At 34.3% G+C, this 121,085-nt stretch overlaps 4 protein-coding genes across 15 annotated transcripts; 2 read left to right on the top strand and 2 right to left on the bottom strand.

Annotated features, from left to right (window-relative positions):
• Positions 1-14,609: 14,609 nt before the first annotated feature.
• On the top strand, positions 14,610-27,093 carry LOC143247516 (zinc finger MYND domain-containing protein 19-like). 3 transcript variants are annotated; one of them, XM_076495767.1, is made up of 4 exons: positions 14,610-14,759; positions 16,646-16,850; positions 18,369-18,435; positions 24,032-27,093. In XM_076495767.1, exons 2-4 carry the CDS (start codon positions 16,707-16,709, stop codon positions 24,232-24,234), a joined length of 414 nt encoding a protein of 137 aa, XP_076351882.1. In that variant the 5' UTR covers positions 14,610-14,759; positions 16,646-16,706; the 3' UTR covers positions 24,235-27,093. The 3 variants fall into 3 exon arrangements, with proteins under 3 accessions (XP_076351882.1, XP_076351883.1, XP_076351884.1); XM_076495768.1 differs by having other exon boundaries at positions 14,623-14,759; positions 24,035-27,093; XM_076495769.1 differs by lacking the exon at positions 24,032-27,093 and adding an exon at positions 21,814-21,890 and having other exon boundaries at positions 14,623-14,759.
• An 18,545-nt stretch (positions 27,094-45,638) lies between these two features.
• Positions 45,639-58,570, top strand: LOC143247518 (thromboxane-A synthase-like). Of its 4 annotated transcripts, none has more exons than XM_076495770.1 (6): positions 45,639-45,798; positions 52,562-52,658; positions 53,589-53,641; positions 54,229-54,325; positions 55,492-55,620; positions 57,731-58,570. In XM_076495770.1, the coding sequence occupies exons 1-6, from the start codon at positions 45,746-45,748 to the stop codon at positions 57,800-57,802; spliced, it is 501 nt and encodes a 166-aa protein (XP_076351885.1). In that variant the 5' UTR covers positions 45,639-45,745; the 3' UTR covers positions 57,803-58,570. The 4 variants fall into 4 exon arrangements, with proteins under 4 accessions (XP_076351885.1, XP_076351888.1, XP_076351887.1 ...); XM_076495773.1 differs by having other exon boundaries at positions 45,640-45,798; positions 58,397-58,541; XM_076495771.1 differs by lacking the exon at positions 45,639-45,798 and adding an exon at positions 51,005-51,111.
• A 1,846-nt stretch (positions 58,571-60,416) lies between these two features.
• Positions 60,417-70,489, bottom strand: LOC143246140 (lithocholate 6-beta-hydroxylase-like). Of its 2 annotated transcripts, none has more exons than XM_076492353.1 (5): positions 65,129-65,264; positions 63,582-63,678; positions 62,597-62,649; positions 61,912-62,008; positions 60,417-60,784 (listed from the first exon to the last, which is right to left on the bottom strand). In XM_076492353.1, the coding sequence occupies exons 1-5, from the start codon at positions 65,179-65,181 to the stop codon at positions 60,605-60,607; spliced, it is 480 nt and encodes a 159-aa protein (XP_076348468.1). In that variant the 5' UTR covers positions 65,182-65,264; the 3' UTR covers positions 60,417-60,604. The 2 variants fall into 2 exon arrangements, with proteins under 2 accessions (XP_076348468.1, XP_076348467.1); XM_076492352.1 differs by lacking the exon at positions 65,129-65,264 and adding an exon at positions 70,279-70,489 and having other exon boundaries at positions 60,418-60,784.
• A 13,182-nt stretch (positions 70,490-83,671) lies between these two features.
• On the bottom strand, positions 83,672-111,472 carry LOC143247519 (zinc finger MYND domain-containing protein 19-like). Of its 6 annotated transcripts, none has more exons than XM_076495777.1 (7): positions 111,202-111,468; positions 106,490-106,609; positions 101,470-101,529; positions 96,297-96,403; positions 94,202-94,406; positions 92,562-92,628; positions 83,672-86,740 (listed from the first exon to the last, which is right to left on the bottom strand). In XM_076495777.1, exons 2-7 carry the CDS (start codon positions 106,520-106,522, stop codon positions 86,538-86,540), a joined length of 675 nt encoding a protein of 224 aa, XP_076351892.1. In that variant the 5' UTR covers positions 106,523-106,609; positions 111,202-111,468; the 3' UTR covers positions 83,672-86,537. The 6 variants fall into 6 exon arrangements, with proteins under 6 accessions (XP_076351892.1, XP_076351893.1, XP_076351891.1 ...); XM_076495778.1 differs by having other exon boundaries at positions 106,444-106,692; positions 111,202-111,466; XM_076495776.1 differs by lacking the exon at positions 106,490-106,609 and having other exon boundaries at positions 83,672-86,737; positions 111,202-111,472.
• Positions 111,473-121,085: the final 9,613 nt, after the last annotated feature.

A 121,085-nucleotide genomic window follows, 5' to 3' on the forward strand; every position in this document is an offset into this window, starting at 1 on the left:
ATCACACCAAACATGCTTATTTTTCAGCCTGGGGGCGTTATAATGTCAATCGCGTAATTCGTTGGTAAGAGTAGCCCAAGTTGGCGGTGGATGGTGATGGCTACTGCTTTCCTCTAGTCTTACACTGCTAAATTAGGGATGGCTAGCGTGCCCTCTGTCTTTGCGCGAAATTAAAAGAAAAAACATTGAAATATTTTGGTTTGTTTTGAATTACGAGTCGAACGCCTCAACCCACCTGGCCATGCCGAAGCCCCAAAAATATTTTAATGATTTACGTATTTTTAACCCTTTTCTATGAGTAAATAATTGTACTTTACAAAAAACATTTTTGGTTTGAAACTATTTATCAGACTGAGGACCAAAGAATGTTAAGACAGAAATTCGAAAGATATATATAAATCAGTGAATTTTTGAAGATTGCTGTGACTTGTTGAAGGAACGCTTACAATAGAAACAAGAGAAAATTTTAATTTAAATAAAAATGGAAGATATCTCGCCTCAAAGATCTTAAAATACCTTAAGGTATTGACCACTAGCCTATCTCCTAATTCCGCAATGACTGAAAAATAAACATTGAATGTGAAATTTCAATATTAATTATAACGAAATATATTAAAAATATCGAAATTATGGTTGCATAGTCTGATATACAAGTTTTTACTGTAAGGTAGGACTCGCCCCTTTTATTCGTGGGGGCGTTATTATATATCGACCTATCCAGGGGCGTAGATCCTGGGGGGGGATGGGGATACACCCCTTTCATTTTAGGTGGGGTCTGGTGCATACAATCATCCCCCCCTACAGTTTGGTCTGTTGAATTGTTTTATTGCATCACAGTCCTACAAATTGTGTGTTTGTTCTTGTGATTTTCGTGTTCTTACCAATCGAATTATATAATTAGGCCTAGATGTAGGGTTTTTCAGTAGCCGAAATGTACATCTTTAATATAGGCGTGCTTCTAAGTTTTTCGATCTAAGCGACCTAAGTTCGTAAGTGTCAGTCAGTAGGCCTAAGTATACATGCAAGTATCGTGGCAACAAGATTACTCTGTGACTGCATGTTTTCAGGTTCACGTAATCAGAGATTACCAATTTGCAAATTGAACAGTCCACATAAGTGGTTGCAAAAATCATCCCCCTCATCGGGTGTAAAAAGTCTACGCATCTGGACCTATCCCACGATTCGTTGGCAAAAGAGTAGCTCAAGAGTGGGTGATAATAACTAGCAGTTTTTCACTATTATGTTAGGAACAGCTAGCGCAGTGTAGCTTTAATATTGAGTTGTATAGATAGTCTACAATAAATTTTGCACAAACAAGTGCTCGAAAATTGAGGAAAATAAAAACCAAGCCAACGGAAGAAACGGAAATCTGACTGTATGTTTTGATTTCGCGATTAGATCAAGTATTGAGAATAATAAAATGATTTTTCACTTCCTTTATTTTTCGTTTCAAATACGTTGCAATTTGAGCATTTAAATATCGGTGTATTTATCCGCATTCCTGGCGTTTGAAAATATATTTCTTTGTTCAAGGTTAGTTATTCCTACAAGTTAAACAATATTTCAAAATCTATTTGAGCTTAAGCCTACTGAAAGAATAAAGTTATTATTTCTTCAAAAGTGAGTGTAATATTGTTAACACGTGTATGGGGCTTCTGTTGTGTTAGTTTAACTGTATTACATATAAGGTATCAATTATTATACAACTTTTATCGCGGATTACTGACGTATGTACGAGGGCTGTTAAAAAAATACGCGGACTGTTTGAATTGCGCGACTCCAGTTGGTTCCAGGGATATCCGCTTGGTGTCGCTAGGTTCGCACAGATCAGCTGATTACGACGCCATTTTCCGATTGCAGATATCTTCATTTGTGTATTAGCTACGTGGTTTTAAGTGAAGTGCGATTTCTTCGTTTGGAGGATTTCAGAATGAATGACCTGAAGGAGCAACGACTTGCTGTGAAATTTTGTGTTAAACTTGGAAAATCTGCGACTGAAACTTTTGCTATGCTTAACACGGTTTATGGTGATGTTGCTATGAATCGTACGGCATGTTTCAAGTGGCATGAACGTTTTAAGGATGGTCGACAGTCCATTGAAGATGATAAGCGTCCTGGACGTCCTTCCACGTCGACAAAATCAACACCCTGGTGTGGGCAAATCGACGTCTGACTGTCAGGGAGCTTGCTGAAAAATGTGGGATATCAGTTGGATCTTGTTACGAGATTTTGACTGAAAAATTGAAGATGCACCGCGTTGCTGCGAAATTCAGCCCTCAGAACTCGTGAGTTTTTGGCCAAACACTCGATCACTGTTTTTTCCCACCCCTACTCACCTGACCTTGCTCCTTGCAATTTTTCTTGTTCCCCAAACTCAAAAGACCCTTGAAAGGAAGAAGATTTGAGAGACGATTCCAGAGATTAAGGCAAATGCGACGAAGGAGCTGGAAGACATTACAAAAGTAGCGTACCAGGACTGTTTCAACATGTGGAAACACCGTTGGGATAAGTGTGTGCGTTCGAGAGGAGAGTACTTTGAAGGGATCCCAGACCTGTAACTTCTAAATAAAGTACATTTTGTTTTATGACGTCAGTCCGCGTATTTTTTGAACAGACCTCGTATCTACACTGATAACCATAAGTGTGGGCGAGGTATAAAATATATCAGGTCATCAGGTCGATTTTTTGGATAGGATAAGTTTAAATGCATATTTCCTGGTTAAGAGAAGTTATTCGCGAAGTCATATACGTTATATGGGAGGACTTGATCGCATCAAGCACAAGTAAATTCGTTTCTCTACTAATTTTTGTTTTATTTATTTTTGAAGCCCCAATTATCATGGAGGAATATAATGTTTTACGAGTTCAGAAAAGGGAAAAGTGCTAAGGTGTACGGTAATGACATTCTGAATGTGAGGAAGTGTCAAAGATGGTTCCATAAGTTTAGAACTGGTGACTGCAGTATGACAGATGCAGTTCACATTGAACACCTTGTTGAGTTTGATAATGACCTGCTTCTAGCAACATTCGAGGAGGATTGTGCTGTAACTGTTCAAGAATTAGCCCAGAAATTCAACTCATCTCCTTCCACTATCCATCAACATTTGCAACAACTTGATAGATTTTCAAAGTTGGAAAAATGGGTACCACACGAGTTGTCAGCTGATAATCTAAGAGAAGGAGTAGACATCTGCACATCTCTTCACTCTCGTGAGCTTTAAGTTTTGTTTTTGGAACCGCTTATTGACTGGAAATGAGAAATGGGTACTCTATTAAAATGTTAAGCACCGCCGACGGTGGATTATTGCAGAAGAACCATCTACACCACAGCAAAAAGCGAACGTGCACCTTACGAATGTTTTGCTTAGTGTTTGGTAGGATAAAGGTAATGTAATACACTTTGAGTTATTACAACTAAACCAGACAATCACTGTTGAGAGATACTGTCAGCAACTGGATCAACTGAACACTCCACTAAAAAAAAACAAAAAACCTTCTTTGGTGAATCAGAAAGGAGCTGTTTTCCACCGTGATAATGCACGTCCTCACGATGCAAGGATCACTTTCTCTTTAACTTCCTCATTCTTTTCAGAAGCTTGCAACGTCAACTGGATGAAAAACAGTTTACTTCCATGGATGACTTAAAAAATAGCCTTTGTACCTTTTTTGTCTCAAAACCACACGAATTTTGTAAACGTGGTATTGAAAATATTTTGAGTCGTTGAGTCCGTATGGCCTTTCCTACTTTTGATTTTCTAGACCAGAGCACTCACCTTCAACTATGAGCCTACTCTTGTCTAATTGAAAAGAAGTAACATTTGACTCGCCAGTCCCCAGTTTCACTCAGCGGAAAGATTGAGGGTTTATCGCATTTCGATACCCGCAATGGGCAGAGCAGAAGGTAGCCCATTTACAAACCTTGAGATTGCCAACAAACAAACCGATCATTAGCCTCGCAATTCATTGTCTGGATGTGCTAGCTACTGGAAACTTTAATGTCTTAAGAATTTATTATATAAAAATACGCACACTCTCTTATATGATAGTACACCTTTTTATTTGTAGATGTTTAAGAACTCTTTTGCTTTTAAGAACCTAATGAATAAAGACTTAACATTCTCAGTTAAACAAGTAATATGTTTTTAGATATTTTGTACAAGTTTTAAAAATAAAAGCAGTTTGAATCTTTCATCAAAGTTAAAGATGGCACGCTGTTGTTGTTTTGAATTAAGCACAAAGCTGCACAATAAGCTATTGTGCTCTCCCCACCCACGGGTATCAAAACCCGGTTTTTAGCGTTGTAACTCCACAGACATACCGCTGAGCCACTGGAGGGCAAGATGACACGCCATAATAGAGATAGGAAATCTCATAAAAGGATTTTCATTTTTACTAAACAAGATAATTTGGTGTACATTCATGCGAGATGACAATTTTACCTAAGATGAGTACACCGTCAGAATTTAGGGGTATTTCGCTTTTGTTTTTATCGTTTTGTTTTCATATATTTCCATGTTCTTCATTGATGCAGCGCTTGTATGCAGTATTCCAGAAAATTGACTACACCTTATTAATTTCGTAAATTTCTACTCAATACTATATAGTATAATTGACAGCACAATGAAAAAGTCTTTAACAAATTTATAGGCTCGGCATGGCCAGATGTTTAAGGCACTCGACTCATAATCTGAGGGTCCCGGGTTCGAATCCACGTCACACCAAACATGCTCGCCCTTTCAGTCGTCGAGACGTCAAAATGTTACGGTCAATCCCACATTTCCTTGGTAAATGAATAGCTCAAGAGTTGGTGGTGGGTGGTGATGGCTAGTTATCTTCCCTCTAGTCTTATACTGCTAAATTAGGGACGGCTAGCGCAGATAGTCCTCGAGTAGCTTTGCGGAAAATTAAAAAAACAAATAAAAATTTATATTTGAAATAAAACTAAATTCAACACTATCAGTATTATAGGTAGCATGTTTAAAATATCACTGAAAAGTGTTCATAGTTTGCAACGAGTGCCGTTGTTTTTTTACTGTTGTATTTTATGACAAATCTACTACAGCTATTTACCACCGTTCTTAAATTTGAACTATTGACCAGACAGAACTAATATTAAGGAACACCTTTATAGCTGTACTAATTAATGACCTAACATCTAGTCCCCTGCTGGTACAGCGGTAAGTCTATGGATGTACAACGCTAAAATCAATGGTTTGATTCCCCTCGTTGGACTCAGCAGATAGCCCGATGTGGCTTAGCTATAAGAAAAACACACATCCTCTAACATCTAATTGCAACGCCCCCTACAATTCTATATCCGTTTACACTCTTGTTCCCCAAGACGTGTCTGGCAACGATCAGTTGCTAACTCTTCTTGTTAACCTGAAGATGACATACGAAGATCGAAACGTTACACTCTACTTTAGTTTAACTAAAGTTTCAATACCCATACCAGTCGTCTTGATAATACATTTTCAACTTAACTCAGTGAAGCCATAAGAGTAGATTGGCAATTTACTGACGATCTGTTATTTGTAATGAGGCATTGCAGCTACTTCATGTATTGAAGCTTACATCTATGTAAAAACGGCTCGTTTGGGTTGAGAAAATTTTTTTACGTAGAGGAGTGAACAACGTTTCGACCTTCTTTGGTCATAGTCAGGTTTACAAAGAAAGAGAGAGGTAACTGACCGGAAGCTGACCACATGTTTGAAAGGGGTTGTGTAATGAGTGTCGGAATGTAGAGGGCGGGCTTAGATGTTGAATATACAATTTTATATTATTTATTTATTTATTTTTAATTATTATTTATTATATTATATTTTAATATAGATATAAACGTGTTCCTTTGAATTGGTTTATTTTGGGCATAAGTTGTTGTATAAGTAAGGCTTCTTTAATTTTGCGTTTATGTTTGTTTCTTTATTTAGTATTTGAGTGTTTTCTATGGTTATGTTGTGTTTATTTGACTTGCAGTGTTCGAAAACGTGTGAAGGTGACTTTTTATGTTCTTTAAATCTGGTTTCCATTTTTCTACTTGTTTCTCCAATATAGAAGTCGTGGCAGTTATCACATTGTATTTTATAAATAATGTTGGTGTGGTGTTTGTCAGTGTAGTTTTTACATAGTATAGACCTCAGTTTTGTGCCTGGTTTTTGAATAAATTTGGTATTAACTGGAATGTCATATTTTGTTACTAGCTTTTGCCAAATGTTGGTTATTTTTCTGCTGATGTCGGGAGTATATGGTATCGTGATTTTTTGATTCGTGAGATATAGTTACTTTTGTTGGTTGATTTTGCTTTCTGTCTAGGTGTGTGCGTATGATGTTTTCTACGGTTTGTGGAGGGAAACTTATTGAAGCTGATGAAGTATTGTTTTATTTTGTCTAATTCGTCGTTAATTTTATCTGGTAAGCATAGTTTTATGGCTGTGTTTATTTGGTTTCTTAGTATGTTGAGTTTTTGTTTTGTTTCATGTGCTGAGTCCCAAGGAATGTATAGTCCAGTATGGGTGATTTTTCGGTGGATTTCTGTTTTAAATTGAGTATCGGTTCTTGTAATTTTGAGATTAAGAAATGATATTTGACTACTTCCTTCTTGTTCACATGCAAAGTTGATGTTGGAATGTATAGCGTTAATGTGATTGCAAAAATTTGGTGTGTGTTCTGTAGATATGAATCCCGCTTTCGTATCGTCTACATATCTGTACCAGTATAGTGGTGGATGTAATGCTGTGTTAATTGCTTGTGTTTCAACTTGTGTCATAAAAATATTGGCTAGAACTGGTGATACTGGGTTGCCCATGCTTAGGCCATTTGTTTGTATATAGTTGTGGTTGTTGAACATGAAGTTTGTCTTCGTCGTGGTGAATTCTATGAGGGTTGCTAATTGGTTGCTGGAATGTCTATAGATGGGTTAGGGTCTCGGATATAGAGTTCTAAGGCTATCTCGCAGGCTTAAGCGGTTGGAACTTCTGTAAAGAGGGATATAACATCGAAACTGGCCATTAAGGCTTTATGATTAAGTTGATTAAGATTAGACTTGAAATTAAAAGAGTCTTTGATGAATGAGCTGGCTAATGTTACATATTTGGAGAATGCCCATGCTATGTATTTACTAAGATTGTAATTAAACGATTCATATGTGGACATTATTGGTCATGATGGATAATCTGGTTTATGAGGTTTGGGGATGCCGTATATTTGTGGTGTGCATGAGTCGGTTTTACGTAGGTAGGAATAAAGTGTTTGCGAAACTGTGTTGGCTTTTTTCATTTGTAGTAGTGTTTTGTTTAGTTGCATTTCGTGTGTCTTTGTTAGACTTGTGTGTATTGGTTTAAATTTGTTAGTGTCTGATAGGATATTCTTCATTTTTTGAATGTATTCATTCGTATTCATTATGACTATAGCGTTACCTTTATCTGCTTTTAGAATTTTTATGTTTTTGTCTTGTTTTAGGTTTTTAATGGAATTAATGTCTCTTTTTGTAAGATTATTTTTTAACTTTCTGTTTTGTGAAACTATGTTGATGGTTTTGTGAGAAAATTCTTTAAAAAATCGTTTAAGATGTTGTTTTTAGGTGTTTCTGGGAAATGTAAATTTTTAATTTTACCTGGGAAGTTTGGCTGTTGGATGTCAATAAAATTGTCTAAGTTGTCTTCCTTCTGTTGGTTGTTTTTGGTTGTTTTCTTGTTTTTGTTTTCTGTGGAAAGTATCATAAGTCTCCTGGCTAGATCTTCTAAACATGTTTTTATTTCTAAGGTTGGAATGTACTTAGGTGCATATAAATACACACAGCCATAAAACTATGCTCACCAGATAAAATTGACGATGAATTAGACAAAATAAAACAATACTTCATCAACATCAATAAGTTTCTTCCACAAACCGTAGAAAACATTATACGCACACACCTAGACATAAAGCAAAATCAACCAACAAAGGTAAATATATTTCACGAATCAAAAAATCACGAAACCATATACTGCTGCATACCATATACTCCCGACATCAGCAGAAAAATAGCCAACATTTGGCAAAAACTAGTAACAAAATATGACATTCCAGTTAATACCAAATTTATTCAAAAACCAGGCACAAAACTGAGGTCTATACTATGTAAAAACTACACTGACAAACACCACACCAACATTATTTATAAAATACAATGTGATAACTGCCACGACTTCTATATTGGAGAAACAAGTAGAAAAATGGAAACCAGATTTAAAGAACATAAAAAGTCACCTTCACACGTTTTCGAACACTGCAAGTCAAATAAACACAACATAACCATAGAAAACACTCAAATACTAAATAAAGAAACAAACATAAACGCAAAATTAAAGAAGCCTTACTTATACAACAACTTATGCCCAAAATAAACCAATTCAAAGGAACACGTTTATATCTATATTAAAATATAATATAATAAATAATAATTAAAAAATAAATAAATAAATAATATAAAATTGTATATTCAACATCTAAGCCCGCCCTCTACATTCCGACACTCATTACACAACCCCTTTCAAACATGTGGTCAGCTTCCGGTCAGTTACCTCTCTCTTTCTTTGTGAACCTGACTATGACCAAAGAAGGTCGAAAAGTTGTTCACTCCTCTACGTAAAAAATTTTCTCAACCCAAACGAGCCGTTTTTACATAAACGTGTCTTTACAAGTGAGTTTTCTCGACATCACTGAAGCTTACATCTGTTTTACAGATTTTGTAACATAAAAATTAATAAATTAGTATATAGTAACTAGTTTCTCAAAATGGATAACTTACAAATAGTTTTGATAATATTTAAGAGTTGATAGTGCCCAGTGAGAGTGAAACTGTGTATAAAACACACAAATAACTATTTCAATACTTTCGAGCCAATAACCGGGTTTCAGTACCCCTAGTGGGCAGAGCACTAACTACAAACAAATAATAGTTTCGAGAGCAGACCTCATCTAGTGATATTAAAATACACTAACTCTCCTATATGTTGTTTCCTATATCATTTTCAAAAATATAATTTTACCAGAAGTCTGTATTAAATAGCACGAATACTTTCTCTAGAAGATAAAAATTTGAAGTTGCTATTAGACATTGAAAAAACATATAAATTATGTGTTATACAAGTGAACTTGCTACTTAATATACTTTTTGATACTAGGATAGGTATCTATATTTTGCACTGGAAGTGTTAACATAACTTAGATTAACTGCAATGTAGTATTTGTGTTAAAAGATGCAAATAACTCCTGATAATCCAGTCAAGTTTAAATTGAAAACACCTTTATATACGGTAGGTGGCACTAAAGCGCGCTTGACGGGCTGAGTATGTCACGAGTCTACAGCTGTGCAACGGAAGCCTCAAACACATGATTAAAGCTTGAGGCTATGACTGTTTTGTGTTTCATTGTGTTGGATGGCGGGCTTTATTCTTAGTCACGGGGTTTAGGCGTCATTTCTAACCTGTAGGGTTGCGTACGGTTGTTCGATTTCACATAGTTTCAAATTTTGATTCAAATGAAGGACCTTCCAGACTCTCCAGAATCCTGGATATCTGGGGTTAAATGGAATAGTTCGTCTAGGTCGAGCAGCTGGAAGGTAAGAATTATTTGTGTGATCAATATTGCCTTCGAAGTTATGTACTACATGCCTAATTTACTGGATTTCAACGAAGTTTCGTGAGGCTTTCTTTCACCATTACGTCAAAGATTGTAACGTGTGCCGTTGGGCTTTTAGTGAACAAGTGAGGTTTAAGAACTGGTTTACAAAATACACTATTTACTGTACGACTAGACTACCAGTATTAAGCAAGTTGCGTTTCGTGTATATATATGGTTCACTTTTGTTACTTATTTGCTTAAAAAAATAAGCACATTATAAGATGTAGACATTAGTATAAAAACATTTTAACATAATAGCAAGTGTTTAAGTTTCAGGAACTTTAATATTGTAAGAAAAAGTGGCATCATATCCTTCTGATAAATTAATATGTGATTTAACTACTTGTTTTATAAAACTGAAACTTTCGATATACTTGTGTCGTGGACGAAAATCATCTTTGCATTTGAGTTTATGCATCAATTTTATATTCTCATTTGAACTGGAATAAGTTATTTTACAACGACGTGATACGATATCATTACAATTTAGTTTTAACCAAACTCGATTTTTTAAAACTTCAACTTGTTTTATTCTGTATTACAATTAAAAAATATCAAACCTTGACTACGATAAAGATTTGAATGATAAGTAAATTTGTTATATGAAACAATGTTTTACCATATTGCTGTACTATGTGCTAGTATAGCCATAATACATGTTCTACGTAGAGAAAAATTGATCGTCAGATGCGGGTTGCTAAAGTGGTGTCACTACCGGAAGGTATTGATCTAACCGTCGAAGTCGGCGTTTAGATCGATGTTTCATCTCGACCACACAACATTCTACTTTACACTTTTTTGATTAATAAAGACTCGTGACGGCTAGATAGTTTTGTTAGTTAAGTAACTTAAGCATTGTATTGCAGCTACTTGACTCGCAACATACGGCGGCCAGTGACCTCATCCAGCTACAACGAATTCATGGTTTGCGTCAGGCGTGCTCGCTTGACCGGTTGCCCGACCGGTACCGTGCTGCAGGCGCGGGCGTATAATGGAAAGAAAATTTTCACGCGGGATTATTGTATTGAAAAAAGGACCATGTTGAAGATAAAACTAGTTATTTACGCTTTAGTCTAATAAAGACGGAAATATTTACTGGAGCTTTAAGTAAGCTGACATTTTGTAATACTAATGATAACTAGAGAAAAAAAATGTATACCTACACTCATCGACCTAAACGTACGTCAGTTTGACAAATACATTTTAATTATTTATTAAATGTATAAACTCATTTTATACTTACCATGTCAAACTGACGAGTAACGAAACATTAGTCATACCACTTACGGGGTTCGTCGTTAAGTATAATGCAATTTCTATCCGTCTATTTGTTTCTTTCGTATGTAAACGTTATTGTGAATTTGACTAATTCGTTGAAAAGGTTCGTATAGTAAATTCATATCAGAAAGACAGTTCGAGTTTCTCGGATACATTATGAAGAAAGAAATTGAAAGTCTGGTCGTGATTCGAGAGAAAGAAAGAGACTGTGGAAACCAGAGGGTGGCTTATTTCAAAGATTATCTAAGTTGGATTACTGTATCGACATTAGAAATTCTGTGTTTTAAGAAGAGATCTGTGGAAGATGAGTTACCTAGAGAGTCATTTTATATAAATATAATTGTACCGTTTGTAAAGGCACAGATAGCGTAGTTGTTTTGCGCCTTGAAACACAAACCATAACCGTTTGTAAAACCAACATTGATGGTTAGGCCTAAGTACGTTTAAGTAGCTTGCGTAATAATTACTCATCCATATATTGCATGTTCCTATTCCATTAATGATTCTGTTATTAATTAAGAAGTCATTACTGCTAACGAAAATTTAGGTGTGAAGTGAGAAGATTATTGTTCTTTTTTTTCGAAGGCGAACATATTAACCAAACGTATCAAACAATAATGTGAAATGAAAACAAATACGCTGTATACATCATATAACGTTGCAGGATTTTACTTTTATCAGCTGGCTTACCAAACCATGTTTATTTTAAAAAATCATAAAATAATGTTATATAGCTTGGTAGATATAACATTTATTGAGTAATCTAAGCCTTGTTATATTATTTTACATTATAGTATCAATATTGGAACAAGGTAAATGAATAGGTGCACAGTGTTCTGAAATGGATGCGAATTTTTCTCTTACTGGACCAAGCAATGGAAACAATTGGCTTCACTTCGTATGCACAGTTGAGCATATCAGGCTTCTACGCTTATAGTACAGATTACCCAAAACAATAATGTTATGTAACTGGAAATTTATATTTTTATGCACTGTAATATGTATCATGAATACAAAATATGAACCTGATTAATTATGTTATTGTTATCACACAAATAGAAAGCGTACTTAATCTGTAACATTCTAAGTACTAAATAGATATTACAACATTGCAGGTAATTGGTAAATGCTTACACAATGCTTGGAACCGTATATCCTTATTGAAACACTTTTAAATGTCTATACTATGCAGGTTATTTGATTAAGTGATATTTTAAACAGCTATTATGCGTTGTGAAACTATTTCGTGTGCTGTTTATGGACGATTATCTCATTGAATTAAGGTTCATGGGGAAGAGGGATAATACATTGGAATTGCCTTGATATTTATACCTAAATAAAATTGTAATTTAATATACCGAAATGATGTAACAACTTTAAAATATGCTGAATATCTTGAGGTTATTTATAGCTTATTTATTTTGAGTGGCGCTAGTTTCATAGTTTTTTTTTTAATATAAATTAGTAGTATGAAGAGTTACAAAAACAAGGCTTAGCAGTCTGTGGAACTTTTGAATAAAATATTCAAATCTCGTTTTCATGACGCCAAATCTAATTGTTTTCTTTTTCGTGGATTGTCGTAATTTTATAATTATAATGTATACTTCGTTTTGAAGAACTGCTTTCAATTCATGGTACAGAAGGTGTGTTATATTTCCATTCTCCGGTTCTGGAAACTGATTAAAGGTTGGTGTTGGACTGATTATTAGGTTTAAGCATATTGATGCAAACCCTGAAATAACTTACAATAGTAATGCGTAATGTTACTAGTTGGAAATGAAAGTGCAAACAGGCTCATAGGAATGTTTACTTGAAGAGAAATTATTTTTGAAATGTCTATTGAATTAAATTCTAATGTATGAGGTTATGATTTTTTTCGTTGCTTATTTATTTAACTTTTTGAAAAGTGTTTGCACACGTATCATTGTTTATACGTGTAGTAGTTTGTGATATACCATCGAAATTAGTAATTTTAGGTCATGTTGTGTAACTAAACTCATTACGATTGCTTGTTCCGATTGGATGACCTCAAACTTTGTCATTTACAGGCAGAACAATTCTTTTAGTTTTCTACCATTTTATATATTAAATTTACGCTCTATATGTGATTTTTTTAGAATATTTATCTCGGCGTTTGGTCTTTTGAACATATTTGTGCACATCTCATTAACAGTAGATAAGTTACAAAATACAGCATTTGTTCTAAGTTTACATTGCTGTAACATCCTTTTAAAATTAAGCACAAGGGCTATCTCTGTACCGCACTAGGGTATCGAAACCCGGTTTCTAGCTGGAAACTATTGAAATAGTTATTTGTGCACTTTTTTAGTTTCATTTTGATTGGGAACTATCAAACCTAAGTATTATCAAAACTATTTGTAAGTTATTCAGTTCCAGAAACTAGTTACTATATGCTAAATTTATTAATTTTTTGCCGTTACAAGATCTGGAAAACAGATGTAAGCTTCAATACATGAAGTAGCTGCAATGTCTTTATAGAACTATCAGATTCATCAGTAAATTGCCAACCTACTCTTATGGCTTCACTGAATTAAGTTGAAATAAACCCACTGGTTGATGGCATTTTAAGCAATGGCTTATTATAAATCTAATATTGTTAGGCCCGGCATGGCCAGGTGGTTACGTCACTGCTCGTAATCTGAGGATCGCATGTTCGAATCCCATCACATCAAACATGTTCGCCCTCCGTTTGTTATCAGTGATTCGTCGAAGTTTGTTTGTAATTCAGTGATTAGTTTGGTTATTTGTTGAGAAAAGTTTCGCATAAGTTTACTTGTATATTTAATTCGAACGAAATATTCTCAGAACGTTACTTATAACAACTTTAAATTATTTTATATTTAAACTTTTGAGGTTGCTTAGTAAGCTTTTGTTGCAGTTAAAACTATATTGGTTCGAGCTGCATAAAGATAAAACTTTGATTTTTAATGTATTGAAAGAAATGGTATTTTATACTGCTTGGCTGGTAACCATTAGCAAAAAGTTGTTTTATTCTTATTGTAGTGGTGTTAGTTCACAGTAAAATATTTTTATCTTGTATTTGATAACAAGGACGTAAACGTGTGATGTATGTTTTCATTAGTTTTATTAATTTAAAGGTGGCGTGTTGAACTATAAAGAAAATGAAGAATTTCAGGCGTTTGTTATTTGAAGATATATATTACTTCCACTTTTAACAGAAATCTTCTCTGGCAGAATGCCGCTTACGAAGCAACTCTTAAAATACTCAATTAATGCATCGTTGAAGGTTCTTTGTCTATATAGCTGATACATACTCATAAAAGTTCCATCAGTGAAGTTACATTGATATATTGCTGGAACGCGCTTTGATACAGTGTAAGTTACTACACTTTTGTACTCTTTGTCCACAAGAAGGCACAACATCAGTTAATTTTTGACTAACACAGTTGAATTAAAGTACATTACATTAAGATATTTTATTTGAAGGAAGGTATAGATACAGTTTCATAGACCAGTTCACACTGGCACAAAACTGTTTACGTGGAAGAAGTTTTGCATGTTAACATGTGTTAAAAATGTGTTGCAGTTTCTGTTTGTAGTAAGTCAAGTTGGAATAGGATTTTGATTGCAGAAGTTTAATAGGAAAAGAAAAATATTACAACAGAAAAAACAAACCCAAAGAAACTTCACATTTAATGAATAGTACAATTTCATTCTGCTCCTGTTTAGGCAAAGTTGGAAATTGATAAAGATGGAAATGGTGCTGAAGTATATGCATTTGCCTATGATCTGTTAAGAGGGAAACATTTTGGAAAATTTGTTCAAGATTTACTGTGGTAAGTAAAATTTAAATAAAACAAAGTGGAGACATTCTTTACTGTAGGCTGATTACTGTATTAAACAGCATGCACTTGCAGGAGAATCTAGTAGTAAATTATGAGCTGTCAAAGCTGTGGAAATAAATTTAGGTTATTTAGCATATTTTATACAGACTTTAGTTAAATAAATGTTTGCATACAATAGGATATTATCAAACCATAAAGATGTTTTATATGATTTGGTCTAGTAGTTTTATTTTAGCAGAGAATTGGTTATTTGTGATAACAAGAAACTCACTTTAGTGAAAATGTATCTCAGGACAGCTGGTATGGGTATTAAATCTTTAATTGAAATAAAGTACAGAACGTTTTGATCTTCTTAGATTGCAAACTCTTTGTTAACATGAAGATGACCTAAGAAGGTTGAAACATTGTTCTCTACTTTAATAAAAGTTTTAAACCCATACCACCTCTTGAGATACATTGTTATAATTAATATATACGCGGTTAAGCTTTCCATCAGTTTTATTGTAAAAAACTAACTTTTGATTAACAAAGCAGCTAATTAATATGTATTAACTTTATATGTTGAGGGTAGATTGTTATAAATGTAACTATTAATTATAAATCTTAAGAAAAATTAGATAAAGTAATTTAAAGTTAATTGTCAGTTCTCAAAAATTGAAGTCTTGTGTTCATTTTGTTTAAACTCCAGAGTAACATCTATCAAACTAATGTTCAATAAAAGTTTAGGGGAAAGAAAAGCCTTTCTGATTTTTGTGATGATTCAAAGAAATAACATGGCTCTATTTTTAAATTTTAAAATAGTAGATTCTATAAAATAAATGCTAGCAGTGATCCATGTAACATTTCCAGTAGTTTTCACGCCCTTCACTCATATTCCTCATTCTGTCATTCTCATGCATGTAATTTGAGCTCTGATTTCTTACAGACTTTGTTAGATTAATAAATTCTGGGCTGTTTGGAAAAAACAAAACCTTTAGGTGGTCAGACAAAGAAACTCGTAGAGACATAACTATTTAATAAAACTACATATACATAACATGATTTAATAAAAATACATAAAGTGAACAATAATGTTATTCATATTAGTGTACAGTGTATAAAACAGTTGAGTGTTGAGTGTATGACATGTTTTTCAGATCAAACAAAGAATAAAACCCATGATAAAGAAAAAGAGTAGCTAAAAGGTGTTTATAGTAAGTAGCCTATAAAGTGAACCGAAGCTAGAGTGTTGTAAACTGAAATGAAGGCAAACTTGTCTGAATGAACTGCATGCACTTTTATTTAGATGTAAATTAGTCATGAAAGCCATTAAAATTGTATTTATTGTAATCCTTTTTTTAAGGAAATTATATAAGAGTTGAGTGTTGTTTGTGTGAAATACTTTGCAAATATGAAAAACTAAGGTTGAAATCCAAACCAGATGTCGTGCAATGACAGCATAATTATGTTGTCATGTAACGAAGTCATTCTATTGAGAAGTCTGACTAAGCAAAATTTAGGAAAGATGCTTCGATTGAAAAGCCAGTATTCAATCTGGCCTCCTTGAACAAAGTCTTCTAATGATATGGGATTTGTAGCACTTGATCATGAACTTTTGCGAGAAGTTCCAGATAGAAAATTGCAAGTGTATTATTTATGCAGATTTATTCCAATGCAAATTTTTGAGAAATAAAACTTAAAATGTAACAAATTTTGTTTGTACCATGGTGTGATTTTATATTTTATTTTCTGGGCTCAATTCTAGATGTACATTTGTTATCTTACCAAGTAGATGAATGCTTCAACAACAACAGAAAATAAATGTACACTGTAATGTTGTAGATTGTCCATTTATGGTCTTGGTTTCATTACCTAAACATTTGTTTTCTATGCTACAGGGAAAAGCATTATGGAGGTGTTGCTCCTGGATTTAAGGTAGTCCATAAAAACAGCATTACTATGGACAATAGACTACAAAACTTGTGTTTAGTTCCTAAAAGTTGTCGACTTCCACTGCTGCTAGAGACTCAGAGAAAACATCGAGAACAGTCACTTTATTGGGCAGCCATTCAACAACTTCCCCCTGATCACATGGTTGATGAAGTAAGACTCTTGGCTTAAAAGAAGCAATATTCTGTTTAGTCATTTAAAAAATACATTAACAGCAGTTTTAAGAGTAGACAAATTCTAATTTTGATGACTCTGTCACAAACTGTGAACCTTGCAGTGTATTATGCACATTGCATTTGATAGTTGATGACTTTATCACAAACTGTGAACCTTGTGGTGCATTATGCACATTGCATTTGATAGTTGATGACTTTATCACAAACTGTGAACCTTGTGGTGCATTATGCACATTGCATTTGATATTTGATGACTCTGTCACAAACTGTGAACCTTGCAGTGTATTATGCACATTGCATTTGATAGTTGATGACTTTATCACAAACTGTGAACCTTGTGGTGCATTATGCACATTGCATTTGTCTATTTGCTCTGTAAACAATTTAGATAACATACTATATATAATTTCTGAAGTTTTCATTAAAACAAAAACAAAAGAATTTATTAAAGAATGCATCCAGAAAACATCAAACAAGAAAACTAATCTTAAAGATGAAAACAGCTGTGACTTTCATCACTACCACAATTCTTTGTGTCAAATGCATCAGTGAAGACGAAACTGGATCATGGAAATGACTAAATAAGAAACATAATGTTGATATGACTAACATAAACATAGAAAATCCATATATTCATATCTAGAACCTTATTACTAGAAAAAAAAACTACAACAGAAATGAAAACAAAAATGCAATTCATGTAAACACTTTTATACTTTAGAAACTAAAAGAGAAATGAACCTCAGGATTATGGACCCTCGTATGTTTTGAATATTTCAGAGAAACTATTAAAGAAACCAGACATTACTACTAATAAAGTCATAAGCAAAGCCATTGCAAAATTAATGTCCGTGAATTACCTTTATCTATATTAATGTTTTATTCACAAACAAACACCAATTTAATGCTTTCTACAAAAATACTTGCTGACCCCTACAAGTCTGTAATATTTTCTGGAATTCAAATTGCTTTTTTGAATGTAATTCTTACCTGTTGATGACTTGGTGCTTTAAGTTGAAACATTGCAACCATTAAAATCAGAACGTGTCTAATGTAAAAATTGCTGTCATTGTATTTATGAATTAATTATTCAGTTTGGTAGGTTCCTCAATGAACATAAATTTGTTTTACCTTATAAGTGAGAAAATAATTGACAATAGTTTCTGAAAGCAGGAATAATATTAATTGCTACATTTTCAACAGATATTATTTTTACTAAAAGATTACTAGTTCATAATACAGTTTTATACCTTGCAAGTCGAGAGTCATTGTTCCTTGATCTTCAAATAAAATTAAAGAGTAAACAATAGTTTTAATTCTAAGTTTTTTTTAAAATGAGGAAAGTAAACTGATGTTTAAAAATTGTGGAATGAGTGTAGAATAGTATTCATCAGATGTGAAAATTTTACCATGTTTCACTGGTTTGAAATTTTTACTATATGTTATTTCCTGATAGCATAACATACCTGTTTATTTGTTGTTTTTTTTATTTTAGCATTTTAATGACCATAGTTTGAGTAGACGATATTATAATGCCAATGGTGAACTTGTATATGAAGAAGGTAAGTGGCAATTGTCTGAAATTCTTACTAATAACACCCCATTACGATTCCAGTTCCTTTAGGGGATTACAAAGTAAAAGTATAAATAGTAGTAAAGGCTCCAAAATGCAGCTTTCAAATATACATTCTTTTTAAAAATGCAAATTACACGAGTTAACTTTATGAAAAAAAAATCCATAAATCCTGCATAGGTGTGCTGACATTACCTAAGTATTTGCACATAAAATCTTTCTGTGCTGATAAATTATGTTTGAAACTCCTGCTTGATCAGAGTTGAAATAGTTTAATATAATGCTTTGGAACAGCAGTGGACTTATTGGTCCATCTTGGTTGATTGAGCCAAATTAAAATTATAAAGACAACCTTAAAGGCAGTCGTTATCATTCATATATTTATCAAGATTTTTCTTAAACACACTTCAGTTTACTGTTTCTACAACATCCAAGGGCAACCCATTCCAAAGGCTAATCACCCTGTCAGAAAAATAAAACTGTCTTATCTGAAAATAACTCCTACCCAGCCATAATTTATACTCATGTCTCCTAGTCCTGACTATTCTCACTGTTGAATATGAAAAATATGCATCAATACTATAAATTCACTTTACAATCTTAAACACCTCAATCAGATCCCTCCTAACACTTCTTTTTTTTTTTTTTTAGACTTGTATTTAATATTTATGTAGACACAACCAACATTCCTACTTGTCTTATCACTAGCAACACCACACAACTTTGGATGGCTTTACAGAATGATGAACTATTACACCAATGTTCCTTTCCTTCATAACACTATTAAGGTTATTTAAATACAAGTTATATTTGTAATTCAGCTTATGACAACCCACATGCATTGTCTTGCTATTATCATAATTAAAACTCTGCCATTTATTTGCCTAACCCACTAAATGATTTAAACCCTTTTTTAAATCAAAAGGATCACAGCTATCAACACCCAAGACATCAATATTATCTGTAAATTTAAGTAATCTATTGACTATTCATTCATGTATATGATTGGTGTAAACCAAAAAGAGCAAAGGTCCTAATACTGAGTCCTGATGTACCCCTCTTGTGACATTACTATAGTTTGACTGAACTCCATCTTTAACAACTCTGCTTTCTTCCATCCAGTAACTATTCTATCCAGTTAATTAACTCATCCCCCACACTTACAGAGAATGTTTGTTTTTACAAGCCTTTTATGAGGCACCTTGCCAAATGTTTTTTGAAACTCCAGATATACCAAGTTTACACTCATACCTTCTTTTAACACAAGCAGTAACCTTTTCAAAGAATGTGAAAAGATTTGTAAGGGAAGATTTTATCTTTGTGAAACCATGTTGACTATCCAACAAAATTATAAACTTTGTTAAATGACTTTACAAAGTATCTTTTATCAGACTTTCTGAAACTTCTCACAGATGATGTAAAACTAATGGGTCTATAATTACTGGGACAATTTTTATCATTTCTCTTGGAAGGAGGAATTACATTTGGTAACTTCCAATCCTTTGGTACCTGATCGTTATTCAGAAACTAAAAAAAAATAGTAGTAAGTGGCTCGCACATCCAATCTTTAACCTCCTTCAAAACTCGTGAAATTATTAGCTGGTCCAGGAGTTTTATCATTTTTTTAAACTTCCCAGTTTTTCTTAACCAACTCAAAATTAATGCAGTCATCTTTTGTAATCTTGTCCCATTTATCAGCTGTTCAAGATGTGGAATACTTCCTTAAACCTTCATAAGTAAGAACTAAAGAAAAAGCAAAATTTAATAACTGACATCTCATAACCATCAGATATTATAATCCAGACATGCAATCATTAGGTGTTACGGCCCAGACATGTTGTAATCATTAGGTGTTAACCTTTCTTTAACATCCTTCAGGAGTCCTACCCAAACTTTTAACATTTTGTTTTTCCTTAATATATTTAAAGAAATTGGCCAACTTTTGTCATACATCCATTTTGATGTCACAATTTTCTATTTCACCAACTTCCTATAATTTTCTAAGTTTCCTGTCATACAAGTCAGGTTGAATTTCTAAAATGCATGATGCTTTTCTTTAATTTTATGTTTTAAACTCTTTGTGAACCAACCTGGTTTTTACTTACAGCTACTGTTTTCTTTCTATAACGAATATGGTTACATGAATATATATATAAGCGGCTCGTTTGGGTTGAAAATATTTCACGTGAAGCGAACAACACAGCGTTTTGACCTTCTTGGTCATCGCGTCAGGTTCACAAGAAAGAGGTAACTGACTGGAAGCTCACCACATGTCAGTTACCTCTCTTTCCTTGTGAACCTGACGATGACCGAAGAAGGTCGAGAAAGCGTTGTTAAGCTCCTCTACATAAAAATTTTCTCAACCCAAACAAGCTGTTTTTACATATATACATTTCTCTACTAGTGGGTTTTATCGACATCACTGATGGTTACATGAATGTTTTAAGAATTTACTTTAAACATTTTCCACCTTTGATCAGTCTACAAATAATTCAGCTGCTTAACTTACAATGGATAATTCTTGTTGCATCTCTTCAAAATTTGCTTTTTTTAAACTTTTTTATCAAACTTACTATTCCTTATCTCCATATACAGCGAAACATTGAACCTAACATACAGCAAAGGTTAAACTAACATTGAAATAACTTTTATTTGTTTAGTAAATCTAATTCAAGTTATAGTAGAATCTTTGCATAAAAATTTTGTACAGTATATATAATGTGAAATCCTTAAACAGTTTTAAGCTACTTACATAAAACTGAAATAACAAAAGAATTAACACAGAATGCTGGACTTGATAAACACTGAAACAGAGGTGTTAATTGTGATAAATTTGAATCAGAACTGAGGCCTGGAGAATCTGGTAGGCTAGGATTGTCCTAGTGGTTAGCATGATAAGTTGTTGGTCCATGATTTATGTCTGTTGCAACAAAACAAACAAATTGTTCTCTTCACTCTTGGGCCATGGGTGCATTATAAGAGTGATAGTCAAATCCCACTATTTGATTAAAGTGGCCTAGGAGTTTATGGTGGATGCTGTTTACTAACTGTTATCTTTCTAGTTGTTTTATCAGTTTGAGATCTGTGTGTAGCTCTGCTCTAATTAATCAATCAGTTAATTTTAACTGTTTGTGAAACAGCTTCATTTAATCTTCACAATTAGCAGATGCTTATGATGTATTGTATGTAAACGCTAGAAACCTTTGTAGTTTTACTTGTCTTAAAACAATAGCCTGTTTCAATTGTAAACTACATTATTAATGTAGTCCCTCAGGGACTTTCAAGAATTATAACAGTGTATGATAACACTATTTCAGTCACACTAGATTTGTAACATCTATTACCAAATGTGTTTTGCTCATTCTAGGGCTCGTCAGGCCTGCTGGAATACAACAGAGTATAAGACGGAACACTATTTATGTAATATAATATAGTAAAATTATATAATAATTATTTATCAACCTCCAAACATTATACACACAGCAATGATGATTATATGAAATAGCTTATAAAAACTGTTAGATTGTTCTTTTTATGACAGATTGAATTTTGAGCTATCAGTGCAGCTTTACATCCACCACTATAGTGGTACAGGTATGTTGATGATACAATTGCTGGATTCACATCTACAGAATACACATTTAGTTTTTATAACCACATTAACTCGATACACCCAAACATTAAGTTCTTCTGTGAACAGGAAAAAACTAACCAAATACCATTTCTTAATCTCAAGATCACTAGAACTGATACAAAATTCAAAACAGAAATCCACAGAAAAATCACCACACTGATTGAAATCAGCAATGAAACGAAACAAAACTGAACACATTAAGAAATCAAATAAACACAAAACTGTGTTCACCTGATGAAATAAACAAAATAAAACACTTCATCAACATCAACAAATTTCCTCAAAAAAAAAACAACGTGGAAAAACATTATACACACACACTGAGACCAACAACAAACAAACAATAAATCCCAAGACACAACAAACTACAAAATCTTGTACTGATACATACCATATGTTCCCAACATCAGCAAAAATATAACCAACATTTGGCAAAAATATAACCAACATTTGGCAAAAATATAACAAAACATTTCAGTAAACACCAAATTTATTAAAAAAAACAGGAACAAAACTAAAGTCCATGCTACTTAAAAACTACACTGACAAATACAACACCAACATTATTTATAAAATACAATGTGATAACTGCCACAACTTCGATATTGGAGAAACAAGCAGAAAAATGGAAACAAGATTCAGAGAACACAAAAAAACACGTTCACACGTTTTTGAACACTGCAAATCAAAGAAACACAACATAACCAAAAAACAAAAAACATCCAGATATTAAGTGGGGAAACAAATACAAACAAACGCAAAAGAGACCTACTTATACAGCAACTAAATCTAAAATTAAACCAATATAAAGGAACACCTTTATACCTATTCTAGTTAATAACTTAACATCCAACTGCAACGACCCCTACAGTTCCGTACCCGTTTATACTCTCATCCGTAAGACGTGTCCGTCAACGGTCACGTTCAAACTCTCTCTTTGTTAACCTGAAGATGACCTAGGAAGGTCGAAACGTTGTTCTCTGCTTATCAATACCAGCCGTTCTGAGATGTATTGTTAGACCGCTGTTCTGTTTATTGTATCTCGGTTCTGGATTGAGCTAAATAAATAACTGACAATGAATATCACAAGTATAATATGGTTGGAACACTATAATTATACGCTCTTCCCATTTATAAAATTCCTTAGGGACTAGATTAAGGTTGTAATATTTCAAAATTATAATAGGCTTACAGTTATTGTCTTATAACAAGTACAATTGTGTCCTTTCTTTGCCGCCATGTATAAGGTACATACACCATGTCAAACCTTTAGTATCCCGTTACGAGAAAGTGGAACATATATTAGCCCAGAGTTTTGACAGACAAGATTTCCTTAAATTGCCCAAGTAGTTAATTGTAGGAACAATCTAATACTGCTGCTGCGAATGTACAAAGCTGAGCTTAGTCCAAGAGATATTAAAATAGTTTGCATTCTTAAAAATAGGTGGCGTGGCGTTAAGAAACTTAGAAGTAATTGTTGTAATATGAAGATTTCAAATTGGGAAAATAATTATTTTGAAGTGAGATCTAAAACTGAACATGATACATATTAAGTTTTTAATGTAATGGTTTAAAATGTACAACTATTGCGTAATTTATATTTGTAGTATAAATTGTTTGATAATTCAGATCCACCTATTGTTCCTTTAGCTGTAGTACCCTTTTTGCATGTAATATTTCAGTGACAAACTAGTTAATCAAATGAATCCATATGAGTAAGATTAAATTTTAGGTAACAGATCTTTAACTTCAAAAGTAAATGATTCGTTCTTTAGTATTAATGGTAGCTGTGATCGATCAGTGTTAATTTTTTAAGTATTTATTGAGTAAGTTTGACAAAATGTTTAGAATAATAGTGTTTCTCAGTTTTTAACACGTGCGAAAAAATTAAATAATTTTGTATGCTCATCCAAGCTGTTTTGGATTTATATGTTTATAATCTTGGTTTCAGAAGAGAGCACATGTTACTATGAATGCCACTACCCTCCGTGTATAAACCTTGAACGAGAACCTCGAGAATTTAGTATATGTGGGCGATGTCAGGAAGCTCGTTATTGTGGACCAACGTGTCAGCAAAGAGATTGGCCGATTCACAAGAAATTTTGCAGAAAAAAATATCATTCAGTGTTGAGGGATCAGTCTCCTGATCGATGACCACCATCTAGTGGTAGAGAATAGAAACATTTTTAGAACTTGTAATAAAACATCATCTTAGATACGTAACTGTTCAAGTCAGTGGTGAAGTGTGATTGATGGATATAATTTCTGTACTCATAATGTCGCATTTTTTTTTCTCCAAACTGTTAAAGTTCAGTTCAGTTTTGGATGTTTTCTTTAAGTATCTAACTTGTGAAAAATTCAAAATTGATTGACAGCAAAAGTGATGTAAGTGTGTATTATCTGTAAGTTTGTTTTTTTTACAGTTTCGTTTTTTTTTAGTGTTTAATCATTATACATTTCAGTGGATGGACGTGCTTGTTTTCAGTGGATTATTTATAAGGAAGAATTGAGTTAAGTACATAAATCCGAGAATTACATCTTGGACATCCATCAAGTTTTATTACTCTATTAGTGTATTTTACATTGATATTTTACTACTTTCTCTTTTTGAGTGATTTAAGAAATTGGTTCAGATGAAATTGTTTTTTAGCAAAGGAATAATTTATTGTCGCTGGTATGTTCGGAAAGAGGCTTGTAGAAAGGTCTGTCAGAAGCTCCCTTGCTTGCCAGAAAACCTGAATTTACAAAGAAAAAAATGTAATGGTTCTTGTTCAGTGAATTTTTATGGAAATTGTGTAATAAATGTTGTTATAATGTTATTTAATGAATATTTTATGGGGATCTGTGTTGATACTAAGTGTATGTTCCTGCCTTTCTAATGTAATTGTTCTAGTAATCATGACTGCTTTTTCTTACTGAATTTATACATTAAAGATAATGATCACTTGATCTCTTGCCCTATTTCTAGATAGTTGTAAGTTTGGTAGTAATCATATTATTAAGGAAATTTTGATTTTTTCTTGCAGAGTTAATTTGGTATTTAAACAGGATTTTAAATTTTACGAGTTTTCTTTAAGTCGTGCAACTTTTTTCTCCTTAGTAATTTCTTTTGAAGTTCTCTAGTACTATTGCTAAAATTGTTTGAAATCGTGAAAAATATAAAAGTTTACCATTTAAAATTTGTTAATCTTAAGTGTTATAATAGTGCATGGAAACATGAGTAATAGTTTACAATTAACTTTAGTTTTCTTTTTGTAAGGAAAGTTTCGACTTTCATTTTATTGCATTTATAGAAACAAACTCAACAGATGGCGCTGTTAACCCAATTTATGTCCAATTTTGAGCAATATTTTTTGTCCTTCACAAAAATCAGTTTAAGCGATTTAATCAATAATGCCAAGTCAGTAGAAGGTCTGTTATTCATTTAGTTTGCATTACAATATTGAATATGTTGTTAACTTTTCTCATCTTATTACCATTCCGATTAAAAATGTAAAAAAATAGTCTTCAGAGTTTTGAGTTTTTGAAGGATTAATATTGTACGCCAGTCTTATTGAAAATTAAAGCAAACTTTTATTTTCACTCGTGGCTCAAGATTGTGGCGAGTTATATTAGCTGCAAAAAGTGTATTATAGTCATTCTTTCAGTTTTTTTTTCTTGTAATAGGTACCAATTTTAAGTCGTATTTAAATTACAGTTTGTACAATTTAGATTTTTTGGATTACCAAATGATGGATTTTAAATATCGAAAACTAATACAATTTTTAAACTATTTTCTAAACAAAATATTAAAAGCGTGTCATTGTGGAGTCGTATATTTTCACTGTGCAATGAAACTTGAAATATATTGAACATTAACAATAGTTTAGACGTGCCGGCCAATCAATTTAGAAAACTAAACTCTTAAACGGAGAGTTTTACCTTGTACAGTTGTTAGTGTTATTAGAATACACGCTAAACTTTATATAAATATAATTTTCCTACGTAATGTAGGGAAATTCGAAGTTATTTTCCAATCACATCTTTTCTTTTAATTATATTTATTTTATAAATTATCACCAAGTTTGAAACCCAGAACTCAGCTTGTAATGAAAATTTGAAGTACATGGTTTGTCCAGCTGTTTGTAAAGGGTAAGAAAAAGCATAATTTTTTTTTATGGTAAGTACTGTCGGGAACAACTTGTTTAATGCAAGAGAAAAAAATATTCATCTGTTACTTCACACGTCTGGTTTCTGTATTACTACGTTGAAGCAATGTAATTACAATGTTTTCTCTCTCGTGAACACGTACATTTAAAGTTTAGGTAATTACAGAATGTTAGGTTATGAAAAGATTTAATGGTTATTTAGCACGTTTTAAGGTTTAGTTGATATGGGTCAATCTTAAGCTACTTGGAGCTTTGGCATATTGGGAAGAATTCTTTCTGCACTCAGAGATGAGTTCTCTGTATATATGAAAATCGAGTAGGCCTAATGACACCTAAAGAAGCAAACCGTGAAACTTTATGGTTACATTTTCCAAGTAAAAGGCTCAAAAGACTATTTATTTTTCTGTAACAAGTAATAATAACGCATAATATTTTGTAAATACGGTAATTATGTTTTCTGTGAAATCTAAAATTTTATTAAATACATTCCACTAAATACTTATTACCTTAGTTTCTTTCATTTGTAATACCATTAGAAAGCTGTTAAATTCTTAAACACGTAGGCCTAGCTTTCCTGGTTTAGTGGACGTCAACACTAATTTTTTTATAGCTTTGAGTTTTAGTTAAAATACAAACCTTTTCGGTTTTTTTTTTTTGCTTAGTGATAATTGTAGGATAAAAAATTAAATTTATGTTGTATTTTTATGTTTGTGAAACATGTTCATGTCAATACTACCATTAATTTCGTAACAACTTTTAGCACATTGTGCATAGCAGTATTACGATAATAGATGAATTCTTGTGGATTTTGTTTTTCCTGTCCCAGCTGATGTTTAATTGATTCTAATAAATTTTTAAGAGAAGTTTAGCTACAGTGTTGTTCAATTGTCTTCCTCCGTATCATTGGACCTAACCTTCGATTAATGTACAATGTACGTCACTAAATGTAGAATCGATACTTCCAACATTATCGGTGAGTGGTAATGTTGATAAAATATTTACCAATATAACTGACACTTCAGTTTGTTCATAACAAAAAATAAAATTTATTGGCAGTGTGAAAAAAAATAATTTAATTGCGAAATTCTATGAACTTCAATTATTTCAAACGTCTGCTATGGCCCGGCATGGCCAGGTGGGTTAAGGCGTTCGACTCGTAATCTGAGGGCCGCGGGCTCGAATCCTCGTCGCACCAAACATGCTCGCCCTTTCAGCCATGTGGGCGTTGTATTACGATCAATTCCACTATTTGTTGGTAAAAGAGTAGCCCAAGAGTTGGCGATGGGTGGTGATAACTAACTGCTTTCCCTCTAGTCTTACACTGCTAAATTAGGGACGGCTAGCGCAGATAGCCCTCGAGTAGCTTTGCGCGAAATTCAGAAACAAACAAACAAGCGTCTGCTACTGGAAGCACACAGTTTGATATAAGCGCTATTTTGAACGTTTTAATGCTTTTTATTAATTCTGTCGGTTCGTACTCGCCACGTTCTTTGTTGCACCTTCCTGTTACGTGCTGTTTTATTATTTATCAGTGACGCAACAATTTGTACACGGTTTTTTGAAGCTTCTTCGCGTATTTTGTCACAGTAATAAATTGATAAATTTACTCATGTTGTTACAGCACCTGTTGGAGTTTTTCATAACAGTTCCATTTAGGAAACGAACTCTTCGTAACATGGTGGGACAATGGCTAGTCTTCGAATTTACAACGCCAAAATTAGGGACTCGATTCCCCTTGGTAGACAGTAGATAGCCCGACGTGGCTTAACTATAAGAAAATACGCATATTATCTTCGTAACAATTTCATACTATTGTACAGAAATTATATATGCGTCTTTTTTAATCTATGCGAGATAGTGTGTTTCTGGCAATGAAAAATAAAAGAAACATCTATATAAGAAACCAGTGTGTTTCTGGAAAAGGCTTACCTGAAACGTTGGTTACGATATAAACTATTAATGATAGTTATTAGAACTACTAACGTAGTTTCCTCGCGGACATAATGTTACTGGAACTGTTCGTGAACAGATAATCGGAATGATAGTAAAATAATAGTAATAAATATTGGGTGTTGATTAATGAAAATACGCAAATTGGATTGACTCCTATCATCTGATTTAAAACAAACAACTAAATTTAGCTCAAACCATAACAGTTGTTGTGCACAGCAACTAATTATATTAACAGCGTCTAACCCTACGGTATCTATCGTATCCCAACCAGCTTGTTGAGTCTTGCCATTGGACAAAAGGACTAGTCGGTACTGGATATAACATATGCAGTGCGGTTCACATACTCGTATATTCTGCTTTACTTTCACTCGTGAGTTTGTAGAATAACATTTAAATTGGAATTACTGCGTTATGTTCTGGCAAACTGAAGGACATGTTGTCGAGGACTGCAGACAAAATTATTTATGGAATAAGGACTTCTTCCAAAAAAACCCAACTTTTTATAGGTTTTGGAAACCTAACCATTACAACCGAGACTGTGAGGAACCAGCATTTGTTAGTGCACCAAGTAAACAATACGCTTAAGTATTAGTTTTCCAGCCAAAACAGATCAAAGGAACAACATAGAGCCAGCCAAGCATGGAAAAATCAAAATTTACTGGCTTATTGGGCAAATTTCAACTGAGAATATTTCATTTACTCCAAATGAATAAAAATTTCATTATTTAAAGAAACCAATCCATGGGTTTAATGAGAGAAAGTATAATACGTAATTTAATAATTGGTTTTACAGCTACAAAAGTTTATCAAAAATTTGTTAATGAAATGGGAGAAATTGTCTCCAGAGGTGAAAGAAGATAAACTGATGCTCTCAGGAAGTAGACCCAAAGTTTCATAGAGGAAGACTGATGCTTACAGGAAGTAGACCCAAAGTTTCATAGAGGAAAGTTGGAAGTTGAGGAGACACGTATGTGAGGTTAGGCCACCTTCATAATCTATGACCAGAAATTATCAGGAATACATTTATATCTGGTGACTGAACCAGATATAAATAAAATACTCCAGCCTGTCCTGATGAATTAATTTTTGGAAGAACTCGCATGGATCTGAAGAATAGAGATGTCGCCATTAGGGCCACGAACGCAACAAATCATTAGATTCAAGTCAAGGCTGAAATGGAATTTGAAGATGTGAAATTGTACAGGAAGTACATTACTACATCAGAAAACATATGTACTCACCTTTGAGGCAACGTGGAGGAAGTCTATTGGCAAATCTTCAGCCAATGAGTGATAGAGAACTAAGCGGTAGTCCTTGGGCGTGACCTATTCTAGATGTATTCATACTTGCTGGAAAAGATCGACTCTACTTGAAAAACGTTTTGATAGTGTTTTATTTAAACACTGGATCTTTAGAGGGGATACTGGTAAGTGCTAGTCGACTAAGCAAGTAGAGAGAATATAACCTTTTTGCAGGAAACTGATTGTGACTCTTTGTTGATACCATTTGGGTTATGAATATCGAGAAGCACATGTGACCTGTTCCATCAACAGGAGAATTTAATGGGACAGTTAGCAGAGAAAAAGCGCTTATAGATACTGTAAAACTGAATCTGTTCAGAATCAGCCAACACTAAGAAATGTACATGCGGGAAGAGAATTGGTTGGTTGGTTGGTTGGTTGGTTTGGTGTTTTATGGCACAAAACAGCTAGGCGATCTGCGCCACAGTAAGAGGAGTTCCTACTGCCATCACTTTGTAAAATATTCCTCTGACATAGTTTGTCCTCTACACAAGTTACAGCCCGAAGTCAAGAATGTGCTGGACACTGTTATTCATTTCGTTTATAGGATAACTCATGTCCAGAAGATACAAGTGGGCAAAATAGAACAATTACAATGAGTTCTTACAAAGTCTTTACATTTCGCAGCATTCTGTCACCTCCACATCATTCCATCAGCTGGAGAGAGAAACAGAATGATTCCTTTGAGTTGCTTGATGGGATTTTGTAGACAATTGGTGCAAACCATGTGCATGTCGTGAACAAAAAAACAAATGCCCACAAGAAACAACATGCGCAGTTACAGTATTACTGTATTGGAGCATCAAATAATAGAGTTATTGCCGATGTACTTGGTTCTAGTTCACCTTACGGTTGTGATGGGCTATTGCACCAAATGGCCATAATTATATACTCTTCTAATAAGCAATCAAAAACCGAAGCCAGGAAATTTATTAGTATTTTCATTTCAATATTTCGAATGACTGTGGAACTTCACTCAAATCAGGGAAAGAAATTTGTGAGCCTTGTTTGCCAATGTATGCATATCGGATCCTTGGAATCAAAAGACCGCATTAACAGCTCTTCATGTATTATGTGACAGCATGATGGAGACATGTAGCCATACATTTTGAAACTAATTAGCCAATTATGTGGATGAACATCATTAACATGAGATAAATATGTTCGCTGTTATTTATGGGTTATGGAATAACAATGCACGAAGGCACAGACAAGACATCGCTGACAAAATTGATATTTGAGAGAGGAAGAAATTCTTCGTTTAAGTTTAGTATTACTCACGTTAAAATCCCCGTCACACAAAACATGCTCTCCCTTTCAGCCGTGGGGACGTTATAATGTCACGGTCAATCTAACTATTCGTTGGTAAAAGAGTAGCCCAAGAGTTGACGATGGGTGATGATGACTAGCTGCCTTCCCTCCAGTCTTACACTGCAAATAGCGCAGATAGCCATCGTTTAGATTTGCGCGAAATTCAAATAGTTACAAGAATCCTAGTATACCTATAACTCGGGGAAATAGTTCCAACAATCCTGAAATACCTATAACTCGGAGAAATAGTTCCAACAATCCCAGTATACCAATAACTCAGGGAAATAGTTCCAACAATCCTGGTATACCTATAACTCGGGGAAATAGTTCAAACAATTCTGGTATACCTATAACTCGGGAAAATAGTTCCTACAATCCTGGTATACCTATAACTCGGAGAAATAGTTCCAACAATCATGGTATACCTATAACTCGGGGTAATAGTTCCAACAAAAATGGTATACCTATAACTCAGGGAAATAGTTCCAAGAATCCTAGCATATCTATAACTCGGGGAAATAATTCCAATAATCCTAGAAAACCTATAACTCGAGGAAATAGTTCCAACAATCCTAGTATACCTATAACTCGGGGAAATAGTTCCAACAATCCTAGTATACTTATAACTCGGAGAAATAGTTTCAAAAATCCTGGTATACCTATAACTCGGGGACATAGTTCTAACAATCCTGGTATACCTATATCTCGGGGAAATAGTTCCAAAAATCCTGGTATACCTATAACTCGGGGACATAGTTCCAACAATCCTAGTATACCTATAACTCGGAGAAATAGTTCTAACAATCCCAGTATACCAATAACTCAGGGAAATAGTTCTAACAATCCTGGTATACCTATAACTCGGGGAAATAGTTCCTACAATCCTGGTATACCTATAACTCGGGGAAATAGTTCAAACAATTCTGGTATACCTATAACTCGGGGAAATAGTTCCTACAATCCTGGTATACCTATAACTCGGGGAAATAGTTCCAACAATCCTAGTATACCTATAACTCGGGGAAATAGTTCCAACAATCCTAGTATACCTACAACTCGGGGTAACAGTTCCAGGAATACTAGGATACCTATTACTCGAGGAAATAGTTCCAACAATCCTAGTATACTTATAACTCGGGGAAATAGTTCAAAAAATCCTAGTATACTTATAACTCGGAGAAATAGTTCCAACAATCCTGGTATACCTATAACTCGGGGAAATAGTTCCAACAATCCTGGTATACCTATAACTCGGGGACATAGTTCCAACAATCCTAGTATACCTATGACTCGGAGAAATAGTTCGAACAATCCCAGTATACCAATAACTCAGGGAAATAGTTCTAACAATCCTGGTATACCTATAACTCGGAAAAATAGTTCTAACAATCCTGGTATACCTATAACTCGGGGTAATAGTTCCAACAATACTGGTATACCTATAACTCAGAGAAATAGTTCCAACAATCCTGGTATTCCTATAACTCAGGGAAATAGTTCCAAGAATCCTAGCATATCTATAACTCGGGGAAATAATTCCAAGAATCCTAGAAAACCTATAACTCGAGGAAATAGTTCCAACAATCCTAGTATACCTATAACTCGGGGAAATAGTTCCAAGAATCCTAGTATACTTATAACTCGGAGAAATAGTTCCAACAATCCTGGTATACCTATATCTCGGGGAAATAGTTCCAACAATCCTGGTATACGTATAACTCGGGGACATAGTTCCAACAATCCTAGTATACCTATAACTCGGAGAAATAGTTCGAACAATCCTAGTATACCAATAACTCAGGGAAATAGTTCTAACAATCCTGGTATACCTATAACTCGGGGAAATAGTTCATACAATCCAGGTATACCTATAACTCGGGGGAATAGTTCAAACAATTCTGGTATACCTATAACTCGGGGAAATAGTTCCTACAATCCTGGTATACCTATAACTCGGGGAAATAGTTCCAACAATCTTAGTATACCTATAACTCGGGGAAATAGTTCCAACAATCCTAGTATACCTATAACTCGGGGAAATAGTTCCAACAATCCTGGTATACCTATAACTCGGGGAAATAGTTCCAACAATCCTGGTATACCTATAACTCGGGGACATAGTTCCAACAATCCTAGTATACCTATGACTCGGAGAAATAGTTCGAACAATCCCAGTATACCAATAACTCAGGGAAATAGTTCTAACAATCCTGGTATACCTATAACTCGGAAAAATAGTTCTAACAATCCTGGTATACCTATAACTCGGGGTAATAGTTCCAACAATACTGGTATACCTATAACTCAGAGAAATAGTTCCAACAATCCTGGTATTCCTATAACTCAGGGAAATAGTTCCAAGAATCCTAGCATATCTATAACTCGGGGAAATAATTCCAAGAATCCTAGAAAACCTATAACTCGAGGAAATAGTTCCAACAATCCTAGTATACCTATAACTCGGGGAAATAGTTCCAAGAATCTAGTATACTTATAACTCGGAGAAATAGTTCCAACAATCACCTGGTATACCTATATCTCGGGGAAATAGTTCCAACAATCCTGGTATACGTATAACTCGGGACATAGTTCCAACAATCCTAGTATACCTATAACTCGGAGAAATAGTTCGAACAATCCTAGTATACCAATAACTCAGGGAAATAGTTCTAACAATCCTGGTATACCTATAACTCGGGGAAATAGTTCATACAATCCAGGTATACCTATAACTCGGGGGAATAGTTCAAACAATTCTGGTATACCTATAACTCGGGGAAATAGTTCCTACAATCCTGGTATACCTATAACTCGGGGAAATAGTTCCAACAATCTTAGTATACCTATAACTCGGGGAAATAGTTCCAACAATCCTAGTATACCTATAACTCGGGGAAATAGTTCCAACAATCCTAGTATACCTATAACTCGGGGAAATAGTTCCAACAATCCTAGTATACCTATAACTCGGGGTATAGTTCCAGGAATCCTAGTACACCTATAACTCTGGGAAATAGTTCCAACAATCCCAGTATACCTAAAACTCGGGGTAATAGTTCCAATAATCCTAGTATACCTATAACTCGGAGAAATAGTTCCAACAATCCTAGTATACCTATAACTCGGGGAAATAGTCCCAACAATCCTAGTATACCTATAACTCGGGGTAATAGTTCCAACAATCCTAGTATACTTATAACTCGGAGTAATAGTTCCAACAATCCTAGTATACCTATAACTCGGGGTAATAGTTCCAGGAATCCTAGTATACCTATAACTCGGGGAAATAGTTCCTACAATCCTAGTATACCTATAACTCGGGGTAATAGTTCCAAGAATCCTAGTATACCTATAACTCGGGGTAATAGTTCCAACAATCCTGGTATACCTATAACTCGGGGAAATAATTCCAAGAATCCTAGTATACCTATAACTCGGGAAAATAGTTCCAGCAATCCTGGTATACCTATAACTCGGAGAAATAGTTCCAACAATCCCAGTATACCAATAACTCAGGGAAATAGTTCCAACAATCCTGGTAAACCTATAACTCGGGGAAGTAGTTCCAACAATCCCAGTATACCAATTACTCAGAAAAATAGTTCAAAGAATCCTAGTGTACCTATAAGTTAAAGAAATAGTTCCAATAATCCTGGTATACCTATAACTCCGGGAAATAATTCCAAGAATCCTAGTATACCAATAACTCAGGGAAATAGTCCCAACAATCCTAGTATACCTATAACTCGGGGTAATAGTTCCAACAATCCTAGTATACCTATAACTCGGAGTAATAGTTCCAACAATCCCAGTATACCAATATCTCAGGGAAATAGTTCTAACAATCCTGGTATAACTCGGGGAAATAGTTCCTACAATCCTGGTATACCTATAACTCGGGGTAATAGTTCAAACAATTCTGGTATACCTATAACTCGGGGAAATAGTTCCAACAATCCTGGTATACCTATAACTCGGGGACATAGTTCCAACAATCTTAGTATACCTATAACTCGGAGAAATAGTTCGAACGATCCCAATATACCAATATCTCAGGGAAATAGTTCTAACAATCCTGGTATACCTATAACTCGGGGTAATAGTTCCAACAATCCTGGTATACCTATAACTCGTGGAAATAGTTCAAACAATTCTGGTATACCTATAACTCGGGGAAATAGTTCCTACAATCCTGGTATACCTATAACTCGGGGAAATAGTTCCAACAATCCTAGTATACTTATAACTCGGAGAAATAGTTCCAACAATCCTAGTGTACCTATAACTCGGGGTAATAGTTCCAACAATCCTAGTATACTTATAACTCGGAGAAAAGTTCCAACAATCCTGGTATACCTATAACTCGGGGAAATTGTTCCAACAATCCTGGTATACTTATAACTCGGAGAAATAGTTCCAACAATCCTGGTATACCTATAACTCGGGGAAATAGTTCCAACAATCCTGGTGTACCTATAACTCTGGGACATAGTTCCAACAATCCTAGTATAACTATAACTCGGAGAAATAGTTCGAACAATCCCAGTATACCAATAACTCAGGGAAATATCTCTAACAATCCTGGTATACCTATAACTCGGGAAAATAGTTCCAACAATCCTGGTATACCTATAACTCGGGGAAATAGTTCCAACAATTCTAGTATACCTATAACTCGGGGTAATAGTTCCAGGAATCCTAGTATACCTATAACTCGGGGAAATAGTTCCAACAATCCTAGTATACCTATAACTCGGGGTAATAGTTCCAGGAATCCTAGTATACCTATAACTCGGGGAAATAGTTCCAACAATCCTAGTATACCTATAACTCGGGGTAATAGTTCCAACAATCCTGGTATACCTATAACTCGGGGTAATAGTTCCAACTATCCTGGTGTACCTATAACTCGGGGAAATAGTTCCAACAATCCTAGTATACCTATAACTCGGGGTAATAGTTCCAACAATCCTAGTATACCTATAACTCGGAGTAATAGTTCCAACAATCCTAGTATACCTATAACTCGGGGTAATAGTTCCAACAATCCTAGTATACCTATAACTCGGGTAAATAGTTCCTACCATCCTGGTATACCTATAACTCGGGGAAATAGTTCCAACAATCCTGGTATACCCATATCTCGGGGAAATAGTTCCAACAATCCTGGTATACCTATAACTCGGGGAAATAGTTCAAAGAATTCTGGTATACCTATAACTCAGGGAAATAGTTCCTACAATCCTGGTATACCTATAACTCGGGGAAATAGTTCCAACAATCCTAGTATACCTATAACTCGGGGTAATAGTTCCAGGAATCCTAGTATACCTATAACTCGGGGAAATAGTTCCAACAATCCTAGTATACCTATAACTCGGGGTAATAGTTCCAGGAATCCTAGTATACCTATAACTCGGGGTAATAGTTCCAACAATCCTAGTATACCTATAACTCGGGAAAATAGTTCCTACCATTCTAGTATACCTATAACTCGGGGAAATAGTTCCTACCATCCTGGTATACCTATAACTCGGGGAAATAGTTCCAAAAATCCTGGTATACCTATAACTCGGGGAAATAGTTCCTACAATCCTGGTATACCTATAACTCGGGGAAATAGTTCAAACAATTCTGGTATACCTATAACTCGGGGAAATAGTTCCTACAATCCTGGTATACCTATAACTCGGGGAAATAGTTCCAACAATCCTAGTATACCTATAACTCGGGGTAATAGTTCCAGGAATCCTAGTATACCTATAACTCGGGGTAATAGTTCCAACAATCCTAGTATACCTATAACTCGGGGAAATAGTTCCAACAATCCTAGTATACCTATAACTCGGGGTAATAGTTCCAACAATCCTAGTATACCTATAACTCGGAGTAATAGTTCCAACAATCCTAGTATACCTATAACTCGGGGAAATAGTTCCAACAATCCTAGTATACCTGTAACTCGGGGTAATAGTTCCAACAATCCTAGTATACCTATAACTCGGGGAAATAGTTCCAACAATCCTAGTATACCTATAACTCGGGGTAATAGTTCCAACAATCGTAGTATACCTATAACTCGGGGAAATAGTTCCAACAATCCTAGTATACCTATAACTCGGGGTAATAGTTCCAACAATCCTAGTATACCTATAACTCGGAGTAATAGTTCCAACAATCCTAGTATACCTATAACTCGGGGAAATAGTTCCAGGAATCCTAGTATACCTATAACTCGGGGAAATAGTTCCAGGAATCCTAGTATACCTATAACTCGGGGTAATAGTTCCAACAATCCTAGTATATCTATAACTCGGGGTAATAGTTCCAAGAATCCTAGTATACCTATAACTCGGGGAAATAGTTCCAGGAATCCTAGTATATCTATAACTCGGGGAAATAGTTCCAACAATCCTAGTATACCTATAACTCGGGGTAATAGTTTCAACAATCCCAGTATACCTATAACTCGGGGTAATAGTTCCAGGAATCCCAGTATACCTATAACTCGGGGAAATAGTTCCAGGAATCCTAGTATACCTATAACTCGGGGTAATAGTTCCAACAATCCTAGTATACCTATAACTCGGGGTAATAGTTCCAACAATCCTAGTATACCTATAACTCGGGGAAATAGTTCCAACTATCCTGGTATACCTATAACTCGGGGAAATAGTTCCAACTATTTTGGTATATAGATGTCTCAGGAGTCTAGTTGCAACAGACCTTGTTTATCCGTGTCTCAAGAGGTAGTTGCAAAATTCCTAGTATATCAGTATAAATAATTCGAACATACGAGAAACATGAATAGATATGCAAAAATTAACAATTATTGCAGGTTCTGCTACTCTTCACCTTGAATGACGCCCGCTACAGCTTTCTCAAAGACAGTATGGAATGCAACATCTTGCAGAAAAATGAAATACAAAAATAACAATCCGTTGAGAGAAACAGATGGAGTTTCGGGTGAAGGAAGTTTCTCTAAGTTTTACTGTGTCTTTAAGGACCACGTTTGTCTGAGGTCAACGTTTCCATCAATGCAATGTTGAAGTCCTTAACTATTAAATACGCTTTGCTTCAGGCCTTGTTCTTCTCTTCTTTGATAAAAAACTGATTACAAGACGCATTTCACCTGTTTTTACATTGTGAGGCACCATGAAGCAGATCGTCTTGGAATTTGGTAACCTACTTTGAAATGGTCGTTTCTTGACATTTTTATTCTAAAGTGTTAAATAATAGTTCAGTATTTTTAGTAAAAACACGCTACAGAATAATAGTTGGGTATTTCTAGTATAAAATTCTATGGAGCAGTTGTTGGGTATTTTTTAGTATAAACACACTATAGAACAATAGTTTTCACGACTGGGTTGTTTTATTTTGAGGTTTATTTAAGTTAGTACATTTCATGAACATTTTTATCTTCGGTGAAGAGATGAACTATTCGTTCCTTGGTGGTTCAGCTGTGAACTTAGGAGTTTAAAACGCTCAGATTTAGGGTTTGATCTCTGAGATGATAACAAGACGTATTAGTTAGTTATTTGTGTACTTGTGTCTAATGACAATAATAATTTTTTTCCGTGAAGTCCGTCTGTGTATGAACACAACATTTTTATTCACTCTGTTGCTATATTTAAGGTTAATGTTTTGTATATCACTTAAATTGTCTTAAACAACATTATCTATGTCGTATATGTTTTTATAAGATATTTTTTCTTCTCTGTTAATATTACAAGATTAAAATCACGAACTTTGACTTTTTGGAGAGAACAAACAAAACAAAACACACAGTCGAATTAGCACTTTGTTTTTCTTTTAACCAATATTTACAAATGTTTTGTTTGTTTGTTATTAAGCACATGGCTACACAAAGGGCTACCTGGGCTCTGCCCACTATGAGTATCGAAATCCAGATTCTAGCAGTATAAGCCCGCAGATATACCGTTGTGACATTAAGAAACACAAATAATTTTAATTGTCCTTGAAAGTATTTTAAACTTACGCAAGCATAAGTTTACTTCAGTGTACCTTTAGAAAATGTCGTTCCAACATTTCCAAAACTTTAGTTCACAATCATACACCGGTATAACGAAATATAACATCAAAACCTTTGTTTGATGACAATGGAGCTCTAGGAACAGTGTGAAGAATACAGTCACGTGTTCGTTTACACGCTCTGTACACGCGCTAGTTCCTGCAGACGATTTATAAAAAGTAACGTCACACGCATCCATGCAATTCATTTGCCGACACAGTTTGACATTTAGACAGCCGCTACTCAACAGTACGGACATTTGTTTCTTATTCAGATCGATAGATAATTCTATATACCACGCTTCAGCTTTCCATTTATGAAGAACTTGCACAAAGACATTAAAATAAAGTGATGTGTGTACATAAACGTGACAGTCTGAGTAACCTGCTTAAGGCCTATCGATCAGGGTTAGAGAAACAGTAATAGAGTATATTGTGGAAGTTCCACAGGTGGCATATGTAACACGTAGAGTCTCCATTAGTTTCTGTTCTCCATCAGAACGTAAAGCTTTCCGAGAAAGAACCCTGCGCGAGGTTGATGGATTCTGACTATATGAACAATTTGCGTTTTGTGCAAATACGGTGATGGGAAGTAGTACATTTTGTGGTTAAGTAGAACAGTTGGTTATGAATACCTGTATAATTTGTTTTTCACAAAAAAAATTGAAACTTTTATTGAATTTGGTATATTAAAATCGCGATCGTTTGTTAAGATAAAATATTTGAAAGGATTTACATAATACTTGCTGGATTACCAAGTATCCGTAATATAGTAGAAAGTTTTAGGATTATGTCTCTTCCTGTCAAGGTAGGTCATAGCGATAAGCTTCCGTCGCTCACTCCTCTGCAGAGTCGATCTTCAACTAAAAGTAAAAGAATCCCAGCCACGGGTCAGGAGGAGTCCACTAAAGAAACCACAGTAGAGGAAATCTTAAGACCAATCATCGTTTCGTTGTCTCTTGTGGGATTGGATCTTAACATAACTAACAAGAAGAGAACCTCCATCTGTAGATCAACATGTTGGACTGTTCTGGTATATTCTGGACTAGCCATGGTTCATCTGTATTTGGTGTATAAACTGATTGTCTGGTCTCACTTCTGGAGCGGAACGTCGAGGAAAATGGTACTTATACAGGGTACCTCCTGTTTGCGAATTTTTTCCGTGATATTAATCATGGACAACTTGCTACTGAGAAAAATCCGAGTTTGGACACTTTATTCCTGGATTAATAAGACTCCCCAGGTACACGTAGGGAGGGTTCTCGAAAGTCGTCGGCGGTCAGTGAAGATTGGTTTGGTTATCAGCTGGATTTTCATCATTTTTCGAATTACTACAGACTTGACGTTCCACATTCACAATCCTCAAGAGCTGAAGGACTGTTTTACAGTCCTCTGGTTCAACATTACTACCGAAAATTTTATTTTAGGCCCAACTTTTGTCTTATCGCTCATAATGACAACACTGTTTGACTACGTGGTCTGGGGAAACTTTGCGTTTATTTGCCTCCATTTTGCTTTTCTGTGTGACGTTATGAAGATCCTACTAAAGCGTTTTAATCGTAAGTTACAAGTAACAAATACAGAAAGTAGTTCTACTGGTAGAATTCGGGAAATACGAAAGGAATATAACGTTATTTGTTCATTGGTCGATTCAACGGATGACGTATTTTGTTTTCCCATCTTCCTTCTGTACTTTAACATAATAACTGATATCCTGATCTCTATCTACAACTCAGTTATAGACTCCTACGCTGATGATTTTAACTTTCTAAAATTCATCACCATTTCGTTTCGACTTCTCAATGACATTTGGATATTACTGGTCACGTCTCAGTTCCCTGCTGAAGTAGCAGAAGAGGCTAAAGAAACTGGACCACTTCTGCACACATTCACAGAAGAACCATTTGAGAGTTCCAACGAGTTTCAGTTTCATGCAACTTTATGTATCAGCAGAGCTTCCAAACAAAAACCTGTACTCACCCTTTGGAAAGTTTTTTCCTTGACCAGGAAAGTTATGTTTTTAGTTATTCTTCTCATTATGATTTTTACTATAATGATTCTGCACATTAAGTCCACAAAATAATCGCTTTTATCATTGTTTCCTTCTATTCTTGTTTCAATCTTACAACTCTATCTAATCCAAAATCCCACACTCCTAATTCCCCTTAAAGACTTGGATTCCACACACCCCTCATCCCTTTCACAGCCAAGAATCCAATATTCCTAATATCTTCCATAGTCCTGGATTCCACAGCCCTCATTTTCCTCACAGCCCAGTATTTTATACCCCCACCACTCTCACGGTCAAGGGTTCTACAACCTTTATGGTTCTGACAGCCCAGGAGTCTACAGTTCTCATTTCTCACATATTTAGGGAAGCCACACTCCTTTTCGTTCTTAAAGTCAAGCATTCTACATTCTCAAAGTCTAGGATTCTACTCTCATTGTTCTCACAGCCTGGGGTTCTGAATTCTCAAAGCCTAGGATCCTACCCTCCTCATTGTTCTCACAACCTGGGGTTCTATATTCTCAAAGCCTAGGATTCAACACTCCTCATTGTTCTCACAGCCTGGGGTTCTAAATTCTCAAAGCCTAGGATCCTACCCTCCTCATTGTTCTCACAACCTGGGGTTCTACATTCTCAAAGTTTAGGATCCTACCCTCCTCATTGTTCTCACAACCTGGGGTTCTATATTCTCAAAGCCTAGGATTCTACCCTCCTCATTGTTCTCACAGCCTGTGGTTCTAAATTCTCAAAGCCTAGGATCCTACACTCCTCATTGTTCTCACAGCCTGGGGTTCTACATTCTCAAAGCCTAGGATTCTACCCTCCTCATTGTTCTCACAGCCTGGGGTTCTAAATTCTCAAAGCCTAGGATTCTACCCTCCTCATTGTTCTCACAGCCTGGGGTTCTAAATTCTCAAAGCCTAGGATCCTACCCTCCTCATTGTTCTCACAACCTGGGGTTCTACATTCTCAAAGCCTAGGATCCTACCCTCCTCATTGTTCTCACAGCCTGGGGTTCTAAATTCTCAAAGCCTAGGATCCTACCCTCCTCATTGTTCTCACAGCCTGGGGTTCTACATTCTCAAAGCCTAGGATCCTACCCTCCTCATTGTTCTCACAACCTGGGGTTCTACATTATCAAAGCCTAGGATTCTACCCTCCTCATTGTTCTCACAGCCTGGGGTTCTAAATTCCCCATTGTTCTATCTTCGTTTCATTGTTTTACTCCACTCCCGACCGACTTACACCACTCTAAAGGTTCCAAACACAGTACTCAAACTACTGAAAAGAGATAAAAGCAAAGATGACATCATCCGTCACTGAGGGAGAAGAACTGTTCACGTTTGTACAGGGAAGCTTTGTGTTGCTGGTACGTGTTTTCTTTATGATTTGAATTATTTATGTGACGTATGGACATCTTGAAGCATTGCGAAAAAGCAACATTTGAATAGTGTCAATCGTTGTAACATTTATTATGCCACTCTTTGTTATTCGGTCAATAATGTAGTGTTATAATTATAACATTTATAGAGTTACTACTTTTTTGTCCTGTTAGCTGTTTAGCATGTTATATAATTCTGCACGTGCATGTGTTTGAGATACTAGATCAGAATATTTTATAAGAAAAGACTTATATAGAAGTCTTAGCATTTCAGTATACTATTTTTTGAATATGTCTGACTTGGTTGATTTCTTGTAAGCTGTTACTTCACTTTATTCAAAGAAGTTAAAAGTTGTACACTCCTTACATCATTTCGTCTGTTTATATTATAGTAACATTAATGTGTGATAATGTGATTTTCTTAGGCGTTTGAACATTATCTTAATCAGAATTGTTTAATGTTCTTTAACATCGAACAGTTGTTTGTTAAAAAGTGGTTGTCATTGTCAGATGAATAAAAAAGGAAAAATTTCATTGGTTCGTTTACTTTTACAAAACTGGTGAAGCAAAAATGTTAAGGCTAAAATGACGAATTAAAGAGTTTTTACAGAAAGCATAACACACATAATAAATGTGCGATAAAACGCTGAGACTACGTTCAAAATTTACTTTTTCTCGGTTGTTGACCAATTAGAGAACTGCTTTTGGCCAATTTAAAAACTGCTTCTTATCATGATGAAACTTTGTAGAATGGACGGCAACTACCTGTTGAGGAGACACAAGTGTAGAGGACGATGTTTCGAAAGTCTTTCGCCTTTCGTCTTCAAGGACGACGTTTCAAAAGACAAAAGGCGGAAGACTTTCAGTGCCACATTTTATCAGGGAGGTCTGAATTTTGCGCAAGGTTACATGAGGGCTATTTGCACTAGTCGTCTCTAATTTAGCAGTGTAAGACTAGAGGGAAGGCAGCTAGTCACCACTACCAACCACGAACTCATGGGGCGTTATAAGGTTTGTTCAATCCCACTCTTCGGTCATGAAATGGCCCATGATGGCCAGGTGGGTAAAGGCGTTCGACTCGTAATTTTAGGGTCGCGGGTTCGAATCTCCGTCACACCAAACATGCTCGCCCTTTCAACCGTGGGGGCGTTATAACGGTACAATCAATCCCACTATTTGTTGGTAAAAGAGTAGCGTAAGAATTGACGGTGGGTGGTGATGACTAGTTGACATCCCTCTCGCCTTACACTGCTAAATTAGGGACGACTAGCGCAGATATCCCTCGTGTAGGCTGTCGCGCCAAACATCCTCGCCCTCCCAGCCGTGGTGGCGTTATAATGTTACGGTTAATCTCACTATTCGTTGGTAAAAAAAATAGCTTAAGAGTTGGCGGTTGGTGGTGATGACTGGCTGCCTTCCCTCTAGTCTTACACTGCTAAATTAGGGCCGGCTAGCATAGATAGCCGTCGAGTAACTTTGTGCGAAATTCAAAAAACAAAAACAAAACAAACCCTCGTGTAGGTTTGCGCGAAATTCAAAAACAAATAAATTATCATAGAAGTTCGTTTTCACCACACTATTCTCGTTAGTATTTTCTTACTTTGCTAATTTTTCGTACTTATCTGTTGTATTTCTCGAATAGGTCATTAGTTTTGTTGGGTTAAACCCGTCAATCTCTCCTACAGCTTTCTCAATATTATCTTTAATGGTATTTACACTGCTGGCCAAAATCTTAAGGCCAATGAACATGAAGAAAAAATATGCATTTTGCGTTGTTAGACTCAACCACTTATTTGAGTAGAGCTTTGAAATATGAAAATAAGAAAAGAGAAATAAAAAATAAATAACATTCGAGCCAGCCTTCTGCAAACGCTTATATCGACCATATCAAAGCGAATGTTTGAAGTTATTCGCAATGACGGCTGTGCAACTCACTACTGAGACATCTTGTTGGGTATTTCAAACCCTGTTTAGGTCTTTTTTTTGGGTATGGTCTTAAACTTATGACCAGCTAGTATTTAGGATAATTTTGTAGTGTTAACATTTTCCCCATTAAATGCTAATTTTTTTTTTTTTTTTTCCCTTTTCTTACTTTCATCTTTCGAAGCTCTACATAAATAAGTGGTTGAGGCTAACATCACAAAAAGCATATTTTTTAGAATCATTATTATTTTCTCTTTCATCATATTTATTTTACCGTATTTTAGAGTATTTATTTTAACTGTCTCATTTTGCACAATTTCGTCACGCTCTTTTTTTACGTTTTTTTTTTTTTTTTTCCCGTACTGTTGACTTATTAAGTCACAAGAATATATAACTATTATATACATCCGAACGAGTCTGGGTTTAAAACTAAACAAGTGGAATTTGGTAGTTTCAGGCCTGTTGAACGTTACATGTCAGACGTAAAAGACGTATAATTAAATTCAGATATAAAAGAAAATGGTAAAATGTTGAGTGTTATCACATTATTTTAGACCCACAGGAGAACAACATCAAGTTAAGATATTATCGACATCTTCTGGATTTAATATAAAGTTCTGATAACTGAAAATAACTTTTTCACGGTGTGTACATGAACTATCAAGTCTATCCTATTCGTTAATAAAAACAAAGCACATTTAAGGAAACTAATTATGAGGAGGTCAGAGTTCAAGTAAAATTTAAGGGCTCTGATGCCCAAGAATGTATCATGAAAACATCTTTACAAAATCTTAACACTTAATTCAAAAAACCTGATGTGCACGAAGATCTTGTAATGTTTACCGCTAATCTGCAAAAGTTTTAAACGCATATGTTTTCAACATAGATTAATTACTCATCAATAACTTTCGTAAGTAAGAGCTGGGTGAATTACACCTCACCCAAAAAGGAGTTAATAGAAATAACTTAGTTCTCGTGGGATTACCTACTCAAGTGGTTACACGAGAATTTTGAATCTGTACAAAAGATATCTATGTACCAACAAAAGTAACAATTGTTTGGTTTTTTTTTTAAATTTTGCGCAATGCTACACGAGGGCTATCTGCGCTAACCGTCCCTAATTTAGCAGCATAAGACTAGAGGGAAGGCAGCTAGTCACATCCACCCATCGTCAACCCTTGGGCTACTCTTTTATCAATGAATAGTGGGATTGACCGTAACTTTTAAAGCCCCTACGGCTGGAAGGGCAAACATGTTTGGTGTGACGGTGATTCGAAAAAGTAACAAGACGCGAGACCTTGCAACTAACTCACTGCCGATGATGACGTTGAAACATAAAGTCAGCCTTATCGTATATGGTCGTTAAAAGGTTTAATTGCCTATTTATTTCATGTTTACGTCATTATTTTAGCAACATAGTCAAGCTAGTGTTACTTTGAAATACACAGGAAGGACACGCTCACATACATGCATATAGCAAGCACCAATCGGTTATAGGTGTGAAGTTAACAAAGCTTGCTTCCGCCAGGCGTCTTAACTACAAGTGACGAAATACAGCTATAAATTCGAACCAAACTCCAATTATTTAAATCAGAAGAAAGCGGTAGACATGTTTTTACTGGTCGTTACAGTTCTGGTGTTACTAGCAATAACGTGGTTCAGGTACGTGTTCCCTTATACATGATAATTAATACAGATTTGAAAAACCAAATCAGAGAAACGAAACAACCTAAGGTTTCAGGTAAGTTCTGATTAGTTTAAATAGAAATGGCTGCGTAGTTGAAGGCAACAATGAAACCACCAAGAACCAGTTTCTCCCTGTATTAAGTATGTATTATGTAGATCTTACAAGAAGCGAGATATTTTGAACGTTACTTCAGTTTTAATATTCAAACTAAAAATACAAATACGAAATGTTGACCGTTTAATTCTAACTTACAAATACTAAAACATATTCACCTTAGTCCACAAGTTCCAGTTAAGGTAGAAACAGAAAAAGATTTATATATGACCAATAAATGTAAGGTTCCAAAACTAGCGCATTTAACTTCATCAGCAAAAAAAAAAAGGTTAAAATTAGAGTGTAGATATAAAGTTATGACCAGTTTTTTAATCGAAAGGTTAAAAGTTGCATAGTGTTTCAGTAGTACTTTGATAGTTTGAAATATTTAACTTCAGGTTTGTTTAGTACCAAGTATAAAGATTAAAACCGGCTGTGGTCACTTCTGGTATCGTAACCAAGGTTTTAGCGTTAAAACCGTTTGGAGAGGGCTGGTCAGTTTAAGATATTGCATACACTAAAGGCTCAGAAACTCACGCAAAACAAATGACCTATAATTGGTCCAAGATGTGTCACTTAGACAATTTTTTTTAGTTTCACGAAAACTATGGCTTTAGCCCATTCTCAATTCAATCGCCGTAGCACTTTTAGGCACGACTATATTAAACTATGTATTAACCATGTTATTGAAATACTACCAAGCATGTGGCGCGCTATACCTAATTAGATTTTTTAGTCAGCATCTCTACCAAATTAGACTAAGTCAACCTACGAGACATTGAGAATGGTTAAATGTACCAGTCGAAAGGGTTTAACCTTTAGTTCTAAATCAATTAGAACAAGTCGGTTAAGAGGTTAGAAGTACGAACAGAAAAGGAAATAAAACAACTCCATAAACACTCAAGAGCTGCTCGGAACTTGTGTGATGACGGGGTTAGTAGCTAGCAATAAGTTTACTTTACAATTTAAAATTCGAGTTTGGTTTTTAGTAGAGAAACAATACGACCTATTGTATAGTTTTATATTAAAAACAACGAAATGAAGATAAGTTAATAAGGGAAAAGTTAGCAAGTAAACATTTCGAGAAAATGACTCGATCTTATTATCAGGGACATAGTGTTTGTTTGTTTTTTTAATTTCGTGCAAAGCCACACGAGGGCTATCTGCGCTAGCCGTCCCTAATTTAGCCGTGTAAGACTAGAGGGAAAGCAGCTAGTTATCACCACCAACCGCCAACTCTTGGGATACTCTTTTACCAACGAATAGTGGGATTGACCGCAAATTGTGATATCCCACATGTTTGTTTCTTTGTTTTTGAATTTCGCGCGAAGCTACACGAGGGCTATCTGCGCTACCCATTCCTAATTTAGCAGCGTAAGACTAGAGGGAAGGCAGCTAGTCGTCACCACCCATCGCCAACTCTTGGGCTACTCTTTTACCAACGAATAGTGGGATTGACCGTCACATTATAGTCCTCCCACGGTTGAAAGGGCGAACATGTTTGGTGTGACGAGGATTCAAACCTGCGACTCTCGGATTACAAGTCGAGTGCCTTAACCATCTATCCATATCGGGCATTTTCATAACAAAGTAAAACGTATAAAACATTGTAAGAGAGAGAAATCCACAAAGAATGACGAAAATTAAACTTCAGATTTCCTTCAAAAGCTAAGGAGTGACTTTACATTATAATTTGGTGAATATTAAAAAAAGAGTAAGTTAAATCCAGAATTTTCCAAAGAGGATGGTTTTGGAGGCATCTTTTCGAGACAAATTTTGTTTACTATTTGATATATATTTTAAGTGAATACATTCTAAAGTCACCATAAATTCGATATATATAACCACAACCATATTCTCAACATTATTGACTAATTGCCAACTTTCTGTGCTTGTGTTATTATCTGTTTATGTTTCGCTTTCAACTGAGATACGTATGATTGCACCTGCAATTCGGTAGGGAAGATCGAAGAATCATAATTGTAAGGAGTGGGACAAGCAGTCAGGAACACATTGAAAGCAGCTACAGTCATAACATTGTGCTCTATTCGCTATACAATATTTACTAATATAGTTTTTAACAGTTTCTGGATACTTCTGTGTCATTTGGAGACATCCACGCTTCTTGTGCTAGGTACAACGCTAAAATCAGGGGTTCGATTCCCCTCGGTGGGCTCAGCAGATAACCCGTTGTGGCTTTGCTATAAGAAAACACACATAAACACACACATTCTTGAGCTAGGCTGCTAAGCTCTCGATTCACTGACGGAGTTTTGTCACCTTATCGCTTCAAGTCACTTTTTGCAGCCACAATTATGTCCAAAACTTTCAGTTTAAATTAATGAAAACCGGATTGGGTAAGTTTTTTTAAACACAAAATTGTTCCCCACTGGCTGGTGAGAAACCTGTTTGAGAAACCTGTTAAAGTAAATTCGTTCTGATAGAAACACTATAAATTCTTTATTTACATATCTTAAGAAAACATTCACACAAATTGTGCTACAGTATAATAGCTCAGTTTGAGCACTACAGAAATAATTGATGTAGTTAATATTAAAAACAAACTACGTTTCACAGTCAACTGCTATAATGACAAATCCAAAGAAGGAACTCTGGTACAAGTTACTGTTGTAACAATAGAGAAAAATAAACTCTGCTCAACATACTTCTGCAGTAAGTTCATCAGCATTTCAAGGCTCATTAGCATTGCTATTCGTACTGTTCTGACGTCAGAGAAGAATTATGCACTCTGTAAGGTAAAGAACCCCACAAAAACAGCATGAAATGGCTTAATAATTTCAAACTAAGGCATATACATATTTGTTACTTTTAATTTTGGTGTTATTTAACCTGAGAGACCATGAGGAAGTACATCTCGTTTTATGAGGTTTTCTAAAAGTGCTTATAGGCGTGTTGTCAATTTTTGTGACGTCACCAATTTTGAATAAGATAATTGGTCACATGTCATGTATACAGTGAGACCTTAATCATTTACACTTTGTTATGACTAAAGTTAATATGAAAGATTTACTTTTTCTACCCTAGTTATTTGTCTCTTATAATCCTTAAATAAAAAATTCTAGACAGGTCTTTGCTTAAAATTTATTCTTTCAGTGGATTATTTTAAACAATATAGGTATATTTGTAATATGACATAGGATGGGTAAATTAAGGACCTAACATTTCATGACTTTAAATATGACGACGTCAGCTGCTCTTACAAGTTCTAAAGATATTGTAAGGTAGATGTACTGAAGAATTATTAAGTTATTTGAAACCAACGTAGTTGCTCAATTCTGTGTGAATAACTAAAGTCACTTCTATTGGTAGAAGCTCGTTGGAACAAACCAGAAAGGTTATTAACATCACATTTTAACCCAACTTTTATTTCAACCGAAATTACACATTTCTAGTCGATTTTACCGTGCAATTTAAAAGAAACGGTTACACACATTGAATTTTAGGTTTCCATACATTTACCTTGTTTTAATTCGACTTATCTGGTTGGGGCTAATCACGTTATGTTTCTGACAACAGCTGGCTGTGTACAAGCATTATATATGTAAAAACGAGCCGTTTTTGCATATATATTTCTCTACAAGCGGGTTTTCTCGACATCACTGTACAAGTATTGCTCATGCGAAAGTTTATCAACATTTCCAAGGCCCACTTAACTTTGCTATTCGTACTGTCGTGAAGTCAGTAAAACATGCACGTATCATGAACCACGAGAATAATTATGCTCTCTGTAGTCGAAAACACAGCATGACGTTACATATGAACTTCAGTTGTAAGAAATAAAAATATTTGTTTCTGTTATTTTGGTTTTATTTTATCTTGAAAGAGAACACTTTCTGGGACCCTGCCCAAATATTGTTTGTTTGTCCGGTTTTTCAATCTTGCGCAATGCTACACGAGTGTTATTTGCGTTAGCCGTCCCTAATTTAGCAGTTTAAGACTTGGAGGAATACAGCTAGTCATCACCACACACCGCCAACTGTTAGGCTACTTTTTAATACAGCAATATTTATTCATATCATTATAATCCTTCACACATCTACAATAGTTTTAATGATCTTTAATTATATTCATTATTTTTAATTATTATTTAAGTACTACGTTCTCTTTTAAACCCTCTCTCAAATTCCTCTTTCTTGGTTTTCTCTCTCTCTCTTTGTTTAATTTTTTCTCTTAATATTTTTCTCATTCACATAATCTGCGACCTTTCTCTCTTGTCTTGACTGTTTACTTTTGTTACGTACTAAGTTTCTATGCACGAATATTTTGTTTTTTTAAACATCTGTTTTTATATTATTTTGGTGCTCCAGGTATTTCTCCTTATTCTCTCCATTGTTTCATATCGATGCACTAATTGTTATATTGAACTGTAGTCTAAAGTGAAACTTATCTTCATAAAATGTTTACACTTCTAACACCACTAATATAACATTGGGTGTGTTCTACTGGGTTAATGAAACTATTGTGAATTACGGTACACGTAATAATAATGAATTAATTTATTTTTTCAATAATATTTGCTGTATTCTAGATGTAGCAGCTGTCGCTGTAAATCACTGACCAACACTGAACTCAATGAATCATAAACTCAACAATTCTTTCAATCCACGCAGTATAGTAATGTTCTGAAAGTTACGTCTTCATTCATAAAATTAAGGTTACAAAAATAACAACATGACCCAGGTTTGGCCTATTATAAAGTAGTAGTACAACTCAATTAAGTCTTAGTTGTAGAATGAGAAAATAAAGATACTTCAGGTGAAAGTGTTTCAAGTTAAAGTCGGATGATAAATGAATAAATTATAGAAAAGTGAAGATAAAGATGGGTAATGTAAATGGCTTATAGTGATAGGTAAAATGCAATACATAAAAAACAAGCAAATTTACAATGAATAAAAGAAACGCTAATTAATACCTAGAGGTACTTTGAATACCTGTGTATTAAATACGCTCGATACATTCACGACTGTATGTGTATATGATATCAACACATGCACGTTTGTAAAGAAAGACAAACGAAACATCCAACTTATAAAATTACAAAAACACTCTAACCGCCAGGTGTCGCAGTCACACATTATAAAAATATAGTGAAGAAACTGCACCAAATAATAACCAGTAAAGATGATGTTGTTGGTCGTTACTGTTCTAATGTTATTGGTGGTGACGTGGTTCAGGTAGGTGGCTTTACAGACAACTAGATAGAAACTGTTTTGTTAACAAAATAAATCAAGGAGATGACATACAGGAAAATAATAACCTAATTAGTGTTTAAGTAGAAATTACTACGAAGTGAGTTGAGTGAAACAGATAGATCCATGAAGAATCAGAGTTTTCCTGGTTTGTATTACATAGATTTTGTAACAAATGTAAAAACGTATTTAGAATGTTAAACTTGAAAGGTTTTAATTCTGAAACTTGCAATAGAAAAATGAAATCTATATGTATCGATCTTTAATTTTCTATTTAAACTTAGAAATATTAAAACATATTTTGAATGTTAAACTTGAAAGGCTCTAACTTATCATATTTAAACACGACGTATTATTTTATCCTCACAGAATTTTATGAATTCATTACAGACACGTTATTGTAACTTTAGTTAAAATGAAAGTCTAAATTTTCTACCCTACTTATTTGTCTCTTATGGTCCTGAAATAAAAAAAATTCTAGAAAGGTCTATGCTTATGATTTATCCTTTCAGTGGATTATTTCAAATAATATACGTATATTTGTAAAATGATATAGGATGGGTACATTAAGGACTTACCATTTACTGACAGTAAATCTGTTAACGTTAGCTACTATTACAACGTGCATATGTTTTGTAAATTAGATACACTGTACAATTCTTCAGATGTTTGAAACCAGCGTAGTTGCTTAATTCTGTCTCAATAACTAAAGTCACTTCTATTGGTAATAGCTCTTTGGAACATCTCAGAAAGGTCATGAAGATCATATTTTAACCCAACTTTTATTTCAACTGAAATTATACATTTCTAGTTGAATTTGCCGTACAATTTAAAAGAGTTAAACACATTGAATTGAAGGTTTCCATACATTTATCTTGTTTTAATTTAACTTATCCGGTTAGGGATCATCACGTTACGTTTGTGGCAACAGATGAGCTGACTATGTACAAGCATTCCTCATGCGAAAGTTTATCAACATTTCCAAGGCCCCCCTTAACTTTGCTCTTCGTACTCTCGTGACGTCAGTGAAATGTGTACATACCATGAACCACGAGAATAATTATGCTCTCTATAGGCTATAACACAGCAGGACGTGACATATAAACTTCAAAAGAGAGAAATAGAAATATTTGTTTCTTTTATTTTGGTTTTATTTCAACTTCAAAGAGTTACTTTCGGAGACTCTGCCGAAGTAAATCTAGGTTCATGAGGAAGGATTTCGTAACTTTAACAAACCATGAAGAATCAGTATTAGGATTAGGGAAAGTACAGATGGCATCATGATTTAGGTAATGGAAGATTGGGTGTAGATTGCAGATAGAACTTCTCATGAAACGGCTATCAGATTTGTTCAGAACCCTACGTACGTAACCCTATAAACATATAGTCTAAACCAGTAAGAGTGGCGTAACAGTTTCGTCTTTTTCTACCACAGGTGGCGACAGAAGAAGTTGTCTTTCTTTGAAGACCTTGGCATTCCAGGACCAAAACCAAACTTTTTCTTTGGAAACTTGAGAGAATTTCAAACCAAGGTTTCGAAAAAAAATTATTTGAATTCTAATATTTCAAACAAAATTCGAGAAAATCTATTATTATAAGTTTAAATTAAGTTTCTTAGAAGTTGAAAAATTTTTAAAAAATCAACGAATTGGGAGTTTGGAGCTATCACATCAACATGTTTGGTTTCAGTTTTGTTTAAATATGAAATACAACAACTAAACCATTTTTACGATATAAAATTTTTCCTCTCAAGGTCTAAGTTTACAGAATAAGGATATTGGGATTTCAACTCATTTAAACCAAGTAAAATATTGTAAAAAAATGTAAAATGTGGGCTACGAAAAATAAGATAAAATAAGATTAATTTCGATAGAAACATTATATATAAATAGTTTAAACTTTATTTGTAAATAAAAAACACTACCAATCAATAACAATGCAAACATTTTCAGAAATTTATTGAAATAGTAAAACAGAAGCACTGAACAAACAATTGCTGGAGTTAACAGTAAAAATAATTCACCATCAACTGCTGTAGCAGCAGATCATATGAAACATCTCTGCACTAATTGATGCTACAATAAGACCATGAAAAGCAATACATCTTTACTTTAATCACACTATGTATTACAATCTTACAAAACTACTCACTATTGTTATTGTTATGTACTCAACATTTATACTTAAGATGGTTTGATTAACTTTGTTTAACTCTAAGATTCATTGTTAAATATGTACAGTAAATATTTTAATAATGAAACTTTACATAAGTGGTTAATAAGCTGTCAACATTTTATCTGTACTATAGGCTAAATAATTCTCAGCTTATTGGTTAGTGCTTAGTAATTCTCAAAAGTTGATCAACTTTATCGTAACTATTTTCGATGGATTACAGCTTTGGTTAAATTTTACTTTATTTTCAACATAGATAATTAATGTGTATATTTTTCTCTCTATTAAAGGGTGCTATTAAATGTCATGAAGAATGGATAAAAAAGTATGGGAAGATTTGTGGGTAAGTTGTTTTACAGCTTTCAGAAAATGACCAAATAGTTTATTTGTTAACGTGATTTTTGATACATCTAATAGGTGGCGTCACCTACAAAACGAAGGTAGAAACTCTTCCCTCACTTCACTCTGTTGTTGCTGGATGACATCAAACACAAATATTAAAGACAGTTTTATATTTATCTCTAATTCTTCATGGAAAGTACCAAATACAAAACCGGACATGAATTTATTTGTTCTAATTTATTGTTTTACAAACATAATTAAAATAATGAAAGAAAAGTAACGTAAAACTATTGCTTCTAACTGTGCAACTAATAAATCAATCAAATGTAATATAACATTGTTCTAGATAGATAAAGATAATATATAACGTATTAATATACATTTCTATATTATTACCAGATTTTCCTTTAACCCTTCACTATTAAATCATGTCTTTCACAAATGTATTTTACACTTTATTTTCCATTCTGTCACATGAGACATTTTTTACAGTTTTGTTAAAATAGCGAAATTCGCAGCATAAAACAATTTAATAAGCGTTTTTCTTTCACGTATCTGTTACTGAATATTTTAATATTTATTTCCTAGATTCTACTTCGGACGATTACCTGTAATTATTGTAGCGGATTTGGACGTTTTGCGACAAATTCAAATTAAGGATTTTCAAAAGATTACGGGCCGACCGGTAAGAAAGCGCCACCTACAAAATAATTTGAAAATCACAAGTTTAATTAACCAAACAATGCCACACACGGAATATTTCAAAAAACCAGAATTCTTTAAAGTAGGTAATCTAAAATAAGGACATAATGTGTGAATAATTAAATCATAACACTAAAATAAGTGACATTTCTCATCCATAAATAGTTTAGAATATACCTGCTGTATGGTATTGTCATGCGTACTGTTTTCTCAATTTTCGTACAAGTATTTTGCATGTGAATGTGATACCAATGTAATGATAAAAACATAAATACGCAGTAGAATAGTAATAGGTGTGGGACACAAACCTGTTTAAAATAGTTACTACAGTCGTACATCTGATATAAAGAGTAAAAGTGGAAATATGTAGAAGCTATGATTTTTTTCTCTCACCAATACATCTTTAACCATTCCGTTAAGCCTGAGGGCTAAGCGTTATGTCTGAGGGCTTATAACGATAAAAATAAGTTTTGATACTCGCGGTTGATAGGATACAGATAGTCCACTGTGAAGCTTTGCTCAAAAAACAATAATTTTAATCTAGTAATTACTGATTATTAATGGCCCGGAATGGCCAAGTGTGTTAAGGCATTCGACTCCTCATCTGAGGGTCCCGAGTTCGAATTCCCGTCACATCAAACGTGCTCGCCCTTTTAGCCGTAGGGGTGTCATAATGTGACCGTCAATCCCACTATTCGTTAGTAAAAAAAAAGTAGCCCAAGAGTTGGCGGTGGGTGGTGAGGACTAGCTGCTTTCCCTCTAGTCTTACACTGCTAAATTAGGGACGGCTAGCACAGATAGCCCTCGAGTAGCTTTGTGCGAAATTCAAAAAGAAACATTTTATTGGTACGAATACCTTTAAAAAATAATCCATCAGACTGTTTATAAATTGATCTTTTAGCCTAATTGTTACTTTTCTTAAAATATTATAATTGAATTACAAATATTGTCGGTAGTGTACCTATCAGCAACATTTCATAATGTTTTTTTTTTATTTTGTCACAGAGGTTTACCCTAAACTAAGGTATTTTTATCTTGGCACAGAGGTTTACCCTAAATTAAGGTATTTTCATCTTGGCACAGAGGTTTACCCTAAACTAAGGTGTTTTTATCTCAGCCAATGCTTAGACATATTTCTTATCATCATAGATGCTAATCCCTGGAGGTGCGCAGCCATTGAAAGAGTTTAAATCACACCTGATTTATATTCGTGGAAAACACTGGAAGGAAGTTCGTAGTCTTCTCACTCCAACATTCAGTTCCAGTAAGATGAAACAGGTAAGTATTGTATTTATTCTACAACTTAAACATTGTTTCAATGTAGTCTGATAACAGTAACTATCGTCAGACACTTCTCACATAAATCTACGTTATCATATTTTACATGTTTAAAAGCTGCTGCAGAGATCACACAATGTCTTTTCATCATCAAACCCTCAGGTGCCGCTCTTGTAGAAAATATAAAATATATGTATTTCTGTCTTTCTGTATATTAATATATCTACCTGTACTGTCTGTTCGTTTATTTTTTTCCATTTCTGTATTTTCTTCTCTCTCTCCTCTGTATAAATCTGTTTCTCTCTTTCAGTACATTCATCTGTCTATTCGTTTATTTTTTCCATTTCTGTATTTTCTTCTCTCTCTCCTCTGTATAAATATGTTTTTGTCTTTCAGTACATTCATCTGTTTATTCGTTTATTTTTTCCATTTCTGTATTTTCTTCTCTCTCTCGTCTGTATAAATATGTTTCTGTCTTTCAGTAGATTCATCTGTTTATTCGCTTATTTTTTCCATTTCTGTATTTTCTTCTCTCTCTCCTCTGTATAAATATGTTTCTGTCTTTCAGTACATTCATCTGTCTTGTCTGTACTGTCTATTAATCTACTACATCTATAGATAGTTGAAGAAAGAAGAAAATTCTACTGTTTTAATTCTCAAGTTTCAGATTTTTACAAACGTTTTGTTTTAATTACTTATCTCAAAAAGAACTAAAAATCATGAAGCTTTTATAAATCATTTTATTATTTTCTCTCTTCAACTTGACTTTAAATTAAATGACAGTTAATTAAAAGTAATTAAATGTTATTATTACGTAATAAAGATTAAATTACGTTGTTGTTTTGAATTAAGCACAAAGCTACACAACGGGCTATCTTTGCTCTGCCCACCATAGGTATCGAAACCCGCTTTTAAATCCGCAGACATACCACTGAGCCACTGAGGGTCAACATTGTTAAACAACATTTAAATTAGTAATAATACTTACATACAGGTTAAGTCCTCCACTGGTACAGTGGTAAATATTTGCATTTACAACACTAAAATCAGGAGTTCATTTCCTATTGGTGAACCCAGCAGATAGCCCAATGTGGCTTTGCCATAAGAAAATACGCACATACAATTTAGCTACTACAGTAATTATTATTAATTCTCCTGTATACCAGTATAAATATTGTTAAAATAATAACTATAAACAGTCATTATAATTATAATGATTTATACACATACGTTTTATGATGTTTGTACCAGTGTCTAATAATTCGTAAAATATCAAACATGTTATAACAAACCTTTATTAACATTAGAATCTATGCCACATTACGTGTAATTTTCAAGGGTAATAATAAGAAAGGACTACAGGGATGATTTATAAGTTTTGCCACAAACTCAGATTCACTTCACGTGTAAGCATATGGGATAAGACCCGGCATGGCCAGGTGAGTTAAGGCGCTCGACTCGTAATCTGAGGGTCCCGGGTTGGAATCCCCGTCGCACCAAACACACTTGCTCTTTCAGCCGTGGGGGCGTTATAATGTTACGGTCAATCCCATTATTCGTTGGTAAAAGAGTAGCCTAAGAGTTGGCAATGGGTGGTGATGACTAGCTGCCTTCCCTCTAGTCTTACGCTGATAAATTAAAAATGGCTAGCACAGATAGCCCTCGTGTAGCTTTGCGCGAAATTGAAAAACAAAGAAATAAACATGTGGGATATCACAATTTGTCGGTCAATCCCACTATTCGTCGGTAAAAGAGTAGCCCAAGAGTTGGCGGTAGGTGGTGATGACTAGCTGCCTTCCCTCTAGTCTTACACTTCTAAATTATGGACGGCTAGCGCAGATAGCCCTAAAGTAGCTTTGTGCGAAGTTAAAAAACAATCACAATTTGCACTCGAAGTAAAACTTTAATGGGAATAATCTAATCAGTATTGTGGAAGAAAAATACACGGAAGTTGAGGCTTTTTTTTAAAGTCATTCAAGCTATGTGTTGTTGCTAGTGGCAGAACAAATAGGAATTTAATTTGTATCTATAGAAATATTAAACAGAAAATTTAAAGAAGTTATAGTGTCATTGTATAGAGATTTATTAAACCGTATTTGGCTGTGTCTAGTTTCGGGCTCCTTACCATAGAAAGGACATTGAAATGACGGAATATGATCAGAGGACAGAGAAAGGATACTAGGACAGTATCTGTGACAGAAAAGTTGTCATACGAGGTTAAGCTTTCTAAAATTGGTTTCTTTTTAAACAACCAGATAAAGAGAAGGGATCTAACTGGAGTGTTCAAGATTGTTAAGGAATTTATGGTGTTAATACCTCATTGTTCATCGTATTTAATGGTGGAACTGGTAAGATTAGATGGCACAAGTATAGATTTTAGTAGAGTGTGGGTCATCTAAGACCTTTAATTTAGAACAGGTTGCCTTGAGATCTTTTATAATAAGTTACTTTGAGGGAAAGTTTGATGACTATTTGAATCTAAGTGATATTATTGAGTTTTCAATGTTTAGTTTAATTTAATGGATCAAATGGGCCTTTGCTGCCTTTTGATGTTATGTTACATAATTTAAGTTTACTATTACTTTGTCCTACTAAAAATCAAATTCAAGCTGTAAGTTAACACGTAATCAACGTACTCCAATCTTGATTTTATATATATATGAATTTTATCACTGACATTTTTCAATAACTAGTATACTAATGATAATCCAAAGCACCTACCTGCAGATTTTTTGTATTATAATACAAACCTGTAGTAAACTAATTTCCATTCGAGGTGACACCAATCATGCAGAAAGCTGTTGATATCTAATGGAAAAAATAGCCCAAAAGCTCAGACAGAAGAGGATTTTGATATATACGAGATGTACCAAGGACTTACAACTGATGTCATTGGTCAAACTGCTTTGGAGCCCAGACAAATGTCCAGCGTAATCCAAAGATCCATTTCTGATCAATTCCAGAGCTATTTTCAACATCCAGACCTCGCAGTTTCTCATCTTTTTTATCAAGTATGTTTGAATTGAATTCTGTTTGATGTTAAAAGGCACATTTGTTTTTAACTTCGCACAAAGCTACTTTAGGGCTATCTGCGCTAGCCGTCCATAATTTAGAAGTGTAAGACTAGAGGGAAGGCAGCTAGTCATCACCACCTACCGCCAACTCTTGGGCTACTCTTTTACCGACGAATAGTGGGATTGACCGACAAATTGTGATATCCCACATGTTTGTTTCTTTGTTTTTGAATTTCGCGCAAAGCTACACGAGGGTTATCTGCGCTAGCCGTCCATAATTTAGAAGTGTAAGACTAGAGGGAATTCAGCTAGTCATCACCACCTACCGCCAACTCTTGGGCTACTCTTTTACCGACGAATAGTGGGATTGACCGACAAATTGTGATATCCCACATGTTTATTTCTTTGTTTTTCAATTTCGCGCAAAGCTACACGAGGGCTATCTGTGCTAGCCATTTTTAATTTATCAGCGTAAGACTAGAGGGAAGGCAGCTAGTCATCACCACCCATTGCCAACTCTTGGGCTACTCTTTTACCAACGAATAATGGGATTGACCGAAACATTATAACGCCCCCACGGCTGAAAGAGCAAGTGTGTTTGGTGCGACGGGGATTCCAACCCGGGACCCTCAGATTACGAGTCGAGCGCCTTAACTCACCTGGCCATGCCGGGTCTTATCCCATATGCATACACGTGAAGTGGATCTGAGTTTGTGGCAAAACTTATAAATCATCCCTGTAGTCCTTTCTTATTATTACCCTTGAAAATTACACGTAATGTGGCATAGATTCTAATGTTAATAAAGGTTTGTTATAACATGTTTGATATTTTACGAATTATTAGACACTGGTACAAACATCATAAAACGTATGTGTATAAATCATTATAATTATAATGACTGTTTATAGTTATTATTTTAACAATATTTATACTGGTATACAGGAGAATTAATAATAATTACTGTAGTAGCTAAATTGTATGTGCGTATTTTCTTATGGCAAAGCCACATTGGGCTATCTGCTGGGTCCACCAATAGGAAATGAACTCCTGATTTTAGTGTTGTAAATGCAAATATTTACCACTGTACCAGTGGAGGACTTAACCTGTATGTAAGTATTATTACTAATTTAAATGTTGTTTAACAATGTTGACCCTCAGTGGCTCAGTGGTATGTCTGCGGATTTAAAAGCGGGTTTCGATACCTATGGTGGGCAGAGCAAAGATAGCCCGTTGTGTAGCTTTGTGCTTAATTCAAAACAACAACGTAATTTAATCTTTATTACGTAATAATAACATTTAATTACTTTTAATTAACTGTCATTTAATTTAAAGTCAAGTTGAAGAGAGAAAATAATAAAATGATTTATAAAAGCTTCATGATTTTTAGTTCTTTTTGAGATAAGTAATTAAAACAAAACGTTTGTAAAATCTGAAACTTGAGAATTAAAACAGTAGAATTTTCTTCTTTCTTCAACTATCTATAGATGTAGTAGATTAATAGACAGTACAGACAAGACAGATGAATGTACTGAAAGACAGAAACATATTTATACAGAGGAGAGAGAGAGAAGAAAATACAGAAATGGAAAAAATAAGCGAATAAACAGATGAATCTACTGAAAGACAGAAACATATTTATACAGACGAGAGAGAGAAGAAAATACAGAAATGGAAAAATAAACGAATAAACAGATGAATGTACTGAAAGACAAAACATATTTATACAGAGGAGAGAGAGAGAGAGAAGAAAATGCAGAAATACAAAGGAAAAAATAAACGAACAGACAGTACAGGTAGATATATTAATATACAGAAAGACAGAAATACATATATTTTATATTTTCTACAAGAGCGGCACCTGAGGGTTTGATGATGAAAAGACATTGTTTGATCTCTGCAGCAGCTTTTAAACATGTAAAATATGATAACGTAGATTTATGTGAGAAGTGTCTGACGATAGTTACTGTTATCAGACTACATTGAAACAATGTTTAAGTTGTAGAATAAATACAATACTTACCTGTTTCATCTTACTGGAACTGAAGGTTGGAGTGAGAAGACTACGAACTTCCTTCCAGTGTTTTCCACGAATATAAATCAGGTGTGATTTAAACTCTTTCAATGGCTGCGCACCTCCAGGGATTAGCATCTATGATGATAAGAAATATGTCTAAGCATTGGCTGAGATAAAAACACCTTAGTTTAGGGTAAACCTCTGTGCCAAGATGAAAATACCTTAATTTAGGGTAAACCTCTGTGACAAAATAAAAAAAAAACATTATGAAATGTTGCTGATAGGTACACTACCGACAATATTTGTAATTCAATTATAATATTTTAAGAAAAGTAACAATTAGGCTAAAAGATCAATTTATAAACAGTCTGATGGATTATTTTTTAAAGGTATTCGTACCAATAAAATGTTTCTTTTTGAATTTCGCACAAAGCTACTCGAGGGCTATCTGTGCTAGCCGTCCCTAATTTAGCAGTGTAAGACTAGAGGGAAAGCAGCTAGTCCTCACCACCCACCGCCAACTCTTGGGCTACTTTTTTTTTACTAACGAATAGTGGGATTGACGGTCACATTATGACACCCCTACGGCTAAAAGGGCGAGCACGTTTGATGTGACGGGAATTCGAACTCGGGACCCTCAGATGAGGAGTCGAATGCCTTAACACACTTGGCCATTCCGGGCCATTAATAATCAGTAATTACTAGATTAAAATTATTGTTTTTTGAGCAAAGCTTCACAGTGGACTATCTGTATCCTATCAACCGCGAGTATCAAAACTTATTTTTATCGTTATAAGCCCTCAGACATAACGCTTAGCCCTCAGGCTTAACGGAATGGTTAAAGATGTATTGGTGAGAGAAAAAAATCATAGCTTCTACATATTTCCACTTTTACTCTTTATATCAGATGTACGACTGTAGTAACTATTTTAAACAGGTTTGTGTCCCACACCTATTACTATTCTACTGCATATTTATGTTTTTATCATTACATTGGTATCACATTCACATGCAAAATACTTGTACGAAAATTGAGAAAACAGTACGCATGACAATACCATACAGCAGGTATATTCTAAACTATTTATGGATGAGAAATGTCACTTATTTTAGTGTTATGATTTAATTATTCACACATTATGTCCTTATTTTAGATTACCTACTTTAAAGAATTCTGGTTTTTTGAAATATTCCGTGTGTGGCATTGTTTGGTTAATTAAACTTGTGATTTTCAAATTATTTTGTAGGTGGCGCTTTCTTACCGGTCGGCCCGTAATCTTTTGAAAATCCTTAATTTGAATTTGTCGCAAAACGTCCAAATCCGCTACAATAATTACAGGTAATCGTCCGAAGTAGAATCTAGGAAATAAATATTAAAATATTCAGTAACAGATACGTGAAAGAAAAACGCTTATTAAATTGTTTTATGCTGCGAATTTCGCTATTTTAACAAAACTGTAAAAAATGTCTCATGTGACAGAATGGAAAATAAAGTGTAAAATACATTTGTGAAAGACATGATTTAATAGTGAAGGGTTAAAGGAAAATCTGGTAATAATATAGAAATGTATATTAATACGTTATATATTATCTTTATCTATCTAGAACAATGTTATATTACATTTGATTGATTTATTAGTTGCACAGTTAGAAGCAATAGTTTTACGTTACTTTTCTTTCATTATTTTAATTATGTTTGTAAAACAATAAATTAGAACAAATAAATTCATGTCCGGTTTTGTATTTGGTACTTTCCATGAAGAATTAGAGATAAATATAAAACTGTCTTTAATATTTGTGTTTGATGTCATCCAGCAACAACAGAGTGAAGTGAGGGAAGAGTTTCTACCTTCGTTTTGTAGGTGACGCCACCTATTAGATGTATCAAAAAATCACGTTAACAAATAAACTATTTGGTCATTTTCTGAAAGCTGTAAAACAACTTACCCACAAATCTTCCCATACTTTTTTATCCATTCTTCATGACATTTAATAGCACCCTTTAATAGAGAGAAAAATATACACATTAATTATCTATGTTGAAAATAAAGTAAAAATTTAACCAAAGCTGTAATCCATCGAAAATAGTTACGATAAAGTTGATCAACTTTTGAGAATTACTAAGCACTAACCAATAAGCTGAGAATTATTTAGCCTATAGTACAGATAAAATGTTGACAGCTTATTGACCACTTATGTAAAGTTTCATTATTAAAATATTTACTGTACATATTTAACAATGAATCTTAGAGTTAAACAAAGTTAATCAAACCATCTTAAGTATAAATGTTGAGTACATAACAATAACAATAGTGAGTAGTTTTGTAAGATTGTAATACATAGTGTGATTAAAGTAAAGATGTATTGCTTTTCATGGTCTTATTGTAGCATCAATTAGTGCAGAGATGTTTCATATGATCTGCTGCTACAGCAGTTGATGGTGAATTATTTTTACTGTTAACTCCAGCAATTGTTTGTTCAGTGCTTCTGTTTTACTATTTCAATAAATTTCTGAAAATGTTTGCATTGATATTGATTGGTAGTGTTTTTTTATTTACAAATAAAGTTTAAACTATTTATATATAATGTTTCTATCGAAATTAATCTTATTTTATCTTATTTTTCGTAGCCCACATTTTACATTTTTTACAATATTTTACTTGGTTTAAATGAGTTGAAATCCCAATATCCTTATTCTGTAAACTTAGACCTTGAGAGGAAAAAATTTTATATCGTAAAAATGGTTTAGTTGTTGTATTTCATATTTAAACAAAACTGAAACCAAACATGTTGATGTGATAGCTCCAAACTCCCAATTCGTTGATTTTTTAAAAAATTTTCAACTTCTAAGAAACTTAATTTAAACTTATAATAATAGATTTTCTCGAATTTTGTTTGAAATATTAGAATTCAAATAATTTTTTTTCGAAACCTTGGTTTGAAATTCTCTCAAGTTTCCAAAGAAAAAGTTTGGTTGTGGTCCTGGAATGCCAAGGTCTTGAAAGAAAGACAACTTCTTCTGTCGCCACCTGTGGTAGAAAAAGACGAAACTGTTACGCCACTCTTACTGGTTTAGACTGTATGTTTATAGGGTTACGTACGTAGGGTTCTGAACAAATCTGATAGCCGTTTCATGAGAAGTTCTATCTGCAATCTACACCCAATCTTCCATTACCTAAATCATGATGCCATCTGTACTTTCCCTAATCCTAATACTGATTCTTCATGGTTTGTTAAAGTTACGAAATCCTTCCTCATGAACCTAGATTTACTTCGGCAGAGTCTCCGAAAGTAACTCTTTGAAGTTGAAATAAAACCAAAATAAAAGAAACAAATATTTCTATTTCTCTCTTTTGAAGTTTATATGTCACGTCCTGCTGTGTTATAGCCTATAGAGAGCATAATTATTCTCGTGGTTCATGGTATGTACACATTTCACTGACGTCACGAGAGTACGAATAGCAAAGTTAAGGGGGCCTTGGAAATGTTGATAAACTTTCGCATGAGGAATGCTTGTACATAGTCAGCTCATCTGTTGCCACAAACGTAACGTGATGATCCCTAACCGGATAAGTTAAATTAAAACAAGATAAATGTATGGAAACCTTCAATTCAATGTGTTTAACTCTTTTAAATTGTACGGCAAATTCAACTAGAAATGTATAATTTCAGTTGAAATAAAAGTTGGGTTAAAATATGATCTTCATGACCTTTCTGAGATGTTCCAAAGAGCTATTACCAATAGAAGTGACTTTAGTTATTGAGACAGAATTAAGCAACTACGCTGGTTTCAAACATCTGAAGAATTGTACAGTGTATCTAATTTACAAAACATATGCACGTTGTAATAGTAGCTAACGTTAACAGATTTACTGTCAGTAAATGGTAAGTCCTTAATGTACCCATCCTATATCATTTTACAAATATACGTATATTATTTGAAATAATCCACTGAAAGGATAAATCATAAGCATAGACCTTTCTAGAATTTTTTTTATTTCAGGACCATAAGAGACAAATAAGTAGGGTAGAAAAATTTAGACTTTCATTTTAACTAAAGTTACAATAACGTGTCTGTAATGAATTCATAAAATTCTGTGAGGATAAAATAATACGTCGTGTTTAAATATGATAAGTTAGAGCCTTTCAAGTTTAACATTCAAAATATGTTTTAATATTTCTAAGTTTAAATAGAAAATTAAAGATCGATACATATAGATTTCATTTTTCTATTGCAAGTTTCAGAATTAAAACCTTTCAAGTTTAACATTCTAAATACGTTTTTACATTTGTTACAAAATCTATGTAATACAAACCAGGAAAACTCTGATTCTTCATGGATCTATCTGTTTCACTCAACTCACTTCGTAGTAATTTCTACTTAAACACTAATTAGGTTATTATTTTCCTGTATGTCATCTCCTTGATTTATTTTGTTAACAAAACAGTTTCTATCTAGTTGTCTGTAAAGCCACCTACCTGAACCACGTCACCACCAATAACATTAGAACAGTAACGACCAACAACATCATCTTTACTGGTTATTATTTGGTGCAGTTTCTTCACTATATTTTTATAATGTGTGACTGCGACACCTGGCGGTTAGAGTGTTTTTTGTAATTTTATAAGTTGGATGTTTCGTTTGTCTTTCTTTACAAACGTGCATGTGTTGATATCATATACACATACAGTCGTGAATGTATCGAGCGTATTTAATACACAGGTATTCAAAGTACCTCTAGGTATTAATTAGCGTTTCTTTTATTCATTGTAAATTTGCTTGTTTTTTATGTATTGCATTTTACCTATCACTATAAGCCATTTACATTACCCATCTTTATCTTCACTTTTCTATAATTTATTCATTTATCATCCGACTTTAACTTGAAACACTTTCACCTGAAGTATCTTTATTTTCTCATTCTACAACTAAGACTTAATTGAGTTGTACTACTACTTTATAATAGGCCAAACCTGGGTCATGTTGTTATTTTTGTAACCTTAATTTTATGAATGAAGACGTAACTTTCAGAACATTACTATACTGCGTGGATTGAAAGAATTGTTGAGTTTATGATTCATTGAGTTCAGTGTTGGTCAGTGATTTACAGCGACAGCTGCTACATCTAGAATACAGCAAATATTATTGAAAAAATAAATTAATTCATTATTATTACGTGTACCGTAATTCACAATAGTTTCATTAACCCAGTAGAACACACCCAATGTTATATTAGTGGTGTTAGAAGTGTAAACATTTTATGAAGATAAGTTTCACTTTAGACTACAGTTCAATATAACAATTAGTGCATCGATATGAAACAATGGAGAGAATAAGGAGAAATACCTGGAACACCAAAATAATATAAAAACAGATGTTTAAAAGAACAAAATATTCGTGCATAGAAACTTAGTACGTAACAAAAGTAAACAGACAAGACAAGAGAGAAAGGTCGCAGATTATGTGAATGAGAAAAAATATTAAGAGAAAAATTAAACAAAGAGAGAGAGAGAGAAAACCAAGAAAGAGGAATTTGAGAGAGGGTTTAAAAGAGAACGTAGTACTTAAATAATAATTAAAAATAATGAATATAATTAAAGATCAGTAAAACTATTGTAGATGTGTGAAGGATTATAATGATATGAATAAATATTGCTGTATTAAAAAAGTAGCCTAACAGTTGGCGGTGTGTGGTGATGACTAGCTGTATTCCTCCAAGTCTTAAACTGCTAAATTAGGGACGGCTAACGCAAATAACACTCGTGTAGCATTGCGCAAGATTGAAAAACCGGACAAACAAACAATATTTGGGCAGGGTCCCAGAAAGTGTTCTCTTTCAAGATAAAATAAAACCAAAATAACAGAAACAAATATTTTTATTTCTTACAACTGAAGTTCATATGTAACGTCATGCTGTGTTTTCGACTACAGAGAGCATAATTATTCTCGTGGTTCATGATACGTGCATGTTTTACTGACTTCACGACAGTACGAATAGCAAAGTTAAGTGGGCCTTGGAAATGTTGATAAACTTTCGCATGAGCAATACTTGTACAGTGATGTCGAGAAAACCCGCTTGTAGAGAAATATATATGCAAAAACGGCTCGTTTTTACATATATAATGCTTGTACACAGCCAGCTGTTGTCAGAAACATAACGTGATTAGCCCCAACCAGATAAGTCGAATTAAAACAAGGTAAATGTATGGAAACCTAAAATTCAATGTGTGTAACCGTTTCTTTTAAATTGCACGGTAAAATCGACTAGAAATGTGTAATTTCGGTTGAAATAAAAGTTGGGTTAAAATGTGATGTTAATAACCTTTCTGGTTTGTTCCAACGAGCTTCTACCAATAGAAGTGACTTTAGTTATTCACACAGAATTGAGCAACTACGTTGGTTTCAAATAACTTAATAATTCTTCAGTACATCTACCTTACAATATCTTTAGAACTTGCAAGAGCAGCTGACGTCGTCATATTTAAAGTCATGAAATGTTAGGTCCTTAATTTACCTATCCTATGTCATATTACAAATATACCTATATTGTTTAAAATAATCCACTGAAAGAATAAATTTTAAGCAAAGACCTGTCTAGAATTTTTTATTTAAGGATTATAAGAGACAAATAACTAGGGTAGAAAAAGTAAATCTTTCATATTAACTTGAGTCATAACAAAGTGTAAATGATTAAGGTCTCACTGTATACATGACATGTGACCAATTATCTTATTCAAAATTGGTGACGTCACAAAAATTGACAACACGCCTATAAGCACTTTTAGAAAACCTCATAAAACGAGATGTACTTCCTCATGGTCTCTCAGGTTAAATAACACCAAAATTAAAAGTAACAAATATGTATATGCCTTAGTTTGAAATTATTAAGCCATTTCATGCTGTTTTTGTGGGGTTCTTTTACCTTACAGAGTGCATAATTCTTCTCTGACGTCAGAACAGTACGAATAGCAATGCTAATGAGCCTTGGAAATGCTGATGAACTTACTGCAGAAGTATGTTGAGCAGAGTTTATTTTTCTCTATTGTTACAACAGTAACTTGTACCAGAGTTCCTTCTTTGGATTTGTCATTATAGCAGTTGACTGTGAAACGTAGTTTGTTTTTTAATATTAACTACATCAATTATTTCTGTAGTGCTCAAACTGAGCTATTATACTGCAGCACAATTTGTGTGAATGTTTTCTTAAGATATGTAAATAAAGAATTTATAGTGTTTCTATCAGAACGAATTTACTTTAACAGGTTTCTCAAACAGGTTTCTCACCAGCCAGTGGGGAACAATTTTGTGTTTAAAAAAACTTACCCAATCCGGTTTTCATTAATTTAAACTGAAAGTTTTGGACATAATTGTGGCTGCAAAAAGTGGTTTGAAGCGATAAGGTGACAAAACTCCGTCAGTGAATCGAGAGCAGCAGCCTAGCACAAGAATGTGTGTGTTTATGTGTGTTTTCTTATAGCAAAGCCACAACGGGTTATCTGCTGAGCGCACCGAAGGGAATCGAACCCCTGATTTTAGCGTTGTACCTAGCACAAGAAGCGTGGATGTCTCCAAATGACACAGAAGTATCCAGAAACTGTTAAAAACTATATTAGTAAATATTGTATAGCGAATAGAGCACAATGTTATGACTGTAGCTGCTTTCAAAGTGTTCCTGACTGCTTGTCCCACTCCTTACAATTATGATTCTTCGATCTTCCCTACCGAATTGCAGGTGCAATCATACGTATCTCAGTTGAAAGCGAAACATAAAGAGATAATAACACAAGCACAGAAAGTTGGCAATTAGTCAATAATGTTGAGAATATGGTTGTGGTTATATATACTGAATGTATGGTGACTTTAGAATGTATTCACTTAAAATATATATCAAATAGTAAACAAAAGTTGTCTCGAAAAGATGCCTCCAAAACCATCCTCTTTGGAAAATTCTGGATTTAACTTACTCTTTTTTTTAATATTCACCAAATTATAATGTAAAGTCACTCCTTAGCTTTTGAAGGAAATCTGAAGTTTAATTTTCGTCATTCTTTGTGGATTTCTCTCTCTTACAATGTTTTATACGTTTTACTTTGTTATGAAAATGCCCGATATGGATAGATGGTTAAGGCACTCGACTTGTAATCCGAGAGTCGCAGGTTTGAATCCTCGTCACACCAAACATGTTCGCCCTTTCAACCGTGGGGGCATTATAATGTGCGGTCAATTCCACTATTCTTTGGTAAAAGAGTAGCCCAAGAGTTGGCGATGGGTGGTGTTGACTAGCTGCCTTCCCTCTAGTCTTACGCTGCTAAATTAGGAATGGCTAGCGCAGATAGCCCTCGTGTTTCTTTGCACGAAATTAAAAAACAAACAAACACTATGTCCCTGATAATAAGCACGTGTCATTTTCTCGAAATGTTTACTTGCTAACTTTTCCCTTATTAACTTATTTTCATTTCGTTGTTTATAATATAAAACTATACAATAGGTCGTATTGTCTCTCAACTAAAAACCAAACTCGAATTTTAAATTGTAAAGTAAACTTATTGCTAGCTACTAACCCCGTCATCACACAAGTTCTGAGCAGCTCTTGAGTGTTTATGGAGTTGTTTTGTTTCCTTTTCAGTTCGTACTTCTAACCTCTTAACCGACTTGTTCTAATTGATTTAGAACTAAAGGTTAAACCCTTTCGACTGGTACATTTAACCATTCTCAATGTCTCGTAGGTTGACTTAGTCTAATTTGGTAGAGATGCTGACTAAAAAATCTAATTAGGTATAGCGCGCCACATGCTTGGTAGTATTTCAATAACATGGTTAATACATAGTTTAATATAGTCGTGCCTAAAAGTGCTACGGCGATTGAAGACTCTATCTTGGAATTGAGAATGGGATAAAGCCATAGTTTTCGTGAAACTAAAAAAATTGTCTAAGTGACACATCTTGGACCAATTATAGGTCATTTGTTTTGCGTGAGTTTCTGAGCCTTTTGTGTATGCAATATCTTAAACTGACCAGCCCTCTCCAAACGGTTTTAACGCTAAAACCTTGGTTACGATACCAGAAGTGACCACAGCCGGTTTTAATCTTTATACTTGGTACTAAACAAATCTGAAGTTAAATATTTCAAACTATCAAAGTACTACTGAAACACTATGTAACTTTTAACCTTTCGATTAAAAAACTGGTCATAACTTTATATCTACACTCTAATTTTAACCTTTTTTTTTTTTTGCTGATGAAGTTAAATGCGCTAGTTTTGGAACCTTACATTTATTGGTCATATATAAATCTTTTTCTGTTTCTACCTTAACTGGAACTTGTGGACTAAGGTGAATATGTTTTAGTATTTGTAAGTTAGAATTAAACGGTCAACATTTCGTATTTGTATTTTTAGTTTGAATATTAAAACTGAAGTAACGTTCAAAATATCTCGCTTCTTGTAAGATCTACATAATACATACTTAATACAGGGAGAAACTGGTTCTTGGTGGTTTCATTGTTGCCTTCAACTACGCAGCCATTTCTATTTAAACTAATCAGAACTTACCTGAAACCTTAGGTTGTTTCGTTTCTCTGATTTGGTTTTTCAAATCTGTATTAATTATCATGTATAAGGGAACACGTACCTGAACCACGTTATTGCTAGTAACACCAGAACTGTAACGACCAGTAAAAACATGTCTACCGCTTTCTTCTGATTTAAATAATTGGAGTTTGGTTCGAATTTATAGCTGTATTTCGTCACTTGTAGTTAAGACGCCTGGCGGAAGCAAGCTTCGTTATCTTCACATCTATAACCGATTGGTGCTTGCTATATGCATGTATGTGAGCGTGTCCTTCCTGTGTATTTCAAAGTAACACTAGCTTGACTATGTTGCTAAAATAATGACGTAAACATGAAATAAATAGGCAATTAAACCTTTTAACGACCATATACGATAAGGCTGACTTTATGTTTCAACGTCATCATCGGCAGTGAGTTAGTTGCAAGGTCTCGCGTCTTGTTACTTTTTCGAATCACCGTCACACCAAACATGTTTGCCCTTCCAGCCGTAGGGGCTTTAAAAGTTACAGTCAATCCCACTATTCATTGATAAAAGAGTAGCCCAAGGGTTGACGATGGGTGGATGTGACTCGCTGCATTCCCTCTAGTCTTATGCTGCTAAATTAGGGACGGTTAGCGCAGATAGCCCTCGTGTAGCATTGCGCAAAATTTAAAAAAAAAAAACCAAACAATTGTTACTTTCGTTGGTAGATAGATATCTTTTGTACAGATTCAAAATTCTCATGTAACCACTTGAGTAGGTAATCCCACGAGAACTAAGTTATTTCTATTAACTCCTTTTTGGGTGAGGTGTAATTCACCCAGCTCTTACTTACGAAAGTTATTGATGAGTAATTAATCTATGTTGAAAACATATGCGTTTAAAACTTTTGCAGATTAGCGGTAAACATTACAAGATCTTCGTGCACATCAGGTTTTTTGAATTAAGTGTTAAGATTTTGTAAAGATGTTTTCATGATACATTCTTGGGCATCAGAGCCCTTAAATTTTACTTGAACTCTGACCTCCTCATAATTAGTTTCCTTAAATGTGCTTTGTTTTTATTAACGAATAGGATAGACTTGATAGTTCATGTACACACCGTGAAAAAGTTATTTTCAGTTATCAGAACTTTATATTAAATCCAGTAGATGTCGCTAATATCTTAACTCAATGTTGTTCTCCTGTGGGTCTAAAATAATGTGATTACAGTCAACATTTTACCATTTTCTTTTATATCTGAATTTAATTATACGTCTTTTACGTCTGACATGTAACGTTCAATAGGCCTGAAACTACCAAATTCCACTTGTTTAGTTTTAAACCCAGACTCGTTCGGATGTATATAATGGTTATATATTCATGTGACTTAATAAGTCAACAGTACGGGAAAAAAAAAAAAAAAACGTAAAAAAAGAGCGTGACGAAATTGTGCAAAATGAGACAGTTAAAATAAATACTCTAAAATACGGTAAAATAAATATGATGAAAGAGAAAATAATAATGATTCTAAAAATATGCTTTTTGTGATGTTAGCCTCAACCACTTATTTATGTAGAGCTTCGAAAGATGAAAGTAAGAAAAGGAAAAATAAAAAAAAAATTTTTAGCATTTAATAGGGAAAATGTTAACACTACAAAATTATCCTAAATACTAGCTGGTCATAAGTTTAAGACCATACCCAAAAAAAAGACCTAAACAGGGTTTGAAATACCCAACAAGATGTCTCAGTAGTGAGTTGCACAGCCGTCATTGCGAATAACTTCAAACATTTGCTTTGATATGGTCGATATAAGCGTTTGCAGAAGGCTGGCTCGAATGTTATTTATTTTTTATTTCCCTTTTCTTATTTTCATATTTCAAAGCTCTACTCAAATAAGTGGTTGAGTCTAACAACGCAAAATGCATATTTTTTCTTCATGTTCATTGGCCTTAAGATTTTGGCCAGCAGTGTAAATACCATTAAAGATAATATTGAAAAAGCTGTAGGAGAGATTGACGGGTTTAACCCAACAAAACTAATGACCTGTTCGAGAAATACAACAGATAAGTACGAAAAATTATCAAAGTAAGAAAATACTAACGAGAATAGTGTGGTGAAAACGAACTTCTATGATAATTTATTTGTTTTTGAATTTCGCGCAAACCTACACGAGGGTTTGTTTTGTTTTTGTTTTTTCAATTTCGCACAAAGTTACTCGACGGCTATCTATGCTAGCCGGCCCTAATTTAGCAGTGTAAGACTAGAGGGAAGGCAGCTAGTCATCACCACCAACCGCCAACTCTTAAGCTATTCTTTTACCAACGAATAGTGGGATTGATTGTACCGTTATAACGCCCCCACGGTTGAAAGGGCGAGCATGTTTGGTGTGACGGAGATTCGAACCCGCGACCCTAAAATTACGAGTCGAACGCCTTTACCCACCTGGCCATCATGGGCCATTTCATGACCGAAGAGTGGGATTGAACAAACCTTATAACGCCCCATGAGTTCGTGGTTGGTAGTGGTGACTAGCTGCCTTCCCTCTAGTCTTACACTGCTAAATTAGAGACGACTAGTGCAAATAGCCCTCATGTAACCTTGCGCAAAATTCAGACCTCCCTGATAAAATGTGGCACTGAAAGTCTTCCGCCTTTCGTCTTTTGAAACGTCGTCCTTGAAGACGAAAGGCGAAAGACTTTCGAAACATCGTCCTCTGCACTTGTGTCTCCTCAACAGGTAGTTGCCGTCCATTCTACAAAGTTTCATCATGATAAGAAGCAGTTTTTTAATTGGCCAAAAGCAGTTCTCTAATTGGTCAACAACCGAGAAAAAGTAAATTTTGAACGTAGTCTCAGCGTTTTATCGCACATTTATTGTGTGTGTTATGCTTTCCGTAAAAACTGTTTAAATCGTCATGTTAGCGTTAACATTTTTGCTTCACCAGTTTTGTAAAAGTAAACGAACCAATGAAATTTTTCCTTTTTTATTCATCTGACAATGACAACCACTTTTTAACAAACAACTGTTCGATGTTAAAGAACATTAAACAATTCTGATTAAGATAATGTTCAAACGCCTAAGAAAATCACATTATCACACATTAATGTTACTATAATGTAAACAGACGTAATGATGTAAGGAGTGTACAACTTTTAACTTCTTTGAATAAAGTGAAGTAACAGCTTACAAGAAATCAACCAAGTCAGACATATTCAAAAAATAGTATACTGAAATGCTAAGACTTCTATATAAGTCTTTTCTTATAAAATATTCTGATCTAGTATCTCAAACACATGCACGTGCAGAATTATATAACATGCTAAACAGCTAACAGGACAAAAAAGTAGTAACTCTATAAATGTTATAATTATAACACTACATTATTGACCGAATAACAAAGAGTGGCATAATAAATGTTACAACGATTGACACTATTCAAATGTTGCTTTTTCGCAATGCTTCAAGATGTCCATACGTCACATAAATAATTCAAATCATAAAGAAAACACGTACCAACAACACAAAGCTTCCCTGTACAAACGTGAACAGTTCTTCTCCCTCAGTGACGGATGATGTCATCTTTGCTTTTATCTCTTTTCAGTAGTTTCAGTACTGTGTTTGGAACCTTTAGAGTGGTGTAAGTAGGTCGGGAGTGGAGTAAAACAATGAAACGAAGATAGAACAATGGGGAATTTAGAACCCCAGGCTGTGAGAACAATGAGGAGGGTAGAATCCTAGGCTTTGAGAATTTAGAACCCCAGGCTGTGAGAACAATGAGGAGGGTAGGATCCTAGGCTTTGAGAATTTAGAACCCCAGGCTGTGAGAACAATGAGGAGGGTAGGATCCTAGGCTTTGAGAATGTAGAACCCCAGGTTGTGAGAACAATGAGGAGGGTAGGATCCTAGGCTTTGAGAATTTAGAACCCCAGGCTGTGAGAACAATGAGGAGGGTAGGATCCTAGGCTTTGAGAATGTAGAACCCCAGGTTGTGAGAACAATGAGGAGGGTAGGATCCTAGGCTTTGAGAATTTAGAACCCCAGGCTGTGAGAACAATGAGGGGGGTAGAATCCTAGGCTTTGAGAATGTAGAACCCCAGGTTGGAAGAACAATGAGGAGGGTAGGATCCTAGGCTTTGAGAATTTAGAACCCCAGGCTGTGAGAACAATGAGGAGGGTAGGATCCTAGGCTTTGAGAATTTAGAACCCCAGGTTGTGAGAACAATGAGGAGGGCAGGATCCTAGGCTTTGAGAATTTAGAACCCCAGGCTGTGAGAACAATGAGGAGGGTAGAATCCTAGGCTTTGAGAATATAGAACCCCAGATTGTGAGAACAATGAGGAGGGTAGGATCCTAGGCTTTGAGAATTTAGAACCCCAGGCTGTGAGAACAATGAGGGTAGAATCCTAGGCTTTGAGAATGTAGAACCCCAGGTTGGAAGAACAATGAGGAGGGTAGGATCCTAGGCTTTGAGAATTTAGAACCCCAGGCTGTGAGAACAATGAGAGTAGAATCCTAGACTTTGAGAATGTAGAATGCTTGATTTTAAGAGCGAAAAGGAGTGTGGCTTCCCTAAATATGTGAGAAATGAGAACTGTAGACTCCTGGGCTGTCAGAACCATAAAGGTTGTAGAACCCTTGACCGTGAGAGTGGTGGGGGTATAAAATACTGGGCTGTGAGGAAAATGAGGGCTGTGGAATCCAGGACTATGGAAGATATTAGGAATATTGGATTCTTGGCTGTGAAAGGGATGAGAGGTGTGTGGAATCCAAGTCTTTAAGGGGAATTAGGAGTGTGGGATTTTGGATTAGATAGAGTTGTAAGATTGAAACAAGAATAGAAGGAAACAATGATAAAAGCGATTATTTTGTGGACTTAATGTGCAGTATCATTATAGTAAAAATCATAATGAGAAGAATAACTAAAAACATAACTTTCTTGGTCAAGGAAAAAACTTTCCAAAGGGTGAGTACAGGTTTTTGTTTGGAAGCTCTGCTGATACATAAAGTTGCATGAAACTGAAACTCGTTGGAACTCTCAAATGGTTCTTCTGTGAATGTGTGCAGAAGTGGTCCAGTTTCTTTAGCCTCTTCTGCTACTTCAGCAGGGAACTGAGACGTGACCAGTAATATCCAAATGTCATTGAGAAGTCGAAACGAAATGGTGATGAATTTTAGAAAGTTAAAATCATCAGCGTAGGAGTCTATAACTGAGTTGTAGATAGAGATCAGGATATCAGTTATTATGTTAAAGTACAGAAGGAAGATGGGAAAACAAAATACGTCATCCGTTGAATCGACCAATGAACAAATAACGTTATATTCCTTTCGTATTTCCCGAATTCTACCAGTAGAAATACTTTCTGTATTTGTTACTCGTAACTTACGATTAAAACGCTTTAGTAGGATCTTCATAACGTCACACAGAAAAGCAAAATGGAGGCAAATAAAAGCAAAGTTTCCCCAGACCACGTAGTCAAACAGTGTTGTCATTATGAGCGATAAGACAAAAGTTGGGCCTAAAATAAAATTTTCGGTAGTAATGTTGAACCAGAGGACTGTAAAACAGTCCTTCAGCTCTTGAGGATTGTGAATGTGGAACGTCAAGTCTGTAGTAATTCGAAAAATGATGAAAATCCAGCTGATAGCCAAACCAATCTTCACTGACCGCCGACGACTTTCGAGAACCCTCCCTACGTGTACCTGGGGAGTCTTATTAATCCAGGAATAAAGTGTCCAAACTCGGATTTTTCTCAGTAGCAAGTTGTCCATGATTAATATCACGGAAAAAATTCGCAAACAGGAGGTACCCTGTATAAGTACCATTTTCCTCGACGTTCCGCTCCAGAAGTGAGACCAGACAATCAGTTTATACACCAAATACAGATGAACCATGGCTAGTCCAGAATATACCAGAACAGTCCAACATGTTGATCTACAGGTGGAGGTTCTCTTCTTGTTAGTTATGTTAAGATCCAATCCCACAAGAGACAACGAAACGATGATTGGTCTTAAGATTTCCTCTACTGTGGTTTCTTTAGTGGACTCCTCCTGACCCGTGGCTGGGATTCTTTTACTTTTAGTTGAAGATCGACTCTGCAGAGGAGTGAGCGACGGAAGCTTATCGCTATGACCTACCTTGACAGGAAGAGACATAATCCTAAAACTTTCTACTATATTACGGATACTTGGTAATCCAGCAAGTATTATGTAAATCCTTTCAAATATTTTATCTTAACAAACGATCGCGATTTTAATATACCAAATTCAATAAAAGTTTCAATTTTTTTTGTGAAAAACAAATTATACAGGTATTCATAACCAACTGTTCTACTTAACCACAAAATGTACTACTTCCCATCACCGTATTTGCACAAAACGCAAATTGTTCATATAGTCAGAATCCATCAACCTCGCGCAGGGTTCTTTCTCGGAAAGCTTTACGTTCTGATGGAGAACAGAAACTAATGGAGACTCTACGTGTTACATATGCCACCTGTGGAACTTCCACAATATACTCTATTACTGTTTCTCTAACCCTGATCGATAGGCCTTAAGCAGGTTACTCAGACTGTCACGTTTATGTACACACATCACTTTATTTTAATGTCTTTGTGCAAGTTCTTCATAAATGGAAAGCTGAAGCGTGGTATATAGAATTATCTATCGATCTGAATAAGAAACAAATGTCCGTACTGTTGAGTAGCGGCTGTCTAAATGTCAAACTGTGTCGGCAAATGAATTGCATGGATGCGTGTGACGTTACTTTTTATAAATCGTCTGCAGGAACTAGCGCGTGTACAGAGCGTGTAAACGAACACGTGACTGTATTCTTCACACTGTTCCTAGAGCTCCATTGTCATCAAACAAAGGTTTTGATGTTATATTTCGTTATACCGGGTGTATGATTGTGAACTAAAGTTTTGGAAATGTTGGAACGACATTTTCTAAAGGTACACTGAAGTAAACTTATGCTTGCGTAAGTTTAAAATACTTTCAAGGACAATTAAAATTATTTGTGTTTCTTAATGTCACAACGGTATATCTGCGGACTTATACTGCTAGAATCTGGATTTCGATACTCATAGTGGGCAGAGCCCAGGTAGCCCTTTGTGTAGCCATGTGCTTAATAACAAACAAACAAAACATTTGTAAATATTGGTTAAAAGAAAAACAAAGTGCTAATTCGACTGTGTGTTTTGTTTTGTTTGTTCTCTCCAAAAAGTCAAAGTTCGTGATTTTAATCTTGGAATATTAACAGAGAAGAAAAAAAAAAAACTTATAAAAACATATACGACATAGATAATGTTGTTTAAGACAATTTAAGTGATATACAAAACATTAACCTTAAATATAACAACAGAGTGAATAAAAATGTTGTGTTCATACACAGACGGACTTCACGGAAAAAATTATTATTGTCATTAGACACAAGTACACAAATAACTAACTAATACGTCTTGTTATCATCTCAGAGATCAAACCCTAAATCTGAGCGTTTTAAACTCCTAAGTTCACAGCTGAACCACCAAGGAACGAATAGTTCATCTCTTCACCGAAGATAAAAATGTTCATGAAATATACTAACTTAAATAAACCTCAAAATAAAACAACCCAGTCGTGAAAACTATTGTTCTATAGTGTGTTTATACAAGAAATACCCAACTCTTGTTCTATAGTATGTTTATACTAAATATACCCAACTCTTGTTCTATAGTATGTTTATATTAAAAATACCTAACTATTGTTTTATAGTATGTTTATACTATAAAAATACCTAACTATAGTTCTATAGTATGTTTATACTAAAAATACCCAACTCTTCTTGTATTGTATGTTTATACTAAAAATACCCAACTATTATTCTGTAGCGTGTTTTTACTAAAAATACTGAACTATTATTTAACACTTTAGAATAAAAATGTCAAGAAACGACCATTTCAAAGTAGGTTACCAAATTCCAAGAAGATCTGCTTCATGGTGCCTCACAATGTAAAAACAGGTGAAATGCGTCTTGTAATCAGTTTTTTATCAAAGAAGAGAAGAACAAGGCCTGAAGCAAAGCGTATTTAATAGTTAAGGACTTCAACATTGCATTGATGGAAACGTTGGTTGACCTCAGACAAACGTGGTGCTTAAAGACACAGTAAAACTTAGAGAAACTTCCTTCACCCGAAACTCCATCTGTTTCTCTCAACGGATTGTTGTTTTTGTATTTCATTTTTCTGCAAGATGTTGCATTCCATACTGCCTTTGAGAAAGCTGTAGCGGGCGTCATTCGAGGTGAAGAGTAGCAGAACCTGCAATAATTGTTAATTTTTGCATATCTATTCATGTTTCTCGTATGTTCGAATTATTTATACTGATATACTAGGAATTTTGCAACTACCTCTTGAGACACGGATAAACAAGGTCTGTTGCAACTAGACTCCTGAGACATCTATATACCAGGATAGTTGGAACTATTTCCCCGAGTTATAGGTATACTAGGATTGTTGGAACTATTACCCCGAGTTATAGGTATACTAGGATTGTTGGAACTATTACCCCGAGTTATAGGTATACTAGGATTCCTGGAACTATTTCCCCGAGTTATAGGTATACTAGGATTCCTGGAACTATTACCCCGAGTTATAGGTATACTGGGATTGTTGAAACTATTACCCCGAGTTATAGGTATACTAGGATTGTTGGAACTATTTCCCCGAGTTATAGGTATACTAGGATTCCTGGAACTATTTCCCCGAGTTATAGGTATACTAGGATTCCTGGAACTATTACCCCGAGTTATAGGTATACTGGGATTGTTGAAACTATTACCCCGAGTTATAGGTATACTAGGATTGTTGGAACTATTTCCCCGAGTTATAGGTATACTAGGATTCCTGGAACTATTTCCGCGAGTTATAGGTATACTAGGATTGTTGGAACTATTACTCCGAGTTATAGGTATACTGGGATTGTTGGAACTATTACCCCGAGTTATAGGTATACTAGGATTGTTGGAACTATTTCCCCGAGTTATAGGTATACTAGGATTGTTGGAACTATTACCCCGAGTTATAGGTATACTAGGATTCCTGGAACTATTTCCCCGAGTTATAGGTATACTAGGATTCCTGGAACTATTACCCCGAGTTATAGGTATACTGGGATTGTTGAAACTATTACCCCGAGTTATAGGTATACTAGGATTGTTGGAACTATTTCCCCGAGTTATAGGTATACTAGGATTCCTGGAACTATTTCCGCGAGTTATAGGTATACTAGGATTCCTGGAACTATTACCCCGAGTTATAGGTATACTGGGATTGTTGAAACTATTACCCCGAGTTATAGGTATACTAGGATTGTTGGAACTATTACCCCGAGTTATAGATATACTAGGATTGTTGGAACTATTTCCCTGAGTTATAGGTATACCAGGATTGTTGGAACTATTTCTCTGAGTTATAGGTATACTAGGATTCTTGGAATTATTTCCCGGAGTTATTGGTATACTGGGATTGTTGGAACTATTTCTCCGAGTTATAGGTATACCAGGATTGTTGGAACTATTTTCCCGAGTTATAGGTATACTAGGATTCTTGGAATTATTTCCCCGAGTTATAGGTATACCAGGATTGTTGGAACTATTTCCCCGAGTTATAGGTATACTAGGATTCTTGTAACTATTTGAATTTCGCGCAAAACTAAACGATGGCTATCTGCGCTATTTGCAGTGTAAGACTGGAGGGAAGGCAGCTAGTCATCATCACCCATCGTCAACTCTTGGGCTACTCTTTTACCAACGAATAGTTAGATTGACCGTGACATTATAACGTCCCCACGGTTGAAAGGGAGAGCATGTTTTGTGTGACGGGGATTTTAACGTGAGTAACACTAAACTTAAACGAAGAATTTCTTCCTCTCTCAAATATCAATTTTGTCAGCGATGTCTTGTCTGTGCCTTCGTGCATTGTTATTCCATAACCCATAAATAACAGCGAACATATTTATCTCATGTTAATGATGTTCATCCACATAATTGGCTAATTAGTTTCAAAATGTATGGCTACATCTCTCCATCATGCTGTCACATAATACATGAAGAGCTGTTAATGCGGTCTTTTGATTCCAAGGATCCGATATGCATACATTGGCAAACAAGGCTCACAAATTTCTTTCCCTGATTTGAGTGAAGTTTCACAGTCATTCGAAATATTGAAATGAAAATACTAATAAATTTCCTGGCTTCGGTTTTTGATTGCTTATTAGAAGAGTATATAATTATGGCCATTTGGTGCAATAGCCCATCACAACCGTAAGGTGAACTAGAACCAAGTACATCGACAATAACTCTATTATTTGATGCTCCAACACAGTAATACTGTAACTGCGCATGTTGTTTCTTGTGGGCATTTGTTTTTTTGTTCACGACATGCACATGGTTTACACCAATTGTCTACAAAATCCCATCAAGCAACTCAAAGGAATCATTCTGTTTCTCTCTCCAGCTGATGGAATGATGTGGAGGTGACAGAATGCTGCGAAATGTAAAGACTTTGTAAGAACTCATTGTAATTGTTCTATTTTGCCCACTTGTATCTTCTGGACATGAGTTATCCTATAAACGAAATGAATAACAGTGTCCAGCACATTCTTGACTTCGGGCTGTAACTTGTGTAGAGGACAAACTATGTCAGAGGAATATTTTACAAAGTGATGGCAGTAGGAACTCCTCTTACTGTGGCGCAGATCGCCTAGCTGCTTTGTGCCATAAAACACCAAACCAACCAACCAACCAACCAACCAATTTTCTTCCCGCATGTACATTTCTTAGTGTTGGCTGATTCTGAACAGATTCAGTTTTACAGTATCTATAAGCGCTTTTTCTCTGCTAACTGTCCCATTAAATTCTCCTGTTGATGGAACAGGTCACATGTGCTTCTCGATATTCATAACCCAAATGGTATCAACAAAGAGTCACAATCAGTTTCCTGCAAAAAGGTTATATTCTCTCTATTTGCTTAGTCGACTAGCACTTACCAGTATCCCCTCTAAAGATCCAGTGTTTAAATAAAACACTATCAAAACGTTTTTCAAGTAGAGTCGATCTTTTCCAGCAAGTATGAATACATCTAGAATAGGTCACGCCCAAGGACTACCGCTTAGTTCTCTATCACTCATTGGCTGAAGATTTGCCAATAGACTTCCTCCACGTTGCCTCAAAGGTGAGTACATATGTTTTCTGATGTAGTAATGTACTTCCTGTACAATTTCACATCTTCAAATTCCATTTCAGCCTTGACTTGAATCTAATGATTTGTTGCGTTCGTGGCCCTAATGGCGACATCTCTATTCTTCAGATCCATGCGAGTTCTTCCAAAAATTAATTCATCAGGACAGGCTGGAGTATTTTATTTATATCTGGTCCAGTCACCAGATATAAATGTATTCCTGATAATTTCTGGTCATAGATTATGAAGGTGGCCTAACCTCACATACGTGTCTCCTCAACTTCCAACTTTCCTCTATGAAACTTTGGGTCTACTTCCTGTTAGCATCAGTTTATCTTCTTTCACCTCTGGAGACAATTTCTCCCATTTCATTAACAAATTTTTGATAAACTTTTGTAGCTGTAAAACCAATTATTAAATTACGTATTATACTTTCTCTCATTAAACCCATGGATTGGTTTCTTTAAATAATGAAATTTTTATTCATTTGGAGTAAATGAAATATTCTCAGTTGAAATTTGCCCAATAAGCCAGTAAATTTTGATTTTTCCATGCTTGGCTGGCTCTATGTTGTTCCTTTGATCTGTTTTGGCTGGAAAACTAATACTTAAGCGTATTGTTTACTTGGTGCACTAACAAATGCTGGTTCCTCACAGTCTCGGTTGTAATGGTTAGGTTTCCAAGACCTATAAAAAGTTGGGTTTTTTTGGAAGAAGTCCTTATTCCATAAATAATTTTGTCTGCAGTCCTCGACAACATGTCCTTCAGTTTGCCAGAACATAACGCAGTAATTCCAATTTAAATGTTATTCTACAAACTCACGAGTGAAAGTAAAGCAGAATATACGAGTATGTGAACCGTACTGCATATGTTATATCCAGTACCGACTAGTCCTTTTGTCCAATGGCAAGACTCAACAGGCTGGTTGGGATACGATAGATATCGTAGGGTTAGACGCTGTTAATATAATTAGTTGCTGTGCACAACAACTGTTATGGTTTGAGCTAAATTTAGTTGTTTGTTTTAAATCAGATGATAGGAGTCAATCCAATTTGCGTATTTTCATTAATCAACACCCAATATTTATTACTATTATTTTACTATCATTCCGATTATCTGTTCACGAACAGTTCCAGTAACATTATGTCCGCGAGGAAACTACGTTAGTAGTTCTAATAACTATCATTAATAGTTTATATGGTAACCAACGTTTCAGGTAAGCCTTTTCCAGAAACACACTGGTTTCTTATATAGATGTTTCTTTTATTTTTCATTGCCAGAAACACACTATCTCGCATAGATTAAAAAAGACGCATATATAATTTCTGTACAATAGTATGAAATTGTTACGAAGATAATATGCGTATTTTCTTATAGTTAAGCCACGTCGGGCTATCTACTGTCTACCAAGGGGAATCGAGTCCCTAATTTTGGCGTTGTAAATTCGAAGACTAGCCATTGTCCCACCATGTTACGAAGAGTTCGTTTCCTAAATGGAACTGTTATGAAAAACTCCAACAGGTGCTGTAACAACATGAGTAAATTTATCAATTTATTACTGTGACAAAATACGCGAAGAAGCTTCAAAAAACCGTGTACAAATTGTTGCGTCACTGATAAATAATAAAACAGCACGTAACAGGAAGGTGCAACAAAGAACGTGGCGAGTACGAACCGACAGAATTAATAAAAAGCATTAAAACGTTCAAAATAGCGCTTATATCAAACAATGTGTGCTTCCAGTAGCAGACGTTTGTTTGTTTGTTTCTGAATTTCGCGTAAAGCTACTCGAGGGCTATCTGCGCTAGCCGTCCCTAATTTATCAGTGTAAGACTAGAGGGAAAGCAGTTAGTTATCACCACCCATCGCCAACTCTTGGGCTACTCTTACCAACAAATAGTGGAATTGATCGTAATATAACGCCCACATGGCTGAAAGGGCGAGCATGTTTGGTGCGACGAGGATTCGAGCCCGCGGCCCTCAGATTACGAGTCGAACGCCTTAACCCACCTGGCCATGCCGGGCCATAGCAGACGTTTGAAATAATTGAAGTTCATAGAATTTCGCAATTAAATTATTTTTTTCACACTGCCAATAAATTTTATTTTTTGTTATGAACAAACTGAAGTGTCAGTTATATTGGTAAATATTGTATCAACATTACCACTCACCGATAATGTTGGAAGTATCGATTCTACATTTAGTGACGTACATTGTACATTAATCGAAGGTTAGGTCCAATGATACGGAGGAAGACAATTGAACAACACTGTAGCTAAACTTCTCTTAAAAATTTATTAGAATCAATTAAACATCACTGGGACAGGAAAAACAAAATCCACAAGAATTCATCTATTATCGTAATACTGCTATGCACAATGTGCTAAAAGTTGTTACGAAATTAATGGTAGTATTGACATGAACATGTTTCACAAACATAAAAATACAACATAAATTTAATTTTTATCCTACAATTATCACTAAGCAAAAAAAAAAAAAAAAACCGAAAAGGTTTGTATTTTAACTAAAACTCAAAGCTATAAAAAAATTAGTGTTGACGTCCACTAAACCAGGAAAGCTAGGCCTACGTGTTTAAGAATTTAACAGCTTTCTAATGGTATTACAAATGAAAGAAACTAAGGTAATAAGTATTTAGTGGAATGTATTTAATAAAAATTTAGATTTCACAGAAAACATAATTACCGTATTTACAAAATATTATCCGTTATTATTACTTGTTACAGAAGAATAAATAGTCTTTTGAGCCTTTTACTTGGAAAATGTAACCATAAAGTTTCACGGTTTGCTTCTTTAGGTGTCATTAGGCCTACTCGATTTTCATATATACAGAGAACTCATCTCTGAGTGCAGAAAGAATTCTTCCCAATATGCCAAAGCTCCAAGTAGCTTAAGATTGACCCATATCAACTAAACCTTAAAACGTGCTAAATAACCATTAAATCTTTTCATAACCTAACATTCTGTAATTACCTAAACTTTAAATGTACGTGTTCACGAGAGAAAAAACATTGTAATTACATTGCTTCAACGTAGTAATACAGAAACCAGACGTGTGAAGTAACAGATGTTGAATATTTTTTTCTCTTGCATTAAACAAGTTGTTCCCGACAGTACTTACCATAAAAAAAAATTATGCTTTTTCTTACCCTTTACAAACAGCTGGACAAACCATGTACTTCAAATTTTCATTACAAGCTGAGTTCTGGGTTTCAAACTTGGTGATAATTTATAAAATAAATATAATTAAAAGAAAAGATGTGATTGGAAAATAACTTCGAATTTCCCTACATTACGTAGGAAAATTATATTTATATAAAGTTTAGCGTGTATTCTAATAACACTAACAACTGTACAAGGTAAAACTCTCCGTTTAAGAGTTTAGTTTTCTAAATTGATTGGCCGGCACGTCTAAACTATTGTTAATGTTCAATATATTTCAAGTTTCATTGCACAGTGAAAATATACGACTCCACAATGACACGCTTTTAATATTTTGTTTAGAAAATAGTTTAAAAATTGTATTAGTTTTCGATATTTAAAATCCATCATTTGGTAATCCAAAAAATCTAAATTGTACAAACTGTAATTTAAATACGACTTAAAATTGATACCTATTACAAGAAAAAAAACTGAAAGAATGACTATAATACACTTTTTGCAGCTAATATAACTCGCCACAATCTTGAGCCACGAGTGAAAATAAAAGTTTGCTTTAATTTTCAATAAGACTGGCGTACAATATTAATCCTTCAAAAACTCAAAACTCTGAAGACTATTTTTTACATTTTTAATCGGAATGGTAATAAGATGAGAAAAGTTAACAACATATTCAATATTGTAATGTAAACTAAATGAATTACAGACCTTCTACTGACTTGGCATTATTGATTAAATCGCTTAAACTGATTTTTGTGAAGGACAAAAAATATTGCTTAAAATTGGACATAAATTGGGTTAACAGCGCCATCTGTTGAGTTTGTTTCTAAAAAATGCAATAAAATGAAAGTAGAAACTTTCCTTACAAAAAGAAAACTAAAGTTAATTGTAAACTATTACTCATGTTTCCATGCACTATTATAACACTTAAGATTAACAAATTTTAAATGGTAAACTTTTATATTGTTCACGATTTCAAACAATTTTAGCAATAGTACTAGAGAACTTCAAAAGAAATTACTAAGGAGAAAAAAGTTGCACGACTTAAAGAAAACTCGTAAAATTTAAAATCCTGTTTAAATACCAAATTAACTCTGCAAGAAAAACTGAACATTTCCTTAATAATATGATTACTACCAAACTTACAACTATCTAGAAATAGGGCAAGAGATCAAGTGATCATTATCTTTAATGTATAAATTCAGTAAGAAAAAGCAGTCATGATTAGTAGAACAATTACATTAGAAAGGCAGGAACATACACTTAGTATCAACACAGATCCCCATAAAATATTCATTAAATAACATTATAACAACATTTATTACACAATTTCCATAAAAATTCACTGAACAAGAACCATTACATTTTTTTCTTTGTAAATTCAGGTTTTCTGGCAAGCAAGGGAGCTTCTGACAGACCTTTCTACAAGCCTCTTTCCGAACATACCAGCGACAATAAATTATTCCTTTGCTAAAAAACAATTTCATCTGAACCAATTTCTTAAATCACTCAAAAAAGAGAAAGTAGTAAAATATCAATGTAAAATACACTAATAGAGTAATAAAACTTGATGGATGTCCAAGATGTAATTCTCGGATTTATGTACTTAACTCAATTCTTCCTTATAAATAATCCATTGAAAACAAGCACGTCCATCCACTGAAATGTATAATGATTAAACACTAAAAAAAACGAAACTGTAAAAAAAAAACTTACAGATAATACACACTTACATCACTTTTGCTGTCAATCAATTTTGAATTTTTCACAAGTTAGATACTTAAAGAAAACATCCAAAACTGAACTGAACTTTAACAGTTTGGAAAAAAAAAAAATGCGACATTATGAGTACAGAAATTATATCCATCAATCACACTTCACCACTGACTTGAACAGTTACGTATCTAAGATGATGTTTTATTACAAATTCTAAAAATGTTTCTATTATCTACCACTAGATGGTGGTCATCGATCAGGAGACTGATCCCTCAACACTGAATGATATTTTTTTCTGCAAAATTTCTTGTGAATCGGCCAATCTCTTTGCTGACACGTTGGTCCACAATAACGAGCTTCCTGACATCGCCCACATATACTAAATTCTCGAGGTTCTCGTTCAAGGTTTATACACGGAGGGTAGTGGCATTCATAGTAACATGTGCTCTCTTCTGAAACCAAGATTATAAACATATAAATCCAAAACAGCTTGGAAGAGCATACAAAATTATTTAATTTTTTCGCACGTGTTAAAAACTGAGAAACACTATCATTATAAACATTTTGTCAAACTTACTCAATAAATACTTAAAAAATTAACACTGATCGATCACAGCTACCATTAATACTAAAGAACGAATCATTTACTTTTGAAGTTAAAGATCTGTTACCTAAAATTTAATCTTACTCATATGGATTCATTTGATTAACTAGTTTGTCACTGAAATATTACATGCAAAAAGGGTACTACAGCTAAAGGAACAATAGATGGATCTGAATTATCAAACAATTTATACTACAAATATAAATTATGCAAAAGTTGTACATTTTAAACCATTACATTAAAAACTTAATATGTATCATGTTCAGTTTTAGATCTCACTTCAAAATAATTATTTTCCCAATTTGAAATCTTCATATTACATCAATTACTTCTAAGTTTCTTACCGCCACCTATTTTTAAGAACGCAAACTATTTTAATATATCTTGGACTAAGCTCAGCTTTGTACATTCGCAGCAGCAGTATTAGATTGTTCCTACAATTAACTACTTGGGCAATTTAAGGAAATCTTGTCTGTCAAAACTCTGGGCTAATATATGTTCCACTTTCTCGTAACGGGATACTAAAGGTTTGACATGGTGTATGTACCTTATACATGGCGGCAAAGAAAGGACACAATTGTACTTGTTATAAGACAATAACTGTAAGCCTATTAAAATTTTGAAATATTACAACCTTAATCTAGTCCCTAAGGAATTTTATAAATGGGAAGAGCGTATAATTATAGTGTTCCAACCATATTATAACTTGTGATATTCATTGTCAGTTATTTATTTAGCTCAATCCAGAACCGAGATACAATAAACAGAACAGCGGTCTAACAATACATCTCAGAACGGCTGGTATTGATAAGCAGAGAACAACGTTTCGACCTTCCTAGGTCATCTTCAGGTTAACAAAGAGAGAGTTTGAACGTGACCGTTGACGGACACGTCTTACGGATGAGAGTATAAACGGGTACGGAACTGTAGGGGTCGTTGCAGTTGGATGTTAAGTTATTAATTAGAATAGGTATAAAGGTGTTCCTTTATATTGGTTTAATTTTAGATTTAGTTGCTGTATAAGTAGGTCTCTTTTGCGTTTGTTTATATTTGTTTCCCTACTTAATATCTGGATGTTTTTTGTTTTTGGTTATGTTGTGTTTCTTTGATTTGCAGTGTTTAAAAACGTGTGAACGTGTTTTTTTGTGTTCTCTGAATCTTGTTTCCATTTTTCTGCTTGTTTCTCCAATATCGAAGTTGTGGCAGTTATCACATTGTATTTTATAAATAATGTTGGTGTTGTGTTTGTCAGTGTAGTTTTTAAGTAGCATGGACTTTAGTTTTGTTCCTGTTTTTTTTAATAAATTTGGTGTTTACTGAAATGTTTTGTTATATTTTTGCCAAATGTTTTGTTATATTTTTGCCAAATGTTGGTTATATTTTTGCTGATGTTGGGAACATATGGTATGCATCAGTATAAGATTTTGTAGTTTGTTGCGTCTTGGGATTTATTGTTGTTTGTTTGTTGTTGGTCTAAGTGTGTGTGTATAATGTTTTTCCACGTTGTTTTTTTTTGAGGAAATTTGTTGATGTTGATGAAGTGTTTTATTTTGTTTATTTCATCAGGTGAACATAGTTTTGTGTTTATTTGATTTCTTAATGTGTTCAGTTTTGTTTCGTTTCATTGCTGATTTCAATCAGTGTGGTGATTTTTCTGTGGATTTCTGTTTTGAATTGTGTATCAGTTCTAGTGATCTTGAGAAATGCTATTTGGTTAGTTTTTAACTGTTCACAAGCAAACTTAATGTTGGGATATATCGAGTAAACGTGGTTATAAAAACTAAATGTGTATTCTGTAGATGTGAATCCAGCAATTGTATCATCAACATACCTGTACCAGTATAGTGGTGGATGTAAGGCTGCATTGATCGCTCAAAATTCAATCTGTCATAAAAAGAACAATCTAACAGTTTTTATAAGCTATTTCATATAATCCTCATTGCTGTGTGTATAATGTTTGGAGGTTGATAAATAATTATTATATAATTTTACTATATTATATTACATAAATAGTGTTCCGTCTTATACTCTGTTGTATTCCAGCAGGCCTGACGAGCCCTAGAATGAGCAAAACACATTTGGTAATAGATGTTACAAATCTAGTGTGACTGAAATAGTGTTATCATACACTGTTATAATTCTTGAAAGTCCCTGAGGGACTACATTAATAATGTAGTTTACAATTGAAACAGGCTATTGTTTTAAGACAAGTAAAACTACAAAGGTTTCTAGCGTTTACATACAATACATCATAAGCATCTGCTAATTGTGAAGATTAAATGAAGCTGTTTCACAAACAGTTAAAATTAACTGATTGATTAATTAGAGCAGAGCTACACACAGATCTCAAACTGATAAAACAACTAGAAAGATAACAGTTAGTAAACAGCATCCACCATAAACTCCTAGGCTACTTTAATCAAATAGTGGGATTTGACTATCACTCTTATAATGCACCCATGGCCCAAGAGTGAAGAGAACAATTTGTTTGTTTTGTTGCAACAGACATAAATCATGGACCAACAACTTATCATGCTAACCACTAGGACAATCCTAGCCTACCAGATTCTCCAGGCCTCAGTTCTGATTCAAATTTATCACAATTAACACCTCTGTTTCAGTGTTTATCAAGTCCAGCATTCTGTGTTAATTCTTTTGTTATTTCAGTTTTATGTAAGTAGCTTAAAACTGTTTAAGGATTTCACATTATATATACTGTACAAAATTTTTTATGCAAAGATTCTACTATAACTTGAATTAGATTTACTAAACAAATAAAAATTATTTCAATGTTAGTTTAACCTTTGCTGTATGTTAGGTTCAATGTTTCGCTGTATATGGAGATAAGGAATAGTAAGTTTGATAAAAAGTTTAAAAAAGCAAATTTTGAAGAGATGCAACAAGAATTATCGATTGTAAGTTAAGCAGCTGAATTATTTGTAGACTGATCAAAGGTGGAAAATGTTTAAAGTAAATTCTTAAAACATTCATGTAACCATCAGTGATGTCGATAAAACCCACTAGTAGAGAAATGTATATATGTAAAAACAGCTCGTTTGGGTTGAGAAAATTTTTATGTAGAGGAGCGAACAACGTTTCGACCTTCTTCGGTCATCGTCAGGTTCACAAGGAAAGAGAGAGGTAACTGACATGTGGTGAGCTTCCAGTCAGTTACCTCTTTCTTTGTGAACCTGACGATGGCCGAAGAAGGTCAAAACGTTGTGTTGTTCGCTCCTCTAACGTGAAATATTTTCTCAATCCAAACGAGCCGTTTTTACATATATATTCATGTAACCATATTCGTTATAGAAAGAAAACAGTAGCTGTAAGTAAAAAACCAGGTTGGTTCACAAAGAGTTTAAAACATAAAATTAAAGAAAAGCATCATGCATTTTAGAAATTCAACCTGACTTGTATGACAGGAAACTTAGAAAATTATAGGAAGTTGGCGAAATAGAAAATTGTAACATCAAAATGGATGTATGACAAAAGTTGGCCAATTTCTTTAAATATATTAAGGAAAAACAAAATGTTAAAAGTTTGGGTAGGACTCCTGAAGGATGTTAAAGAAAGGTTAACACCTAATGATTACGACATGTCTGGGCTGTAACACCTAATGATTACGACATGTCTGGGCTGTAACACCTAATGATTACAAGATGTCTGGATTATAATATCTGATGGTTATGAGATGTCAGTTATTAAATTTTGCTTTTTCTTTAGTTCTTACTTATGAAGGTTTAAGCAAGTATTCCACATCTTGAACAGCTGATAAATGGGACAAGATTACACAAGATGACTGCATTAATTTTGAGTTGGTTAAGAAAAACTGGGAAGTTTAAAAAATGATAAAACTCCTGGACCAGCTAATAATTTCACGAGTTTTGAAGGAGGTTAAAGATTGGATGTGCGAGCTACTTACTACTATTTTTTTTTAGTTTCTGAATAACTATCAGGTACCAAAGGATTGGAAGTTACCAAATGTAATTCCTCCTTTCAAGAGAAATGATAAAAATTGTCTCAGTAATTATAGACCCATTAGTTTTACATCATCTGTGAGAAATTTCAGAAAGTCTGATAAAAGATACTTTGCAAAGTCATTTAACAAAGTTTATAATTTTGTTGGATAGTCAACATGGTTTCACCAAGATAAAATCTTCCCTTACAAATCTTTTCACATTCTTTGAAAAGGTTACTGCTTGTGTTAGAAGAAGGTATGAGTGTAAACTTGGTATATCTGGAGTTTCAAAAAACATTTGGCAAGGTGCCTCATAAAAGGCTTGTAAAAACAAACATTCTCTGTAAGTGTGGGGGATGAGTTAATTAATTGGATAGAATAGTTACTGGATGGAAGAAAGCAGAGTTGTTAAAGATGGAGTTCAGTCAAACTATAGTAATGTCACAAGAGGGGTACATCAGGACTCAGTCTTAGGACCTTTGCTCTTTTTGGTTTACACCAGTCATGTACATGAATGAATAGTCAATAGATTACTTAAATTTACAGATAATATTGATGTCTTGGGTGTTGATAGCTGTGATCCTTTTGATTTAAAAAAGGGTTTAGATCATTTAGTGGGTTAGGCAAATAAATGGCAGATGAGTTTTAATTATGATAATAGCAAGACAACGCATGTGGGTTGTCATAAGCTGAATTACAAATATAACTTGTATTAAAATAACCTTAATAGTGTTATGAAGGAAAGGAACACTGATGTAATAGTTCATCATTCTGTAAAGCCATCCAAAGCTGTGTGGTGTTGCTAGTGATAGGACAAGTAGGAATGTTGGTTGTGTCTACATAAATATTAAATACAAGTCTAAAGAGGTTATAAAATTCAATTGTACAGGTCACTGGTTAGGCCACATTTGGAGTAGTGTTCAGTCTTGGAATCCTTATCTTTGAAAATACACTGAATTGTTGGGAAGGGTCCAGAGAATGGTTACTAGAATGGTGCCTGGGGTGAAGGGTTTGTCATATGAGAATGTGAAAACCCTCAAATTGTTTTCTCTTGAAAAAAAAAAAAGAAGAGTTAGGAGGGATCTGATTGAGGTGTTTAAGATTGTAAAGTGAATTTATAGTATTGATGCATATTTTTCATATTCAACAGTGAGAATAGTCAGGACTAGGAGACATGAGTATAAATTATGGCTGGGTAGGAGTTATTTTCAGATAAGACAGTTTTATTTATTTGACAGGGTGATTAGCCTTTGGAATGGGTTGCCCTTGGATGTTGTAGAAACAGTAAACTGAAGTGTGTTTAAGAAAAATCTTGATAAATATATGAATTATAACGACTGCCTTTAAGGTTGTCTTTATAATTTTAATTTGGCTCAATCAACTAAGATGGACCAATAAGTCCACTGCTGTTCCAAAGCATTATATTAAACTATTTCAACTCTGATCAAGCAGGAGTTTCAAACAATTTATCAGCACAGAAAGATTTTATGTGCAAATACTTATGTAATGTCAGCACACCTATGCAGGATTTATGGATTTTTTTTTCTGATAAAGTTAACTCATGTAATTTGCATTTTTAAAAAGAATGTATATTTGAAAGCTGCATTTTGGAGCCTTTACTACTATTTATACTTTTACTTTGTAATCCCCTAAAGGAACTAGAATCGTAATGGGGTGTTATTAGTAAGCATTTCAGACAATTGCCACTTACCTTCTTCATATACAAGTTCACCATTGGCATTATAATATCGTCTACTCAAACTATGGTCATTAAAATGCTAAAATAAAAAAAACAACAAATAAACAGGTATGTTATGCTATCAGGAAATAACATATAGTAAAAATTTCAAACCAGTGAAACATGGTAAAATTTTCACATCTGATGAATACTATTCTACACTCATTCCACAATTTTTAAACATCAGTTTACTTTCCTCATTTTAAAAAAAACTTAGAATTAAAACTATTGTTTACTCATTAATTTTATTTGAAGATCAAGGAACAATGACTCTCGACTTGCAAGGTATAAAACTGTATGACTCTCGACTTGCAAGGTATAAAACTGTATTATGAGCTAGTAATCTTTTAGTAAAAATAATATCTGTTGAAAATGTAGCAATTAATATTATTCCTGCTTTCAGAAACTATTGTCAATTATTTTCTCACTTATAAGGTAAAACAAATTTATGTTCATTGAGGAACCTACCAAACTGAATAACTAATTCATAAATACAATGACAGCAATTTTTTACATTAGACACGTTCTGATTTTAATGGTTGCAATGTTTCAACTTAAAGCACCAAGTCATCAACAGGTAAGAATTACATTCAAAAAAGCAATTTGAATTCCAGAAAATATTACAGACTTGTAGGGGTCAGCAAGTATTTTTGTAGAAAGCATTAAATTGGTGTTTGTTTGTGAATAAAACATTAATATAGATAAAGGTAATTCACGGACATTAATTTTGCAATGGCTTTGCTTATGACTTTATTAGTAGTAATGTCTGGTTTCTTTAATAGTTTCTCTGAAATATTCAAAACATACGAGGGTCCATAATCCTGAGGTTCATTTCTCTTTTAGTTTCTAAAGTATAAAAGTGTTTACATGAATTGCATTTTTGTTTTCATTTCTGTTGTAGTTTTTTTTTTCTAGTAATAAGGTTCTAGATATGAATATATGGATTTTCTATGTTTATGTTAGTCATATCAACATTATGTTTCTTATTTAGTCATTTCCATGATCCAGTTTCGTCTTCACTGATGCATTTGACACAAGGAATTGTGGTAGTGATGAAAGTCACAGCTGTTTTCATCTTTGAGATTAGCTGTTTTCATCTTTGAGATTAGTTTTCTTGTTTGACGTTTTCTGGATGCATTCTTTAATAAATTCTTTTGTTTTTGTTTTAATGAAAACTTCAGAAATTATATATAGTATGTTATCTAAATTGTTTACAGAGCAAATAGACAAATGCAATGTGCATAATGCACCACAAGGTTCACAGTTTGTGATAAAGTCATCAACTATCAAATGCAATGTGCATAATACACTGCAAGGTTCACAGTTTGTGACAGAGTCATCAAATATCAAATGCAATGTGCATAATGCACCACAAGGTTCACAGTTTGTGATAAAGTCATCAACTATCAAATGCAATGTGCATAATGCACCACAAGGTTCACAGTTTGTGATAAAGTCATCAACTATCAAATGCAATGTGCATAATACACTGCAAGGTTCACAGTTTGTGACAGAGTCATCAAAATTAGAATTTGTCTACTCTTAAAACTGCTGTTAATGTATTTTTTAAATGACTAAACAGAATATTGCTTCTTTTAAGCCAAGAGTCTTACTTCATCAACCATGTGATCAGGGGGAAGTTGTTGAATGGCTGCCCAATAAAGTGACTGTTCTCGATGTTTTCTCTGAGTCTCTAGCAGCAGTGGAAGTCGACAACTTTTAGGAACTAAACACAAGTTTTGTAGTCTATTGTCCATAGTAATGCTGTTTTTATGGACTACCTTAAATCCAGGAGCAACACCTCCATAATGCTTTTCCCTGTAGCATAGAAAACAAATGTTTAGGTAATGAAACCAAGACCATAAATGGACAATCTACAACATTACAGTGTACATCTATTTTCTGTTGTTGTTGAAGCATTCATCTACTTGGTAAGATAACAAATGTACATCTAGAATTGAGCCCAGAAAATAAATATAAAAATCACACCATGGTACAAACAAAATTTGTTACATTTTTAAGTTTTATTTCTCAAAAATTTGCATTGGAATAAATCTGCATAAATAATACACTTGCAATTTTCTATCTGGAACTTCTCGCAAAAGTTCATGATCAAGTGCTACAAATCCCATATCATTAGAAGACTTTGTTCAAGGAGGCCAGATTGACTACTGGCTTTTCAATCGAGAAGCATCTTTCCTAAATTTTGCTTAGTCAGACTTCTCAATAGAATGACTTTGTTACATGACAACGTAATTATGCTGTCATTGCACGACATCTGGTTTGGATTTCAACCTTAGTTTTTTCATATTTGCAAAGTATTTCACACAAACAACACTCAACTCTTATATAATTTCCTTAAAAAAAGGATTACAATAAATACAATTTTAATGGCTTTCATGACTAATTTACATCTAAAATATGCACGTGCAGTTCATTCAGACAAGTTTGCCTTCATTTCAGTTTACAACACTCTAGCTTCGGTTCACTTTATAGGCTACTTACTATAAACACCTTTTAGCTACTCTTTCTTTATTATGGGTTTTATTCTTTGTTTGATCTGAAAAACATATCATACACTCAACACTCATAACCGTTTTATACACTGTACACTAATATGAATAACATTATTGATCACTTTGTGTATTTTTATTAAATCAAGTTAGGTATATGTAGTTTTATTAAATAGTTATGTCTCTACAAGTTTCTTTGTCTGCCCACCTAAACGTTTTTTTTTCAAACAGACCAGAATTTATTAATCTAACAAAGTCTGTAAGAAATCAGAGCTCAAATTACATGCATGAGAATGACAGAATGAGGAATATGAGTGAAGGGCATGAAAACTACTGGAAATGTTACATGGATCACTGCTAGCATTTATTTTATAGAATCTACTATTTTAAAATTTAAAAATAGAGCCATGTTATTTCTTTGAATCATCACAAAAATCAGAAAGGCTTTTCTTTCCCTAAACTTTTATTGAACACTAGTTTGATAGATGTTACTCTGGAGTTTAAACAAAATGAACACAAGACTTCAATTTTTGAGAACTGACAATTAACTTTAAATTACTTTATCTAATTTTTCTTAAGATTTATAATTAATAGTTACATTTATAACAATCTACCCTCCAGCATATAAAGTTAATACATATTAATTAGCTGCTTTGTTAATCAAAAAGTTAGTTTTTACAATAAAACTGATGGAAAGCTTAACCGTGCATATATTAATTATAACAATGTATCTCAAGAGGGCTGGTATGGGTATTAAAACTTTTATTAAAGTAGAGAACAATGTTTCAACCTTCTTAGGTCATCTTCATGTTAACAAAGAGTTTGCAATCTAAGAAGATCAAAACGTTCTGTACTTTATTTCAATTAAAGATTTAATACCCATACCAGCTGTCCTGAGATACATTTTCACTTAAAGTGAGTTTCTTGTTATCACAAATAACCAATTCTCTGCTAAAATAAAACTACTAGACCAAATCATATAAAACATCTTTATGGTTTGATAATATCCTATTGTATGCAAACATTTATTTAACTAAAGTCTGTATAAAATATGCTAAATAACCTAAATTTATTTCCACAGCTTTGACAGCTCATAATTTACTACTAGATTCTCCTGCAAGTGCATGCTGTTTAATACAGTAATCAGCCTACAGTAAAGAATGTCTCCACTTTGTTTTATTTAAATTTTACTTACCACAGTAAATCTTGAACAAATTTTCCAAAATGTTTCCCTCTTAACAGATCATAGGCAAATGCATATACTTCAGCACCATTTCCATCTTTATCAATTTCCAACTTTGCCTAAACAGGAGCAGAATGAAATTGTACTATTCATTAAATGTGAAGTTTCTTTGGGTTTGTTTTTTTCTGTTGTAATATTTTTCTTTTCCTATTAAACTTCTGCAATCAAAATCCTATTCCAACTTGACTTACCACAAACAGAAACTGCAACACATTTTTAGCACATGTTAACATGCAAAACTTCTTCCACGTAAACAGTTTTGTTCCAGTGTGAACTGGTCTATGAAACTGTATCTATACTTTCCTTCAAATAAAATATCTTAATGTAATGTACTTTAATTCAACTGTGTTAGTCAAAAATTAACTGATGTTGTGCCTTCTTGTGGACAAAGAGTACAAAAGTGTAGTAACTTACACTGTATCAAAGCACGTTTCCAGCAATATATCAATGTAACCACTTACAAACTATGTTGTATCAAAGTATGTTTGCAGCAATGTATCAGCGTAACCACTTACACACTGTCTATTAATTAGAGACAGCTAGTGCAGATAGCCCTCGTGCAGCTTTGCGCAAAAATTCAAAACAAACAAACACACTGTCTATGTTGTATCAAAGCATGTTTGCAGTAATATATCAATGCTTTCAGATAACAGGAAAGAAAACTGTGCATGATAGCATTTTCTTTGTAGCTTCCAAGATAACACATCAGATAAAAAGTGATGAAAATATAAATTATAGGAGGTTGGTTTCTTGTGTTGTTTTTTTTAATATGAAAAAATTAGACTTAAAAAACTTATTTCCATACATGTTTATTCTTACTTCTTGACAAATAGTAACATGCAATGATCCTCTCAGGAACAATCCAACACATCTCTTTCAATACTAATTAACCATTTACCTTGCTTTATCATTTATAGACACTAAACAAACCACAATAGAATTATGGAAAATAAAAAAAAATTAACTCAAGATATTTTAGCAAATGATATCATTTAATGCACTTTCATCAGTTTCTTAAATTGTTTATTTGTTTTAAATATTCGGCAAAGACATAATAACCACCTTTTCTAGCAGTCTCTAAGTTTGAATCCATTTTGGAAACCATACCAATAAAAAATAAACAAACCTCTACACAGCGGAGTTCTTGTTTCTTATCAGTATTTCCTGAATCGATAAAGCATGATTGATCATACTACATGGTATATTATTTTAATACCGTTAATAGGCTGTAAATGCGACTCTTGCTTAATGAAGCGCGTCATTTCGTAAATAATTTATTAATTTCGAGCAGTACCTAGAAGAAAAGGTACATTGTTTATACACAAAGTTACCCAGGATTCTATAGGTATTTCAGTTCTGTGTAGACAGTAAATTATCGCATTTATTCTACTATTCGGTTACTTTGTGAGGTACGCGTTTGTTTGACGATCAAAGTGGTTTAAGAATAGGTACCACCGGCAAGAAAACTTTCCAAGTTTTGTATTTTTTTTCTTCACGATATTTCTGTTGAAAATGAAATTATTCTTTGCGAAATTAGGCCTATAACGTTCGTAAAAGTTAACGCAACCTACAGAAAATTTTATAAATGTTAATTGTTACGTTGACTGGATATTATATTACTTTTACCAAATAATTCAGAAGTACTCGCCGAACAATAGAATGCGGTACAGCATTATACCAACCAGTTTTCATTTTATTATTAAACGCTAAACCTCTTTCAATGGATTTCGTCGTTAACATAGAACAAATCCTCGCATTGTAAAAAGTACATATCTACTGTTACTGAAACTGACCACAAAGTATTTTTGACAAAAATAATTTTAAAAAAATATTCTAAAATGTAGTTTTCTTTCCACTTAATAGATGGCAATTAAGGTAAAATAAACACGCCTTGCAAATAAAAATCGTTGACAGTTTTTCTGTTTTTTGTAGATCTCAAGTTTCTTTGTTTAACGAATATTTTTCCTATTACGTTCTTTAAAGAAAAAACGAAATATGCTAGAAAACTAGGTTTTATTTTTCACTGTTGATAATGAACTAAATGTTAATAGGGGTTGTAGTATATTAATTTAAAACTACAGAACGTAGGCATGTTCATCTTCTGGGAAAAAACCAGTATTTCATATTGCCACAGAAATTACGTAAATATTTAAATACTATTTTCTCACCTATAACTTTCAATTTTTAATTTAGCTAGTGCCTGGCTAAGTCTTTTTAACTACCTATTCATGCACTTAAAGCAAAATGCAAAACAATTTAAAATAATCATTGAAATGTAATTGATTGTAGCATAGTTACAGCCTTTGAATACCCTCAGATATTCACAAGTTTTAGTACCATACGCTATACAATCGATTACACATGCAACTCTATACAATATTTTCTGTCACTATATGCTGTACGTACTGCGACTCCATCCCCTTAAACAAACAAAAGTAGCGCTAATTTACTTGAAATTATATCACACAATTAGAAAAGTACAACAGTATATATTTTGTACTATATTTTAGGAAAACGTACTTCTGAAACGATTCTGTTATAACATACTTAAATTTACACTGAAGAAAAATCGTGCCGATTTATAGAAGATAAATTTTGTAAAACGAAGTACAGACGAAACGAAAAAGGTTGTCAGCAACAGTAAAACTGCCTTTGGCCAAATATACTAATGCGCTAATTTATAAACAAATTTAAAAACGATAATCTGTAGATATGTTTAAATAATACATAAAAACTGGTAAGAAGTGTTCCTATCTACTTCTCTTCACAACAGGTAAACAACCACAACCACCATCTCTTACAGATTGTGAAACCACGCATCACAGAAGTAAACGACCGTTCTACCCTCCCTTCACGGTATTTCGTTCAAATTTCCCATATGTTGACTCATCGCACATGTGTATCATTAATACGAAGCAAGGAGGGGAGGGGGAAAAGGCGGGAACTACATTTATTTCCTCTTTGTTTACATAGAGGTCAAAGTTACCAATGTTAGTAGCGAGAAGTACAGACTTCACAACACAAGGAAGAATCACACTCGCGCCATCTGTGCAATTTTAATAATTGAAACCTGTTAATTCTTTCTTCAGTGAAAGATAAATTATGAAAACGAAGAAAAAAGCGATCAAGTACGTGTTTATTAAAAGCGCTAACGACATTAACTCACTTATTAACATAAACTTCTTAAATAAATGCTGCTTTAAAATATACAAATATTATACAACGGTTTCGAAATGTATGTATTTCAATAATACATCAGTTTTTCAAGCGATTTGTATATTATCCAGTCTCAGAGCATTGTACCTTCTTTTGTACTGTGCTACTTTATACAATTTAACGAATTTTCTACACCCACTCCAACTCAAAAGATGCGCAAAATTTAGTTTTAACTGATTCAATTTGAAACTACCACGACATAAACATGCATTATTGATTACATTTAACTAAACTAAATTTGACAATTTTCCCTATATTGAGGCCACAACTCCTCATTTGGATTGACAACCTTCCATACTGGTTCCTTCATTTTGCGACCGCTCAAACGATTCACAATCTGTTTTAACGTACTCTTTAATACAAACCTGGCACAAATAGCTCTTAAGTAAATCCAAACTTGAATCACAAAATATCTCGTTTCGCAGTCCTGTAGATGAAATTGTTACCATATTCTCTCTCTGAACTGACGAATCCAGTTCATTAAGCAGACGTTCCATAATCCAGGTATTTGAAACTGAGGTTTCAAGTTGAAAACTTTGATTTATTATATTGTCTAAAAATACTCAACTTGATGTTTTTAATGATTCCAGTTCAAATAAGTAACAAAATATCAAATGTTAATCACGTACTTTTTAGTATATATGAATGCAATTACTGGAACTAGGCAAAAAAAAAAAAAAAAATACAGGTCAATTTCCAAACGAACGCGATTACTGAAACCAGGAAAAACATTATTGGCCAGTTTCCAAACAAGTCTCAGAAACAGCCAACTTCTTCACCCTTACTTCTCACTTTCACAGTTTATGACGTCACGAGTTTGTAACCTTGACGCCATATATTAGGCAGCAGAGTTTTGTACAGAATGTAGAAAAATTTGCATTCTGACTCATTACATATAAATCTCCCACTGCACGTCTTAAACACAACAGACAAAATTATTAAACTTATTCTTTGGTAAACAGATCCCCATTATCCGTAACTTAAGAGAATGATTGTTTGTTTGTTTTGAATTTCGCGCAAAGCTACTCAAGGGCCGTCTCTAATTTAGCAGTGTAAGACTAGAGGGAAGGCAACTAGTCATTACCACCCACCGCCAACTCTTTAGCTACTCTTTTACCAACGAATAGTGCAACTGACCGTCACATTATAACGCCCCCACGGCTGAAAGGGCGAGCATGTTTGGTGCGACGAGGATACGAACCCGGGGACCTCAGATTACGAGTCGAACCCCTTAACCCACCTGGCCATGCCGGGCCTAAGACAATGAAAGACGAAAAGTATGTACAAAGTTCCGGTACAACTACCATATGATTAAATATATATATATATATATATATATATATATATATACTTAATTGTACACGATTTTTCCAACAAACGCTTATGATAAAACTAATACTTTATCGTAAAGTGTAATACGGGCCCGAAATCTATTCACTTTCAACTTAGCTTTATCGAAAAAAAGTGAAGAAAAACAATTAAATATTGAACCGTGCAAAATACTGGGTCAATGAAAGTTGTTTTTTTCTTAAACGACAAAGAGAAAAAGATAGTCAATTGTAACTTTTCGCTTATATGTCTCTCTCTCACACACACAGACACACACGTATATTATATATATATATCGCAAACATTACATAGATTATTTATTGTCTTAGATAAAATCTGGATTTGTAACGTTTTTTTTTCGAGCAACTGTACCTGATAACATAGTGTAGTACCCGCGCACATCGTGAGAGGGTATATTTCTGTAATGCCATTAGATAACCAAACGCATTTCTTTAGCAACACTGAATGTAAACAAATTGCTCCAAGCCTTCGGGGAAGTACAAGGCCCTTAAAACGAAATTAATGTTATTTGCTTCCAGTACTATATTTTACTCTTAAGAGTACACATACAAATACTCACCTCAAAGGCATATTCTTGGACTAGAGTTATGTCTCGTTCATCTAGTAAAGTGTACTTCATCTAACAATGGAAAAAAAAAAAACACAAGATTAATATCACTTGAAAGGTTGTATATACTATAGTATATATATGGGCAAAAATAATTTAGTTTAGTTATTCGCTATGAAATATTAACATATCTCTATGTTGCTTATTATTAGATATTTGTTTTACAAAGAAAAAGCTATGAAGTATTTATATATACTCAAAGGTAGAATTTATAATATATGTATACATATACTGATTTGTATTGAATTTTAAGCAAAAGTCACACGAGGTTATCTGCGCTAAACGTCCCCAATTTAGCAGCAATAGACTAGGGGAAAGGCAAACAGCTGGTTAACACCACCCACCGCCAACTCTTGGTCTACTCTGATAGTGAGAGTGACCGTAACTTTATAACGCCCTCACGGTTGAAATGGCGAGCATATTAGGTGACCGGGATTCGAACCCACGATAATCAGATTGCGAGTTAAACACTAATTACCAGGCCCACACGTATACAAAATAACATTTAGCGTTATAATTACAACAGTCGAGGGTAAACTTTTAAAAACTCGCCAATTTAGTTTGAACAGGAAATTAATATTCCCTTTAATATAATTTAAATTCTAGTTAAAATAATTAACTTGCCTTAGAAAACGAAATACGATAATTCAAAATACGTTTCACAATACATAGACTTATTTCGTCGTGACTTAAACCTAATATTTAAACATCGCGTGAAGCTTTGAGGTTGAGCCGTCTTCCAAACCCATGTTCTTAATACCATCCCCACATAACAAATAGAATTCTGTATCGGTCCATTATTAAAATAGACTTGCATTGAGGTGAGTAACCCAGTATTAAAGACGAGCAAAGAAATCCATTTTCCGTGGTGAAGCACGCGAAGTTAATTATGAAATTAAACCAATTTCATATTCCACGGAGAACAGACGAGCTTATGAGGTAACCACAGCTGAGAAAGAAAATTGGCCTAATTCCAGACAAAAGAACTAAACTGGCCAAAATAACCGCTTCTTGCCAAATTTTAATGGAATCTTTTCAAACATTTATTTTGTTTTTAGTTCTTTAATTAAGACAATATTAAACTAACCTTTTAATATTTCAACGTGCTACTAGAGAAAAAAAAACCGATCATTGCCAAATTTCACATCATGCAAAAGCATCAAAGAAACTAAGTGTTCAATTAAATTGGTCCTAACACAAGCTGGAGAACCAGTTGTTCGAACGCCGTTTATTCTAAAAAAAAAACGGTTAACCAAGGACTAAAATGCGAAGACAAATAATATACAAACTGGCCTAATTTTTATGGCGATGATAATTTACAGTCAGTCCTCAGTCCCTGTTTCATGTTTGAAATAAATTCCAAGTTTTTTTGTTGTTGTTTTTCAATGAAGGGTATCCCTAATTTACTAAAGTCGTCAAAACGTTTATTTCCGAAAGAAAACAGCCTTCAACTGGTACTCAAGTATGACACATGTAAAGTAAATCATCTCATACAAATATTGTTTTAGACCTCTGAACAGAAATACACAGTAACAAAATGTTTGAACACTGGCATAGCTGTAACAATAGTTTGAATACTACCATAGCCATAACAATAATTTTAATTCTGCCATAGCCGTAACAGTAATTCTGCTACGTTTTTGACGGTATAGAGATACAAAAAATACGCATCATGAAACGCATGTCGGTATTATAATGGATGATACAGCGAATAACAAAACTACTATCCATTTGTTTCGTATGGAGTTTTATATTCCTAATTTAACTCACAGACTAGATGTACTTCCGCAGAGTTCTTAACTGTTCTGTTTCGTAAATAAATAATACAACCAAAATTAAGAGTAACATTTTTTGTTTATTTCTTGCTTTTGAAGTTCATATGCCATCCTGTGTTTTAGCCGACAAAGTGCATAATTCTTCTCGTGATGCATAGCATGCGCATGTTTTACTGACTTCACGACACTACAAATTACGTTAAACTCCCTTATGTGGCATCGTTTTAGCGTTAATCAAATAGTAACGAATAATGAATTTACTAATGTTCTTAATGGTGATTCAAGATGAGTTTAAAAACACGTATATAGCTGAGGGTTAACCATTAGCACATTTGACAAATGTAGCTTATCTAAGACCAATATAACATCTAATAACGAAATACTAAATATTTTTTCATGGTACGGTGTAACTGACTATCATATGTTTTCACATTTTTTATACCCTCATCCATTGCTGGTGTCCAAGATGCCTACAAGTGTCTGTTCATCTTGGTATCCAATAACAACTAGAATACGGTTAAGACACTGACTAACGAAAAGCAATTAGCCAACAGTGATTTGTCACCACAAGTGAACAAATTCAGAACCACAATCTGACGTCAAACTAAGCGAATTACGTCACTGTTTTTTGCGCAAGACGAGAACACCTACACGAAATGATTTCTGACACGAAGTTTCTGTCGTTAATGAAATATCACAGTCGACTTTGACTAGACTCCATTAAGCCACATACACTGCCCAAATAATTAAAATATATATTAATATAATCCTCTAAATATATTATCTTAACAGCAAATAACTGGATCATGTATTAAGTAAACCGAATAAAAAATATGAGAAAGCGAGCGAAAATTCCTTGTTTATCCAATAATGAAAAATAAAAGTTTTGTATGAACATTGTAGGTGTTAATTTTAAATATCTCATTTAACCCTTGTTCGTAAGTGAGTTGTTCGTAACGCCTCTATCAGAAACATACTAAATTTTTATGCAGTGAATATACACTACTAACATGTTACTAAACAGCTCCTAAATAGTAATTGTTCATCAGATCCAAAATGACCATGACACTGCTACCAAGACAATAAGTAACATATATAACGCTATATCTAGTAACGTCAGTCAAACAACATTGCAAAAACGAGCTGCAGTACCTGTCCCCTGGACGGAAGTTATGTAAATTCATGATTAATGAAAGGTTGTGTGTGTGTGTGTGTGTTATAGCAAAGCCGCATCGGGCTATCTGCTGAATCCACCGAGGAGAATCGAGCCCCTGACCCCTGATTTTAGCGTTGTAAATCCGTAGACTTACCGCTGTACTAGCAAAGGATCATAGGTTGCCCTAAGGTAACCTAAAAATGTGCATAAGCCACTGTATGGACTTAATAAACCAAATACAAATTTTGGTTGAAGTCCATTCACACACTGCGAAGTAGTTACATGGACATACAACAAACAGTACCATTATATTTATATAGACATCAGTAACACGAATGTAAGTATATAAATCTGCTTACACCAACTACCTAAAATTACTTTAATTCTTACTATACACTGACTTTCATTTCAAAGTACTCTAGAAAGACTTCGAAAAGTTATTTATCTCTTAACCTTCAAGTATGACCCCATGTAATTTCTTTAATAAGTTACTACGCGATAGATGGCACTTTACTAAGTAGCTTCCATAATTGCATGTCTGTCCACGTTACAGTCGTCAAGGCCTGGCATGGCCGAGCGCGTAAGGCGTGCTACTCGTAATCCGAGGGTCGCGGGTTCGCGCCCGCGTCGCGCTAAACATGCTCGCCCTCCCAGCCGTGGGGGCGTTATAATGTTACGGTCAATCCCACTATTCGTTGGTAAAAGAGTAGCCCAAGAGTTGGCGGTGGGTGGTGATGACTAGCTGCCTTTCCTCTAGTCTTACACTGCTAAATTAGGGACGGCTAGCACAGATAGCCCTCGAGTAGCTTTGTGCGAAATTCCAAAAACAAACAAAACAGTCGTCAATAGTGTTGTAAGGTTTTAAACAAGTGCCATATATTTACCCCACGCGACTACTTAGGTTATAAATTTTTCGTAAGATCAGTTTATTTTCTTGTGATTTTTTATTTGCTTGATTTTACGAGTGTTTTTTTGTGACCAAAAGATTTTTACTCTATCTCCTCTTTTGGGTCATTTCTTCGTTTAATCGCTCGTGTAAATATCTAATTACTTCCCATCTATCTTGATATTGCCACAATAGCTTTTATTTTATACAAATGGCTACAAAAGGACTTACCACCACTAAAATATGTTTTAATATAGTGAGCCATAATCTAAGGCTTTCATTATTTGTTTACAAATAAGGGTTTGGACAACAACAAAAAAAACCATAAAAGTTTGAACTTCATAATACTTTAAATAACGCACTAGAATTAGGTGACCACATACGTTCTATTCTACCACGCCACCAACTGAAGGTTAAAGAATATAACTACCAAGCATTTTGTGATCTTTTCACACGCAGCAAGAGACCGCTTGATCCTTTAAAGCTGACGTTACCCACCCACTCCTTACTTTTCAGGAAACCACCGATTCTCCTTACACTTGTAAAAGCACAGGCCTCCACTACTGCTGACAGCAGCTCCCTCTATAAAGCCAATCATCATGTTGTAAAAGAATAAGACTGCAGCTCAGTCTACGCTTTATTCGAAAACCAACACCAACTTCCCCACTGTTGGATTTTTATACAACACAATTTGAAAAACGTCAAAGTTTAGGGTCAATTCTAAACAGCTGGTACAAATTAGCTACGAACAAATCGTAAAGGAAGTGTTATGTTGTCCCCTGGTTTAAAGGAACAAAGAAAAAAAACGCGTGCAAGGAGCCATCTAAATTTGTGTACAAATACAAATTTCGTATTTAAGACAAAGTATATAGCCAAACATGAAAAACTGGCGAATGTATTTCAATATAATTATCGAACAACTTCCATCAAGTTACAATATATTTCATCCCCTTACATTAAAAAAAAAAAAAATCGAGTGTCAAATATGCTATTAAATGAATTATAATTAGAATATTAAAATTCGCAAAAACCAAATAAATGCTAATGGTTGTAGCAAGATTTCTTTTAATTTGCGAGATAAGGTCGTTTGGCACACAGAAACCACAAACCGATACATTAGTGTCACGTGACTTGGGAATATTGCTAGATGGCGACCTTCAGGTGATGGAACTTTTCTTGAGTCATCATCCGCTATATAGACAAAGAACCTTCAACGATGCATTTCTGAGTATTTTAAGAGTTGCTTCGTAAGCGGCATTCTGCCAGAGAAGATTTCTGTTAAAAGTGGAAGTAAGCCTATATATCTTCAAATAACAAACGCCTGAAATTCTTCCTTTCTTTATAGTTCAACACGCCACCTTTAAATTAATAAAACTAATGAAAACATACATCACACGTTTACGTCCTTGTTATCAAATACAAGATAAAAAATATTTTTACTGTGAACTAACACCACTACAATAAGAATAAAACAACTTTTTTTTTTGCTAATGGTTACCAGCCAAGCAGTATAAAATACCTTTTACTTTTCAATACACGAAAAATCAAAGTTTTATCTTTATGCAGCTCGAACCAATATAGTTTTAACTGCAACAAAAGCTTACTAAGCAACCTCAAAAGTTTAAATATAAAATAAGCAAAAAGTTGTTATAAGTAACGTTCTGAGAATATTTCGTTCGAATTAAATATACAAGTAAACTTATGCGAAACTTTTCTCAACAAATAACCAAACTAATCACTGAATTACAAACAAACTTCGACGAATCACTGATAACAAACGGAGGGCGAACATGTTTGATGTGATGGGATTCGAACCCGCGATCCTCAGATTACGAGCAGAGTGACGTAACCACCTGGCCATGCCGGGCCTAACAATATTAGATTTATAATAAGCCATTGCTTAAAATGCCATCAACCAGTGGGTTTATTTCAACTTAATTCAGTGAAGCCATAAGAGTAGGTTGGCAATTTACTGATGAATCTGATAGTTCTATAAAGACATTGCAGCTACTTCATGTATTGAAGCTTACATCTGTTTTCCAGATCTTGTAACACAAAAATTAATAAATTTAGCATATAGTAACTAGTTTCTGGAACTGAATAACTTACAAATAGTTTTGATAATACTTAAGGTTTGATAGTTCCCAATCAAAATGAAACTGCGTAAAAAGTGCACAAATAACTATTTCAATAGTTTCCAGCTAGAAACCGGGTTTCGATACCCCTAGTGGGCAAGAGATAGCCCTTTGTGCTTAACTTTTTAAAAGGATGTTACAGCAATGTAAACTTAGCTTTTAATGCTGTATTTTGTAACTTAAGTTGTAATGAGATGTGCACAAATATGTTCAAAAGACCAAACGCCGAGATAAATATTCTAAAAAAATCACATATAGAGCGTAAATTTAATATATAAAAATGGTAGAAAACTAAAAGAATTGTACGCCTGTGTAAATGACAAAGTTTGAGGTCATCCAATCGGAACAAGCAATCGTAATGAGTTTAGTTACACAACATGACCTAAAATTACTAATTTCGATGGTATATCACAAACTACTACACGTATAAACAATGATACGTGTGCAAACACTTTTCAAAAAGTTAAATAAATAAGCAACGAAAAAAATCATAACCTCATACATTAGAATTTAATTCAATAGACATTTCAAAAATAATTTCTCTTCAAGTAAACATTCCTATGAGCCTGTTTGCACTTTCATTTCCAACTAGTAACATTACGCATTACTATTGTAAGTTATTTCAGGGTTTGCATCAATATGCTTAAACCTAATAATCAGTCCAACACCAACCTTTAATCAGTTTCCAGAACCGGAGAATGGAAATATAACACACCTTCTGTACCATGAATTGAAAGCAGTTCTTCAAAACGAAGTATACATTATAATTATAAAATTACGACAATCCACGAAAAAGAAAACAATTAGATTTGGCGTCATGAAAACGAGATTTGAATATTTTATTCAAAAGTTCCACAGACTGCTAAGCCTTGTTTTTGTAACTCTTCATACTACTAATTTATATTTAAAAAAAAAAACTATGAAACTAGCGCCACTCAAAATAAATAAGCTATAAATAACCTCAAGATATTCAGCATATTTTAAAGTTGTTACATCATTTCGGTATATTAAATTACAATTTTATTTAGGTATAAATATCAAGGCAATTCCAATGTATTATCCCTCTTCCCCATGAACCTTAATTCAATGAGATAATCGTCCATAAACAGCACACGAAATAGTTTCACAACGCATAATAGCTGTTTAAAATATCACTTAATCAAATAACCTGCATAGTATAGACATTTAAAAGTGTTTCAATAAGGATATACGGTTCCAAGCATTGTGTAAGCATTTACCAATTACCTGCAATGTTGTAATATCTATTTAGTACTTAGAATGTTACAGATTAAGTACGCTTTCTATTTGTGTGATAACAATAACATAATTAATCAGGTTCATATTTTGTATTCATGATACATATTACAGTGCATAAAAATATAAATTTCCAGTTACATAACATTATTGTTTTGGGTAATCTGTACTATAAGCGTAGAAGCCTGATATGCTCAACTGTGCATACGAAGTGAAGCCAATTGTTTCCATTGCTTGGTCCAGTAAGAGAAAAATTCGCATCCATTTCAGAACACTGTGCACCTATTCATTTACCTTGTTCCAATATTGATACTATAATGTAAAATAATATAACAAGGCTTAGATTACTCAATAAATGTTATATCTACCAAGCTATATAACATTATTTTATGATTTTTTTAAAATAAACATGGTTTGGTAAGCCAGCTGATAAAAGTAAAATCCTGCAACGTTATATGATGTATACAGCGTATTTGTTTTTCATTTCACATTATTGTTTGATACGTTTGGTTAATATGTTCGCCTTCGAAAAAAAAAAGAACAATAATCTTCTCACTTCACACCTAAATTTTCGTTAGCAGTAATGACTTCTTAATTAATAACAGAATCATTAATGGAATAGGAACATGCAATATATGGATGAAATCGGCGAGTAATTATTACGCAAGCTACTTAAACGTACTTAGGCCTAACCATCAATGTTGGTTTTACAAACGGTTAGTTGGTTTGGTGTTTCAAGGCGCAAAACAACTACGCTATCTGTGCCTTTACAAACGGTACAATTATATTTATATAAAATGACTCTCTAGGTAACTCATCTTCCACAGATCTCTTCTTAAAAAACACAGAATTTCTAATGTCGATACAGTAATCCACTTAGATAATCTCTTGAAATAAGCCACCCTCTGGTTTCCACAGTCTCTTTCATTCTCTCGAATCACGACCAGACTTTCAATTTCTTTCTTCATAATGTATCCGAGAAACTCGAACTGTCTTTCTGATATGAATTTACTATACGAACCTTTTCAACGAATTAGTCAAATTCACAATAACGTTTACATACGAAAGAAACAAATAGACGGATAGAAATTGCATTATACTTAACGACGAACCCCGTAAGTGGTATGACTAATGTTTCGTTACTCGTCAGTTTGACATGCCTAAGTTATAAAAATGAGTTTATACATTTAATAAATAATTAAAATGTATTTGTCAAACTGACGTACGTTTAGGTCGATGAGTGTAGGTATACATTTTTTTTCTCTAGTTATCATTAGTATTACAAAATGTCAGCTTACTTAAAGCTCCAGTAAATATTTCCGTCTTTATTAGACTAAAGCGTAAATAACTAGTTTTATCTTCAACATGGTCCTTTGTTTTCAATACAATAATCCCGCGTGAAAATTTTCTTTCCATTATACGCCCGCGCCTGCAGCACGGTACCGGTCGGGCAACCGGTCAAGCGAGCACGCCTGACGCAAACCATGAATTCGTTGTAGCTGGATGAGGTCACTGGCCGCCGTATGTTGCGAGTCAAGTAGCTGCAATACAATGCTTAAGTTACTTAACTAACAAAACTATCTAGCCGTCACGAGTCTTTATTAATCGTAACAAAAGTGTAAAGTAGAATGTTGTGTGGTCGAGATGAAACATCGATCTAAACGCCGACTTCGACGGTTAGATCAATACCTTCCGGTAGTGACACCACTTTAGCAACCCGCATCTGACGATCAATTTTCTCTACGTAGAACATGTATTATGGCTATACTAGCACATAGTACAGCAATATGGTAAAACATTGTTTCATATAACAAATTTACTTATCATTCAAATCTTTATCGTAGTCAAGGTTTGATATTTTTTAATTGTAATACAGAATAAAAAACAAGTTGAAGTTTTAAAAAAATCGAGTTTGGTTAAAACTAAATTGTAATGATATCGTATCACGTCGTTGTAAAATAACTTATTCCAGTTCAAATGAGAATATAAAATTGATGCATAAACTCAAATGCAAAGATGATTTTCGTCCACGACACAAGTATCGGAGTTAAAGTTTCAGTTTTATAAAACAAGTAGTTAAATCACATATTAATTTATCAGAAGGATATGATGCCACTTTTTCTTACAATATTAAAGTTCCTGAAACTTAAACACTTGCTATTATGTTAAAATGTTTTTTATACTAATGTCTACATCTTATAATGTGCTTATTTTTTTAAGCAAATAAGTAACAAAAGTGAACCATATATATACACGAAACGCAACTTGCTTAATACTGGTAGTCTAGTCGTACAGTAAATAGTGTATTTTGTAAACCAGTTCTTAAACCTCACTTGTTCACTAAAAGCCCAACGGCACACGTTACAATCTTTGACGTAATGGTGAAAGAAAGCCTCACGAAACTTCGTTGAAATCCAGTAAATTAGGCATGTAGTACATAACTTCGAAGGCAATATTGATCACACAAATAATTCTTACCTTTCCAGCTGCTCGACCTAGACGAACTATTCCTAATTTAACCCCAGATATCCAGGATTCTGGAGAGTCTGGAAGGTCCTTCATTTGAATCAAAATTTGAAACTATGTGAAATCGAACAACCGTACGCAACCCTACAGGTTAGAAATGACGCCTAAACCCCGTGACTAAGAATAAAGCCCGCCATCCAACACAATGAAACACAAAACAGTCATAGCCTCAAGCTTTAATCATGTGTTTGAGGCTTCCGTTGCACAGCTGTAGACTCGTGACATACTCAGCCCGTCAAGCGCGCTTTAGTGCCACCTACCGTATATAAAGGTGTTTTCAATTTAAACTTGACTGGATTATCAGGAGTTATTTGCATCTTTTAACACAAATACTACATTGCAGTTAATCTAAGTTATGTTAACACTTCCAGTGCAAAATATAGATACCTATCCTAGTATCAAAAAGTATATTAAGTAGCAAGTTCACTTGTATAACACATAATTTATATGTTTTTTCAATGTCTAATAGCAACTTCAAATTTTTATCTTCTAGAGAAAGTATTCGTGCTATTTAATACAGACTTCTGGTAAAATTATATTTTTGAAAATGATATAGGAAACAACATATAGGAGAGTTAGTGTATTTTAATATCACTAGATGAGGTCTGCTCTCGAAACTATTATTTGTTTGTAGTTAGTGCTCTGCCCACTAGGGGTACTGAAACCCGGTTATTGGCTCGAAACTATTGAAATAGTTATTTGTGTGTTTTTTACACAGTTTCACTCTCACTGGGCACTATCAACTCTTAAATATTATCAAAACTATTTGTAAGTTATCCATTTTGAGAAACTAGTTACTATATACTAATTTATTAATTTTTATGTTACAAAATCTGTAAAACAGATGTAAGCTTCAGTGATGTCGAGAAAACTCACTTGTAAAGACACATTTATGTAAAAACGGCTCGTTTGGGTTGAGAAAATTTTTTACCTAGAGGAGTGAACAACTTTTCGACCTTCTTTGGTCATAGTCAGGTTCACAAAGAAAGAGAGAGGTAACTGACCGGAAGCTGACCACATGTTTGAAAGGGGTTGTGTAATGAGTGTCGGAATGTAGAGGGCGGGCTTAGATGTTGAATATACAATTTTATATTATTTATTTATTTATTTTTAATTATTATTTATTATATTATATTTTAATATAGATATAAAGGTGTTCCTTTGTATTGGTTTATTTTGGGCTTAAGTTGTTGTATAAGTAAGGCTTCTTTAATTTTGCGTTTGTTTATGTTTGTTTCTTTATTTAGTATTTGAGTGTTTTCTATGGTTATGTTGTGTTTATTTGACTTGCAGTGTTCGAAAACGTGTGAAGGTGACTTTTTATGTTCTTTAAATCTGGTTTCCATTTTTCTACTTGTTTCTCCAATATAGAAGTCGTGGCAGTTATCACATTGTATTTTATAAATAATGTTGGTGTGAAGTTTGTCAGTGTAGTTTTTACATAGTATAGACCTCAGTTTTGTGCCTGGTTTTTGAATAAATTTGGTATTAACTGGAATGTCATATTTTGTTACTAATTTTGCCAAATGTTGGCTATTTTTCTGCTGATGTCGGGAGTATATGGTATACAGCAGTATATGGTTTCGTGATTTTTTGATTCGTGAAATATATTTACCTTTGTTGGTTGATTTTGCTTTATGTCTAGGTGTGTGCGTATAATGTTTTCTACGGTTTGTGGAAGAAACTTATTGACGTTGATGAAGTATTGTTTTATTTTGTCTAATTCATCGTCAATTTTATCTCGTGAGCATAGTTTTATGGCTGTGTTTATTTGGTTTCCTAGTATGTTGAGTTTTTGATTTTGTTTCAGACAGAGCCGACCGACAATTAAACACAGACGAGATACATTAACAAAGGACTCAACTTCTCAATAGCACCTAGGTACATTCCAACCTTAGAAAAAAACATGTTTAGAAAATCTAGCCAGGAGACTTATGATACTTTCCACAGAAAACAAAAACAAGAAAACAACCAACAGAAGGAAGACAACTTAGACAATTTTATTGACATCTAACAGCCAAACTTACCAGGTAAAATAAAAAATTTACATTTCCCAGAAACACCTAAAAACAACATCTTAAACGATTTTTTAAAGAATTTTCTCACAAAACCATCAACATAATTTCACAAAACAGAAAGTTAAAAAATAATCTTACAAAAAGAGACATTAATTCCATTAAAAACCTAAAACAAGATAAAAACATAAAAATTCTAAAAGCAGATAAAGGTAACGCTATAGTCATAATGAATACGAATTAATACATTCAAAAAATGAAGAATATCCTATCAGACACTAACAAATTTAAACCAATACACACAAGTCTAACAAAGACACACGAAACGCAACTAAACAAAATACTACTAAAAATGAAAAAAGCCAACACAATTTCACAAACACTTTATTCCTACCTGCGCAAAACCGACTCACGCACACCACAAATATACGGCATCCCCAAACCTCATAAACCAGATTGTCCATCATGACCAATAATGTCCACATATGAATCGTTTAATTACAATCTTGGTAAATACATAGCATGGGCATTCTCCAAATATGTAACATTAGCCAGCTCATTCATCAAAGACTCTTTTAATTTCAAGTCTAATCTTAATCAACTTAATCATAAAGCCTCAATGGCCAGTTTCGATGTTATATCCCTCTTTACAGAAGTTCCAACCGCTTAAGCCTGCGAGATAGCCTTAGAACTCTATATCCGAGACCCTAACCCATCTATAGACATTCCCAGCAACCAATTAGCAACCCTCATAGAATTCACCACGATAAAGACAAACTTCATGTTCAACAACCACAACTATATACAAACAAATGGCTAAGCATGGGCAACCCAGTATCACCAGTTCTAGCCAATATTTTTATGACACAAGTTGAAACACAAGCAATTAACACAGCATTACATCCACCACTATACTGGTACAGATATGTAGATGACACGATTGCGGGATTCAAATATGCAGAACACATACTTAATTTTTTCAATCACATTAACGCTATACATTCCAACATCAACTTTGCATGTGAACAAGAAGAAAGTAATCGAATATCATTTCTTAACCTCAAAATTACAAGAACCGACACACAATTCAAAACAGAAATCCACCGAAAAATCACCCATACTGGATTGTACATTCCTTGGGACTCAGCACATGAAACAAAACAAAAACTCAACATACTAAGAAACCAAATAAACACAGCCATAAAACTATGCTCACCAGATAAAATTAACGATGAATTAGACAAAATAAAACAATACTTCATCAACGTCAATAAGTTTCTTCCACAAACCGTAGAAAACATTATACGCACACACCTAGACATAAAGCTAAATCAACCAACAAAAGTAAATATATCTCACGAATTAAAAAATCACGATACCATATACTCCCGACATCAGCAGAAAAATAACCAACATTTGGCAAAAACTAGTAACAAAATATGACATTCCAGTTAATACCAAATTTATTCAAAACCAGGCACAAAACTGAGGGTCTATACTATGTAAAACTACACTGACAAACACCACACCAACATTATTTATAAAATACAATGTGATAACTGCCACGACTCTATATTGGAGAAACAAGTAGAAAAATGGAAACCAGATTCAAAGAACATAAAAAGTCACCTTCACACGTTTTCGAACACTGCAAGTCAAATAAACACAACATAACCATAGAAACACTCAAATACTAAATAAAGAAACAAACATAAACAAACGCAAAATTAAAGAAGCCTTACTTATACAACAACTCAAGCCTAAAATAAACCAATACAAAGGAACACCTTTATATCTATATTAAAATATAATATAATAAATAATAATTAAAAATAAATAAATAAATAATATAAAATTGTATATTCAACATCTAAGCCCGCCCTCTACATTCCGACACTCATTACACAACCCCTTTCAAACATGTGGTCAGCTTCCGGTCAGTTACCTCTCTCTTTCTTTGTGAACCTGACTATGACCAAAGAAGGTCGAAAAGTTGTTCACTCCTCTACGTAAAAAATTTTCTCAACCCAAACGAGCCGTTTTACATAGATGTAAGCTTCAATACATGAAGTAGCTGCAATGCCTCATTACAAATAACAGATCGTCAGTAAATTGCCAATCTACTCTTATGGCTTCACTGAGTTAAGTTGAAAATGTATTATCAAGACGACTGGTATGGGTATTGAAACTTTAGTTAAAATAAAGTAGAGTATAACGTTTCGATTTTCGTAGGTCATCTTCAGGTTAACAAGAAGAGTTAGCAACTGATTGTTGCCAGACACGTCTTTGGGAACAAGAGTGTAAACGGATATAGAATTGTAGGGGGCGTTGCAATTAGATGTTAGAGGATGTGTGTTTTTCTTATAGCTAAGCCACATCGGGCTATCTGCTGAGTCCAACGAGTGGAATCAAACCATTGATTTTAGCGATGTAAATCCATAGACTTACCGCTGTACCTGCAGGGGACTAGATGTTAGGTCATTAATTAGTACAGCTATAAAGGTGTTCCTTAATATTAGTTCTGTCTGGTCAATAGTTCAAATTTAAGAACGGTGGTAAATAGCTGTAGTAGATTTGTCATAAAATACAACAGTAAAAAACAACGGTACTCGTTGCAAACTATGAACACTTTTCAGTGATATTTTAAACATGCTACCTATAATACTGATAGTGTTGAATTTAGTTTTATTTCAAACATAAAATTTTATTTGTTTTTTTAATTTTCCGCAAAGCTACTCGAGGACTATCTGCGCTAGCCGTCCCTAATTTAGCAGTATATGACTAGAGGGAAGATAACTAGCCATCACCACCCACCACCAACTCTTGAGCTATTCATTTACCAAGGAATAGTGGGATTGACCGTAACATTTTGACGCCTCGACGACTGAAAGGGCGAGCATGTTTGGTGTGACGTGGATTCGAACCCGGGACCCTCAGATTATGAGTCGAGTGCCTTAAACATCTGGCCATGCCGAGCCTATAAATTTGTTAAAGACTTTTTCATTGTGCTGTGAATTATACTATATAGTATTGAGTAGAAATTTACGAAATTAATAAGGTGTAGCCAATTTTCTGGAATACTGCATACAAGCGCTGCATCAATGAAGAACATGGAAATATATGAAAACAAAACAATAAAAACAAAAGCGAAATACACCTAAATTCTGACGGTGTACTCATCTTAGATAAAATTGTCATCTCGCATGAATGTACACCAAATTATCTTGTTTAGTAAAAATTAAAATCCTTTTATGAGATTTCCTGTCTGTATTATGGCGTGTCATCTTGCCCTCCAGTGGCTCAGCGGTATGTCTGTGGAGTTACAACGCTAAAAACCGGGTTTAGATACCCGTGGTGGGCAGAGCACAATAGCTCATTGTGCAGTTTTGTGCTTAATTCAAAACAAGCAACAGCGTGCCATCTTTAACTTTGATGAAAGATTCAAACTGATTTTATTTTTTAAAACTTGTACAAAATATCTAAAACATATTACTTGTTTAACTGAGAATGTTAAGTCTTTATTCATTAGGTTCTTAAAAGCAAAAAGTTCTTAAACATCTACAAATAAAAAGGTGTACTATCATATAAGAGAGTGTGCGTATTTTTATATAATAAATTCTTAAGACATTAAAGTTTCCAGTAGCTAGCACATCCAGACAATGAATTGCAAGGCTAATGATTCGTTTGTTTGTTGTCAATCTCAAGGCTTGTAAATGGGCTACCTTCTGCTCTGCCCATTGCGGGTGTCGAAATGCGATAAACCCTCAATCTTTCCGCTGAGTGAAATTGGGGACTGGCGAGAGGTCAAATGTTACTTTTCAATTAGACAAGAGTAGGCTCATAGTTGAAGGTGAGTGCTCTGGTCTAGAAAATCAAAAGTAGGAAAGGCCATACGGACTCAACGACTCAAAATATTTTCAATACCACGTTTACAAAATTCGTGTGGTTTTGAGACAAAAAGGTACAAAGGCTGTTTTTAAGTCATCCATGGAAGTAAACTGTTTTCATCCAGTTGACGTTGCAAGCTTCTGAAAAGAATGAGGAAGTTAAAGAGAAGGTGATCCTTGCATCGTGAGGACGTGCATTATCACGGTGGAAAACAGCTCCTTTCTGATTCACCAAAGAAAGTTTTTTGTTTTTTTTCAGTGGAGTGTTCAGTTGATCCAGTTGCTGACAGTATCTCTCAACAGTGATTGTCTGGTTTAGTTGGAATAACTCAAAGTGTATTACATTACCTTTATCCTACCAAATACTAAGCAAAACATTCGTAAGGTGCACGTTCGCTTTTGCTGCTGTGGTTCTTCTGCAATACTCCACCGTCGGCGGTGCTTAACTTTTAATAGAGTACCCATTTCTCATTTCCAGTCAATAAGCGGTTCATAAACGAAACTTAAAGCTCACGAGTGAAGAGATGTGCAGATGTCTACTCCTTCTCTTAGATTATCAGCTGACAAATCGTGTGGTACCCATTTTCCCAACTTTGAAACTTTATCAAGTTGTTGCAAATGTTGATGGATAGTGGAAGGAGATGAGTTGAATTTCTGGGCTAATTCTTGAACAGTTACAGCACAATCCTCCTCGAGTGTTGCTAGAAGCAGGTCATTATCAAACTTAACAAGGTGTTCAATGTGAACTGCATCTGTCATACTGCAGTCACCAGTTCTAAACTTATGGAACCATCTTTGACACTTCCTCACATTCAGAATGTCATTACCGTACACCTTAGCACTTTTCCCTTTTCTGAACTCGTAAAACATTATATTCCTCCATGATAATTGGGGCTTCAAAAATAAATAAAACAAAAATTAGTAGAGAAACGAATTTACTTGTGCTTGATGCGATCAAGTCCTCCCATATAACGTATATGACTTCGCGAATAACTTCTCTTAACCAGGAAATATGCATTTAAACTTATCCTATCCAAAAAATCGACCTGATGACCTGATATATTTTATACCTCGCCCACACTTATGGTTATCAGTGTAGATACGAGGTCTGTTCAAAAAATACGCGGACTGACGTCATAAAACAAAATGTACTTTATTTAGAAGTTACAGGTCTGGGATCCCTTCAAAGTACTCTCCTCTCGAACGCACACACTTATCCCAACGGTGTTTCCACATGTTGAAACAGTCCTGGTACGCTACTTTTGTAATGTCTTCCAGCTCCTTCGTCGCATTTGCCTTAATCTCTGGAATCGTCTCAAATCTTCTTCCTTTCAAGGGTCTTTTGAGTTTGGGGAACAAGAAAAATTGCAAGGAAAAGGTCAGGTGAGTAGGGGTGGTGGGAAAAACAGTGATCGAGTGTTTGGCCAAAACTCACGAGTTCTGAGGGCTGAATTTCGCAGCAACGCGGTGCATCTTCAATTTTTCAGTCAAAATCTCGTAACAAGATCAACTGATATCCCACATTTTCAGCAAGCTCCCTGACAGTCAGACGTCGATTTGCCCACACCAGGGTGTTGATTTTGTTTGGGTCGTCAGTTGACGTGGAAGGACGTCCAGGACGCTCATCATTTTCAATGGACTGTCGACCATCCTTAAAACGTTCATGCCGCTTGAAACATGCCGTACGATTCATAGCAACATCACCGTAAACCGTGTTAAGCATAGCAAAGTTTCAGTCGCAGATTTTCCAAGTTTAACACAAAATTTCACAGCAAGTCGTTGCTCCTTCAGGTCATTCATTCTGAAATCCGCCAAACGAAGAAATCGCAAGAAATTCCCTTAAAACCACGTAGCTAATACACAAATGAAGATATCTGCAATCGAAATGGCGTCGTAATCAGCTGATCTGTGCGAACCTAGCGACACCAAGCGCATTTCCCTGGAACCAACTGGAGTCGCGCAATTCAAACAGTCCGCGTATTTTTTGAACAGCCCTCGTACATACGTCAGTAATCCGCGATAAAAGTTGTATAATAATTGATACCTTATATGTAATACAGTTAAACTAACACAACAGAAGCCCCATACGTGTTAACAATATTACACTCACTTTTGAAGAAATAATAACTTTATTCTTTCAGTAGGCTTAAGCTCAAATAGATTTTGAAATATTGTTTAACTTGTAGGAATAACTAACCTTGAACAAAGAAATATATTTTCAAACGCCAGGAATGCGGATAAATACACCGATATTTAAATGCTCAAATTGCAACGTATTTGAAACGAAAAATAAAGGAAGTGAAAAATCATTTTATTATTCTCAATACTTGATCTAATCGCGAAATCAAAACATACAGTCGAAGATTTCCGTTTTCTTCCGTTGGCTTGGTTTTACGCAATTTTCCTCAATTTTCGAGCACTTGTTTGTGCAAAATTTATTGTAGACTACCTATACAACTCAATATTAAAGCTACACTGCACTAGCTGTTCCTAACATAATAGTGAAAAACTGCTAGTTATTATCACCCACTCTTGAGCTACTCTTTTGCCAACGAATCGTGGGATAGGTCCAGGTGCGTAGACTTTTTACACCCGATGAGGGGGATGATTTTTGCAACCACTTATGTGGACTGTTCAATTTGCAAATTGGTAATCTCTGATTACGTGAACCTGAAAGTAAACATGCAGTCACAGAGTAATCTTGTTGCCACGATACTTGCATGTATACTTAGGCCTACTGACTGACACTTACGAACTTAGGTCGCTTAGATCGAAAAACTTAGAAGCACGCCTATATTAAAGATGTACATTTCGGCTACTGAAAAACCCTACATCTAGGCCTAATTATATAATTCGATTGGTAAGAACACGAAAATCACAAGAACAAACACACAATTTGTAGGACTGTGATGCAATAAAACAATTCAACAGACCAAACTGTAGGGGGGGATGATTGTATGCACCAGACCCCACCTAAAATGAAAGGGGTGTATCCCCATCCCCCCCCAGGATCTACGCCCTGGATAGGTCGATATATAATAACGCCCCACGAATAAAGGGGCGAATCCTACCTTACAGTAAAACTTGTATATCAGACTATGCAACCATAATTTCGATATTTTTAATATATTTCGTTATAATTATAATTGAAATTTCACATTCAATGTTTATTTTTCAGTCATTGCGGAATTAGGAGATAGGCTAGTGGTCAATACCTTAAGGTATTTTAAGATCTTTGAGGCGAGATATCTTCCATTTTTATTTAAATTAAAATTTTCTCTTGTTTCTATTGTAAGCGTTCCTTCAACAAGTCACAGCAATCTTCAAAAATTCACTGATTTATATATATCTTTCGAATTTCTGTCTTAACATTCTTTGGTCCTCAGTCTGATAAATAGTTTCAAACCAAAAATGTTTTTTGTAAAGTACAATTATTTACTCATAGAAAAGGGTTAAAAATACGTAAATCATTAAAATATTTTTGGGGCCCGGCATGGCCAGGTGGGTTGAGGCGTTCGACTCGTAATTCAAAACAAACCAAAATATTTCAATGTTTTTTTCTTTTTAATTTCGCGCAAAGATACAGGAGGGTTATCTGCGCTAGCCATCCCTAATTTAGCAGTGTAAGACTAGAGGAAAGGCAGCTAGCCATCACCACCCACCGCCAACTCTTGGGCTACTCTTACCAACGAATTACGCGATTGACATTATAACGCCCCCCCCCCCAGGCTGAAAAGGCGAGCATGTTTGGTGTGATGGGGATTCGAACCTGCGACACTCAGATTACGAGTCGAGCGCCTTAACCACCTGGCCATGTCGGGCCTATTCAAATATAGCAAAGACTGATGAAGTACATCAGTTTTAACAGCCAGTAAGCTAGAAACAAAACTCATGTAAATGATACTACGATAGAAAATATTTGTAGCTGTAATTT

The sequence above is a fragment of the Tachypleus tridentatus genome, chromosome 3, assembly GCF_004210375.1.
Source record: "Tachypleus tridentatus isolate NWPU-2018 chromosome 3, ASM421037v1, whole genome shotgun sequence".
NCBI classification, from domain to species: domain Eukaryota; kingdom Metazoa; phylum Arthropoda; class Merostomata; order Xiphosura; family Limulidae; genus Tachypleus; species Tachypleus tridentatus.

Excerpts from the sequence above, each read along its gene's own strand:
- LOC143247516 (XM_076495767.1), top strand. The coding sequence starts at position 16,707 with ATGGACAATAGACTACAAAACTTGTGTTTAGTTCCTAAAAGTTGTCGA. Across the intron at positions 16,851-18,368 it reads CTGATCACATGGTTGATGAA|CATTTTAATGACCATAGTTT; the intron begins GTAAGACTCTTG and ends TTTTTATTTTAG. Across the intron at positions 18,436-24,031 it reads TGAACTTGTATATGAAGAAG|AAGAGAGCACATGTTACTAT; the intron begins GTAAGTGGCAAT and ends TCTTGGTTTCAG.
- LOC143247519 (XM_076495775.1), bottom strand. The coding sequence starts at position 111,285 with ATGAAGGACCTTCCAGACTCTCCAGAATCCTGGATATCTGGGGTTAAA. Across the intron at positions 96,404-101,469 it reads TCCAAGAATATGCCTTTGAG|GCAAAGTTGGAAATTGATAA; the intron begins GTGAGTATTTGT and ends GCTCCTGTTTAG. Across the intron at positions 86,741-92,561 it reads TGAACTTGTATATGAAGAAG|AAGAGAGCACATGTTACTAT; the intron begins GTAAGTGGCAAT and ends TCTTGGTTTCAG.
- LOC143246140 (XM_076492353.1), bottom strand. The coding sequence starts at position 65,181 with ATGATGTTGTTGGTCGTTACTGTTCTAATGTTATTGGTGGTGACGTGG. Across the intron at positions 63,679-65,128 it reads TTGGTGGTGACGTGGTTCAG|GTGGCGACAGAAGAAGTTGT; the intron begins GTAGGTGGCTTT and ends TTTCTACCACAG. Across the intron at positions 62,009-62,596 it reads AAGTATGGGAAGATTTGTGG|ATTCTACTTCGGACGATTAC; the intron begins GTAAGTTGTTTT and ends TTTATTTCCTAG.
- LOC143247518 (XM_076495770.1), top strand. The coding sequence starts at position 45,746 with ATGTTTTTACTGGTCGTTACAGTTCTGGTGTTACTAGCAATAACGTGG. Across the intron at positions 54,326-55,491 it reads AAAAGATTACGGGCCGACCG|ATGCTAATCCCTGGAGGTGC; the intron begins GTAAGAAAGCGC and ends TTATCATCATAG. Across the intron at positions 55,621-57,730 it reads GTTCCAGTAAGATGAAACAG|TTTCGGGCTCCTTACCATAG; the intron begins GTAAGTATTGTA and ends GGCTGTGTCTAG.